At 42.8% G+C, this 144,179-nt stretch overlaps 1 protein-coding gene across 2 annotated transcripts; it reads right to left on the bottom strand.

Annotated features, from left to right (window-relative positions):
* Positions 1-65,107: 65,107 nt before the first annotated feature.
* si:ch73-206p6.1 (phospholipid scramblase 1) lies at positions 65,108-141,582 on the bottom strand. 2 transcript variants are annotated; one of them, XM_063045395.1, is made up of 9 exons: positions 141,465-141,582; positions 111,869-111,912; positions 106,058-106,293; positions 97,654-97,696; positions 88,621-88,841; positions 81,811-81,969; positions 76,002-76,163; positions 65,809-65,876; positions 65,108-65,702 (listed from the first exon to the last, which is right to left on the bottom strand). In XM_063045395.1, the coding sequence occupies exons 2-8, from the start codon at positions 111,879-111,881 to the stop codon at positions 65,847-65,849; spliced, it is 864 nt and encodes a 287-aa protein (XP_062901465.1). In that variant the 5' UTR covers positions 111,882-111,912; positions 141,465-141,582; the 3' UTR covers positions 65,108-65,702; positions 65,809-65,846. The 2 variants fall into 2 exon arrangements, with proteins under 2 accessions (XP_062901465.1, XP_062901466.1); XM_063045396.1 differs by lacking the exon at positions 141,465-141,582 and adding an exon at positions 112,246-112,266.
* Between the last annotated feature and the right edge of the window lie 2,597 nt (positions 141,583-144,179).

Below are 144,179 nucleotides of genomic sequence, written 5' to 3'. Positions count from 1 at the left end.
GAGATTCAAAGAGCTCTGCCAGTTGATGAAGCTGCTTTTGGTGCTGCCAAATTCTAATTGTGATGTAGAAAGGGCATTCAGCATGGTGTGGCACATTAAGATGGAATTCAGAAGTCAGCTGTCCCATAAAACACTTGTGAATCTGATGTCTTGCAAAATTAACAAATTCATTGACACAGACTGCTATGAGGCTGGGACTTCCGGCAAAATGCTCAAATCTGCCAAGCAAGCCACATCGCAGTACAAGGAATGTTTGCAAAAGAAATAGAAAAGCAATTTGCATTAGCATTGAGATTGCCAACAAAATACTCAACAAGGAATATATATACGTGTGTGTGTGTGTGTGTGTGTGTGTGTGAATAGTTTCAATATGTGATCAAATAAATTGTTGTGTTCTTTCATAATTCATAATCAAATGTCCTGTATACATATACCTTGGAGGTCAACCGGGGGGTGGTGCTACCTCTCTGAAATGAGTTTTTTCAGGGTGGGATGTCTGCGGCAGAGGTCCCAGCACAGATCAGTACGGAACACCACAAATTACAGACCTCCAGCTCAGATAAGTTCCTTTAACCACTACTCTCTGTCTTCTATGTGCAAGCCAGTTCTGAATCTAAACAGACAATTTGCTACCGATCCCAAGAATTTTAATCTTCTGGATTAGCCTCCCATAGGGGACTTTGTCAAATTCCTTACTAAAATCCATGTAAGCAATAACCACTGTCCTGCCCTCATCAATGCCTCTTGGCCCAAAGCCATGCTGGCTCTCCTTAATTAAGCCATTGGTTCCAAGTGCTCATATGCCTAGCCCTAAGAATTTCCTACAGCAATTTCCTTACAACTGACGTGAGACTCACCAATTTGTAGTTCCCGGGATTTTCCCTTGTCCCCTTTTTAAATAAAGGTACAACATTAGCCACTCGCCAGTCTTCTGGGACCTTGCCTGTGGCTAGAGAGAACATGGAGATACTCATCAAGGACCCAGCAATCTTGTTTCTTTCCTTCTTCAATAACCTGGGGTAAATTCCATTAGGCCCTGGGGACTTATCCACCTTAATACTCATTAGGAGGCCCAGCATCTCTTCCTCCTTGACCTCTAAATGTTATATATTTATATACTCGACACTGATCTCTTGGTCCACTGTATCCTTTTCCTTGGTAAATACCAAAGCTAATTACTCATTAAGTACTTCACTCACATTCTCCCCATCCAAGCAAATATTCACCCCCCACCCATACCCTTGAGTGGTCCCACCTTCTCCCTAGTTATCCACTTTCTCTTGATTGATATATAGAATGTCTTGGGATTCACCATTATCCTACTTGCCAAGGACTTTTCATGGCTCCTCCTGGCTTTCCTAATTCCCTTCTTTAGTTCTTTTCTGGCATTCACTATACTCCTCGAGTGCTTCATTTGATGCTAACTTCTGGAGCATTACATGTTCTTTTTCTTTTTCTTCTTGACTAAATTCATCACCTCTCTGGACATCCAAAGTTCTCTTATCTTTCCACCCCCATCCTTCCTTCTAACAGGAACATACCTTTCCTGTACTCTTGTGCAATTGGTCTATAATATCTTTAACACCTTTAGTGGAATAGAAAGCTTTTAAAAACCATCAGAAAGCAACAAAAAAAGCCATGAGGAGGGAAAAGATAAAATATAAAAGTAAACTAGCCAATAATATCAAAGAGGATACCATGAGTTTTTTCGGATATACTGTATAAAGACTAAAAGAAAGGTGAGAGTAGATTTCTGACCGCTGGAAAATGATGCTGGAGAGGTCGTAATGGGGGATAAAAAAACAGCGGATGTACTAAATAAGTATTTTGCATCCATCTTTAGCAATTTGCCGGAAGTTCGAGAGTGTCAGTGGGTAGAAGTGAGTGCAGTTGCTGTTACTAGGGAGAGGGTACTTTGGAAGCTGAAAGGTCTGAAGGTGGATAAGTCACCTGGACCAGATGGACTATACCCTAGGGTCCTGAAAGAGGTGGCTGGGGAGATCGTGGAGGCATTGCTAATGGTCTTTCAATAATCACTAGTTTCTGGCAGGGTTCCAGAGGACTGGAAATTTGCACATGTCACTCCATTCTTCAAGAAGGGGAAGAGGCAGAAGAAAGGAAATAATAGACCAGTTAGCCTGACCTCAGTGGTTGGGAATTTGTTGGAGTCGATTGTTAAGGACGAAATCACAGGGTACTTGAAGCACATGATAAAATAGGCCAATGGTAACATGGTTTCCTTAAGGGAAAATCTTCTCTGACTAATCTGTTGGAATTCTATGAGGAAATAACAAGATGGATTGAAAAAGGAGAACCAGTGAATGTTGTGTGCTTGGATTTTCAGAAGCCCTTTGATAAGGTGCCGCAAATGAGGCTGCTTAACAAGGTAAAAGTCCATAGTATTACAGGAAAGATACTTTACTGGGTGTCTCTAGAAATGACACGTTAGCCTCTTGCTAACAGCCACTGGAACCCATGGCGAAGAAACCCACCTTTCTCAGGCTTTGTACACATGACTTTGGTCCCGCCAAATCCATGTGATTGGGATGTCTCACCCACCCAAACCCCAGTTTGTATGAATGCTGTGTGATTTACTGCCCCCTGCAATTGCCCATCAGTATGAAATAAAAAATCAATTCTAAAGAAAGTACATTTATGAATGCTAACTTAACCAAAGAGTTAGTAAAGAAAACAAAGAAAAAACTAAAAGGACCCATTGTAATTATACAGTCAAATATGTGTAGGTTGGAGCTCAAATCTTCAAAAAGCCATATTCACTGCTCCCTAGTAGACCTTCGCACCTTGGGCTCCAATGAATTGTGTTTTCCCACCAGATCGAATCCTAAGGCCAGTTCTCTCCAGTATCTTCTCTTCTCATCTCCTGCTGAACAAAGACATCGACCCAGCTCAGTGTTCGTCACAAAAACCTGCTTCTCCAGCGTTCTTTAGAACTTTCTCCCAGTTCCATTCTCCTGACTGGATGACACCTATTCCTAAGCACCCCTCATCTTTAATGTTAACCCAAATACTGCCAGCAGAACACATTGCTCCTACAGAAAGACAACTACATGGAATACCCCATAACATTAGCTGTAAATCCTTTACCAGGGCATTGACTAGCATGGATAGAGGATTAGCTGATTGATAGGAGGTGAAGTGTGGGAATAAAGGGAGCTTTTTCTGGTTGGCTGATGGTGACTATTGGTGTTCCACAAGGGTCTATTTGGCATGCTTTTTTTCACATTAGATGTCACTGATGTGAATGACAAAATTAATTGCTTAGTGGCCAAGTTTGTGGACAATACGAAGACGGGTGGAGGGGCAGGTAGTGTTGACGAAACCGGCAGGCTGCAGAAGGACGTGGACAAATTAAGAAAATGGACAAAGGAGTGACAGATAGAATATAGGACCAGATATAAAGGCGAGGATATAATGCAAAGGCTTTATAAGGCACTGGTGAGGCCTCACTTGGTGTATTGTGAGTTGTCGTGGGCACCTTATCAAAGAAAGGATGTGGATAGGATGTTTCCTAAATTGGGGGAATCTAGGATCAGAGAGAACAGCCTCGGAGTAGAGAAATATCCAGTTAGATGAGGAGAATTTTTTTTAGCCAGATGGTGGTGAATCTGTGGAATTCATTGCCACAGGTGACTGTGGGGGCCAAGTCATTGTGTATATTTAGGGTGGAGGTTGATAGGCTCTTGATTAGTCAAGGTGTGAAAGGTTATGGGGAGAAGGCAGGAAAATGGAGTTGAGGGGGAACCTCGATCAGCCATGATGAAACTACAGAGCAGACTCGATGTACCAGATGTCTAATTCTGCTCCTGTATTTTAGAATCTGAATCAGGTTTATTATCACCAACATGTGTCTTGAAATTTGTTAACTTAGTTCAATCTAATACATAATGTAGAAGAAGAGAGAAAAATAATAAATCAATTACAGTATACATATATTGAATAGAATAAAAATTGTGCAAAAAACAGAGATAGTATATATTAAAAAAGTGAGGCAGTATCCAAGGATTCAATGTCCATATAGGGATCGGATGGCAGAGAGGAAGAGGCTGTTCCTGAATTGCTGAGTGTGTGCCTTCAGGCTTCTGTACCTCCTATCTGATGGTAACAGTGAGAAAAGGGCATGCCCTGGGTGTTGGAGGTCCTTAATAATGGATGCTGCCTTTCTGAGACACTGCTCCTTGAAGATGTCCTGGGTACTTTGTAGGCTAGTCCCCAAGATGGAGCCGACTAAATGTACAACCCTCTGCAGCTTCTTTCGGTCCTGTGCATTAGCCACCCCAGCCCCACCCCCCGATATCAGATCATGATGCAGCCTGTCAGAATGTTCTCCATGGTACATCTATAGACGTTTTCGAGTGTATTTGTTGACATGCCAAATCTCTCCAAACTCCTGATGAAGTATAGTCGCTGTCTTGCCTTCTTTATAACTGCATTGATATGTTGGGACCAGGTTAAGTCCTCAGAGATCTTGACACACAGGATCTCGAAACTGCTCACTTTCTCCATTTCTGATCCCTTGATGAGGATTGGTATGTGTTCCTTTGTCTTACCCTTCCTGAAGTCCACAATCAGCTGTTTCGTCTTCTGAAGTTGGGAGCAAGGTTGTTGCTGGGACACCACTCCACTTGTTGGCATTCTCACTCCTGTACGCCCTCTTGCCACCACCTGAGATTCTACCAACAATGGTTGTGTCATCAGCAAATTTATAGATGGTATTTGAGCTATGCCTAGCCTCACAGTCATGGATATAGAGAGAGTAGAGCAGTGGGCTAAGCACACACCCCTGAGGTGCACCAGCATTGATTGTCAGCGAGGAGGAGATATTAGCACCAACCCGCACAGACTGTGGTCTTCTGGTTAGGAAGCCAAGGATCCACTTGCAGGGGGAGGTACAGAGGCCCAGGTTCTGTAACTTCTCAATCAGGATTTCAGAATCAGAATCAGGTTTATTATCACTGGCATGTGACGTAAAGTTTGTTAACTTAGCAGCAGCAGTTCAATGCAATACACAATATAGAAGAGAAGAAAATAAATAAATAAACAAACAGACAAATAAATAAATAGCAGTACACATATATTGAATAGATTAAAAAGTGTGCAAAAGCAGAAATAGTGTATATTAAAAAAACTGAGTTGGTGTCCAAAGATTCAATGTCCATTTAGGAATTGGATGGCAGAGGGGAAGAAGCTGCTCCTGAATCGCTGCGTGTGTGCCTTCAGGCTTCTGTACCTCCTACCTGATGGCAACAGTGAGAAAAGGACTTGCACTTTGTGCTGGAGGTCCTTAATGATGGACACTGCCTTTCTGAGGCACTGCTCCCTGAAAATGTCCTGAGTACTTTCTAGGCTAGTACCCAAGTTAGAGCTGACTAGCTTTACAACCCTCTGCGGCTTCTTCCAGTCCTGCGCAGTAGCACCCCCCCCCCCCGTACGAGACAGTGTTGTAGCCTGTCAGAATGTTCTCCACAGTACATCTGTAGATGTTTTTGAGTGTATTCGTTGACATGCCAAATCTCTTCAAACTCCTAATGAAGTAGAGCCACTGTCTTGCCTTCTTTATAACTACATTGATATGTTGGGACCAGGTTAGATCCTCAGAGATCTTGACAGCCAGGAACTTGAAGTTGCTCGCTCTCTCCACTCCTGATCCCTCTACGAGGATTGGTATGTATTCCTTCATCTTACCTTTCCTGAAGTCTACAATCAGCACTTTTGTCTTTCTGACATTGAGGGCTAGGTTGTTGCTGTGGCACCACTCCACTTGTTGGCATATCTCACTCCTGTACGCCCCCTTGTCACCAGCTGAGATTCTACCAACAATGTTTGTACCATCTGCAAATTTATAGATGGTATTTGAGCTATGCCTAGCCACACAGTCATGGGTATAGAGAGAGTAGAGCAGTGGGCTAAGCACACACTCCTGAGGTGCACCAGTGTTGATAGTCAACGAAGAGGAGTTATTATCGTCAATCTGCCCAGATTGTGGTCTTCTGGTTAGGAAGTCAAAGATCCAATTGCAGAGGGAAGTACAGAGGCCCAAGTTCTGTAACTTCTCAAGCAGGATTTTATGGTCTTTATAAGTCAGGTATCATTACTTGTCATAAAATGTGGATCTCAGAGAAACAAAGTGAACTGTGCAACTACAACATAACACTGGAAGAGCTTAATGGGGCAAGCAGCATCTGTGGAGGGGCAAGGTGTTGAGTCATTGAGTTCTTCCTGTGTTTTGTTTTTCAATCCAGATTCTAGTACCTGTTGTGTCTTTTGACTATTTGAAGCTGGTTGTACTCCTCAGCAGATGCTCTGGCCTACATTTGAGTTTTGATAATCCCTTTGTTTACTTTTCCTTTCTCTCACTGCCTTGATTAATCTTTCAGGCAAATGCCTAAATGTCAGAATCACTATGGTAACCTGGCCTCACCATGTCAGAAATATTCGCATTGTATTTTCCATTGCTCACAAACCCTCTCTGCAACATAAACTACTATATTTTCTCTATACCAGCTGTCTCTTTCTCTCTCTCCTCCCTCTCTTTCTCAACCTCTCCGTCTCCTCCTCTCCACTTCTCCCTCTCCCTCTCTCCCTTTCACCCTCTCCCCTGCCTCTTCCCTATCTCTCTGAATGTTTATATATATACTTAATGAGTGTTTCAGCATTTTCTGTTTTAATTCCAGACTTTCAGCATCTACAGTTTTGCGATTTACAAAGGACATCTGTTAAAATAACAAGTTGAAAGCAAGAAACAGGTGAAAATTTATTAATATATAGATTATGGAGTTAGAGAGATTCATTGTCAATTGCAAACAGTGAAGGGATTAAAGGTTAAAGTTTTAGAGTCAAATAGGAGATTCAGTAGATGCTGGAAATCCAGAGTAATATCAGAGAGCATCTACGAAATGAAAACAGTGGACGTTCTGGGCCTAGACTTTTCATCAGGACTAGAACATTATGGGGAAGAAGCCAGAAGAAGGAGGTCGGGGAGGTGAAGGAGTACAAGCTAGAAGGTGATAGGTGGGCGGGGGAGGGTGAATGAAGTAAGAAGCTGGGAGGAGATAGGTGGGAAAGGTAAAGGGCTGGAGAAGAAGGAGTGTGATAGGAGTGAGTGAGTCAACGGAGAGATGGAAGGAAGAGGGGCATCAGGGAGAGGTGATAGGCAGGTGAGGAGAAACAAGGAGGTAAGAGGGGAGCCATAGTGGGGAATGGAAGAACTGGGAAGGGGAGGGGAAAAATTACCAGAAGCTAGAGAAATCGATATTCATGCCATCAGGTTGGAGATTACCCAGATGGAATATGAGGTGTTGCTCTTCCACCCTGAGAGTTGCCTCATAGTGGCAGTAGAGGAGGCCATGGAGTGACATGTCAGAATGGGAATGGGAATAGGAATTAAGTGAGAGTTTCAGCACCAGCAGCCTGCCTTTTGATCGCTGCCGGAGAAGGAATCTGTGAGTGCCTATCGCAGTGTGGCTTGCTGTAACAGTCAGTTAGCTGTCTCTGCTTCAGGCAGTGTCCCCCTCTTTCAATGAATGTCAGTGATATTGTTATATGTTATGTTATATATATGTTATCATGGTTCTGCGTCCATGGATTGGACTATTGTGTTTATGGGCTGCGGACTTTTTCAGCCTTATGGTTTTTATCACATGTTCCTTTTCCGTTTTGTTGTGTGGGGCAGGGTATTTGGGGGTTGATGTCCTGTTAGTTTTTTAGTGCGGGGAGGGGCTGTTTTTTGCGGGTCGATGTTTTGTTCAGTGTTTGTGCAGTGGAGGGGTTTTGGGGGTTGATGATCGGGATGCCATTCTTTTTTAGTGGGTTTCATGTTCCTCTCTGAACTACTTTCATGTTCTTTCTTTGTTTCGTGGCTGTCTGAAGAAGACAAATTTCAGAATTGCATATGGATACATGCTTTGTTAATAAATGAACCTTTGAACCTTTGGCTAAGGGAAAATCCTGCTTTTTGTGGATGGTACTCAACAATGCAGTCCTGCAATCTATGTTGGGGCTTACCAATATAGAGGAAGATTCAACGGGAGCATTAGATACAGTCGATGGCCCCAACAGCTGCACAGGTGAAGTGTTGTCTGACCTGGAAGGACTGTTTGGGGTCTTGAACAGAGATAAGGGAGGAGGTGAATGGGCAGGTGTAGCAGTTCTTCCATTTGCAAGGATGAGTGCCAGGAGGGAGACTAGTGGGGAGGGATGAATAGACAAGGGAATCACAGAGGGAGTATTCCCTGTGGAAATTGGAGAGTGGGAGGGAAGTTAAAGACATGTTTGATAATGGGATCATGTTTAAGATAGTGGAGCTTGCAAAGAATGATGTGTTGAATGCAGAGGCCCGTGGGAAGTGAGGTGAGGACAAGAAGAACTCTATCCCTGTTTTGGTGGTGGGAAGACAGGTGAGGTGGATGTCCGGGAAATGGGAGAGATGCGGATGTGGGCAGCATTAATGGTGGAGGAAGGAAAACACCTTTCTTTGAGAAAAGAGGACATTACTGATGTTTTGGAAAGGAAATCTTCATCCTGGGAACAGATATGACGGAGATGAAGGAAATGAGAAAAGGGAATGGCATTTTTACAGAAGACGGATTGGGAACAGATATTGACAAGTATGGAAATAGGCTACTGACATCAAAGTCTGTACCAACTATTAAGCGCCGATTCATACTCATGTTACAATATCCTACTTTGTTCTCCCCGCTTTCTCATCAACTCCCCCTAGATTGAGCAGTTGCTCACAATCTAGGGCTGACCAACCTGCAAATCTTTGCGATGTGGGAGGAAAGTGGAACGCCTGAGAGAAACATGTGCATCATGGAGAAGTTGAAAACTCCACAGGTGTCGCACCTGAGGTCAGAATCGAAGCTGGGCTGCCACAGCTGCGTCATTTTGCTAGCCTAGGCTAGTCACATGCAATGACGCATGGTGAAGTATTGGTAAAAACACAAAGGATAAAATGTGCTTGGTGGAATGCATATAAAGTGTGTTTTATGCAGGCATGAGCTTTCGCAGAGAATTAAAAACAGACCAAAAGGGTTTGAGGAGATTGGATACATCATCAAAGACTCCAGCAAATTTTTACAGATGTACGGTGGAGAGCGCTCTGACTGATTTCCTGATTGCCTATTCTGGAGGCTCCAATACACAGGATCAAAAGAGGCTGCTGAGGGTTGTAGATTCCGTCAGCTCCATTACGGTGTAAGCCTCCCACCATCGAGGACATCTCCTAAAATTGGTGCCTCAAGAAGGTGCAGGCCATCCATCATTAAGGATCCTCACCATTATAGACGTGCCTTCTTCTCATTATTACCATCAGGGATGAGGTACAGGGACCTGAAGACCCATATTCAATGTTTTAGGAACAATTTATTCTCCTTTATCATCATATTTCTGAACAGTCCTTGAACATATGAACTACCTCACTAATCCTCTTTTGTAGTATTTAATTATTTTTTGTAATTTATAGTAATTCTTCTACCAAAATGTAACAAATTTCAGGACATATGACAGTGATACAAAACCTGATTCTGTTCTGAAAAGTGCTTTGGGGTGTCTTACTCCAAATGGATTTCATGCAACAGTGAAATTGTTTTTAATATAATGGCCACTAGAGGCCATCAGTGTGCTTCATAATTAATATCTTACAGTTGTAATCACATGGCATTATTTGCTGTAGGCTTGTCTTTTCCTTTGATTGAAAAATGTCTCTGTCAGCTCCACTTTAAAACCCTTAAACCATCTTCTCCTCATGAATGTTACCCCTTCTTGCTCCCCATTTCCCACTACAATGTAATTTTTCCTTTCACCGCCATTTTGTTTAATTTTTAAAGGAGATTCAGTGGATGTGGCATACTTAGATCTCCAGAAAGTACTTTGGAAAAAGTTAGGGTGCATAAGACCATAAGACTATAAGATATAGAATCATAAGTAGGCCACTTGGACTATCAAGTCTGCTCTGCTATTCCATCATGGCTAACATATTATCCTTCTCAATCCCATTCCCCTGCCTTATCCAAAGACATCTTGACTAACCAAAAAAACCATCAACCTCTGCTTTAAATAGACTCAATGACTTGGTCTCCACTGCCAACTGTGGCACGGAATTCCACAGATTCACCATCCTCTGGCTAACGAAATTCTTTCCTAGCTCTGTTCTAAATGGACCTCCATCTGTTCTGTGGCTGGGACCTCTGGTCCGAGACACACACACTATAAGAAGTATCCTCTTCACATACACCCTGTCTAGACCTTTCAATATTTGATGGTTTCAGTGAGATCCCCCTTATTCTTCTAAACTCCAACAAGTACAGACTCAACAACATCAAACGCTTCTCATATGTTAACCATTTCAATTCTGAAATGATTCTTGTGAACCTTCTGTGCACCCACTCCAACGCCAACACATTGTTTCTTAAAGGGCTCAAAACTGCTCACAGTACTCTAAGCGCCATCTGACCAATTTTTTATAAAACCTCAGCATCAAATCCTTCTCTTAAATTCTAGTCCTCCTGAAATGAATGCCAAGATTGCATTTACCATCCTTAACACTGTTACATACCTCAAGGAGATCTTGTGACTTTCTTGTGAGAATGATGTAATGGTCTTTTGGAGGTCACCTGATGTAATTTTCCCACCGATGTGAGGTCACGTGATGACATGTTCACCATGGGTATAAAAGGGAAGACCCCTGGTGACGCAATTAGTTTTCCAGTTAGAACGTCAAGGAGATACTCCGCTCCGCTGTGTATTTGCATTATGATGCAGTTTTGATTTTAAATGGAGTTTTATGTTCTAATGTAAGGTACAGAAATCTGAGCCAGCAGTTTGACAATCACTGCCAGGTTTGTTAATGTATCTTTTCAGTAACATTGGAGAGTGAAGACGAGACCCTGAAGGAGACATTCGACGGGTTTGGAAAGGATCGACCATTATTGAATTCGTTCAAGAAAAGAGTGATGTGCATGAGATAGTCTCTGCTAAAAGTGGCAGAAAGGCTGTGCAGGATCTATTCTATGGAGGAGGAAGGTCAGTGCCTTTAAAACCATTTTATTTCCATCGTCGTGAATTCTGTGGACGAGGTACGATCCGGCTGGGAGTGGCAGTGACGTCGTGTCTTCAAGGCATTCGTTACTTCATGGACGTCTCTCCTAATTGACTATATAAATCTCTTGGACTTTAAAATTTACCATTCGAAGAACTGTGTTTGAATTTATCGCTTTAAGAACTGGTTTCGCATTTATTGCTTTAAGAACTAGTACTGAGTAGCGGTTTACTGAATGACCGCATAGCTGTTTACTTCCGGTTAGGGTTTTCATTTTTTCTTCATTGTTTATCAGGGTTTAATAAATGTTTGTTTGCTTATAAATCCTGACTCGATATATTCATTGTTGCCGATCACGTGACACCACCAACTCAACCTACAAGTTAACCTTTAGGGAATCCTACACAACACTACGTATTTTTCAATTTTCTCCCAGTTTAGAAAATAGCCTTTGTCTTTATTCCCTCTGCTGAATTGCATGACCATGTACTTTCCCACACTATATTCTTTCTGTCATTTCTTTGCCATTCTTCCAATCTGTCTGAGTCCTTCTGTAGACTCCCTGCTTCCTCAATACTGCTTGCCCCTCCACCGATCATTGTATTATCTACAAACTTGGCCACAATGCTATCAATTCAGTCATTCAAATCATTGCCATGTAACATGAAAATAAGCTTTCCCAATACTGACCGCCCCCACCCCCCCGAACACCACTTGTTCTTGACAGCAAATCAGAATAGGCCCTCTTTGACTCTTGCCAGACAGCCAATCTTCTATCCATGCTGATATTGTTCCTGTAATACCATGGGCTCTTATCTTGTTTTGCACAGCCATGTGTTGCACCTTGTCAAACAAAGGGCTTTCTAACTCCAGGTAAACAATATCCACTGACTCTCCTTTGTCTATCCTGCCTTGCCTGTTATTTCATCAAAGAATTCCAACAATTTGTCAGGCAAGACTTCTCCTTAAGGAAACCATGCTGAATTTGTCCTACGTTATCATGTGCCTTCAAGTACTCAGATTCCTCATCCTTAATAAGACAATAAGATCATAAGACAGGAGCAGAATTAGGCCATTTGGTCCATCGAGTCTGCTCCGTCATTTCATCATGACTGATCCAATTTTCCTCTCAACCCCAATCTCCTGCCTTCTCTCTGTATTCCTCCATGCTCTAACCAATCAAGAATCTATCAACCTCTGCCTTAAATATTCCTAAAGATTTGGCTTCCACAGCTGTCTGTGGCAAAGAATTCCACAGAATCAGCACTCTCTTTATAAAGGAATTCCATGTCAGCACTGTTCTAAAAGGACACATCTCTACTCTGAAGCTGTGTCCTCCGGTCTTAAACTCTCCCATCATAGGAAACACCCTCTCCACATCCGCTCTATCAAGGCCATTCACCATTTGAATGGTTTCAATGAGGTCACCCCTCATTCTTCTGAATTCAAGTGAATACAGGCCCAGAACCATCAAATGCTATTTATATGTCAAACTATTCAATCCTGGAATCATATTCGTGAACCTCCTTTGAACCCTCTCTAGATTCAACACATCCTTTCTAAGATAGGGGCCCAAAACTGCTCACAATACTCCAAGTGAGGCTTCTGTGGTAAACCATGTATATATGTTGTAACTCGGTTACCTGTCTGGACACACCCCTCTGCTGACTGCCCCTGTGGCTCCTCCCACAGTTTCCTGTATAAAGGTGTTCGCCTTGCCCCTCCCCCTCAGTCCGGGGGCAGACACTCACTGTGGAGGTCGTATTGTACAGCGAATAAAAGCCTTTCAGTATTTTACCAAACCTCAGTCTTTTGGAGTAATTGAAGGTGCTTCAGCCTCACTTGTGCTTTATGAAGTGTCAACATTACATCTTTGCTTTTTATGACCCTGCACAAGGACTCCCAAGTCCCTTAGTGTCTTAGTTTTTTTGTATTTTCTCTTCATTTAGAAAACACTTCCCGACACTGTATTCGATCAGCCACTGCTTTGCTCATTCTTCTAATCAGCCTAAGTCCTTCTGCAGCCTCTCTACTTCCTCAAAACTACCTACCCCTCAATCTGACTTCATATCATCGGAGAACTTTGCAAGAAAGCCATCAATTCCATCACCCAAATCATTTTCATGTAATGTAAAAGGAATCGGTCCCAATGCAAACCCCTGTGGAATCCCACTAGTTATTAGCAGCCAACTAGAAAAGGCTCCCATTATTCACACTCTTTGCCTCCTGGAAATCAGTAACTCCTTTATCCATGCTAGAGATTTTCCTGTAATACCATGGGCTCATAGCTTTTTAAGTAGCCTCATGAGTGGCACTTGCCAAAGGCCTTCTGAAAATCTATGTATACATCAACTGATTCTTCTTTGTCTATTCTGCGTGTTCTTTCTTCAAAGAATTCCAACAGATTTGTCAGACAAGGTTTTCCCTTGAGGAACCCATGCCGACTACAGCCTATTTTATCATGTGCCTCCAAGTACCCTGAGACCTCATCCTTAGTAATCAACTCCAACATCTTCTCAACCACTGAGGTCAGACTAGCTGGCCTATAGATTCATTTCTTTTGCCTCTCTCCCTTCTTGAAGAGTGGAGTGACATTTGCAGTTTTCCAGTCTTCTGGAAACCTTCCAGAATTTAATGATTCTTGAAAGATCATTACTAATGCCTCCACGATCTCTCAGAACCCTAGGGTGTACACCATCTGGTTTAGGTGACTTATCTACTACCAGACCTTTCAGTTTCCCAAGAAATTTCTCTCTAGTAATGGTAACTTCACAGACTTCATGACCCCTGACACCTGGAACTTCGTCCTTACTGCTAGTGTCTTCCACAGTGAAGATTGATGAAAATACTTATTCAGTTAATTCGCTATTTCCCTGTCCCCCATTTCCACCTCCCCAGCAACATTATCCAATGATTTAATATCCACTCCTGCCTCTCTTTTACACTTTATGTATCTGAAGAAACATTTAGTATCTTCTTTAATACTACTGACTAACTAACTTTCGTATTCCATCTTTACCTTTTAATAACTTTCTTAGTTGCCTTCTGTTGGTACTTAAAAGCTTCCCAATCCCTTAAATTAGTACTAATTTTGCTCTATTATATGTCCTCTCTTTGGCTCCAACATCTTCCAGTCCTGCTGCCTCTCTCCCTTCTTACAAATTGGAGAGTCATGTGCAATTTTCCATCCTCTTGAACCATTCCAGAATTGAGTGACTCTTGAAAATCAATTAAGAGTTTAAAAAACCTAATAATCCCCACAATGTATAAAAGTCTTGGCTAGATTCAAAAACTGAACAACGGATTTCTCTAAATTTAAGCATGACATAACATCACGTCTGAGTATGAATAGGCGGAACATCATCCTTCCATTTAAGCAAGAGCGCCCTCCGAGCTATAAGAGAGATAAAAGCCAAAATATGCAAATTAGGTGTCTCCAGAATAAAGTCTTTTCCTCCAACAATACCAAATAATGCGGTGAAAGGGTTAGGCTTAAAATTTACCTTGAAAAGTACCGAGAAAATTTGGAATACCTCCTTCCAGTATCTTTCAAGGCTTGGACATGTCCAAAACATGTGAATTAATGAAGCTTCTCCATTATTACGTCTATCACAGAAAGGAGATCTATCCGGATAAAAACGAGATAGCTTATCTTTAGACCTGTGAGCTCTATGAACCACTTTAAATTGTAAGAGGGAATGACGGGCACATAACGATGAAGTGTTAACCAATTTAAAAATTTCATTCCAAGTTTCCTCAGAGATTGAGGTCTGTAAATCTTGTTCCCAATGATTTATACATTGTGGGGACTATTTTTGAGTTATTTTCAAAACCTTTGATTTGTTGTAAAAGTATAGATGGTGGCTAATAATATATTTTATTATATGATAAGGGATTTCCCCCCCCCCTTTTTTCTTGCTTTTCCTAACAGCTCTGACTTTGGTAGCGGGTTTAGATTTTTTTTCTGTATAACAAAATTATTATATTTCAGTATTATGATTTAATTTAATTTTTATGAATACAGGGTTTTGTGATTGTTACTGTATTTTAATACATTGTATTTGGTACTATTTTATATTTTTCTTTTGACTTAAAATATATATCTTATTGTACTCTGTATTCTTCTATGCAGAAACTAATAAAAATATTGAAAAAAGAAAAAAACCTAATAATCTTCAAAACTGCGGTACAGGTGGCAGACTCAGCTCTTTACTGCAGTTCCCGTTGAAGAAGACCGAAGCATGGAAGGTGTACCGGGCTGCAGGTATGAATGAAAGGCAGAGGCCTTAGACACCCCCCCCCCCTGCCCGCCCCCCACCATTCCTGGCTATTATGCAGTCTTTGGAAGATAAAATTGAAGACCTCAGAATAAGATTACAGTATCAGGAATCAGCGACTGTTGTGTACTCTGCTTCACAGAAACAAGGCTCACCCCTACCATTTTGGACACAGTGCAGCGGCCTGAGGCTTTCACTATTCATTATAAGATCAAGGAGCAGAATTAGGCTATTCAGCCCATTGAATCTGCTCCAGCATTCCATCACGGCTGATCCTGGATTGCACTCAACCCTATACACCTATCTTCTCACCAGTTCCTTCGGTGTCCTGACCAGTCAGGAAATTATCAACTTCCACTTTAAATATATGCATAGACTTGGCTTTCACTGTAGTCCATGGCAGAGCAATCAACAAATTTACTATTCTCTGGAAGAATTTCTCTGAAAGAATTCCTTCTTACCTCGGTTCTAAATGGTCGCCCTTCAATTTTGAAGTTGTGCCCTTTAGTTTTGGATACCCCCACTGTAGGAAACATCCGCCTCTCCACAAAGACAAGACAGCTGACTCATTTTAAAGTAGTGGTGGTGGAGTATGCTTTATGATTGACTCATCATGGTGCACAGACATATCGGTTCTCCCAATCCTGCTCACCTGACGTGGAACATCTCATGGTCAGGTGACCTCTATTTTATTTCCCAAGGGAGTTTTCTGCCATCCTGGGAGCGATGTGCATCTGGACAATGATAGGCAGGCACTGGAGGAACTGAGCATCATCATCAGCAGTCCCGAAACAGAACACAGTGATCTCTTCCCTATCACTGTGGGGAATTTCAACCAGGACAGTTTGAAGAAGTGTCACCATCATATCACCTGTGGAACCAGAGGAGCCAATGCACTTGACCATTGTAATACCACCATCAAGAATACTTACTGTGCCATCCCAGACCTGCACTTTAGAAAGTCCAATCACCTGGCTGTACTTCTACTCCAGGTGTATAGGCAGACACTAAAGACCGCAGCACTAGTGGTGAGGATCAAGGGAGGAGGAGGAAGAGTACTCTTGGGACTGCTTTGAGTTGGTAGACTAGACAATATTCAGGAACTCATCTTTGAATCTGAATGAATAAACCAGAGTTGTCACCAGCATTATCAAGACTTGTGTGGATGAGTGTGTGCCTTCGAGAACATACCAGGCATGCCCAAAACATCCCCAGTGGTTGAATTAGGAGATTCATAGTCTGCTGAGGGCCAGATCTGAGGCATTCAAGACTGGTGATACAGATCTGCACAAGAAGTCCAGGTGTGACCTATGTAAGGCTATTTTAAAAGTGACAAACAATTCTGATTGAGATGGAATTGGATGCAAGCCAATTCTGGTAGGGTTTACAGGCCATTACTTCCAACAAGGTGAAATCTGACATTATGAATGGCTGTACATGAACTGCCAGATGAGCTCAATGCCTTGTATGCATGCTTTGAAAGAGAGAATAAAGCATCACCTGTGTGAATCCCTGTAGCATCTGGTGATCCTGTGATCTGTCTCAGAGGCTGATGTTAGAACATCTTTTAAGAGCATGAATCCTCTCAAGGCATCGGACCCTGATGGTATACTTGGTAGGCACTGAAAACCTGTGCCAACCAACTGGTGTGAGCGTTCAAGGACATCTTCACCCCTCACTGCTGCAGTTAGAGGTTCCTACATGCTTCAAAAAAGCAACATGCAGATCAGTGCCCAAACGAAGCAGAGTGAGTTGCACTTATGTCTATTGTGATGAAGTGCTTTGGCCTTGGCCATAATCAGCTCCCGCCTAAGCCAGAACCTGGACCTGCTGCAATTTGCTTATCGCCACAACAGGTCTACAGCAGCTGCTATCTCACTGGCTCTCCACGCAGCCATGGATCACCTGAACAATAGTAATACTTACGAAAGGTTGCTGTTTATTGCTAACAGCTCAGTGTTCAGCAACATCATACCCTCTTTACTAATCAACAAATTCCAAAAACTGAGCTGCTTTATCACCCTCTGCAACTGGATCCTTCACTTCCTCGTCGGGAGACCCCAGTCAGTGCAGACTGGAAATAACATCTCCTCCTTGATGGCAGCCAACATTGGTGCACCTCAAGGATGCAAGCTAGCCCACTGTTCTACTCTCTCTATACCATAACTGTTTGGCTGAGGTACAGCTCAAACAATATCTATAAATTTGCTTGTAAGGGGGTTTCGACTTTTATGTTACTGCGGAGGTTAATTAAAATGGCGTCTTGGTTATGTCAATCTGGGGAATGCGACTTTGTTGTGTTAAACGCTGAGAAAGTTTGCGCTAGCGGCTTGTTTTGGTTTAGAGTGTGATAAGAAATATGTTATTAACCAATTGGGATAGTTGTTATGTTTTTGGTGTATTTGAAGATACTGTATGCGCGGGGTTTTGGGGCAGAAGGCGGGAGAGCGAGACAGAGGATGGACGATGTGCTGTGATGTCCGCTAATGGGGTCGGACCCCGAGGAGGGCGTTCGGCGAGGAGACGGAGACGGACTCGTGTGGAGCGTCTGGTCGACCACCGTTGTTGTCGGCCGGTCGAGGTGGTCTGAGGGGGTCGCAGGGTGAAGAAGAAGGTCCTTGAGCTCCAACGGTTTTGTGCACGAAGAGATTGAACTTTGATAAGTGTGGCGCCTTTTGTTTTCCTTTTATATTTTATTCTCTCTTAATTATATAGTTCCAGTAATATCTATAAACTGTAAATCATTTAATCGTATCTGGTGTATTGTCTGTTATTGGGCGGGGTGGGGTACCTCACACAGCATCCACACAAACGAATTACCCAGTTTGCCGGGACCGAGGCTGTTTCCCTAGACGACAGCGAGCCGAGCGACCCTGAGGGTGGCCGGGGGGTGGGGGGGGGGGGTGCTACATGCTGATAACACAACAATTTTTGCAAAATTTCAGATGGTAAGCAGTTTTATGTTCCTGGGTGTCAATATCTCTGAAGATATATCCTGGGCTTGATATTTTGAAGCAATTACAATGAAGGCATCACAGAGGCTATATTTCATTATGTGCTTGAGGAGATTTGGTATGTGACCAAAGACACGTGCAAGTATATAAAAACATACCATGGAGAGCATTCTAGCTGGTTGCATCGCTTTATGGTGTGGAGGGACAACTGCACAAGATTGGAAAAAGCTGCAGAAAAATGTAAATTCAGTCAGCTCCATCATGGCCTCCCCAACATTCAGGACACCTTCAAAAGGCAATGCCTCAAAAATGTGGCATCCATCATTAAGGACTCCTATCACCCAGAACATGCCATCTTCTTATTGCTACCATTAAAGAGGAGGTACAGGAGCTTGAAGACACACACTCAACGTTCAAAAACAGCTTCTTCCCTTCCACCATCAGATTTCTGAATGGAGAATGGACCACCCCATAACACTACCACTACCAAGATAAATTCTGCCTATGTCCGGCCTTCCTGCTCTCCCTCCTGTTTGCCGTTCAACGCTCACGCCCGCATCTGCATCCTAAATAAATCTCTGTGCCTGTGTCCTGCGCTTGGATTCGCCTCATTCATTGCAACGGAATGAACTGGCCAGTATAGACCCAGCGGACATGAATACCCTTCAACAAGTCCTCGCCAGCCAGAGTTCTCTGCTGGGTCTGCGCGACCAACTCCTCTGGCAGGTCATGGAGAACCTCTGTTTCCTGTCTGCTGATGTAACAAAGATCGGTGACCAGGTGGGCCGTGTATCCACTCATTTTACCCCATCCACTCCTGGAACCCTATCTAACCAGCCCAAAGAGCCTATAGTGACAACCCCCTACGTGTCAACAGCACACCCGCCAAGAGAGCCTCACGTACCTGAACCGGAGGACTACGCTGGGGATTTGGGGAAGTGCCGGGCCTTCCTTCTTTAATGCTCCTTGGTGTTCAAACAGCAGTCATCCATGTACTCCACGGATAAGGCAAAGATCGCTTACATTGTGGGGTTGTTGCGAGCAAGTGCCCTAGCGTGGGCCACAGCTGTTTGAGATAACAAACCGGATATCTGCTCTTCTTTCTCCTCCTTTATCGTGGAAATGAGAAAAATCTTTGACCACTCCGTCCGTGGTAAAGACGCCGCCAAACGTCTACTCACTCTCCACCAGGGCTCACGCAGCGTTGCTGAATATTCTGTGGAGTTCCGGATGTTAATGGCCAACTTGGGGTGGAACGATGAGTCACTCCAGGGGTTTTTCGGAATGGTCTCAGCGACATGGTGAAAGACGGGTTGGCGGCAAGAGACGACACCGACAACCTGGATTCTTTGACCTCCCTAGCCACCAGGTTGGACAATCGTCTCCGAGAACGCCATAGAGAAAGAACTGGTCGTCCACCACCTTTGGCCACTCCATGGCACTCAATACTGCCTCCCGCCAGAACAAGCCTCTCCTCCTCCTGCTCCTAGAGTAGCTCCCAGCCCTGCTGTTTCCACCGCCCCGGGAGAGGAACCCATACAGCTGGGACAGAACCGCCTTTCCCCCATAGAACGACTCCGGAGATTGAGAGCGGGTGAGTGCCACTTCCTTGCCACCTGCCCCTTTCGGCCAAAAAGGCAAGGCTCACCGGTAGAAAGAGGGACCCTGGTGAGCCAGACAGCATTCCCTTCCGTTCCCCGAACCTGGATGCAGCTTCCAGCTACTTTATGTTACAACCAACAGACCCTGCCTCTGTCAGCAGTAGTGGACTCCTGCACTGAGGGAAACCTTTTGGATGAAAACTTAGCTTTCCAAGCTGGAATTCCTCGTGAGCCGTTGAGTATCCCCCTGGAAGCCCAGATACTGGACGGTAGAGTACTGGCCTGAGTCACACACTGCACACCACCCTTGTCTCTCCTTCTCCCCGCGAACCATCAGAAACTGGTACGATTCAATTTAATTTCCTCTCCTCAAGTGCCTATAGTTTTTGGGTACCCCTGGTTAAGCCGTCATTACCCCCACATTGACTGGTCCACCGGGAGGAGAGTCAGCTGGAGTTCGTTCTGCCATTCCACTTGTCCAGTGGAAGTCACCGCGACCTCGTCCGCCTCCAAACCCCCCCCCCCCCGCCCAACTTATCCAAGGTTCCAGCAGAGTATCACGATCTGGGAGAAGTTTTTAGCAAACAACGGGCTCTTTCCCTGCCTCCACACTGCACTTACAATTGCACAATTGAGCTTCTCCCCGGAGCCCCTCTACCCACCAGTCGGCTGTATAACCTGTCTCAGCCAGAAAGGGAAGCAATGGAGGCTTACCTACATGACTCCCTCGCGACTGGCATTATCCAACCCTCATCTTCCCCTATAGGCGCAGTTTTCTTCTTTGTAGGGAAGAAAGATGGCTCGCTGCATCCCTGCATTGACTACCAGGGCCTGAATAGCATCACCATAAAGAATAAGTATCCCCTGCCCCTTATCAACTCTGCTTTCAAGCCCCTTCATGGAGCCACAATTTTCTCTAAATTGGACCTGCGGAGTGCCTATCACCTGGTCAGGATAAGGGAGGGAGATGGGTGAAAAACAGCTTTTAACACCCCTCTTGGTCATTTTGAATATCTGGTCATGCCATTTGGTCTCATCAATGCCCCCACCGTCTTCCAAGCCCTAGTAAACGACGTCCTTAGGGACTTTATTAACCGTTTCATTTTTGTTTATTTGGACGACATCCTAATCTTCTCCCGCAGGCTTCAGGAACACACCCACCATGTCCGTCAGGTTCTTCAGAAGCTTTTGGAGAACAAGCTATTTATTAAGGCAGAGAAGTGCGAGTTCCATACCCATTCTGTCAGTTTCCTGGGGTACATCATTGACAGTGGGCAAGAGAGGGCGGATCCCGAACAGATCCGGGTGGTGGCAGAGTGGCTAAAACCCACAATGCTCAAACAACTCCTGCGATTTCTGGGATTCGCAAACTTCTACCGTCACTTCATCAGGGTTTACAGCCGGGTGGCAGTGCCCCTTACTCAACTCACCTCTCCTGTGACCCCATTTCACTGGACCCCCGAAGTGGACTCAGCCTTCTCGGAGCTGAAGAGATGTTTCACCTCCGCTCCCATCCTGGTCCAACCTGGTTCCTCTCACCAATTCATTGTGGAAGTCGACGCCTCCGACTCTGGGGTGGGAGCAGTCCTCTCCAAACGCTCCGGCCCAGACCAAAAGCTCCATCCCTGCGCCTTCTTCTCTTGTTGTCTATCCCCAGCTGAACGGAACTACGACTTGGGAACCGGGAGTTTCTGGCCGTCAAACTCGCTTTGGAGGAGTGGAGGCACTGGCTGGAGGGAGCTGAACATTCATTCATCGTCTGGATGGAACACAAGAACCTCACATACATCCAAACCACTAAACGCCTAAGTTCCTGCCAAGCCCGTTGGGCATTATTATTTGGCCATTTCAGATTCGCTCTCACCTATCATCCTGGTTCCAAGAACGGGAAGCCCGATGCTCTTTCTCATCAATATGTCTCCAAGGAGGGCGTTTCCAACCCCGATACCATCCTTCCACCATCCTGTGTTGTAGCTGCCCTCACCTGAGAGATTGAATCCATAGTTAAAGAGGCCGAACGGACTCAACCTGACCCAGGCGATGGACAACTCCCCCACCCCGCCACAATCGCCTCCTCGTGCCTGACTCTGTCCGGTCTCAGGTTCTCCAGTGGGGATATATTTCTTGTTTCACCAGCCATCACAGAATCAATTGATTTCTGTCCCTTCTGAAGTAACATTTCTGGTGGCCCACTATGGATGCTGACACTCGGTCTTTCCTCTCTGCCTGTTCTGTATGTGCCTATGGAAAAGCCTCCCATTGACTACCTGCTGGGTTGCTTCGTCCCCTACCTGTCCCTAGCCGCCTTTGGTCTCACATTGCTCTGGATTTCGTTACTGGACTACCACCTTCACATGGGAACACTGCTGTTCTCACCATGGTGGACAGCTTCTCCAAAGCTGTGCACTTCATAGCCTTTCCAAAACTCCCTACAGCCCGTGAAACAGCCGACCTCCTTGTCTATCACGTCTTCCACCTTCATGGAATTCCCTCTGACATAATTTCTGACCGGGGCCCCAATTCATCTCTCAAGTCTGGAGATCCTTTTGTCAAGTCCTTGGAGCCTCAGTAAGTCTGTCTTCCGGCTTCCATCCACAGACTAACGGTCAGACAGAACGAGCAAACCAGGATTTGGAAGCAGCACTGCATAACCGCCAACAACCCGTCATCCTGGAGCACCCATCTCACTTGGGTAAAGTACACCCACAACTCCCTGGTCAGCCCCGCCACCGGAATGTCTCCCTTCGAATGCTCCCTCGGTTATCAACCCCCTCTGTTTCCCGCACATGAAGATGACAGTGCTGTGTCTTCTGTTCAGGCCCACCTCCGCCGATGTCGCATTATCTGGAAGGATGCACACGTGGCCCTGCTCCGCTCAGTTGACCGCAACCGGAGGATTGCCGATCGCCATCGAATTCCTGCACCTAATTATCAGCCTGGTAAGAAGGTTTGACTCTCTTCTAAAGACATCCCCCTCAAGAATGAATCCAAGAAACTCGTCCCTCGGGCCATTCGAAATTGAGAGCATCATCAACCCCTCAGTGGTCAGACCCAAAGTGACCAGATCAATGCATATTCATCCCACGTTCCACATCTCCCATTTGAAATCTGTGTCTGTCAACCCTTTGTGCCCATCTGCTGAACCTCCTCCACCTGCCCAGATCATTGACGACTACCCAGCGTACACCGTCCGGTGAATACTGGATGTGTGCTGCCGAGGCAGGGGTCTCCAGTGCCTGGTCGATTGGGAAGGATACGGTCCTGAGGAGTGCACCTGGATTCCCCACTCCTTCATTCTGGACCCTTCTCTCATCCGTGATTTCCATCGAGACAATCCGGACAAGCCTGGTGATTCGCCTGGAGGCTCCCGTTGAGGAGGGTTACTGTCACGGTCCTGACTGTTAATTCCCCATTTTCTCCTAATTCCCTTTGATTGTGCCATGGTTCCGACTGTTAATTCCCCCTTTTCTCCTAATTTCCTTTGATTGCGGCACAGCTGGTTTTCATCAAGACCTGCAGTATAAGAACCCTGGCTTTGCACTCACTAGTTGCCAGATCGTTGGTTTTGCCAGTGTGGTAATTAACAGGAATTGCTTCCCGGCTGCTTAGGATTGTGTGTCCTAAGTTTTGCTTCAGTACTGAGACTTATCTGTGAAACTCAGTCTCCCTGTGTCAAGATCAGTTTTCTACGTTCTACTCCAGTCCCGATGTTTACCTGTGAAACCCCACCTCTCCATGTCAAGATGAATTCTGCCTGTCTCCTGCCTTCCTGCTTTCCCTCTTGTTTGCTGTTCAACACTCATGCCCGTGTATGCATCCTAACTAAATCTCCATGCCTGTGTCCTGCGTATGGGTTCGCCTCATTTGTTGCAACAGTCTGGTAGCTTGGATAGATCAGCAAATCGAACAGCTTGCCATGCACTGTTCAGGATGCCAACATATACAGAAGATACTAAGATTACTATCTCACTATCCCTGGGAACAACCTACACAGCCCTGGCAGAGGATTTATGTGGATTTTGCCAGACCATTCATGGACACAAATTTCTGATAAAGGATGCAGCTACAAAGTGGCCAGAAGTGTTCCCAATAGCCTCCACTGCAGCTTTGCATACTGCTGATGTGTTGAGAAGCCTCTTCTCAATGACTGGTGTTCCAGAACACTTAGTCAGTGACAATGGATCACAGTTTGTTGCTGAACAGTTTCAGTCATTCTTGAAAATAAATCCTCTACAGACCTTACCTAATAAATCTGCAACTTTGATTAATTCATTCCTCTCTGATTCTGGGTCGACGGACATTTGGCGCTTTTTGCATCCTCAGGAAAAAGATTTTTCTTTTTTTTCACATGTTCACCATTCCTATTCAAGAATTGATTATTTCTTTATTGACTCTCGTCTTATTTCTTCAGTGATTAAATGTGATTATGACTCTATAACCATTTCGGATCATGCTCCACTTAAGCTTTCTATTAAAATTCAGGCCAATACACAAAATAATAGACAATGGTGTTTTAATTCGCTGTTGCTTCAGGACTCGGACTTTGTTAACTTTATGAATGAACAGATTGATCTTTTTTTTTACAATCAACTATACAGAGGATATTTCTGTGAACATTCTTTGGGATACTTTTAAAGCTTATAATCATGGTCAGATTATCTCGTATTCTGCTGCTTTGAGGAAGAAGCTGAAGCAGGAGGAGTTGGTAATTGTGGACAAGATTAAGGAAATTGATAAGAAATATGTTACAGCTCCCTCTGAGGAGTTATATAAACAAAGAACTGAACTTCAAATGGAACACAGTTTATTACTTTCGTCCTCGATTGTAAACCAATTAAAGAAAACAAGAAGTGAATTTTATGTACACAGTGACAAAATTGTCAAACTGTTGGCTAACCAATTGAAGTCTAATTATACTAAATCTCAAATTAATCAGATTTATAATCAAAATGATCGACTGATACTTGATCATGCGGGGATTAATCAAACCTTCTTTGATTTTTATTCTTCCTTATATCAATCAGAGTCTCCTCGAGACTCTAATTATATGAATGATTTTTTAGATAACCTAGACTTCCCTGAGATTTCACAAGATATGTCTTCTATGCTAGATACTCCCATTACCACTGATGAGATTAAGAATGTTATTTCCTCTATGAACCTGGGGAAAGCTCCTGGCCCTGATGGGTTTACTGCAGAATTTTATAAATGTTTTGCATCTTCATTAATCCCTTGGTTCTGTAGGGTTTTCGAGGCTTCATTAAAACTTAGTAAACTTCCCGAATCTTGCAATAGAGCGTCAATCTCTCTAATATTAAAGAAGGATAAAGATCCTGCTCAATGTGCATCTTATAGACCAATATCTTTATTAAATGTCGATTCTAAAATTTTTTCTAAGTTATTAGCAAACAGATTAGAAAAAGTACCTCCTTTTATTATTTCGGACGACCAAACGGGTTTTATTAAAGATCGTTACTCTTTTTATAACATTCGCACACTGTTAAATATTGTTTATACCCCCTCACAAAATGTTCCTGAGTGTGTTATCTCTTTAGATGCTGAGAAAGCTTTTGATAAAGTAGAATGGCCTTACTTATTTAAGGTGCTTGAAATGTTTAATTTTAGCTCGAAATTTATATCCTGGATCAAACTGTTATATCATTCTCCTGTGGCCTCGGTCCGTACTAACTCTCTAAGCTCACCTTTTTTCCCTCTTTTTCGAGGTACTCGACAAGGTTGTCCTCTTAGTCCTTTATTATTTGATATTGCATTAGAACCTCTTGCAATTGCCATTCGAGAATCTCCAAATATTACTGGGATAACTCGGGGCTTAAAGTCCCATAAAATATCACTCTATGCTGATGACTTACTTTTATATATTTCTAATCCTCAAAAATCCATCCCTGCTGTTTTAGAGTTATTAGCACAATTTAGTCTCTTTTCTGGTTATAAATTAAATCTTAGTAAGAGTGAACTTTTCCCGATTAATAAACAACTTCCCTTATATCATAACTTTCCGGTTAAATTGATTAATAATTATTTTTCATATCTTGGGATTAAAATTACTTGTAAACACAAAGATTTATCTAAGATTAACTTTTTACCCTTAATTGACCATATTATTCAACTTTCATCTAAATGGTTTCCCTTATATTTAACTTTGATTGGTCGTATTAATGCAGTTAAGATGTTTTTTCTGCCAAAATTTTTATATATATTTCAGGCATTACCGATTTTTGTTCCAAAATCTTTTTTTGAAAAAGTTGACTCAAAAATTTCTTCATTTATTTGGCAAAATAAAAACCCGAGACTGGGTAAAATACATTTACAGAAAGCTAAGAGAGATGGAGGTTTAGCATTACCTAACTTTAGATTCTATTATTGGGCAATATGAAATTTTGGTTACTTGACCAGGATATACTATCCATTCCTAAATGGGTAGCATTGGAATTATAATCTGTTCAGGGCTATACACTTGGCTCTATTTTAGGTTCCTCTCTTCCTTTCGATTTGAAACGCCTCAAACAGGTATCTAACCCGATAGTTAAATATACCTTACGTATTTGGTTTCAATTCAGAAAATTTTTTGATCTTAACCAATTTGGGCTAGCAATTCCTATTTTAGGTAACATATTTTTTCCTCCCTCTTTTACGGATCGTGCTTTTCAAATTTGGAAGACTAAGGATATTTCACGGTTTTTGGATTTATTTTTAGATGGTTCCCTTATGTCTTTTGAACAATTATCTAATAGATATAATTTATCAAGAATACATTTTTTTAGATATCTACAAGTTAGAAATTTCCTAAGTACTATACTTTCTTCCTTTCCAATGCTTCCTCCTACATACATTTTAGATACTATAATTAACCTTAATCCATGTCAGAAAAGTGCATTGGCTATGATTTATAATATTATTATGAAACTTAGGAAAGCTCCATTTGATAAGATTAGGGTAGATTGGGAACAGGAATTGGGTTCTATCATTTCCGTGGATGACTGGGGGCAGATTTTACAATTAGTCAATACTTCCTCTATCTGTGCTAAACATTCCCTAATTCAATTTAAAGTTGTTCATAGAGAACATATGTCCAAAGATAAATTAGCTCGCTTTTATTCTCATATTAATCCTTTTTGTGATAGATGTCCGGGGCAGATAGCCTCTTTAACTCATATGTTTTGGTCTTGTCCTACTCTGGAAACTTTTTGGAGAGACATTTTTAATATTATCTCAAAGGTATTGAATATAGATATCTCTCCTCACCCTATTACTGCTATCTTTGGATTACCTAAAATTTCCAGTAATCTTTCTCCTTCAGCCCGTGGAATGATTGCATTTCTTACTTTAATGGCGAAAAGATGCATCTTACAACATTGGAAAGAGCTTAATGCTCCAACCACCTTTTTTTGGTTCTCTCAGATGATATTATGCTTGAATTTGGAGAAAATTAGAAGCAATCTTTATGATTCCTCACTTAAATTTGAACAGACCTGGAGATCTTTTATTCAATATTTTCATTTAATGTAATTTTTTTTCTTCTCTTTTTTGCTCCATATTTATATACCCTTCTTGTTTTTTTTTTACTGTTTTTAATGGAGGTCGGGTTTGAGGACGTGATTTTAAGTTCTTTAACTCTACTTGGTTCCAAGTTAGCCCATTGCTTTGCTTTGCTTTAGTTTAGTTGCACGGTGGGTTTTTTGGGGTTTTTTTTTCCCTTTTCTCTATTGATATATATATATAAAAATTAGTATACTATTATGTTACCTTAGTATGTTATGTTTAAATTACATTGTTTGTATCATTTTTTTTCTGTATTAATATCTCCTGTAATTTTATTATATTCTAACAGTGTATTAGTGCCTATATGGCTTACCTTTTTGTATACTTATTCAATAAAAAGATTTAAAAAGAAAGAAAGAAAATGAATGGAATAAGACATATTAGATCTACACTGTTCCATCCGGCTACAAATGGGTTGGCGGGATAGTTTGTCCAGAGTTTGAGGAAAGCACTACAAGCAATATCAGCAGAACACACTACACTGACACTGAATCTCGCCATTTTCCTCCTTGCATAAAGCAAAGCAGCACACCCTAAGCTTTTCCTGAGTCGGCCCTTGCATTCACTCCTGAAACACAATCCTAGGAGTATGCAGGACAAACAGCTGAGACAAATTGAAGCCTCCTCAAACAAGAGGGTTTGATGTTTCACACATGGACAAGAGCCCTGGCGAGGGAAGATAAAGGCGATTAAAAGCGGGTACGTGGAAAGATTAAGGACAGAACTGGACCACTTTCGCACACAGTGGAGATTGAGTCTGATAGCATCTGGAGACAACACATTGATCAGTTAGGGAGAGCAGAGTCAATTATTAGATGTGAGTATACTTTTTACATCAGTCACTAAAGATAAATAAGCATTTGCTGTAAGGAGTTACAAAGGCAAATGAACAAGATGTCTGACTACAAAAGCGAGGGATGTTTTGCGATGATTATACAGGGCTTTGTGATTTTCTTACCCAAGTAAGGATATACTTGACATAGTGGGAATAAAGATAAAGATTGCTTTATTTGTCACATATACATTGAAACATACTTTATACTTTATTGTCGCCAAACAATTGGTACTAGAACATACAATCATCACAGTGATATTTGATTCTGCGCTTCCCGCTCCCTGGATTACAAATATTAAATATTAAAAATAGTAAAAATTAGTAAATATTAAAAACTTAAATTATAAATCATAAATAGAAAATGGAAAGTAAGGTAGTGCAAAAAAACCGAGATGCAGGTACGGATATTTGGAGGGTACGGCCCAGATCCGGGTCAGGATCCGTTCAGCAGTCCTATCACAGTTGGAAGGAAGCTATTCCCAAATCTGGCCATACGAGTCTTCAAGCTCCTGAGCCTTCTCCTGGTGAACTGCATCATTTGCATCAAATCAAACGAGCGAGGACTGTGCTGGAGGCAGCCCGTAAGTATTGTCACGCTTCTGGTGCAACATAGTATACTTACGACTCACTAATCCTAACTGTACATCTTTGGAATCTGGGAAGAAACTGGAAGACCCAGAGGAAACCTACACAGTCATGGGAAGAACGTACAAACACCTTACAAGCTGTGCCAGGAATTGACCTCTGATCTTACAGACGGTGCTGTAAAGCATCACGCTAATCACCACGCCACCATGCTGCCCCTTCAGAAATAGTTTGCAAGCGTGCTTTCAGGATGCTAGGCCTGCCATGTGAGGAGAGATTGGAATCAACCAGGCACACAGTCACTGGAGTTCACAAGAATGAAAGGGGATCTAATTGAAAAGTACAGGGTAAAATCTAATTCTTACCAGGCTAAAGAGACTGGATGTGAGGAAGGTGTTAAACTTACTGCTGGCCGGAAGGGAGTGGGTTGGTGAAGGGAAGGTGTTGGTGGGTTAGGAGGAAGGGAGGTAGGGAGTTTGGGAAGGTCTGAGGTTGGGTGGATGTAGGGTGATGAGGGCAGTGGGTTGGTGGGATGGGGAGGAGCAGGGATTGGTGAGGAGGGGGTCAGTGGTGCGGTAGGAAGGGTGGGGGGCTTGAGTGGGGAGGAGTTAGAGAACAAATATGATAGAGTAGCACTAAGCGTAGCACTATTACAGCGCCAATGACCCTGGTTCAATTCCTGCTGCTGTCTGTACATTCTCCCTGTGACCACGTGGGTTTCCTCTGGGTGATACGGTTTCCTCCCGCATTTCAAAGATGTGCAGAGTAGTAGGTTAATAGGATACATAGGAGTAATTGTGTAGTGTGGGCTCATTTGGCTGGGAGGGCCTGTTACTGTGCTGTACTTTAAATAAAATAAAAAAAATGTCTACTCTTGTCCATCCTTGAATTCAAATGGATCTGTGGGTAACAGTTTCAAGAAACAGGGTAAGGCTTTTGGGACTGGGATGAGGAGAAAATTCCTTTACTTAGATTGTGGTGTATCTGTGCAGGTCTCTACCAGAGTAGACAGTGTTGGAGGCTCTATCACTTACTACTTTGTATATTGAAGAAGATAGATGGATTTCTACACGCACAAAATGCTAAAGGAATTCAGCAGGCCAGGCAGCATCTAGGAAAAGAGTACAGTCGATGTTTTGGGTCGAAAACCTTCGGCGACTGTACTCTTTTCCTAGATGCTGCCTGGCCTGCTGAGTTCTTCCGGCATTTTGTGTGTGTTGCTCGGATTTGCAGCATCCGCAGATTTTCTCTTGCTTAGGATAGATTTATAGATAGGAAAGGGAGACGAAGAGAGATTAGATGATGGTATTGAAATAGAGAATTAGCCGTAGGCTCAAAGAGCTGAAAGACCAGATCCTGCGGTTATTTTGTGTTGCTTCTTTCCACTGAGTGTTTTGATGACTGGCCTGTGTGTTGACAGCTGGAGCATGTGCTTCCTGAGAATTCCCAGGCAGCAACAATCTCCGGAAGAAGTGAGTCACAGAGAAGAGCTCAGATGATGCATGGTCCTGCTACAAGTATGACAGCTTGACTGAAGGCCAAGCACACTGCCCGATGCCGAGGCTGGCAGGTCCCGTGGTGTCTGACGCAGGGAGCTGCTGCGGGCTGTTACTCCTCTTGTTAAGGGAAAGTGCAAAACCAAGCCTCCCTGTGATGTAATAAAAAGCAAAAATATGGATGTTGGAAATCTGAAATAAAACAGAAAATACAGGAAACGCTCAGGAGATCAGGAAACTCCTGGGAAGAGAGGAATAGAGTTATTATTTCATGTTGAGAACTTTTCATCAGAACTAGGATTTAAATTGCAGAGTTGCCAGGGAGATTGGGGCGAGAGAGCCAAATATACAGGTAGTCTATTTTTAGGTGGAGGGGATATTGAACTATGTGAAAGAGCGTAATAGAGTCTGTGGGATAACATAAGATACAGAAGGAAAGTCAAAATTGGAGAGGATTTGAATCAGAAATTATCAAAATAACACAGGGAACACTGCCAATGATGGAAAGAGACATTCATTTGAAACATCAACTCTTTTTCTCTCTCCACTTTGCTGTCTAACTCAGAGTATTTCCAGTATTTCCTGTTTTATTTCAGATTCTCAGCATCCCCAACACTTAACTTTTATCATCATCATGGTTTGGCTTCGCAAACGAAGATTTAGGAAGGGGGCTGCCCACGTCTGCTGCAGGCTCACTGGTGGCTGATGAGGCCAATACGGGACAGGCAGGTCCGGCCACAGTGGCTGCAAGGGAAATTCTGTTCTGGGTTTGGTGCTGCTGTGTCATGGTTCTTCCTCCTTCTCCTTTTGTCCTCAATTCCAGCCCTGCGTGCGTTCTCGGAGGAGGAGATAGACTGGTGAATGGTGTGTCGCCAGGCCTCGTGATCGGAGGCTAGATTGGACCACTGGCGATGGTCAATGTGACAGGCACCCAGGAATTTCTTCAGAGAGTCCTCGTACCTCTTCTTTAGTGCCCCTCTATCACGGTGGCGAGTGGAGAGTTCGCCATACAACACAATCTTGGGCAGGCGATGATCCTCCATCCTGGAGACGTTCCCTGCCCAGCGCAGCTGCGTCTTCAACAGCATGGCCTCGATGCTGGTGACCTCTGCCTGTTCGAGGACTTCGATGTTGGTGACAAAGTCACTCCAGTGGATGTTGAGGATGGTACGGAGGCAGCACTGTTGAAACGCGCAAGGAGTCATAGTTGGTGACGGTAGGTGACCCACGACTCGGAGCCGTACAGAAGAATAGTCAGTACCATGGCTCTGTACACACTGATCTTTGTGCCTTTCTTCAAATGCTTGTTGTTCCAGACTCTTTTGTACAGCCTGCCGAATGTGCTGTTTGCCTTTGCCAGTCTGTTGTTAATCTCTGTCGATCTTGGCATCTGACGAAATGGTGCACCCCAGGTAGCTGAACTGGTGGACTGTCTTCAGCTCTACCTCACCGATGGTGATGCGCGGAGGGCGGTTTTACAGTTAATGAGGAAATGAACATTAAAAATGCTCACAAAGTCCCTTCTGCACATAAATCACAACAGGAAGTTTTATTGAATTCTAAAGTTTGTGTAACCCTCCTGCAGGTTTGTATGCAAACGTGACTCAATAGCTGGCTCTGCTAACAGCCTAGTGACTCCGTGGTGAGAAGGCCACCTTTCATAAACAATAGGAGTTTCGGGTCGGTGTGATTTGGGGTTCAAACAAACGGGAACATCGTGTTGTTCCGATTAAAGAAGCCTTGATTGGAGCGAATGCTGTGTAAATGCTGCCCATACATGATTGTCGGTTGGCCAGAAATAACAGATTGTCCAGCACATAAAATTATAAAGAAAGTATATTTACCTACTTCAGCTTTATCAAACAGTTGATAGAAAAAAGAAAATAAAAAGGCCCATTACAGTTAAACCAGACCAATGTGCACATGATGTTGGAACCCATACTGGAGTCGTCTGCATGAACTCTCACACCACATTCCAAACTTCCCTCGAAGTCCAACTCAAGGTTGGGAAACTTGTGTTGGAGAGATGCATAAGCTAAGGTACTGTCCTGGTTAAGAATTCTACTGCTATGCTGTGAGGTAGCTTATATTAGCAGTTTTCTGTAAAAGCAGTGTGCCATGCTGGAAAGTGTGTTTTGGCTTCGGCTAAGATAAGGTCAAATGTCGTCCAGCTTGGGAATGTGAGTCAGCCAAACAGGATTGTGGGGAAGAATTTTCTGAAGGACAGTCGTCTAGTTCAGGGGCTTTTGGCAAGAGCTGTGGAGCGGAGCATAGGGAAAAAGCCACACAATGCTGTCGGAAGGAGCGTCCCCATTGCACAAAGTACATTGTGCAGGTGAATGGCTCTAAGGAGAAAGGGCCAATCCTCCTGAGAGAGAGAGCCAGTTTACTTGAGTTGGACCAGTCACTGTATGTCCTACTGTACCTGGGACTGTCCTTCCAAAGTGTAACACCTTGCGTTTGTCCTCATAGTTCCAAACAGATCCTCAGCTTGGTTTTCTTATCTATACCCACCAAACTTGTTACCCAGAGAGTAGGAGTGAAGATCTCTGCATCAATAATTACCTTTTGTACCGCTGCCAGCAAGAACCGTGCTTCTCATCCCTCCTATTACACCACAGCCAAGTTATGTACTGGGTTCCTGAACATTCATTTCACTCCCTTACAGCACCCTTCTTTACACATCTGTTAAATCACATTTCCTATACGCAAGTTGAAGAGAACAAAATAATTGTTCCTTCAGATCCAATGCAGCACAAAGAAAAACATAAAAGGTAAAGAACACAACAATAATAATAAAGACACACTATATATAAGTACATGATATATTATACATATAGATTGATTGTTTGTGTATAAGGTGACTCTAGGATGTACATAAAGTGACTGATGGGAAATAATAAAGTAGTGGTGGAGTTAGTGGGTGGAGTAAAGTTATCCCTCTAGTACAGGGATGATTCCAGATGTGATCTTATGATATTCCCAATATAATTGGAGAAAGACCAATCAAATCTTGTTCTCAAATCCTTTTGCAATGAAGGCCAGCATATTAGTTGTCTTTCTAATGGTTCACTATACTAGAAAATTAACTTTTAATGATACATGCACCAGATAATTCAGGTCGTGGTGAACACCAGCATCTCTTGGTAATTTACTAATTCTTCTGCTTTACTATCTCCTGAGTGGTGGGGTGGAGATACATGTCCACCAAAGGAAGAGTAAGTCTCTTCACTGGCCTGCAGGGCACCCTTGGGCAAGGTGTAGCATCTGCTTAGTGCCCCAATCAGGGTCATGTGAAGCCATGGGAACAGATGGTCACATGATGGTCACGAGCAGATGATGCATATCACAAATCCTGGTTATGCGACCACTGATGCCAGGCAGACCATCTCTGAAGAGTATTGATAATGGATGGGGTCACCCCTCTTGTAAAGCCACTGCCCAGGAGAAGGCAATGGCAAACTACTTATATAGAAAAAATTGCAAAAAACAATCATATTTGTAAAGACCATGATCACCCACATCATACGACACAGCACATAATGATGATAATGATTACTATCTTCACATTTTCATCTGTATTGCTCCTGATGTTCACTTTGCCCATCTATATCCACCTGCTGCCTTCCTGGATTCTCCTCACAGCTCACACTGCCATGGGCATCATCAGCAAGCTGAAGATATTGCATTTCCTCCTTCATCCAAAAGATTGACATAAGTTATGGAATGTCAAGGCCAGGCACCCATTCCCATATCACAGACTCTCAACTGGAAAATTATGCACTTATTCTTCTTGCTCTTTTCTGTCAACATGGTGGCATAGCAGTTAGTGCGACACTTTATAGCGCTAGCATTTGGGGTTTAATGCACTCCTCTGTCTCTGAGGAGTTTGTACATTCTTCCCACGGCCACGTGGGTTTCCTTCGGTTGCTCCACTTTCCTTCCACATTCCAAACACACATGGATCAGTAAGAGTTAATAAGTTATGGGCATACTACGTTGGTGACCTTTGCTGGTTGCCCTCCATCACATATTTGGACTGTGTTGGTCTTTGGCACAAACAGTGCAGTTCATTGTATGTTTCCATATTTCAATGTATCATGCATGTGACATATAAATCTAATCTTTAAATCATTAATTTACAGCAGTAACTTACCCTCCAGTGTCATTAACTCAGATGTTTTTTAGTTATATTGTGAGATACCTCATTGCAAACCTTCAGGATATACAAATATACCATATTAACTCATTTATTTTACTCGTTACAACAGAAACGGAATAGATATGTCAAATAAGATCTTCATTTTGTAAATCTATGTTGACTCAGTCCAATCTGATTACTAATTTCTAAGAGGCGTGTTATCATTTACTTAACCAATTTTCTCTGGGATCAATAAAGTATGACTATGACCGACTAATCCAGAGACAAACTGATGGAGAGGATCAGAAGGTCATGCAGCATCAATGGAGGCAGAGAAAATGTCAGCATTCTGAGACACTTCATGTGAGGATAATCACTAGAGACAGTGGATATGTTCCTGATCTCCCATGCCTTGGAACTGGGGTACATTATGGCCCTAGCCTCCATAACATTCCTATCCATAACCTTCTGCCGAGACAGAAAGAGAAGTAACATATATAAAACCTGAGTAATAGGGATAGGTTAAATAGATTAGGACTTTATTCTGTTGAGCAGAGGAGAATGAATAAAGATTTGAAAAAGGTGTACAAAATTATGAGGGGTGTGGATAGGGTAAAGGCAAACAGACTTTTTCCACTGCGGTTGGGTGAGACTAGAACAACGGTTGTGTGAGTTACGAGTTAAAAATGGAACATTGAAATGGAATCTGAGGGAGAACTTCTTCATTTAGAGGGTAATATGAATGACAAATGATTTGCCATCAAAAGGACAGGCAGGAAGGCAAAGAGTGTGGCATTGCTCTGTCGGTGAAAAATGAAATCAAATCATTAGAAAGAGGTGACATAGGGTCAGAATGTGTTACATCATTATGGATAGAGCTGAGGAACTGCAAGGGTAAAAAGACCCTGATGGGAGTTGTATACAGACCCCAAGCAATAGTAAGGAGGTTGCCTACAAATTAAAATGGAAGATAAAAAATGCATGCCAAAAGGGCAATATTACAAGAGTCTTGGTAACTTCAATATGCAGGTAGATTGGAAAAATCAGGTTGGTGCTGGATTACAGGAGAGAGAATTTTTAGAGTGCCTGTAAGATGGCTTTTTAGAGCAGCTCATGGTTGAGCCCACTAGGGGATCAACTATTCTGGATTGGGTGTTGTGCACTGAACCAGAATTGTTTACAGAGCTGAAGGAAAAAAAAGCATTAGGGGAAAGTGATCGTAATATGATCAAATTCACCCTGAAATCTGAGAAGGAGAAGCTAAAGTTAGATGTATCTGTATTACAGTAGAGTAAACACATTACAGAGGCATGAGAGGGGAGTTGGCCAGAATTGATAGGAAAAGAACACAGGATTAAGGAAAAGCAGCAATGGCTGGAATACCTGGAAGCAATTCAGAAGGCACAGGATAGATCTTCCCAAAGAAGTATTCCAAAGAAAGATGACACAACCATGGCTGACAAGAGATGTCAAAGCCAACATAAAAGCCAAAGAGAGGGCATATAATAGAGCAGTGATTAGTGGGAAGTTTGAGGGGGTAGCTTTTAAAAATGAACAGCCTTTTCCTTTTCTCCTTGGAGCGGCGGAGGATGAGAGGTGACCTGATAGAGGTGTATAAGATGATGAGAGGCATTGATCATGTGGATAGTCAGAGGCTTTTACCCAGGACTGAAATGGCTATACGAGAGGCACAGTTTTAAGGTGCTTGGAAGTAGGTACAGAAGGAGATGTCAATGGTAAATTTTTTTTTACACAGAGTGGTGAGTGCATGGAATGGGCTGCCAGTGATGGTGGTGGAGGCGGATACGAAAGGGTCTTTTAAAAGACTCGTGGATAGGTACATGGAGCTTGGAGAAATAGAGGGCTATGGGTAACCCTGGGTAATTTCTAAAGTACATATTTGGCACAGCATTGTGGGCCAAAGTTTTTCTATGTTTCTCGAAGGCAACTAAGAAAGTAATTAAGAAGGTAAAGATGGAATACAAAAGTAAGCTAGCCAATAATATTTAAGAGGGCACCAACAGTTTCTTCAGATAAATAAAAGGTAAAAGAGGCAATAGTGGATATTGGACTGCTGGAAAATGATGCTGGAGAAGTAGTAATGGGGGACAATGAAATAGGAGACAAACTGAATAAATATTTGGCATCACTCTTCACTGTGAAGAACATCAGCAGTGTGGTAGAAGTTCCAGGTGTCAGGGAGCATGAAGTGTGTGGAGTTAACATAACTGGAGAGAAGGTTCTTGGGAAACAAAAAGGTCTGAAGGGAGATAAGTCACCTGGACCAGATGGTGTACACTCCAGTGTTCTGAGAGAGGTGGCTGAAGAGATCGTGGAGACATCAGTAATGATCTTTCAAGAATCATTAGATTCTGGAATGTTTCTGGAAGACTGGAAAATTGCAATTATAATTCCAGTCTTCAAGAAGGGAAAGAGGCCGAAGAAAGGAATCTATAGGCCAGTTAGTCTGGCCTCGGTGGTTGGGAAGGTGTTGAAGTTGACTATTAAAGATGAAGTCTCAGGGTACTTGGAGGGACATGATAAAAAAGGCTGTAGTCAGTATGGTTTCCTCAGAGAAAAGTCTTGTCTGACAAATCTGTTGGAATTCTTTGAAGAAATAGCAAGCTTGATAGGCAAAGGAGAATCAGTTGTTGTTGTTGTTGTGTACATAGATTTTCAGGCCTTTAACAAGACGCCACACGTGAGGCTGCTTGACAAACTATGAGTCCATAGTATTACAGGAGAGATGCTAGCATGGATAAAGATAGATAGATAGATAGATATACTTTACTGATCTCGAGACAAATTGGGTTTCGTTACAGCCGCACCAACCAAGAATAGAGCATAAATATAGCAATACAAAAACCACAAACAATCAAACAACAATATGCAAACTGTGCCAGATGGAAATAAGTCCAGGACCAGCTTATTGGCTCAGGGTGTCTGACCCTCCACAGGAGGAGCTGCAAAGTCCGATGGCCACAGGCAGGAATAACCTCCCATGACGCCCAGTGTTGTATCTCGGTGGATTCTGGCTGGAGTTCAACAGCAAAAAGTTCAATATCCAGTCTACAAACACGTTCCTCGATCGTAATATAACCAGGATTGCACCATACCTTGTTAACCAGAACAGCAAGCCCCCAACTCCTTTATGCTTACCGCTTTCAGTGCACTTCCGGTCAGCCCGAACGGTCTGGAAGCCATCCATGGAAAAGTTTTGGTCGTGTAATGCAGTGGCTGATTGGCAGGAGGCAAAGAGTGGGAATAAATAGAGCCTTTTCTAGTTGGCTGCCGGTGACTAGTGGTGTTCCACAGGGGTTTGTGTTGGAATCAATTTTTTTTTATTATATGTCAATGATTTGGATGATGGAATTAATGGCTTTGTTGCAAAGTTTACAGACAATATGATGATAGCTAAAGGACCAGGTAGTTTTGAGTAAGTAGACAGGCTATGGAAGAACTTAGTCAGATTTGCAGAATGGGCAAAGAAATGGCAGATGGAATACAGAGTCAGGAAATGTATGGTCCTGCAGTTTGGGAGAAGAAATGAAATGGTTGACTATTTTCTAAATGGAGAGAAATACAAAAAACAAAGACAAAGGGACTTGGGAGTCCTTGTGCTGGATTCCCTAATGGTTAATTTGCAGATTGAGTCTGTGGCGAGGAAGGCAAATTCAATGTTAGCATTCACTTCAAGAGGACTAGAATATAAAACCAAAGTTTAATGTTTAAACTTCATAAAGCTTGCTGAGGCCTCACTTGGAGTATTGTGAGTAGGTTTGGGCCCCTTAGAAAGGATGTGCTGAAATTGGAGAGGGTTCAAAAGAGGGTCACAAAAATTATTCCAGTTTTGAATGGCTTGTCATATGAAGCGCATCTGATGGCTCTGGGCCTGTATTCACCAGAATTCAGAAGAATGAGGGATGACCTCATTGAAAACTACAGCATGGTGAATGACCTTGATAGAGTGGATATGGAGAGGATGTCTAAGATCAGAGGAAACAGCCTCAGGATAAAACGGAGATGAGGAGCAATTTCTTTAGCCAAAGGATAGTGAGTCTGTGGAATTCTTTCTACAGGCAGCTGTGGAAGCCAAGTCTTTATGTATATTTAAGGTAGAGGTTGATAGATTCTTCATTGGTCAGAGCATGAAAGGATACGGGAAGAAGGCAGGAGATTGGAGCTGAGAGGAAAATTGTATCAGCCATGATAAAATGGCAGAGCAGACTCAATGGGCCAAAGGGATGAATTCTGCTCCCATATACACACATTCTTTCTCTCTCTCTCCTTTTTCTCCCCCTGTCCCTCTGACTATACCCCTTGAACATCCTCTGGGTTCCCCCCCCCCCGTCTTTCTCCCCAGACCTCCTGTCCCATGATCCTCTCATATCCCCTTTGCCAATCACCTGTTCAGCTCTTGGCTCCATCCCTCCCCCTCCCGTCTTCTCCTATCATTTTGGATCTCCCCCTCCCACTTTCAAATCTCTTACTAGCTCTTCCTTCAGTTAGTCCTGACGAAGAGTCTCGGCCCGAAATGCCGACTGTACCTCTTCCTAGAGATGCTGCCTGGCCTGCTGGGTTCACCAGCAACTTTGATGTGTGTTGCTTGAATTTCCAGCATCTGCAGAATTCCTCGTGTTTGCCCATATCTGATGTTATTGTTTTCTGTTATTCATTCTCTGGGTTTTTTTTCTTCTGTTTCTTGGATGTCTGTGAAGAGTAAAGACTAGGTTGTATACCTAATACATTCTGTGACATTAAATGGAAGCTTGGAGCCATTGAACCATTGAACCATTGAAATGCTGCATTTGTGTCAACAACTGGCACAGTCTGAGGATGTGCTGCGGGCAGTACACAACTGTCACATGCTTCATGGCCAACATTTTGAATTAGTATTGGAAAACAAACACTGATTTATGCAGCATAATCCTCAACATTTATCATTGTGAAAATCATCATAAAAGCTGTTACTATTGAAAAAGAATCTTGCGCCTTCCTGGCGTATATGACAAATATACTCTTTTCTGGTTTCCAAATGGTTACAGGTATCAAATTTAACCAACGTTTCAATAACAAGCACTGCCATCTTCATCAGGAATGATGCCTGGGCCTGTCTAGTCTGGCAGTATTTATACCCCCATTGTCAGTCTCTCCTGATTGGTTAGTCCTCATCCAATCAGGTTTCCACTGTCCCACCTTTGTTTACAATCAAATCCCAGTTCATACTTGGAGTGAGACCTTCATCTTTGTTAAAATTCTTTTCCGCTAGTTTTATTACAATGACTTCCTTCACCAGGAAGTCCCAAAAGCCATTGGCGTAGCACAGTAGGTTTGAGCTGTCAAAGTCAATCTTATGGCCATTGCAAATGAAATGTTCTGCTACCGCCAATTTCTTTGGGTAACCTGTACTCCTTGATGTAAGTTTCCACCGTGCATCCCACTTGGCCGACATACACTGCTCCGCATTCACGGGGAATCCAATAAACGCTAGCCATCCTGAGTCCCAGGTCATCTTTGACCTGCATTAACTGTCATTTGAGCATCTTTACAGGTTTGTGGATGGTATTAATCGATTTTTTCTTCAGGATCCGTGGAAATATAGGGAAGTCAGGCAGTAGCGATGGGTTCCTCCTCATATGTCAATGGTGCTTTGCGATAATTTACAGTAACACATGAGAGCAGTAGGTTTTAAAGAAAGCACTTTCAATGGTGAAGTACTGCCTAGGGTTTAAACATCCATTTCAATTTATCCACTGCCTACAACTGAGCTATGTATCTCAGTGAAATAGGACTTGTCACAGAGCAACTAATTCATACCCTTTGTAGTGCCATCTTTAGGAGTGTTTAGAATACATCAAACTCTATCTACACTGTGGGGAAATCAGATCTTTAAATGACTTCCCCAGTATGTTACAAATAAAGCAAGATGCAGAACATGAGGAAATTGTTCATGAGTTTCACTTTTCTTGCTGACATGAATAATCTATTCAAGTAATTGCTTCTCCTCACGAGATGACACAGTCCGATCTTATTTATGACAAAACCGCAAGTGGAGTGTGCTGAGATTCGAAGTAGAAGATTGCAAGAAGGTTTATTGAATGCAATGGTAATAGTAACAGTTAAATCAGATTTGGCCGGCTGGTGGCGCAGTGACATCAGCACCCGATTCCGGAGCGAAGGTTCCCGAGTTCGAATCCAGTCGGGCCGCTCCTGGGCACGCTTTCCATCCGTGCCGGGTTGAGTGTCTAGCTCGCAACTCAGCCTCAGAAAAAAACTCTGCTGGGGGACCACTCACAGAATCTTTCCTCCAAGATAACCACTTGAAAAAGTGGTCGCCGAGGCTCTGGCTGAGTATAGCACACACACAAAAAAAAAATCAGATTCAATGGAGAATTCAGCTACAGATACACAAAATGTCAGTGTGAATGTAGAAAATTGATGGTGTTTCGATATTTTGCAGGAATATTGACTTTTTCACATTGTCATCTGGGTCTTTAATGCCAAGGGAGAAAGAAAGGAGCAGGTAATACCCTGAATACCTCAAGACTGTATTCAGATGAAATTTGAAAAGAAGACGCAAAAAAAGATTGGACAGAGGACCAAAAGCATCAGAAGGGGGAAGAAATGTAATCTAAGTGACTTTGATCACTGAATGATAGGTGGAGAAGCAGGTATATTTGAGGAAGTAGAGAGGCTACAAAAGGACTTAGACAGATTAGGAGAACGGGCAAGAAATGGCAGATGGAATACAATGTCGGGAAGTGCATGGTCATGCACTTTGATAGAAGAATTAAAGGGGTAGACAACTTTCTAAATGGAGACAAATTTCAAAAATCTGAAGTACAAAGGGACTGTGAAGTTCTCGTGCAGGATTCCCTAAAGATTTATTTGCAGTGGTGAGGAAAACAGATGAGGAAGAATTTCTCTAGGCACTGTAGCACAGTGTTTAGCATAATGTTTTCAGCATCAGTTGTAAGATTGTGGTTCAATTCCTGCTGCTGTCTGCAAGAAATGTGTGCATTCTCTCAATGACCACGTGGGATGCTCTGGTTTACTTGCACAGTTTAAAGACTTGTCGTACAAGTTAGGGTTTGGAAATTATGCACACGCTATGCTGTGGCCAGAGGGATAGTAACACTTACATGTCACATTAATTGGACTGTAATCACAAGAGATTCTGCAGATGATGGAAATCCAGAGCAACACACACAAAATGCTGGGGGAACTCAGCAGGTCAGGCAGATTCTTGGGAAATGAATCAACAGTGGTGCTTTGGGCCGAGACTTTTCATTGGGACTGCAAATAAATGGGATAAATGGGGAGAGGGCAAGGAGGACTAGCTAGAAGCTAATAGAAGAAGCCAGGTGGGGGGGAAATGTAAATGGATGGAAAAGAAGGAATCTAATAGGAGAGGAGAGTGGACCATGGGAGAAAAGAAAGAAGGAGAGGCACCAGAGATGGACAGGTGAAGAGAACAGGTAAGAGACCAAAGTGAGGAATAGGAGAAGGGAGAAGAGGAAGAGGAAGAGAAAAAAAACTACTGGAAGGAGAAATCAATTTTTTCTCCTTCCGGTAAAATGAGGAATTGAGCAACATCTCATGTTCTGTTTAGGTAGCCTCCAACCTGATGGCATAAACATCGATTCAGGAGGTTATTTAGCTCACCAGTTTCATTGCTGGCTCTCAGAAGAGAAATTCCATCAGTCCCATTCCATCATCTTTATTTTCCTGTGGCCTTGCAACCTGACTTCTCTCATAATCATCTTTGATTCTTTTGCCACTCACCTACAATTTTTGTAGCCAATTAACCAAACAACAATTCCTAGAATACTAGAGGAAACCCTTTCAGTCAGAGAGAGAAATGAGCAAACCCAGCGTCAGGATTGAATATGTGTGGCTGGAGCTATGAGGGAATGGCACCAGCTGCTGCCCTGCCAAACGCTGTGTTCCCAGACACTTTTATCACGTGGACTCCCACCCTTAACCTAGGAGCCCATGAACGTTGATTGCAGAGATCATCACTCCTACTCCTTGGGTAACAAGTTTGGTGAGTATGGATAAGAAAACGTAGCTGAGGATCTGTTTGGAACTATGAGCACAAATGCAAGGTGTTACACTTTCGAAGGACAGCCCCAGGTACAGTAGGACATACAGTGACCAGTCGGGCACCGAGGAGTGTGGTAGAACAATGGGAAAAGATATCCACAATTCTTTGAAAGTTGCATCAAAAGACAGGGTCATAAGGAGAGCTTCTGTTACATTGGCCTTCATAAATCAAAGTATTGAGTACAGAAGTTGGGTTATTATGTCGAAGTTGTACAAGACATTGTTGAGGCATAATTTAGAATATGGTGTGTAGTTATGATCATCTACCTACAGGAAAGGTGTCAATAAGACTGAAAAAGTGCAGAGAAGATTTACAAGTTTGTTGCCAGGATTTGAGGAACTGAGATAGAAGGAATGGTTAAATATGTTAGGACTTTAAAAGACCATAAGCTATAGGAGCAGGACCATGCCATATTGCCCAACGAATCCTCTCTGCCATTCAATCATGGCTAATCTTTTTTTCCTCCTCCGCAACCCCAGTTCCTGACCTTCTCCCCATAACCTTTGATGCCATGTTCAATCAAGAACCTATCAATCTCTGCCTTTAATACACCCAACGACCTGGCCTCCACAGCTGCATGTGGCAACAAATTCCACAAATTCACCACCCTTTGGCTAAAGAAATTTCTCTGCATCTCTGTTTTGAAAGGGTGCCCCTCTAACTTAAGGCTGTGCCCTCTTGTTCTAGACTCTTCCACCATGGGAAACATCCTTTCCACATCTACTATGACTAGGTCTTTCAACATTCGAAAGGTTTCAATGAGATCCTCCCCATCCTTCTGAATTCCAGCGAGTACAGACCCAGACATATCAAATGTCCCTCGTATGATAACCCTTTCATTCCTGCAATCATCTTCGTGAACCTCCTCTGGACCCTCTCCAATGCCAGCATATCTTTTCTGAGAAGAGGGGCCCAAAACTGTTCACAATACTCAAGGTGAGGCCTCACCAGTGCCTCATAAAGCCTCAGCATCACATCCCTGCTCTTATATTCGCGACCTCTTGAAATGAATGCTAATATGGCATTTGGCCTCCTCACCACTGACTCAATCTGCAAGTTAACCTTCAGGGTGTTCTGCACAAGGACTCATAAGTCCCTTTGCTTCTCAGATTTTCAGCTCGCTTAGAAAATACTTATACCCTGGAGTGTAGGAGAATGAGGGGAGAGTTGATGAAGGTATACAAAATTATGTGGGGTATGGATAGAGTTTGCAATGCTTTTCCTGCTAAAGTAGGATGAGACAAGAGTGAGAGGTCATAGGTTAAGGGTAAAAGGTAAAATATTTAAGGGGAATATGAGGGGAAATTCTTCACTCAGAGGGTCATGAGAGTGTAGATGCAGGTTCAATATAAAAATTTAAGAGAAATTTGGATTAGTACATGGATAGGAGTGATGTGGAGGGCTATTGTACAGGTGTGGGTGAATGGGTCTTTCCAGAATAACAGTTTGACCTAGACTAGATGGGTTGAAGAGCCTATTTCTATGATTCTATGTGATTTCAATAAAACTTGGAGGAAAGAGGTTGAATGAAAACAATGAACGATGTCTTCAATGTGTTAGTTGCCAAGACTGGGTTTTCCCTGTTTAATATGATAATGAGAGGTTGGAAGCTAAGGATGCCTTTTGGAATCTGCACTACACCCAAAAATTTTCAGTGGGGTTGGATCAGAACCATGGTTGAAAATATTATTGTCATTGTACAAGACAGAGGACAGGATAGATCACAGAGGAGGATAAGTCAAGGTCAAAGTGAATTTATTAACAATGTACATATATGTCACCAAATACCACTTTGAGATTCATTTTCTTGCAGGGATTTACAAGAACAAAATAAAGAAATACAATAGAATGAATGGAAACTATACTTAACCGACTGACAAACAACCAATATGCAAAAGGCGGCAAATTGTGCAAATGAAAAAAAATATTGAGTACTTGAGTTGTAGAGTCCTTGAAAGTGAGCCTGTAGGCTATAGAGTCAGTTTAGTGTTGAGGTGCGTGAAGCTATCCATGCTGGTTTGGGAACCTGATGGTCGTAGTTTATTACCTGTTTCTGAACCTGGTAGTGTGGGACCTAATTACCCTGTACCTCTATCCCGATGGTAGTAGCGAGCAGTAGATGGTAAAAGCCCTGAGGAACAAAATGAAACAACTAAATTACAGCATGCAGAAACTAAAACTCAAACTGATAGAGGTTACCTCCAACTCAGATCCAGCAAAGGTGAAAGCAGATGGAAATTCCATGCCTGAGAGATTTTGCTGGGACCCTGTGATTGTTTGGATTTGAAAGCTACCTGTGAATAAACTAACCTTGAAAAGATGAGGAATAATGTTATAGACATATCTATGAGCAAGTACCCCAATGCACCAAAATAATGCAGCAGCAGAGCCAGTGCTATGTCCCTCAATGTCACTAAGTTATTGCCCCAGAAACGGTTCTTGGAGGAACTATTGTACAAGATAGTAAACCGACACATGGTGATACATGCCATACCCAAACTGAAAAGCAGCTATTTGTTACACAAGGGCTAGTGAAGATCCATTACGAACACGTTGGAGAAGTCTACATGCACAGACTGATCACAAACACTTTGAAGTGAGTGTGATGGTGAATCTTCATCAAGGCCCACCAGACCACAATGGCTAATTCTATGTTTGAAAAAATAAACTGTTCCTGCTACTTAAACTATTACCATCTTGTGCTCTTTTACCTCCTCCCACCTTCTTATTATAGCTTCTCCCCACTTCCTTTTTGGTCCTGATGAAGGGTCTTGGCCCAACACATTGAGTCTTTATTCCCCTCCATTGATGCTGCCTGACCTGCTGAGTTCTTCCAGCATTTTGTGTGTTGAACTATTACTATTCTGTAGAATGACCAATATGACAGACAAAACAAGTCCTCTGAATATCTTCATGCAGAAAGGATAGTTCATCGGCACACAGATCTGGAGCTGGTGAATACGCTGAAGGATTAGTTCTTCTGTTGAGGATTGATGAAGATGCTGCAGCAAAAGTCATAACTTAATACAATGCTACAGAAGTGGCATGCAGTTCTTATAAGAAGGTGGCCTAAGCAGATGGAGCTTCCTCTCAATTTAGCCTCAAACATCTGTTACCAGAATCCCCCTTTATAATAATGATCAAGGAGGCACAGAGAGAACCTGTAATTATCAACAAGTACCTTTATTGTCTCAATGGAAGAACATGTGAACTTACACAACTGAATGCCTGTATGCATAGCTACTAAGTTTACCTGACCTTTCATGAGCAATCAAATAGAAAAGATAATGCTAGTTAAAAAGGGGTCTTTGCTGATGGCCACATGTTCCTTATAGTCCTGTTTCAAATCTTCTTGTCAGTGGGCACCTCACATCCACAATGGTGAATCTCCTGCAGAGTCATTGCTGCCAGCACACTTGAAGCATATGTTCACTCCTTACCAATTCAAATGTTACATTCCAATGTCATTGCTATAGGCAACCTGATTGACCTTTAACTCTTTATTGGTTCTGATCTGGAGGTGACAACTTATAATTTATGGCTCTTTGTTCTCAAGCAACAACCAGCTCATATCACACAGTGAAAATACAGACCCCAACAGTCACAAACCTGCATGTTATATTCTAACCAAAGAACACCTCACAAATAACTTATGATTCGGAAATGATCCCTAGTCCAGCTTACCTAGAACATCATTGTGTCTACTTTTAAACACTGATTAAGCCAATCAACTTTATCTCACAAAATGGAAGATACAGAGTCTCTTCATTAAAAGACAGCCTCCATATCTTCGACCTCATGGCAAGAACAAAGACAAGTAGTCTGTCTGTTTCCACTGTCCTTGATTCACGTGAATTCACTGATCTGTAGATTGTAGTTCTTTCTGGCCAACATCTCCCTTCTCTTGATCTCAAGATATTTATCTTAGGATCACTATCTTCCTCTATTCTGCTGACTATTCATAGGACTGCCATGAACCCCCAGCAGGTGTGCCGACACTTACATTTACTAGAACTACAGGACATAGCCTTAAGATTTGGGGGAGTAAATTTAGGATGGAGATGAGGAGGAACTGCTTTTCCCAAAGAGTGGTGAATCTGCATATTAGAACATAAGAACATAGGAAGTAGGAGCAGGAGTAGGCTATCTGGCCCATTGAGCCTGTTCCGCCATTCAATAATCTAACCGTGGACTTATCTCCACCTACCTGCCTTTTCTCCATAACACTTAATTCCCCTACTATGCAAAAATCCATTCCCCAATAGAGCAGTGGAGGCTACCTCAGTAAATATATTTAAGACAAGGTTGGATAAATTTTTGCATAGTAGGGGAATTAAGGGTTATGGGGAAAAAGCAGATTGGTGGAGATGAATCCATAGTCAGATCAGCCAAGATCTTATTGAGTGGCAGAGCAGGCTCACTGGACCAAATGGCCTACTCCTGCCCCTATTTCTTATGTTCTTATACACAGATAAAGATACCATTTATTTAATGAAATCATACACTCTGTATACAGATAATCGCCTTCTCTATATTACAAAGCCATCTTCCTCTTCCTTGTATACAACTTCAACCTTCCACCTTCTAAGCTGATACTCATTAAACAATACCATTATGAGCATACATAAAATTGCTATTACAGCAATATGCGATATTATATTCACCCATGGATGTATTTAAACATTTGATCCCCAGTTCCAGAATTTATCCCAAGAATCTGAGTCAATCAATATTTCATTTGGTTTATCAGCATGTCATAATAACTTCTGTACATTTAGTCCATTGATGGATTATCTCCTTTGTTTCTGTCACAACTCGAGTCTAGTCTGCAGTCAAATGAGGAATCAGCGGCAACTCGGTTCAACATAGTCCCACAAATATCAATCCGTATCAGTTTGCTGGTATCATGTGTCCAGCAACAATGGATATGAAATTGAGTCAGGTTATATAAACAAACAATGATATTTATTAACCTCTACTCAAAACATAGAAAAAAATAAACAAACTAGCTTAACCGGAAGTTAACCGTTATGCGACTATCTCCAACAAACAGTCAAACTTAGAAATGGTTCTCCAAGAGTTCTCATTCAAGCCCAGTCTTAAAGTAGTAAGTTGAAAAGTCCAAGAGAATTTTACAGTCTTTAAGGAGAGACTTTACTGCAGCAACAATTTCTTCGAAGAAAATGACAAATCTGTCGATCACATTCGAGCGATGCCTTGTCCAAAGGAGTCACGCCGAATATGAAATCCACAATTCCGAAGTTTCCATCAAGTCATCTCTTCTAGACAAGCACTGTGGTTTCCCCCTTGATGACATCTTGATAAGTCTATCCCTTTCCTGATACCATTCACAACAATAGCATTTGTGGGTGGGTTACTGAAGAAGACTTCTCATGATATTTGCCCACATTGCAAACTCTTTTCAAAGAGTAGTTTAAATTATTTCCATGCCGTGGAATATGAAATACCAGACCAACATAAAACCTCTCTTTACTGTACCCAGTACTTTTTTGGTTAGTGGGTAAACCTTCTAATGTGACTCACAGATACCTTTCCCAAACCCTTTGTTTTGGTTAGGCATCTGATATCCAATTCAGTATTGATATGCATCAAGTTGTAGTAATTTTGTACCACTCATGGCAAGCAACCAACTAGAATGTGTAGCACAGATCTTAGCTTTATGCATTTCCTTAGATATAAAGTTTATGCAGTCCATAATCAGATTTTTTTGTAACTTGAAGGGGAGTTGGAAATTTAAGTGAGTCCAGAGTTACCTATGATGCTCTCTGACCAATATGATTACATGGAACATAGAATAGTACAGCACAGTACAGGCCCTTTGGCCCACAATGTTGTGCTGACCCTCAAACCCTGCCTCCCATATAACCCCCCACCTTAAATTCCTCCATATACCTGTCTAGTAGTCTCTTAAACTTCACTAGTGTATCTGTCTCCACCACTGACTCAGGCAGTCTGTATCTGATCCCTATAATTTTTTCCAGTAACATCCCACATTTTCTGCTGAAAGGATTGTATCTGCTTTTCTAATTCTGCTACCACTAAATCATTGACTGTTGCTACTCCTGATGCATAACCTGCTCCCACTAATTCCAACAGTCCTCTCTTCTTTCTATTTTTGACTGACTTAAACTCACTCCTGTTTAGTTGTTTCCAAAGAAATGAGTAAATAACTGACTCATTGTACAAAGTAGATGAGCACCATTCAGGTGAGTCCCATTATTTAAGTTAGATTAAAACTTACCTGCACTTGCTAGTACTTGCTAATACCCTGACACCAAAGTGACAATTTCCCTGTATTTTCTAACACTAATCCTACCCTACTTGAGTTAAGCTGGATCTCACTACTTGAGGTTATGGGGTAGTAGATTTTACATTATTCTCATCATATTAAATTAAATCTGCAACAAGAAAGTGCAATTTCTGCTCTTATTTCCAGTCTCAATTGTTAATTATTTTAAGTCTATTTCCTATCTGTTTTTCTAGCTTATCCAGTCTAGGCTCCCAATTACCTTTGGACTCAAGCCATCCAATTCTTTTTCCACCCAGTTCCCACGTTGTGTAGTCAGGAACCAACATGTTTTTCCTTTTCTTTATTTTCTTGACAAAACTTCCCTGATTTTCAGACTGAGAGAATGGAAAAAATCCGCCTCGGTCAAATCTATTGCCATCTCTTTAGAACAACTTTTACAACCCCAAATCTTCCAAATCAGGATCCTCATGTACATCGATTGTCAAGTCTCCGAAATCAGGATCATCATGTACAGCAATTGTTACATGCCAATGGTGATAATATTCCTGTTTCACTCCCACCAATTTTAATTGGTTAATATGATACCATCCATTTTTTATCTGGAGAAATTGGTACTCTGTGCACTGATGGACTTGCTTAGTCTATAATTTCATAGGGCCCTGCAGACTCCGATTTAAACAAGAGGTGGATTAGTGTATTCTAATCATTACACTTTGTCCTGGACTTAATTCTACTGGACTGACTTTTGAGTCAAAGTCTGTTGCCTTTTCTTTCCTAGTTGATGGACTGCCATATAATTGGCCTCCTTCTATTAGTGTACCTAATTTTCTGAGTCATCCCATCTATTTCGGGTTCTGGCAGCATCTCTAGGAAGAGGTACAGTCGACGTCGACTGTACCTCTTCCTAGAGATGCTGCCTGGCCTGCTGCGTTCACCAGCAACTTTGATGTGTGTTGCTTGAATTTCCAGCATCTGCAGAATTCCTGCTGTTTATTTCGGGTTCTGACAAGTTTAATCCTAACAACTCCTCCAATCCTCTCATGTCTCTGCTGGTTTTATAAGGGGTGTAATCCATTGATTATGCCACTGTATTCCTTATAATCATCAGTACGTAAGGCATTTCCTTTCACCATTTTGGCAATCGTATTTTTTTAGTATTCAAATCACTTTCCACAATTCCACTAGACTGTGGTGTATAGGGTATATGAAATCTCGGCTTGATTCCTAAAGTTGCTATGTCATCTTGCATTATCTAGGGCTGTAAAATGTGTGCCTTAATCTGATTCTGTACTCTGACGTAAGCTCCAGTGAGTGAAGACCCTTTCCAATAAGATTTCTGCAGTGGCTTTGGCTGTGTTTATCTTAGTCAGGAAAGCTTCCACCCAGTTGGTGGAAGTACCTACCACAACAAGAATATATTTGTACTCTGCTGGAGTGAGTGGTAAGGATCCAACATAATCTATCTGAAAATTAGTCTAAGGCCCTTCCACTGGTCTGGGATATCGGAGGGCTGCTTTCTTTACATTTCTTTTTAACTCCCTGTCTTTCTTCTCCTCTTCAGTCAAATCTGTTACCTCAATCATTACCTTCTGCTTTCCCATTTCCCCCAATCTGCAGCTGTTGCTGGTACCTATTTAAAGCACCTTGCTTTGCTAATTCATCAAACTTCTTATTTCCCTCAGGGGAGAATTTAGATTGGGCTTTCACCTTCATGACTCCATCTTCTTTCCCCTTTACTTCTTCAAATATATACCACAACAGAGCAGCATATCAGAGGGGCTTTCCGTCAGCTGAAACAAACCCTCTTGCTTCCCACAGAAACAAATATTCTGTAAGGCATAAATACATACTATCAGAATTTAAGACTGATCCCAGGCAGAAAACATTCTTGGTGGGTAAGCACATATACCACAGCTACCACTTCTGCAACCTGTGCTGGGTAACTTTAGGGCCATGTTAATACTCTGCATATAAATATCACATCCAGTTCTCCTTTCACCCGTCTGTGCTGATGAGGGACCACCTACAAAATATTTAAAATAGGTTTTCTTTTCCTTTGTTTGTGTCTTTGTTCTCAATATTGTTTTCTAATCTCCTTCCACCACTCCCCTTCCCTTATTATTTTGGCACAAATCATTCTCCAGTATAGTAAAGATTATCTGTAAGGAAGGCAGAAACTTTAATACCCTTTACAGCTACATCTCCACCCTGCAATGCCAAGGCTGGCAGGATATTTTAATTCACACATTCAGCAGTAGCTAGATAAATGCTGAAATGCTGTCTGGACCAGTCCAATATTTGAAAAGCGAATTTTAGGAATGTTCCCAAAATGTTCCAATCTTCTTTAGTAGTAAATTCGAATTCCAAACGCAACTGTCCGCTAATTAATAATCTCCCTGAATGCCCATTTCCCTCTGAAATGTGGGCATCTCAGTTCCAGAATAGAGATGCACAAATTTCAGTCTCAACCCAGGTTACACCCGGTTTAGTGTGAAATCAGAGTTTCTCTAAATTCAATTCCATGGAAAATGAATAGTGAAATGCAAACCAAAAGCACAGAGAGGATAAACAAAAATCCATGCCTGCACTGTTCTTCCTTTAGAACCTTCCACAAGTAAGAGCAAAAATTAAAAAAAAACGTTAATGATCTCCATGAAAAGCTTTCAGACATTTTTTAAAGAACCAAGGTGGAGAGAAAAAATCCTGCTGGGTGGGGGCACCCCACACATTAACACAGTGATACAATCTCTCAAAGACCACTTTCACACACACACACATTCTCTCTGTCTGAAAAGAACTCATTCTAGCTACATTTTACACATTTGAAACATGCCAACCATTTATACTTTAAACTATTTCAGAAAATCTCTTGTTCCTAAAAGAGTGTTTGCTTCCATTGCCCTTGATTCACCCGAATTCACTGAATTGTAGACTGTTTTTTTTCTGGCGAACATGCCCTTGTTCAAGAAACCTTTTAGGCTTCTGGTGATTACTTTCCAGAGGTGAAAGGGCAGTGTTGGACTGAGATAAAATGAAACTTTTTCCCTTAAAGTGTTGTGAACCTAAGAGTGTTGCGGAGGTTGAATCATTCAATATATATTCAAGGCAGAAATTTATAGATTTTTAGACTTTCAGGGGCAATAAGAGAGTGGCGAGTCGTCTGACACACTTGCAGAAGCAGATGCAATCACAGCATTTAAAAGTAATTGGGACAGCTACTTGGATAGTGTAGGTTTAGAGTGGCCTAACCAGACAAATGGTACGAGCTCTGTTAGGCAATTTGGTCAGCACAGGTGAATTAGGCAGAAGGTCCTACTTCCACTGTATGACTCTGGTTTTGCCTATTTCTTGGCGGTGTTTGAGCAAGGCCTGTTGTAAGCAGCCAGGGGTAAGTACCATGAGTATTTCCGGTCATGTAGCCCACACTTCAGAATTAGTAAGAAAAATCCCAAAACAAAATAACGCAATCTTGCAAAATGCTGGAAATATTTGCTGAAAGAATCTCAGGCTTACCTTGTTTGCAGTCAAAAGGCAGACTGAGAATGGCCTGATCAATATGTTACTGTGACCTTGAGCTTCGCTTGCTTGCCACTTTCATTCTCCATCATGCTGCCCCTATGCCCTCCTACGCTGTACTTCCACTCAATAAAGTTCAAGCTTGATATAAGCTCATTTCATTTATAGTTACCTACAGCATTCCCAATTCAACGGTTTATGATACTGTGCATTTGTGGCATTTTTCATATTTCTATCACAACGCCAATGTCCCTACTCCACAAATGCAGCCTGCTGAGGGATTCCAACTCTTTTTCTCAAAGTCACCACTGCAGGCAGAATGCTAGAAGCAGCGTGTCTCAACCATGGACTCCGCCACAGGATCCGGGCACTCTCGCAGGTGGGCAGCTGGAAGATGTTGGCAATCATGTGTGTTCTAGTCAATTTGGATTTCTTGGTAATTATTATTTAACTCCCTTCATCTCATTTCAATCTTGTCTAAAGATTGCCTTAAGTATTGACTAAAATGCAGCAGCAACAATGCTCACTGCTTCCGTTCCCCACGATGCAAGATAGAAGACAGGTGCTTTAGATAGACTCTTTTAAAGGAATGGTATAAATTTAGTTTGAGGTGACTACTTTTGAGCCATGGTGACCACTTGAGTTTTTAGTTAGTTGAAAGCATTTTTAGTTAGCGGCCCTGTTGGCTTCACATTTTTCATTTTACTTTGTCCTATACAATTCTAATTAAAACTAAACAAACTGTTCATTCCAAATCCATATATATCCCTCTGCATTTGGCCCATCACTGAACTCTATTCAGCAAGACAAGACCATCGAAATGGACGCAGCAAAGATAGAACAACTGAAATTGGCCCTGAACTTTGTTGATCAGGTCTGAGAGAAGTCAAATTCATTGGAGACTGGGTTGGCAGATGTGGCTCACACAGTGCGACAGGGGCTCTTGGAGTGGCAAGCCCAGCCCAAACTAAATTTTGTTGATCAGGTAGGGGCAAGATCAAAGTCTGTTGAGGCTAGGTTGGCAGAAATGTCTCACGCAGTGCGGCAACTACATTCTGAGTGACAAGTCTAGTCCAGGCAAGAAGAACAGATGTCAACACTTGCAGTAACAGTTCAGCAGCTCACCACAGACAGCCAGAATCAGGTGGCAATTATTACTGTTCTCACTGTCACTATTAAGCAGCCTTCAGCCAGGATAGTTCCAATTCCAGCATCAGAACCTCGCACACTCACACATCATCCTCATCACTCTCAGCCACTAATGCCCTGATTCGCTTCGCAATTTCCAGACCGGAATCAAGTATTCCCGGCAGACACTCGGGTGACCCTGGTGGCTGCAGGAATTTTATTATCCAGTGTGAGCTGACTTTCCAAACCCAGCCAGGTCGGTTCAGTGATGAAGCACATAAACTGGCTTACGCGGTGAATTTCCCATCCATTTTTAGCCCCCAACACCCCTCTTAGGCACAGTATACTTTCCGACAACCCCGTCGTGTAAAACTATGTTACCATATACTAACATGAGAAAAATGATTCCGCTTTAAGTTTTTCTTTGTCTTTAAACCTAGCCATCACAGTACCTGTGCACTGTACAGCAGCTTTGATATCAATGTGATCCTTGAGCTTGATGGTTTTTAGAAAGATCTGAAATATCTGGTTGAAGTTGTGAGAGCAAAAGCCTCAAGTCCCCATAAGTAATTATGTCCAAGCAGTTTCTGTTTTTTGTGAATATGTGGTTCACGGCACTGAAGCCTCTTTCAACAAGGTAGGAGGGTGGAAATGCAATGAAGAGCAGTTTGGCTTTTCTTCAAAGACCAAGAAACTTATAGCCACATACCATAAAAACAGACATTTTTGAAGAGCATTTTTGCTTCTTCATCACTCTGAATTTTGATAATTTTTTTCTTGCAAATTCTCTTCCTGTAATTCCACCTTGCAAAGAAATGGGTTAATTACCCAGTCCAGAATTTTCAGATTGTTCAAATGTTTGTATCGATTCTGAATATCCTTCTTCAGTGACAGCAAGTATAAGCAGTACACTTGCAAATAACCATCTGTGAAAGAAAATGCAATACTTTCCATGGAAGGAAACTCCTAATATTTTGGTTAAATATTTCTAATTTTCCAGCGAAAGTGGTCACATCACTTTTTGCCTGGTTTATACTGAAATTCTCATCCTGTAGTTTCATATTTTGAATGTTCATTTTGGTCCTACAGATCGGCTAGGTATGCCATATCTCCACATAAAAATTTAATCTTGTTTTCCAAGCTCACCAACTATGAGCAAAAACTCAACCACAGTGTCAAAAGAACAAAGAAATATTTTAAGCAGCAGCCTTTGACAGCCAACGAACTTCAGTGTGAAGAAGCAAGTGTTCAAACTCTTCATCGTTATCTTGGCATAGCTGGCGAAATATCTTGCTATTTAATGGATGAGCTTTAATTTTGTTTATAGCAGATACTACAAGAGTTATGCTTGAAAAATGTTGCTGGCTGAGGTTTTGGTCTGTGAGATGTTGACGATGAATTACACAATGGATTGCAAACAGACTTGGAATTTCTTTTTTTCATAAATGCCACTAAATCAGCACAGCAACCTGTTATTTATGGTGCTCCATCTATTGCACAAAAAAATCATGTTCCTATTCAGAATACTTTTATCCTCAATATAAAATTTGAGCTCGTTATAGATGGATTCTCCATTGATACTTGTTTATGATTATCTACAAAAGAGAATCACTTCATAATTTTTCCCATTTTTGATAAACTGCACATATACCATTAGTAATGCCTTGTTGTCTTGCACAGCTGACTTATCCAGTGCTATCCCAAATTCTGTATTTTGGTAAATGATGTATATATGTATATATATATATAAATAATGGAGCTAAATTGAAATTAAAAATTAACACAAACTGGGAATGCCTACCGGATGGTGACAACCGCAATGTGTTGACACCGTTAGTCAGGTCTCGTGTCTCAAGTTAGGGCGCAGCTTACTGCAACCCCCCCCCCCACCACCAAGAATCTTGAATGCCCCCTGATGACTTCTATTTCCCCTAATAGCCCCGTGGGGATGGTACCAGCCCCGCTGGGATTCACTGTCTTAGACGGACCCCATTCAGGCTTTGAGAACAAGGCTCCCCTGCAATCCAGTCTTCCAGCAATTTTTTAGTTGAGTTCAAGGGAGTGTTTGACCTTCCAGTACATGGTCAGGAGATTCCCCACACACTCCTGTTCCTACGGCAAGGGAGAGGGACGTTGAGGGACTATGCAGTAAATTTCTGTACTTTTGCAATTGAGATGGGGTGGAAAGAGAGATCCCTCGTCACTGCTTTCCAGCACAGGGGCCTGGCATGTGATGGCAGTGCATGATGAACAGAACAGCCTGGATGACCCGATCAATCTGGCTATTTACATGGGCAACCAGACAGCTGAGTATTGTAGCAAGAGAATGCCCTGAACCTCTTACTCATTAGATCACTGCCTGACTTCACCCTTTCTCCTATCCACAGAGGAGCCCATGCAGTATGGGGAGGGGCGGTGGGAGGTAGGCAGTGGAGAGAGGGGAGAGCCGGCACCTTTCTCATGAGGATTGAGACTGGTGCAGGAGAGCAGGTTGCAGCCTCTACTGCGGCTCTGGAGGACACTTACAGGCATCATGTCCCAAGTACCTAGAAGAAGAAGATACCTATCACCAGGAAGGAAAATTCTGATGGATTGATTCTCTATGCAAGCATCTTCGCTTAATTGAGTAGTACTCCTAGTTTCTTTGTCACGGGGGTCCAGATCCAAGAACGTCATGCTTTTTATTGATTCCAGGGCAGCTGGGAACTTCATGGATATTACTCAGGCTCAGAGATGGGAAGTTCTCACTCAACAAGTGAGAGAATATCAATGTTAAGGCTCTGGATGATAAGCAGCAGCAGGATCATCTTTCCACAGTGCATCTCCAACTTGTGCTAGAAGGCAACCATGGGGATCAGCTCTCCTATCTTGTTGACCAACTTGAACCACATCTGGCTCTTGGCTTTCCCTGGTAATTTTGGTCCCTAAAAGCATATCCCCTCCTATGTCAACTGCTAATGTGGACCTGTCTGGTGCTCCATGTGAATATGCTGCCCTTCTTGAGGTCTTCAGTAATAAGTTCACCTCCTTGTCTCTACACTGGCTATGCAATAGAGCCAGTGACCTTTACCCAGTTCTAGTCCTCCCAAGAGCCACTCTTTTTCCTCTCTCATCCTGAAACAGTGACCATGCAAAAACACATCAGGTAGGCCTTAGAAGTTTTCTATCGATCAACCTTGCCATCAGGAATGGGCTTCTTCTTTTGTGAGCATAAACAATGGCCAGCTCCATCCCTGCCTTGATTATGGGCCCATCAACAACATCACGATGAAGAATCACTACCCTCTTCCCTAGCTTCCCTCTGCATTTGAACATCTCCAGGGAGCTACCATGTTCTCCAAGATAAACCTGTACAATGCTTACAGCCTGACTTGCATCCAAGAAAAGGATGAGTATAAGGCTACGTCCACACTAGATTGGATAATTTTGAAAACGCCAGTTTCACGTGGAAACGATAGGCATCCACACAAAGCATTTTTCAAAATACCTCCGTCCACATTAGAAAGGATATTTGGGTGAATCTCCTCCTACTGGGCATGCGCAGGACACACAGAAAACAAGCAAAGAGGAAACGGTATACTTGGTGCACATTTGTCCATTTAGACTAGAAAAACTTAAAAGGAAATTGCCAAATGAAAGACTTGGTGCTCATTTGTCCAGAAACATTTCTACAGCCACAACCTCTTCACCGATGAAAGGGACAAGTTACAACTTAAATGCAGTAAGGCTTGTTTCTGGGCAAAAGCAAAATTTTGCTGTTACCTCATTTGTTTGCCTTTACTTTTGCCATGCCTTTGTGTATTATTTTGCTGTATTTAACATGTGCAATAAAACAAGTTACTGAGTAAAAGTGACAATTGCATCTATTGAATATTTGCACAAGCAATACATTAATAATGTTACACGAGCATGGCGGTGGATGGACCCAAGTGCAGAACACGGGCGCGGGGCAGAGTCGGAAGGCGTTATTGCCGTAGCAAGCATGGAATCGGTTTCCAGGAGGGTTTTTACCTGAAGTATTGGGTTTGGAGAGAATCCAGGAGTGATGCTGGACTTAGAACTAACAGCCCTAAGAACCATGAAACAAGGTTACTCACACTGGAGTCAACCAACAAACTGGCAGCTTCTTGGTGTGATCACAGGGTCTTTATCCTGCATTTTCTGATGGAAAGCAGGTGAGTGTAGTTAGTGAAACCTGGGAATGATTGGAAATTAAATGAGGGGATTGAAGCCCAACTCCTGAGGTAAATAGTAAGGTGGGGGATTGCCAGAGGGACCATGAAAAATAAAGCACCTTGATAAATGTATAAAACATGTCTGCATCAGTGTTATCTTGTATTTCCATACAATGTTACATTAGGCTGTTACACATCTATTGTCAGAGAAGTACTTGCATAAATAGATAAACCACCTTCATACAAGCAAGGACAGAAAATGGGGCAAAGTGAACATACTTATTTATTCAGTAAGCTATGGGTCAAAGTATTTGGTGAGTACATTTCTAGCTCTTCTGGCTTCAGTCTCATTGCTGTCTGTTCTGAAATTGTTAGGTTGTGTGGGGGGGGGTTGCATTCAAGAAAACAATGAAATGCCACGCTGCTGCCATCTGTTCCGGCGCATCATGACAGCGTTTTTAAAAATTTCCGTTTACCCCGTCCACACTGCTCTGCACAATCGGCGTTTTCAAATTTACACACTCTGGAGGGTGTTTTAGAAAATCTCCATTTTCGGGCGAGGAAAATGCCATTTCAGTGTGGACGGAGGGTCAAAACGAAGAGAAAAAGCTTTGGTTACAGATTTATCCGGTCTAGTGTGGACGTAGACTTAGACAGCATTCAACACCTGTCCTGGCCACTATGAATACCCTGAGATGCTATTTAGTTTGGCTTTTCAATGTTCCTGCTGCTTTTCAGGGCCTGGTCAATTATGTGCTCTGAGACATGCTGAATCAGTTTGTTTTTATTTTGTATATTTGGGCACAAGTATTCCTGCTGGTGTCAGGAACACATCCAGCATACCTGGAAAGTTCCCAGATGGCTCGTTGGGAGCAAACTTTATGCCAAGCCAGAGAAGTGTAGGTTCCATGAATAGCAGATGTCGCTCTTAGCTATGTCCTCACCCCTTGCATTGTTCAAATGGACCCATTGTTCAGGCATGCACATGGGGGCTCAAACTGTCTATGGTCAAGCAGGTGAGGCGCATCATGGGTTTGCAAACTTCAGCAGCTCGTATAAGTGCACCCACCAAGAAAATCTCTGCAGGATTGCAATGGACAAGTGGAGCAGACCAGACATTCACTTCTGCCCTGCAGCATCCAGACCCATGCCGTCCATTCATCATTGAGTTTGGCACATCTGATGTCGGCATTGGAACTGTACTCTCCCAATGCTCTTCAGTAGCATATCAGCTGCACCCTTCTGCTTTTCTTTCCCGTTGCTTGATCCCTGCAGAGTGCAACAATAATGACAGAAATTGAGAACTTCCAGTTGTCAAGGAGGCCCTGGAGGGATGGGAACACTGACTGAAGGGGTCAAAGCGCCCGTTTCTGGTATGGATAGACCATAAAAACCTCTCCCGCACTTTTGATGCCAAGAGACTCAACTCCCTTGGGATCCCTTCATCACCCGGTTTAATTTCACCCTCACCTACAATGCTGGCAGCAAGAATATCAAGGACGATGCTCTCTCTCACTAGATTGACAACTCTGAGGACAATGCTAATCCTGAGCTCCTCCTTCCCCACACATGCATCGCTGCTCTGGTGATTTGGGAAACAGAATCAGAGGTAAAGGCTGCCCAGCAGTCAGATTCAGGCCCAGCTGGCAAACCTCCCTACTGGCTGTTTATCCCTGCCACTATGCCCCCTTATTGTTGGAGTGCTTTCACTCTTCACATCTGGTTGGGTACTCGAGGATTCAACGGACCCTGGAACTTATGAAGGCATAATTTTAGTAGCCGTCTGTGTCCCACAATGTCCTCGACTTGGTCTCTGCCTGTTCCACTTGTGTCCAGAGTAAGCCATCATGCCATCACCCTGCTGGTCTGCTTTCCCCACTGCTTGTGCCTCACCGCCCCGGCTCCCACCTCTTGGTCGATTTCATTACCAGTCTTCCTCCGTTAGATGGGAACTCTACCTTTCTGATAGTTGTGGACCATTTCGCTAAAGCAGCCCATTTCATTGCCCTTCCCAAGCTCCTGTCAGCTCATCAGTCAGCATGTGTTTAGACTGCTTTGCTTTCCTTAGGACGCAGTGTCTGATCGAGGACCAAAGTTCAAAGTGCATTTATTATCAAAGTAGTTATATACCTTTGAAATCTGTCTTCTTGCAGGCAGTCACAAAATAAAGAAGCCCATTAAAACCCATTAAGAAAAGACCATCAGACACCCAATGTGCAGAAAAAAACACAAGTCATGCAAACAATAAAAGTAAGGAAAAATATTCAGAGCTAAAGTTCATGAAAGTGAATCCATAGCCATGAAACCAGTCATCACTGCAGCCAATCCAGCTGAGTCCTGATGAAGTGTTTTGGCCCGAAACGTTGACCGTACTCCTTTCCATAGATGCTGCCTAGCCTACTGAGTTCCTCCAGCATTTTGTGTGTGTCACAGCCAATCCAGGAGCCACAGCCTCAGTTCTGTGCAGAGATGTGTAAACCTCTTGGAGTAGCAAGTTGAATACTGACCCATCAACCTTCTCCAGCCCTGACACCCTGAGATTTTCAATCTGGCTGAAGTCCTAAATTGGCCAAATCTCAGATTGTTTCTTGCTCTCAGATCTGGCCCCTGCTGCTTTGAAATGCTCTTGGGTCCTGCGCCCATTGCCTCGATTTGGACGGTACCCAACCTTTCCATTGTGGGCTAGTGCTTAAGTCGGCCAAACAGCAGGTCATTCCTCACTCTTGACCCAGGCCCAGCTGTCTCAACTCTGCTTCACTTCAGTTTTTCCGCTTCAAATCCCCTCAAACTCTGCTCCTGCAATGGCCAAACACTGGCTCTTTCCCCGCTCCTCTGCCTGGGCCCCATTGCCTTCATTAGGCCTATACCTGCCCCGGTGTGCACCATCAAGACTTCAATTTACACCACAGAAATGTCAGTTGGTACAGGTGGTTCAAAAGCTCAACTCCGAAAGGGAATTTACCAGCTATTGATTTCATTGATTATTTTCCAGAAAAAGTGTGAGCAAAAAAGTAGCTAGTGCATGTCTTTGCTGCCAGCAAATCTTAAACTAAATTCTTTTTTCTCAACTTTGGAAGGCTTTTTGTTCTCTTTTGGGAGCCGTAGCCAACCTCTCATTAGGTTTCCATCACCAATCTAATGGCCAGACTGAGAGTGTGTCAGGAGTAGAACCAACCCAGTCTCTTCCAAACTCACAGGCTGGGCTGGAACTCCCAACAGGCTTTGGCAGATATTTCCCACAATAACATCCGGTCTATTCCACTGACATGTCCCTCTTTGAGTGCCAGAAGTGATTCCAGCAATGACTCCTCCCTGACCAAGAGACTGGCATGGGAGTCCCCCTGGCTGAACGCTTACAAGCGCACATGGTGAACGGGCCAGGCCTTCTCCGTTGCACACCCGGAAACAATATGCCCTGCGGGCTGATTGGCTCCACTGACAGGTGAGTCCTCACAAGCCAGGGGAAATGTATGGCTGGCGTCAAAGGATCTTCCATTGGGAGTTGAGAGCTGTAGGTAAGCTCTGTGCTACGTGGGACCATTCATAGTGGAGAAGACTATCAACAGAGCCTCCTATAGTGTATGCCTACTATCATTTATGAGGATTCACCCAGTGTTCCATATTTTTTCCTTTCCATCTGGTTCTGGCTCCTCCTTCTCCCCATTTGGTGGATGGGACCCTGGTTTATTCTGTGCAGCACCTTCTGGCATCTCACTACATGTGGGGGGAGGATCCAGCATCTCGTGGATTGGAAGGGGTATGGCTCAGCGGAACGTTCTTGGTTTCCAGCTTGAGACATCCCAGACAAGTCTCTTATCCAGGACTTCCACTGGGCACAGACCTCTGGCACCTTGGGAAATGTGCCTAGGGAGGGGTTCCTGTCACAACTGCAGACACTGCTGTGTAATCTGGGCACCTCTTGCAGGCTGGAAGAAATTGACAATCACAGACATGAGAATGCACATTCCAGCTGTTACGTACCCCGTAACTGGGTTGCCAAACCAGCAGAAATGGATCACTCAGTTGGAGTCTGGAGTACTAGAACTAAGAAAGTTTTATTAAAGAAACAAGCAACACAGTAATCGAAAGGATAATAAATGCAACAGTTCAGCGATGATAAACACACATGTGCACAGAATTAAGATAACAGCATCAATCAAGCTCTATCGTTGTCTAGGGGTAAATGACCAAATTTCAAAGTGACTCAAAGTTCAGTCCAGTTTAGTAGGTCAGTTCGCAGTAATCGTTGCCATGGCGATGGACAACGTGGGGGGAGAGAGAGAGAGAACAGGAACAACTGATCATTCAGAACACTGCTTCACTCACAGACCGACGATATGGCTCACAAGCAGCTTTTGGGCAGGTCCTTGGTGATGTCACCTGAGGTCACCGACTGTGACCCCTCCTTCAGATGCGGTCGATCCTCTGCAGTGAACCCGGCACCCAGGCAAGGGCGGACACACACCGGGTTCCTGCTGATCGTACCTTTCCACCCTGGCCGTTGTCTGGTACTTTCCACCGACTCGTGAGAGGCGTACCGCTTCCAGGGTCTCGTTACCTCGGGTGGCGTGTGTCCTGCCTTAGCGAACCTGTCCCTTTTTATCCCCCTGCTGGGGCATCGCCTGTCCACCACTTCAAACAGTTCAGGGTTCAAAGGGGGAGCCGCTCCAGACAGCTCTCTCTCCCGTCCTTTCATTACACATCTCCAGACGCTGCTCCAGGTTGAGAGCTTATTTTAGTTAACAGCCCTATTGGCTTAGCATTTATTATTTTTCTTTCTTCTGTACAGTTCTAATTAAAACTCAGTGAACTGTTCATTCCAAATCTGTACCTCATCCTCTGCACCATGGCCAGCGCCAAACTGGTGTCACAGGGTTTCCAAAGGGAATTGAACATATCGTCGAGGAGGAATAATTTGCAAGGCTGGGGGGAGAGGGCAGGGGAATGGGACAAATGCAATTGGTCCAGCAGCAGTTGGCATAGATTGGATGGGCCAACCGGTTTACACTTGGCTTGAAAACTGAATTATTTGATTTGTCAGACATGTCATCTAAAACTTTGACAAACTTCTATAGATGTGCAGTGGACAGTATCCTGATTGGTTGAATCACGGATGGTATGGAAACACCAATACCCAAGGAAGGCAATACACAAAGTGGTGGATACAGCTCAGTCCATCACAGGAAAATCCCTCCCCACCATTGCGCACATTTACAAGGAGTACAGCCACAATAGAGCAGCATCCAGCATCAAGGACCCCCAACCACTAGGCCGGGGGTCCCCAACCTTAATTGCACTGCAGACCGGTTTATTATTGACAATATTCTTGTGGACCAGCCGGGGGGGGGGGGGGGAGGTAGGGTTGCCAACGATCAAGAGAAGCAGTCAAATACTTTGTGTTTACCCCGAAAAAGACTACCATGACCATGAAGCCTTGCGCGGGCACCTGTGTGCGCATGCGTGTACATGCCAATTTTTTCTACAAATCGTTTTTGGCAATTCTGTTGGGGGGGGGGGGAACTGGTAATCACGACCAGAATATAGGTGATAAGTGGCTAATACACTCAATTTCATTTCTAAAAGGGTTTATCTAATGAATTTAATAATAAACACACAGCGCATATTTTCCTCACATGAATATAGTGATGTCAATTATCGGGGGAGGACAGGGGAGCTTGAAGTAAGTGTTGAACGAACTTCCAGTAGAAGTGGTAGAGGCAGGTTCAATATTATCATTTAAAGAATAATTGGATAGGTATATGGACAGGAAAGGAATGGAGGCTTATGGGCTGAGTGCAGGTCGGTGGGACTAGGTGAGAGTAAGTGTTCGGCACAGACTAGAAGGGCCGAGATGGCCTGTTTCCGTGCTGTAATTGTTATATGGTTATATAAGTCACTTATAAGTCAATAGCATCATAACATTTTAAGTAATGTTTGGATATTAAACACACAGCACATATTTTCCCCGTATGAACATATAAAATCATTGCAACACACCAATATCGCTGAATCAGTGGGAGCCCTGGGCTTGTTTCCCTGCAACAAGATAGTCCCATCGAGGGGTGATGGGAGACAGCGACACTCGAAGAGGGTTCCTTGTGTCCAGTCTATTCCGCAATTTAGTTTTCGTTGCATTCATTGCAGAGATATGTTGGAAATGGAAAGAACGTTTTCAGTGCTTTCATGGCTATCTCAGGATATTTAGCCTTGACTTTGATCCAGAATGCCGGCAGAGATGTTATGTTAAACATACTTTTCAACCCGCCGTCATTTGCAAGCTCGAGGAGTTGATCTCCTTCCCGCGCTGACATGGATGACGTGCGGGTAATGACCTCGCATGCGTTCAAGCTCAACAGTGGCCATGACAGGGAGTGAAGAAAGGTGCAGCCGACTCATATTGCCAAATTATATTGTTTCCTCGCAGCCCAGTAGCACATGCTTTGCGGCCCGGTAGTTGGGACCGCTGCACTAGGCAATGCTCCCTTCTTACTGCTGCCATCGGGAAGGAGGTACAGTAGCTTTAGGTCCCACAGCACCAGGTTCAGGAATAGTTATTATCCCTTAACCATCAGCCTCCTGACCCAGTGTGGATAAGTTCATTCACCTCAACACTGAACTGATTCAACAACCTATGGACTTGCTTTCAAGGAAGCTACAACTTATGTTCTCAGTCTTATTTATTATTATTATTATTTTTTTTGTTGTATTTGCACAGTTTCTCTTCTTTTGTAGATTGGTTGCTTGTCAAACTTTGTGTGCATTTTTTCTTTAGTTCTACTGTTCTACTATGAATGCCTGCAAGAAAATGAATCTCAATATTGTATATGGTAACATTTACATACTTTAATAATAAACTTACTATGGACTTTGAAATTTAATTTTAACTGTGAAATTGGTCACTATATCTCAAAAAGGCTCAACTACTACTGCAGCATCCAACTCTCCCCTTTTGCATCTCACTCCTTGGAAATACTGAATGCTTGAAATGTACAGTGAAACTAGTGTGGCATATATCGTTCTGTCATTTCTAACTCACAATGTGGTGTGGTAAAGTTGATGATCAACAAATCTACTTTTGAAGTTCCTCTTCAGGCTGTCCAGCTTCTGCAACTTTACAACGGCCACGATGCTTGCCGTGTGTGAACGGACCTCTCCACAATTCCCCTGGAAGTATTGTGCTACTTCAGCTGCTTTACTTCCATTTAATGTTTAAATTAAAGCTTCAGGGTTTGCTTAGCTAGAAAACAAAGTGAATATTAAGATATTTTAAAGGTATACATTAAGCACATCATGCTTCTAAAAATACAAGGAGCCAGCCTTTACTCAAGTCTAGCAATCAATGACCCAGACACTGAGTTCTGAATTTCTATGGTCATAATAAAAACACAGAAATAGATTTGATAGTCTGATATTTATTAAGTTACTAAATCTCCTAGGCAAGGTAAGAAAATAGTTTAGAACAGGCATTATCATACAATTCATAATCATTGAGGCAAGTTACTTAGACAAAAAGCTGGCGATAAGCAAATTTACTCCACATTTTACATACTTTTCATGGCTTTATTATATTTGAAAATATACAATATTCTGAAATTCCACAAATAGAAATACATAAAGTATTGTGCAAAAGTCTTAGGCACGCTAGGTGTATATATGTGCCTAAGACTTGTGCATAGTTCTGAATATTGTATTTTTGTGTATACTTTCTTGGAATAGCTCAAGAGAGAAAATAGTGCAATTTATCATAGTTTTGTTAGCATATCAAAGTTGATCCTTGAGAAGAACTAAAAGGCAAGTTTTCTATTTCTCCACACTCCTGCTTAAAGGCACTTGGGAATATTGTGTGCTGCAGACCGCTCCCTGAAATTCTACCTAATTTTACAGAATCCATCAGACAAGTTGGATACATTTCAACTGACTTGTTCAGTTTCATATCAGTGATTCACATTACTCATACGATGTGGGAGAATTGGTATTATCTTTGCAATCTGTTTCAATCCCTGTAATTAAAATAATGAGAAAAAACATTAGTAGTCGTCTGTGGAACTGCCAAGAACTTAAGTTCTACAAAGCAAAACAAAGATGGAAATGAGCTCAAATACTTACAGCAAAGATTGTTTCATGGTTTGAAAAATCTTTGTTCATTAATTGCTTCTCTCAAAGTACAAAAAATCCTGTGGGGGAAAAAATAATTCCAATTAAATTTAACTGACCAAAATCTTTTTTTTTTGAAAAAGCATACCTCCGCAAGAGTCCAGGTTAATCAGCATTACAGTGTACTTAATTTGATGAGACGAATAAATTATTTAAATCCTCACAGTCCTTCAGACTAAAGAGAATTGTGTGAAAACTCTAAATATAATTCACTACAATATTTAATCTACACTGTTTAGATTTCATGGTTCTCGTTATCATGCTTTCAATGTTCTTTCAGGCATTTGATATATGGTTGTAATTAGCCTTATAAACTTCAGTGGAGGTACAAGACACTGTAAAAGCAGGACTCTGAGCACAACACAATCTGCATAGAACATAAAACAGCACAGCCTTGTGGAGGCTCTTCAGCCCACATTGCTGTGCTGACTTTTTAATTCAGTCTAAGAGCAAGCTAATCCTTCCCTCCCACATAGGCACATGGATGAAAGAAAAATGGAAGGCTATCTAAGAACTTTTTAAATGTTTCTGATGCTTTTGCCTCAATCACCACTCCCAGCAGAGGATTCTATGCACCCTCTACTCACTGTGTAAAAAAACTTACCTCCAACATCCCCCAAACTTCCTTCCAAACATCTTAAAGTTATGCCCCCCCTCATATCAACCAGGTACTGGCTGTCCACTTGATCTATGCCTCTTAGCATCTTGTATACCTCTATTAAATCACTTCTTGTTCTCCTTCTCTCCAAAGAGAAAAGCCCAAGCCCACTCAACATAACCGTCACCATACATGCTCTCCCCAATCCAGGCAGCATCCTCAGCAACCTTTCTAAAGCTTCCACATGCCTCCTATAATGAGACGACCAGAACAGAACACAATACTCCATGTATGGTCTGACCAGAGTTTTACAGAACTCAGTTCCTTGACTAATAAAGGCTTATACATCATTCGCTTTCTTAAGCGCCTGCAAGTTTTTCCACTTCAAGATAAACTCAGAAGGTCAAGCAGCATCTGTGGGTTTAGAAAATGTCAGTGTTTTATGCTGCCCTGCATCCTGACGCAGGACTTTGACCTGAAATTTCAGCAATTCTTTTCCTTCCACAGATGGGTAACGATATAGATTAGCATTATTTGTCACAAGAACTTCGGAACAGCAAAACAAACAGAGTAATGTGTCATTTAAATCACTGGCCAATGCAATGTGAGGATGTGCCGGGACTGCCCAGAAGTGTCAGCATGTTCCTGGTGCCAGCAGTGCATGCTCACAACTTGTTAACCCCTGCTAACCCACATGTTTTTGGAACGTAGGAGGAAACCAGTGCACTGGGATGAAACCCACATGGTCATGGGGAGAGCGTTCAAACTCCTCACAGAGAGTGGTGGGAATTGAACTCTACTCACTGGCGTTGTAAAGTGCTCCACTAATCGCAAGGCTACCACACCACTACTTGACCCACCGACTTCTTCTAGAAGACGGTCTATAACTGTCCGTTGACTTTTAATCACACATTTATCCCGCTGCTTCGAATTGAATTTATGCAGTATCAGCATTTTTACTGAGGAGCACCTGTTTTCTGAGGAAGAGGTGTAACTGACCAGTTGTGGGTTGTAACTATGTTGCAGTAAGAATTATGAAAAATAAACAAGTAGTGCAAAAAGAGAGCAAAAGGTGAGGTAGTGTTCATGGGTTCGTGGTCTGTTCAGAAATCTGATGGTGGAAGGGAAGAAGCTGTTTAAAAATGTTGAGTGTGTGTCTTCAGGCTCCTGTACCTCCTCCTCGATGAGACAAAGACATGTCCTCGATAGTGAGGGTCTTTAATGATAGATGCTGCCTTCAGGATTTCTTCTTGTAGTTGAACTCAATGGTAGTGAGGCTTGTGCCCATGATGGAGATATGCAGCATTTTCTGATCCTATAAATTGCTGCCTCCATGTTGGGCAAGATGGAGATGATGCTCTCCAGAGTACATCTATAGAACCTTCCTGGAGTATTTGGTGATATAGAAAACTCAAACCCTACTGAAATATAGCCGTTGGCATGCCTTCTTTGTAATTGCATCAATATGTTCGGCCGAGGATAGATCTTCAGAGATATTGACACCCAGGAACTTGAAGCTGCTCACTTTTTCCAATGCTAACCCCTCGATGAAGACTGGAGTATTTTCCCGGCTTCCCCCTTTTCTGAAGTGCACAATCATTTCCTTGGTCTTACTGACATAGAGTGTAATGTTATTATTACACAACTCAACCAGCTGATCTATTTCACTCCTGTTTGACTCGTCGACACCATCTGTGATTGTGCCAACGACACTTGCGTTAGTGACAAATTTATTGATGGAGTTTGAGCTGTGTGCAGCCACACCATTATGAATGTAGGGAGAGTAGAGCAGTGGACTAAGCACACATCCTTGAGGTGCAACTATGCTGATGGCCAGCAAGGAGGAGATGTTATTTCTGCTCCAGTCCAATATGCTGTCCTGATTTCTATACACAACCTTAAGTCCCGAAGTTGAGGTTCACAGTTTGGTCCTCATTCTAATGCTGTACACTTCTTCAAATCTCCATAAGATTGCATAGTTGTGGTTGGCTTATCCACATCATTCATGGTTTGGATTTTTCTTTAAATTGTTGTATCTGGTTCTTTGCTGGATCTGCTATAGTGATTCTTTCTTTACTTATTCCGATGACCGACAAGACCACCACAATCTTGTCATAGTGTCTGGAGGCTTGCATGCCTCAATGACTCAGAGACCGATGTTGGCTGGAGTCGGGGCTTTCTGCTTTGGCTCTTGGTAGGGTCACCCATGCCAAGCAGGCCCAACGGTAGAGGCAGACTAAGAGTGGGCCACCAGTCCTCCAGGTTTGGGGGTTCAGCTCAGGGCTAACAACTCTGACTGTAAAACAAAATTGTTACGAAAACAGCAATGAAGAATCCTTCAACATCTGAGTCCGATGCTATTCCTGAGTCTCCATTTGGAACTTGTATGACTGACAGTAATGAAAACCAAAAGGAAGCTACTGATGTGATGCCAGGGATTGAGGAATTTTCATTGCTGCCCTAAAAGCCAGTGGCATAGTGGGAACTAAGGTATTCCAGTGAAGGGCAGTGACTGGGAGGGATTAAGTGGTAGTGAATCTAGATTTTTAAGAACACTTTCCACCTCTGGAAGAAAGGCACTAACCATCTGCCCTGCCTATGTCACATAATTTTATATCCATCTATCAGGTCACCTCTCAACTTCTGACGTCCTAGAGGAAACAATCTAAGTTTTGGAAAAACTCCTTAAACCAATGTGACGAAAGAGGGTTACAAAAGTACACATAGACTAAGATGTTAACTGTCCTGTGCTAGCACCAGTGGGATCAACAGTTGATCTGCCACCTGTCTTCAGGAGAGAGAGATAAGTAAGACAATGGAGCAGCATTTGGAAATGTTAATGAAGAGACGAGAGAGTTTAACGGAAGGAGACACTGGTCTGAGTATTGTCAAGACTGGCTCCTTTTGAACCCTGAACTGTTCGAAGTTTGATGGACAGGCGATACCCCAGCAGGGGGATAAAAAGGGGCAGGTTCGCTAAGACACACACACACATGACACCACGAGGTAACGAGACCCTGGAAGCGGTGCGTCCCCACAAGTCGGTGGGAGTTTTTGGAGGTCTGGTCGCGGGACCAGCCATAGACGCACAGGGTGGAAAGATATAGTCGGCGGGAACCTGGTGTGTGTCCGCCCTTGCCTGGGTGCCAGGTTCACCGCTGAAGAACGATCGTGTCTGGAACGGAGGGGTCACAGTCGGTGACCTCAGAAGACATTACCAGGGACTCGCCCAAAAGCTAACTGCGAGGAATATCGAAGGTCTGTGTGGAATTCGTTTTGAATATTCATTCGCTTTCGCTCTCTCTCCTTTTCCCCGCCCAACGGCACAACAGTGATTACTGCGAACTGAACTGCACTCAATTGAACTGAACTTTGCGTCACTTGAAACTGGTCATTTACCCCTAGACTGCGATAGAGCTTGATTGATCCTATTATCCTAGTTCTGTGTACATGTGTGTTTATCATTGCTGAACTGTTGAATTTATTATCCTTTTGATTAGAGTACTGTGTTGCTTATTTCTTTAATAAAACTTGCTTAGTTCCAGTAATCCAGACTCCAACTGAGTGGTCCATTTCTGCTGGTTTGGCAACCCGGTTACGGGGTACGTAACACCAAATACAGAGTAGCATGTCTGCTCTTGAAATTGAAATATCTTTATTGTTATTGCATAGTACAATTTGTCATGCACCACCACAGCGAAAATAAGTTTGCAACTCTCATACTGAATGCTATAAAACAACAAATAAATAAATAGTAAATAAAATCAAGTAACCAGCCAGTACAAGCAATGTCCAGCAGTACCAAAGCACAACTCAGATGCATGACAGCCATAAAACCAGTATTAAGGTAGCAATATAACATATTTATGGATGATGCTTGATCGATTGGTTCAGAGCAATTATAGCTCTGGGGAAAAAGCTATTTTTCAGTCTGGAAGTCAAGGCATAGAAAATCTTATAACGTCTGCTAGATGGAAGAAGTTCAAACAGATGATTACTTAAAACAGATTGCAAAGGTACATCTATTTCTGTCACATAATGATGTTGAAAAACTAATTCACATTTTTATATTGAATAGACTAGATTACTGCAATGTAATCTCTGTTTCACAGAGACAGGGCCTGCTCTGAACACATCGCATACGTCGGTAGGACCGAAAGGTTTTTTCAATACACAAGATAGACTAGACTGATGACTTGGAGAAGGCAAAAGGTAGAAGAGTGTGTGTTTTATGATAAACTATTTGTGGTGCTCGAACATAGTAGTCTTGTTGCATTTTTGTTCCACCCAGCCTGGAAGATCTAATGATTAAATGCTGACCATTCTAGTTACTGAGCGTGTTCTTCTCCGTGATCCTGACTGCAGTTTACATAATGCCGAAAAATGACATTAATCAGGCACTCAAGATATTGAATGCTGCCATCAGCAGGCGACAAAAAGCCCACCCGGAGACATTTCAAATCATAGTTAGTCTTCAATCAGGCTTCTTTGACAAAATCTCTGCCCGATTATCATCAGTATACAACCTGCAGCACCAGGTGTCATAATACACACAATCATTGCTATACTACAATTAGGAATACCCACCGTTCCATCCCTAGACCACATTTCAGGATATCGGATCACTTGGTTGTCCTTCTCCTGCCTGCATACAGGCAAAAGCTAAAGAGCAAAGCTCCAGAGGTAAGGACAACAAAGAGGTTATTGTAGCAGGTAGAAGAACAGCAATGGCATTGATCCGAGACAGTGGACTGGGCATGCTCAAGGTTGCATCAGAGGATCTGCATGAATACACCATGGTTGTCACGGACTATAAAAACTGTTGTAGATGAGTGAGTTCCTAGGATCAAGTGTGAGTAAATGGGATTAATATAGATGGCAGCCCAATGGTCATCACAGACATGGTGGGTGGAAGGGCTTGTTTTTATGCTGTATAATTCTATTACACTTTCCATTGGCTTCCAGGGAAACTTAATTCAGTTTAAGTGAGTCAGACAGTCATGCTGATCTATTAGTTTGCTCTCAGATGACTTAAGTTAAAATGATCTCTGGATTCTTGAGTGTTGATCTGGGTGCCATTGGCAACCCATTTATAGTCTGTTCCTAATTGCTCTTGAGAGTATAGATCCCAACTTTTCTCTTGCAGAATCGTAGAACAATAGATCACAGGCCCACTGAGTCCACGCCAATCATGGTACCCACCAAGCGAGTCTCAATTGCCTGTGTTTGGCCTATTTCCTTCCAAGCCCCGCCCCACCCCTCCACATAACATAAGGGCATGAATGAACTGGGGGAAGCATTTCCCAGCAATGATGACTGAAATTAATGAAATATTTACCGGTAAAAGTCCAAAGAATTGCAATTTGGCAACTTTGAATCTGTAATGTATAAAAAAAATTCACTTGACTTATCTAAAATAGGTCATGGAAAATACTTAATCCTTTGAAGTAAGTTTTGGCATCTCCTCTTATGCAGAGATCAACAAGGCTAAGAATAGCAGTAATGATTTTATGCCATCAAGAAATGTCTCAAAATATTTTTCTTCAGGGGATAGAACACAACTCCAACTAGCTGATGTCCACTTCACAATGGCCACAACAAATGGCAGATAATCGAACCATTGATATACCACATGATCTAATTCTAATTCACAGAGCAGCAAGGATACTCTCTGAATGCACCCGTTAAATTATTTGGACTGCTGTCATGTTCAGCATAAATTAGATTCAGATGCTAAAGCTTGTTCTCAGCTGACTACACATCTGCAGAGAAATGTAATGACAAAGGCTTCACTGGATTATCAGTGAGATAAGCCACTTAAATAACAGATGAATATTTGGTTATATCAACAGGTAAGTCATAAGCTTTATAAACAGTTTCTGAGAATATTTGTGGAGCAGAGTCCATGAGCCAAGTGGCCGAATTCTGCTCCCACATCTGATGTTATATGAGCAGTTGTTTTGATGTCTCACACATGCAGCTGTGCTGGGAATTACAAAGCTGCCTTTTAAGAAGTCCGAATAGTTGTGCAATTACTGATGGAAACTGCCGTGGTTACAAAGAATTGTATTGAAGTTGCTGGAAAGCACATTTATTTTGCAGTTTCTTCGAGAGCAGTGTTCCTTCAGGAACTGAGCATACAAATATGCAATGTCCAACAGTGTACCTAGACACTGGGATTTATTTGTGAGTTACCACCTTCAGTAAAGGTTTCCAGCTCCACCTCAATCTGATTGCCCAAGTACGAACCAATAGAGAATAAAACCTATAGAAGTACAGAAGGGTAGGTAACTGAAGAAGATGGCAGCAGCAATAAGGGACTCTATAGTCAGTGGGACAGATAGGCAATTCTGTGGACATGAAAAGGAAACAAGGATGGAATTTTGACTCCCAGGTGCCAGGGTCCACGATGTTTCTGAATGCGTCCCCAAAATCCTGAAAAGGGAGCGTGAGCAGCCAGAAGTCGTGGTGAATATTGGAACCAACAACATAGCTAGAAAAAGGGAGGAGGTCCTGAAAAAAGAATACAAAGAGTTAGGAAGAAAGTGGAGAAGCAGGACCTCAAGGGTAATAATCTCAGAATTACTGCCTGTGCCACACGACAGTGAGGATAGGAATAGAATAATATGGCAGGAAAATGCATGGCTGAAGAATTGGAGCAGGGAGCAGGGAATCAGTTTTCTGGATAATTGGGACCTCTTCTGGGTCAGATGGGACCTGCACAGAAGGGATGGGTTGCACTTGAATCCAAGAGGGGCCAATGTTCTTGCGGGCAGATTTACTAGAGCTGTTGACAGTGGTTTAAACTAATATGGCAGGATGAGGGGAACCAATATGATAGAGCTGAAGATGAGCCAGCATGATTACAAGTAGATGATGGGTGTAAGGAAGGACAAACCAATGATTGGGTCCAAATGTAGACAGAACAAAGAGTTAAACTGTACCACAGAGGCAAAATTCAAAAGGGCAAAGAATGCCAGACTGATGGTGCTGTATTTAAATGTGCATAGCATTTGGAATAAGGTGAATGAACTCGAAGGGCGATTACAGATCAGTTGGTATGACATTGTGGGCATCACTGAGTTGTAGCTGAAAAAAGGCCACAGTTGGAAGCTTAACATCAAAGGATATACTTCGTATCAGAAGGACAGACAGGAAGGCATAGGTGGTGGTTTGGCTCCGTTGTTCAGAGATGGAATTACATCTTTATAAAGAGGTGACATAGGGTCAGAGAATGTTGAATCTGTGTGGGTCAAGTTAAGAAACTGCAAGGGTTAAAAAAACATTATGGGAATCATATATAGGCCTCCAAATAGTAGCCAAGATGTGGGATTGAGATTGTAAAGGAAGCTGGAAAAGGCATGTAATAAGGATAATGCCATTATCGTAATGGGGAAATTCAATATGCAAGGGGATTTCAAAAAAATCAGGTTGGTGTTGGATCACAAGAAAGGGAACTTGTTGAATATCTATGAGATGGCTTTTTAGAGCAGCTTGTGCTTGAGCTTATTTAGAGAAAGGCCATCTTAGATGGGGTGTTGTCTAATAACCCATTTAATTAGGGAGCTTAATGTAAGGGAACGGTTAGGAGGCAGTGATCATGATATGATTGAATTAATTCTGTGATTTGAGAGGGAGAAGCACAAGTTATATTTGTCAGTATTGCTATGGAAGACAGAGAATTACAGAGGCATGACAGAAAGGAGCTTGCCCAGGTGGATTGGAGGAGGACATTGGCAAGGTAGCAAAAGTGAGTGGAAATTGGATGATTAGGAAGCTTTTAAAATCCAACAAAAAACAACTAAAAAGCAGTAAAAAGGGACAAGGTGAAATATGAGAGCAACTAGCCAATAATATAAAGCAGAACACCAAAAGTTTTTTTTCAGTTATTTAAAGAGCAAAAGAGAGGTGATATTGGAACACTGGAAAATAATGCTGGTGAGGTAGTAATGGGGACAAAGAAATCGCAGATGAACTTAAGAGGTACTTTGTATCTGCCTTCACTGTGGAAGACATTAGCAATGTACCAGAGGTCCGTGAGTGTCATTGCTATTACAAAGGAAAAAGAACAAGCCAGATTGTAAGGTCTGAAGGTGGTTAAGTCACCTGTACCAGATGGATTATATCCCAGAGTCCTAAAAGAAGTTGCGAAAGAGATAATGAATGCACTGGTCATGATCTTTCGAGAATCACTTGATTCTGGCATAGTCCCAGAGGAGTGGAAGATTGCAAATGTCACTCCACTCTTTAAGAAGGGAAGAAGGCTAAAGAAAGGAAATTATAGGCCAGTTAGCCTAACCTCAGTAGTTGGGAAAGTGGTGGAGTCTATTATTTAGGATGAGTTTTCAGAGTACCTAGAGACTAATGATAAATTAAGTCAAAATCAGTAAAGTTTCTGTCAAGGGAAATCTTGCCTGACAAACCTGTTAGAGTTTTTCGACGAAGTAACAAGCAAGTGGACAGAGGAGAGGCAAAACTATAAGCAGCCTCATGTGTGGCACCTTATTAAATGCCTTCTGAAGATCCAAGTAAAATTTCAGTCATCAGATTTCCAATTGCTGCTAGTTTACCTAATTACAATACACCTGGTTTTCATCAGAGACTGTGAAATAAGTATGATGGCTTCTCTATCACAGGTTGCCAGTTTGTTGATTATTCTCATTATACCTCATTCTCTCGTCCGCTTAGAACCGTTAGTTCTAAGTTTAGTTCCAAGTTCTGCTCTAGTTTCAAGATAGTCCCTGTAGATCCCATCTCCTGGTCAAGATTCCTCCTGTTTGTTGTTCTACGTTCACGTCTACGCCAGCATCTTCAACTCAGTCGACGTGCCGGTGTCCTGCGCTTGTTTTCTCCTCAGTCGCCCCGTGCAACAGGAATTCATTGTCGCCAATAGCTGTGGAAGCTCAGTCATTAGGTATATTTAAGGCAGCGGTTGATAGATTCTTGATTAGTCAAGGAATTAAGGGATAAGAGAAGAAGGCAGGAGATTGGGGCTGAGAGGGAAAATGGATCAGCCGTGATGAAATGGCAGAGCAGACTTGATGGGCCAAGTTGCCTAATTCTGCTCCTATATCTTGTGGTCTTATATTTGTATAACATATGCATGTGTAGCACTCTCCACTAATGTATTGATATTAGGTGGGGCCTATGTTTCATCATATATACAGTGTCCACAAGACCATAAGGCATAGAAACAGAACTAGGCCATTCCATCGTGGCTGATCCCGGATCCCAGTCAACTCCATACACCTGCCTTCTCGCCAAATCCTTCGATGCCCTGACCGATCAGGATATGATCAACTTCCGCCTTAAATATACCAACAGACTTGGCATCCACCATAGTGTGACAGATCATTCCACAGATTCACTACTTTTTGGCTAAAAAAAACAAAAAAAACTCCTCCTTACCTCTGTTCTAAGGTTGTAAACAGTCCTGTCAGTCTCAGAAAGAAGGTAAGACGGGATGAGCCAATGGCTAGAGAATAGATTTGGTGATTAGAACCAATGATAATTCAAAGACATGCTGTACTGATTTGTTAATACTTACAATTAAGAAGGTGGCAGCTAGCAAAACTGCTTTCACTTTCACATCTAGATCAATGGGGAATTGGATCCCAAAGTTATCTGCGTCTGTGAACATTTCTTTCAGTAATCCAGTCCACTGCTTAGTGATTTTGCCAACTGATTCTGTTTCATCAAGGTTTGTAACCTATTACAAGAGAATAAAAATGAAAGCTAAATCAATTTCAAGATTCAAGTGCTGATTGTTTATTGTCGTTCTTCAGTACACAAGTGTAAAGAGGAATGAAATTTGTTACTTCGGATCTGGTGCGGCAAAAAAAAACAAAACAATAAAAAACAAAATAAATATAAATACACAAAATTAAGTTATATACATACTGTAGTCTGCTTGTCTGTACATAAAGTGATGCTAGGCACAGGAGTGTCTGTACATAAGGTAACTCTGACAGGAAATGATAAAGGAGTGGTGGTGTGTGGTAATGAATGGAGGTGTTGGTCTGCCTGACAGTTTGAGGAAGTAACTGTTTTTGAGTCTAGTGCTGCTGGTGTGGATGCTGAATCGCTTTTCCCCTGATGGGAGTGGGGCAAACAGACCATGAGCAGGGTGGGTGGAATTCTTCAAGATGTCACTGGGCTTTTTCCAGCACCTTTCTGTTTATGTCCTTAATGGTGGAAAGGCTGGTGCTGGTGATGTGCTTGTCCAGTTTTAACCACGCATTGTAGAGCCTTCTTATTTGATATGATATTTACATCTCACAAGAATATCACCGTGTAAATGATTCAAGTCTTTACTTGGAGCAGGAGTGAATCTTTCATCTTTCAAGCCCATTTCACTTTCAATAAATTATGGCTGATGATACAGGTCAAGCCGACTTTCAGGAGAGACATGGGTGTTCAGATGTTTTCCAAGGCTTGAATGTTCTCTGCTACTGAGCATCCTCAACACTTTACTTAGTAGCTTTCCTATTTCAGCAATGAAATTTCCCTTTACTCTTTCACAAAAATGACCCTCTCCTCCCTAGTTCTAACCTCTCCAGGCATGGGAACAAACGCATTTGCCTGATCACACTCTCAATGAACTTTGCGCTCCAATGAGACTAACTTTTATTCTTCTAAACTGGAATAGGAAGTGAAATGGTGAGTTCAGAACATTGTAGCTGACATGAAGGTTGGTGGCATTGTGAATAGTGTAGTACATTACAACGGGGCATTGACAGGATGTGGAACTGGGCTGAGAAGTGGCAGGTGGAGTTCAGCCCAAAAAAGTATGAAGTGATTAACTGGTAGGTCAAATTTGAAGGCAGAATAGAGGAGTAATGGCAGGAATCTTGGCAGTGTGGAGGATTAGAGGGATATCGGGTAGAGGGATCCACGATCATAAATTTTCTCAAAGCAAGATTATAAGGTTGTTAAGAAGGCAAATAATGTGATGGTATTCATTAGTCAGGGTATTGAGTTCAAAAGCCATGAAGTAATGTTGCATCTCCATAAAACCCTGGTTAGACCACATTTGGGATATGGTGTTTATTGCTGGTCACCTCATTATAGCAAGAATATGGAAGCTTTAGAGAGAGTGCAGAATAGATTTACCAGCATGCTTCCCGGACTAGAGAGGGTCTTTTATGAAACTAGTTTGAGTGAGGTAGGGCTTTTCTTTTTGGAGCAAAAGAACATTAGGAAGGAATTTAAAAATGCAAACATGAGGAATTCTGCAGATGTTAGAAATTCAAGCAACACACATCAACGTTGCTGGTGAACGCAGCAGGCCAGGCAGCATCTCTAGGAAGAGGTACAGTCGACGTTTCAGGCCGAGACCCTTCGTCAGGACTAACTAAAGGAAGAGCTAGTAAGAGATTTGAAAGTGGGAGGGGGAGGGGGAGATCCAAAATGATAGGAGAAGACAGGAGGGGGAGGGATAGAGCCAAGAGCTGGACAGGTGATTGGCAAAAGGGATATGGGAGGATCATGGGACAGGAGGCCCAGGGAGGGGGGGGGACAAAAACCCCAGAGGATGGGCAAGGGGTATAGTCAGAGGGACAGAGGGAGAAAAGGGAGAGAGAGAGAGAGAAAGAATGTGTGTATATAAATAAATAATGGATGGGGTACGAGGGGGAGGTGGGGCATTAGCAGGTTAGAGAAGTCAAAGTTCATGCCATCAGGTTGGAGGGTACTCAGATGGAATATAAGGTGTTGTTCCTCCAACCTGAGTGTGGCTTCATCTTTACAGTAGAATTGATTACAGTGTACAAGATAAGAGGCATAGCCAGATACTTATTCCCAGGATGAAAATGGCTAATATGAGGAGGCATAATTTTAAGGTAATTGGAGCAAAGTATAGGGATGATTTCAGAGGTAAGTGTTTTTACTCAGAGAATGCTAGAATATTAGCTGTCTACCCCAAAGAAGGGTCTTCGCTTGTAATTTTGACTGTTTAATTCCCCTCCATAGATGCTGCCTGACCTGCTGAGTTCCTTTGGCATTTTGTGTGCATTGATTTAGATTTCAGCATCTGTGGAATCTCTTGCATTTATCCCAATTTTTGTAAGATACACCAAGTATTTCGAGATGTTGTGGGTGGCAGATGGAAACATTGTCTAACTTTTCCACTATAGGCTTGCAAGGAACTTCTCTACATGAATAAAGATTCTGTCCTCAAATGGAGAAATAATCATGAAAAGGAATTTATATATAATATTCCTTCTGTGGTCAAATTATGACCAGTAATAATGGTTCATATCAACTTTAATGACACAAGTAGATAAAAGGATATGGCCCTGCAGGGAATTATCAGTGACCAGGTAAAGATGAAGTAACAACTCAAATGTAAGCTTCAAGTTAATATCAAATGGTAAGAACTAGTGAATAGATAAATGCCTGGCTGAAGGGAAGATTTTAGATCAAGGGATGTTGGAACTGATTTGGTGTTGATAGAAGTTATCCAGGTTGGATGCAGTGCATTTCCACTGGGTAGACTTGCTAATGTGCTTGGAGAGAATTTGGACAAGCATGGCGGGGAGCAGTAAACAGACAGGCAATATTGGCAGGCAGGGGTTAGTAAGTGAATATGTAAAAGTACAGGGACCAGGGTAGTTACATGGGAGTCGGACCCACCATCCAGGCCATGCTCTCTTCTTACTGCTGCCATCAGGAAGGAGATCCCACACCAGCAGGCTTAGGAACAGATATTACCCCTCAACCATTAGGCTCTTGAACCAGAGGGAATAGCTCACTTATCCTATCACTAAACTGATTCCCCAACCTATGGACCACTTTTAAATATTCTACAATTTGATTCTCGATATTTATTGCTTGTTTGTTTATTTATTTTGTATTTGCACAGTTTGCCTTCTTTTGCACATTGGTTGTTTGTCTGCCACTGTCGTGTATGGTTTCTCATGGATTCTATTGTGTTCCTTTGTATTTATTTTATTTCATTTAGAGATACGCTGTGGAATAGGCCCTTACGGCTCAATGAGCTACACATTTCAGCAATTCACCTATTTAAACCCAATCTAATCATGGGACAATTTATACTGACCAATTAAGCTACTAACTGGTACAGCTTTGGAATGTTGGAAGAAACTCAGGCAACTCAGAGCACCTAGAAGAAACCCATGCATTCACGGGAAGGACATACAAATGTATTACAAGCAGCATTCGAATAGGACTCTGAACTCCGACATCCAAGCTGTAATAGCATCGCATTTACTGCTACACCACTGTGATTGCCCACAAGAAAATGAATTTCAGGGTAGTATATGGTGACATATACATACTTTGATAATAAATTTACTTCGGACTTTGATATAGTTCAGGACATGCAGCTTAGGATACAAGTGTGATTAACTGAAGGTCATGATTGGTACATGGAATATTTTACCGCTGTTATCAAAACACGGCTTACAAAAAAAGCATTGAATCTAACATAGTAAAGACCCTTCAGACCATCATGTTGTGCTGATCTTTTAACCTACTCTGAGATTTCTCCAATTCTTCCCTCCTACATAGCCCTCCATCAGAAATGGAAGCTCATGATACATAGGATTATAGAAATTTTGGACATGTTTGAGTGGGGAAATGTTAAAGAATCACTGCAATATCTTCAGGTCAGACATTTCTTACAAGAATGTTCAAGTAATTTTCCATATATACAAGACTCTGACCTGTTAGACATTATTTTAAAAATGAACCCTTTAGTGAAAGGTTTCATTGGGAAAATTTATAATTTACTATTACAACAGGATAACTATCCTTTACTTAAGATTAAGCAAGATTGGGAAAGAGGGCTTAACATGACCTTGATAACAGATGATTGGTTGCAAATTTTGAAGCTGGTGAACTCTTCTTCGATTTGTGCCAGTCATTCTCTAATTCAATTTAAAATTGTACATTGTTATTATTTGACAAAGGAGAGATTGTCCAAAATATTTCCTAATATAAATAGTCAGGGTCATAGATGCAAAACTGAGATAGCTACATTGACAAATATGTTTTGGTCGTGTTCTGTATTGAAACAATTTTGGAAATCTATTTTTTCTACAATTTCTAAAGCTTTAAAAATCAATTTACAACCTAATAAACTGACAGTTTTGTTTGGTATAATTCCTCAATATATTCACGGTATTTCTATATCTGACCAATACATAATTGCATTTGTCACATTATTGGCTAGAAGGGCTATTTCATTAAAATGGAAAGATGCCTCTGCTCCCACTTTGATACAATGGTTCTCTCAGGTGATGTTATGTTTTAGTTTGGAAAAAATTAGAAGTCGAACTTTTGATCCTAGATTTGACTTGAGAAAAGGTGAGGTTCTTTTGCCCGTTATTATCATTTGATTTGAGTTAATAAAGATGGTCCTTTTCTGATGCTTGGGTATATGGATTTGGTTGGCGGATTGATGTCTTTTTTTTAAAAAATGGAAGCTTGTATGGCGTATAGCTCCGGGTTTGTGCTCCAAATGGGTTTCTTTTCTCCCCGTTTTTTTTGTTATTAGGGGTTTTTTCTGTTTTAGTTAGCAGGGGTTCTTTTTCTCTTCCCAAAAAAAAAGCTTTACCATTTTGTTTTTTTTATTATTATTGATATACTGTTCAGCTTGGTTGATAGCTTAACTCTTATTCTACGTATGGATATGTTGTCTTGATTATTTTGATGTATTTTTCTCTGCTGTTGATTTTCAATAATAATTAATAAAAAGATTTAAAAATGAAAAAGAAAAGAATCACAGCTATGTAAAAGAATATTATGCTGGAAAGATTGATACTGTGGCCATTTTGATAGATAAAAAAAACTGTATATTCTTCAGAGTGCATTACTGTTTTTAAACATCCAGAAGGAGGTAGAAGAACAAATATCAAGGCCCAGCTCTGAGAAGCATCCAAACAACAGTAGAAAATTCAGGGAGATTTCTACTGCTTTGATACCAACTGGCTCATTGATCGTGCAACAATGTAGGTCTTTTCATGCATTCAAGGGAATTTTTTATTTTTTTAAATGAATACAAGCCCAAGATGAAGCAATGGTTCTGAAGCTGGTTTTATGGAATGAATTTATGCAGCTGGACAGGTGGAGTATCAGATTTATTTGTATTAGATAGAGAAAAGATTTCACCAAATTCTCAGCTGGGGAAAGGCCCGGTTTATGTTGGTGGGTAAAACAGCAGTGGAAAGAGCAGCATGAAGACTAATTGGGGTCAGGACAGAGGAGCAAAAGGGGCAAGTAGTTGTCATGAATGAAAAGGATGGAATCAAAACTGAAAGAATAATGGCAATCTGAATCTGCAACAAACAAACAGATTCCGGAGGTAAGGGAAGAAATTTGGAAAGAAATAGTACCTGGAAATCAACGTCACCACAGCCACAGGCACAGAAAGGGCCTCCGATCTTCAGAACAGGCTCTCTATTCTCATTCTGAACTGTGAATTTTGGCAGGAATGGATGCCAGTTTTCAATGACATATCCAATAGTTTGATTAGGCGGTGCCATTATTTCTATCTGCAGAGGGAAAAAAAAATGTAGTGTTAAACAGACAGTGGTCACTATTCAGAGCAGCCAGCAGTAAGGCAACTCACTTTATGAAGTCAGGTAGAAGGAACTTTATAATAACAAGCTTCATTTCTGTGTCTCTCACACACACACACACACACACACGCAATGCTGAAGGAACTCATCAGGCCAGGCAGCACCTATGGAAAAGAGTACAGTCGACGTTTCAGGCCAAGACCCTTCAGCAGTATCGCCTCTTGTTTGTCAATTCTGTGTGACATACCTTATTCACCTGCGAACAAAATTCGAAAGGAGACAGAGGAGAAGAGAAACATATAAAGAAAACTGATCATGGAAAGAACGACCATGATAATGGGGGAGGGGCCGGCATTCTGTAATACTTCAAGAAAATTTAAATTTTCTGACTTCAGTTAGTCTGACTTCAAACTTGTTAAATGCCATGGGCTTGAAAAAGGCAAAAGACAAAATGGTGCCTAAATGCTATCTTGCAGGATGAGGTGGTGGTAAGAAAAGCAAATGAAGTATTAGCACTAATTTTGAGATCACTGGAATATAAACGCAAGGGCATTATTCTGAGGCACTATAAGGAATTGGTCGGACTGCACTTGGAGTATTGTGAGCAGTTTGGGCACCGGATCTAAGAAAGGATGTGTTGACATTGGAGAGGGTCCAGAGGAGATTCACAAGAATGATCCCAGGAATGAAAGGGTTAAGGTGTGAGGAGAGTTTGATGGCTCTGAGCCTCTGTTTGCCAGAGTTTAAAAGAATGGTTGGAGGGGGTTTTATTGAAACCTATCAAATATTGAAAGGCCTAGACAGAATGGATGTGTAGAGGATGTCTCCCACAGTGGAGGAAGTCTAGGACCAGAGGGGACAGCCTCAAAATACGTCCCTTTAGAACAGAGATGAGGAGAAATTTTTTTAGCCAGAGGGCGGTGAATGTGGAATTCTTCTCACAGATGGCTGTTTAGGCCAAGACACTAGGTATATTCAAGCGGGGGCTTGATAGATTCCTGATTAGTAAGGGCATCAAATACTTTGGGGAGAAGGCAGGAGAATGGATTTGAGAGGGATAATGAATCAACCATGATAGAATGGTGGAGAAACTCGATGAGCCAAATGGTCTAATTCTGCTCCTATGTCTTATGGTCAAAGAAATTAAATGAGAACATTACAGCAGTTATGAGGAATGGAGCAACAGGGCTGGACAATACAAAGGTACAACTGCAACATGAGAAACAGTAAGACAGAGGGAGCGAGACAGTCACACCAGGTGCAGGCAGGCATGTCATATAACATGCTCTACCTGGATAGAAAGAGAATGAAGCCAAGGAAAGCCTTACATTTCTTACACAACTCAAGATTTTCCAAAAAAGTTTTACAACCTATAAATTAATTTTAAAATCCCATCAGCACAGGAAACACAGCAGGCAATTTACACTTCGCAACTTCTCAGAAATAACAATAAAATGACAGGCTAATCAAATTCATTGATGTTGATTCAGAGACAAATATTGGCCAGGGAAGAGCTTCCTTGCTCTTATTCAAAGGAGTACCAAGGGATAGTTTAAGTTGTGATAAGGACAAATGAGCATTGATTTAATGCTCTTTCAAAGGCTACCTCTACCAAAACACAACACTCCTCAGTGCTGAAGCATAACATCAGCCATGAATTTTGCAGTTATCTATAAGATGAGCCAGGTAAAAATGAATTAGGAGGAAGAAATGAAAGTTGATTGAATAGATGGATATTGAATGTTCAGAAATGAATGAGAAAGAAAGAAAAAGAGAGACAGCATAATGGGAAGATGATAGAGTGGTAAAGAAGATGTATGGTGTGTTGGCTGCTATAAGCTGGGAAATTGAGTTCAAGAGCTTTAAGATCATATTGTAGCTCTATAAAATCCTGGTTAGACCATATTTGGAATACTCTTTTCAGTTCTGTTCCCCTTATTATAGAAAAAGTATGGAAGCTTTAGAGGGTGTGCAGAGGACACTTAGCAGGATGCTACCTTGATTAGAGAGCATGTCTCGTAAGGATAAGTTCAGTGACTTGGGCTTTTCTCTTTGGATTGAAGGACGATAAGAAGTGACCTGATAGAGCTATACAAGATGATAAGTGGTGTAGATGGAGTTGACAGTGAGAGACTTTTACCCGGGGGGGAATGGCTAATATGAGGAGGTATAACTAAGGTGTTTAGAAGAGGTATAGACGGGATTGCAAAGGTAGGTTGTTTTACCTAGAAAATGATAGGTATGTGGAAGGCACGTTTAAGAAACTGTTAGACTGACAGAATGACAGAAAAATTGAGGGCTATGTGGGAAGGAAAGATTAGATTGTTCTTGGAGTAGCTTAAAGGATTGGCACAACATTGTAGGCTGAAGAAACACTTTCAGTACGCTGGATGAACTCAGCAGGTCGGGCAGCATCAGTCAGAAACGATGAGTCGACGTTTCGGGCCGGAACCGTTCGTCACGGCTGAAGAATGAAAGATGGGGAAGGGTTTGAAGAATGCTTGTAGCGTCAGTTGAAAGACCAGTAATTTGAAAGACAAAGGGGTGGGGGAGGGGAAGCAATGACATCATAGCCCTGAAAACAATGGGTAGTAGAAGGAGGCAGAACCATGAGGGAGCTGGGGGAGGGGGTAGAGTGAAATAGGAATAGAGGAAGGGAGGGGGAGGGAATTACTGGAAGTTGGAGAATTCTATGTTCATACCAAGGGGCTGGAGACTACCTAGAAGGTATATGAGGTGTTGCTCCTCCAACCTGAGTTTAGCCTCATCATGGCAGTAGAGGAGGCCATGTATGGACATATCTGAATGGGAAGCAGAGTTGAAGTGGGTGGCTACCGGGAGATCCTGTCTGTTGTGGTGGACGGAGTGGAGGTGCTCGACAAAGCAGTCCCCCAATCTGCGTCGGGTTTCACCGATGTAGAGGAGGCCGCACTGGGAGCACCGGATGCAATAGGTGACCCCAACAGACTCACAAGTGAAGTGTTGCCTCACCTGGAAGGACTGTTTGGGGCCCTGAATGGTTGCAAGAGATGAGGTGTAGGGACAGGTGTAGCACTTACGCTTACAGGGATAAGTGCCGGGTTAGAGATCAGTGGTGATGGACAAGTGGATAAGGGAGTTGTGGAGGGACCGATCCCTGTGGAGGGGGTGGAGAGGGAAAGATGTGCTTAGTGGTGGGGTCCTGTTGAAGGTGGCGGAAGTTGCGGAGGATAATGTGCTGGATCCGGAGGCTGGTGGGGTGGTAGGTGAGGACAAGGGGAACTCTGTCCCTGTTGTGGTGACGGGAGGGTGGGGTGAGGGCCGAAGTGCGGGAAATGGAGGAGATGCAGGTGAGGGCATCATTGATGATGGTAGAAGGGAAACCACGATCCTTAAAGAAAGAGGACACTTGAGATGTCCTGGAAAGGAAAGCCTCATCCTCGGAGCAGATGCGGTGGAGACGGAGGAACTGGGAATAGAGAATGGCATTTTTGCATGTGGCGGGGTGGGAAGAGGTATAGTTAAGGTAGTTATGAGAGTCAGTGGGCTTGTAGAAGATGTCAGTGGACAGTCTGTCTCCAGAGATGGAGACCGAGACATCGAGAAAGGGGAGAGAAGTGTCCGAGATAGAGTAAGTGAATTTGAGGGCTGGGTGGAAGTTTGAGGTAAAGTCGATGAAATTGACGAGCTCAGCATGGGTGCAGGAAGCAGCAGCCATGTAGTCGTCAATGTACCGAAGGAAAAGTTGGGGAACAGTACCAGAATAAGTCTGGAGTACAGACTGTTCCACATAACCAACGAAGAGGCAGGCGTAGCTGGGTCCCATGCAAGTTCCCATCGCTACACCCTTAGTCTGAAGAAAATGGGAAGAGCCAAAAGAGAAGTTATTAAGTGTGAGAACCAGTTCCGCCAACCGGAGGAGGGTAGTGGTGGTGGGGAACTGGTGAGGTCTATTATCCAAGTGGTAGCGGAGGGCTTTGAGGCCTTCTTCACTGCCCTTATCAACTCAGGAGACCTTCCATCCTCAGCTGCTAAACTCATTATTCCCACACCCCGTACCGCTCAGTTTTACCTCCTTCCAAAGATACACAAGCCTGACTGTCCAGGTAGACCCATAGTTTCTGCCTGCTCCTGTCCCACCGAACTTGTATCTGTCTACCTGGACTCCATTTTGTCACCCATAGTTCAGTTCTTCCCTACCTACATCCAGGATACATCCCATGCCCTCCACCTTTTCAATAGCTTCCAATTCCCCGGTCCCAACCACTACATTTTTTACTATGGATGTCCAAACCTTATACACCTCCATTCCCCATCAAGAAGGCCTCAAAGCCCTCCACTACTTCTTGGATAATAGACCTCACCAGTTCCCCACCACCACTACCCTCCTCCAGTTGGCGGAACTGGTTCTCACACTTAATGACTTCTCTTTTGGCTCTTCCCACTTTCTTCAGACTAAGGGTGTAGCGATGGGAACTTGCATGGGCCCCAGCTACGCCTGCCTCTTCGTTGGTTATGTGGAACAGTCTGTACTCCAGACTTATTCTGGTACTGTTCCCCAACTTTTCCTTCGGTACATTGACGACTACATGGCTGCTGCTTCCTGCACCCATGCTGAGCTCGTCAATTTCATCGACTTTACCTCAAACTTCCACCCAGCCCTCAAATTCACTTACTCTATCTCGGACACTTCTCTCCCCTTTCTCGATGTCTCGGTCTCCATCTCTGGAGACAGACTGTCCACTGACATCTTCTACAAGCCCACTGACTCTCATAAGTACCTTAACTATACCTCTTCCCACCCCGCCACATGCAAAAATGCCATTCCCTATTCCCAGTTCCTCCGTCTCCGTCGCATCTGCTCCGAGGATGAGGCTTTCCGTTCCAGGACATCTCAAGTGTCGTCTTTCTTCAAGGATCGTGGTTTCCCTTCTACTGTCATCAATGATGCCCTCACCCGCATCTCCCGCAACCACAACAGGGACAGAGTTCCCCTTGTCCTTACCTACTACCCCACCAGCCTCCAGATCCAGCACATTATCCGCAACTTCCACCACATTCAACAGGACCCCACCACTAAGCACATCTTTCCCTCTCCACCCCTCTCTGCTTTCCGCAGGGATCGGTCACTCTGCGACTCCCTTATCCACACGTCCATCCCCACTGATCTCCCACCCAGCACTTATCCCTGTAAGTGTAAGTGCTACACCTGTCCCTACACCTCATCTCTTGCAACCATTCAGGGCCCCAAACAGTCCTTCCAGGTGAGACAACACTTCACTTGTGAGTCTGTTGGGGTCACCTATTGCATCCGGTGCTCCCAGTGCGGCCTCCTCTACATCGGTGAAACCCGACGCGGATTGGGGGACTGCTTCGTCGAGCACCTCCACTCCGTCCGCCACAACAGACAGGATCTCCCGGTAGCCATCTACTTCAACTCTGCTTTCCTTTCAGATATGTCCATACATGGCCTCCTCTACTGCCATGATGAGGCTAAACTCAGGTTGGAGGAGCAACACTACCTTCTAGGTAGTCTCCAGCCCCTTGGTATGAACATAGAATTCTCCAACTTCCAGTAATTCCCTCCCCCTCCCTTCCTCTATTCCTATTTCACTCTACCAGCTATTTCACCCCAGCTGCCTATCACCTCCCTCATGTTTCCACCTCCTTCTTCTAGTACTCATTGTTTTCAGGGCTATGATGTCAATGCTTCCCCTCCCCCACCCCTTTGTCTTTCAAATTACTGGTCTTTCAACTGATGCTACATGCATTCTTCAAATCCTTCCCCATCTTTCATTCTTCAGTCCTGACGAAGGGTTCCGGCCCGAAACGTCGACTCATCGTTTCTGACTGATACTGCCCGACCTGCTGAGTTCATCCAGCGTACTGAAAGTGTTGCTTTGATCTTTTACAGCATCTGCAGATTATTTTGTGTTTATTGTAGGCTGAAGGGCAAGTATTGTGCCGTGTTGTTCTATGTTCTGTGCAAGGGAGAAAACTGAGGTAAAATTGTTAATTTTGAAAGAAGTTCCAAAGTGCATTATTTAATGTCTTTCACAAGATGTTAATATTAATGACAAGGTGGGCTCTTATTGTCCATCACTAATTACCCCCCATGTCAGAAGGCAGTTAGTCTTCCACATTGTAGCGTTTGGAGTCACTAGACCAGGTGAAGGGAAGGAGTGGAGCAAGAAATGGTAGATGGATCCAGGTAAGGAGGGGTGATAGGCAGGTGAGGGAGGGATAGTAATAGAAACCAGGTGAATGTGGATGGTAATGACAAAGGGCTGAAGGTGGTGTTTGATAGGAGATGATGCTGGAGCTGAGTTCCACTACCTTTTTGTGCATTGCTCCAGATTCCAGCATCTGCAGTTTTTTTCATGAATTTCACAACAAATGCCGATTCTGATTCTGATTTCACGTATGCTATTATAAATTTTAATTTCTGGTTCCAGACTTTTTTCCAATGGTGGAGAAAATGGGTCAAGCGGAGCAGTAGGGAGAACTATAAAGAGATTTTGAAATAGTGAGAACTCAAGAATATGTTGATATTTTACTGCCATTTATGAACAGCACTCTGCGAAGTTAGTTGGTGCAAAAATATTTAAAGCCTTTTACAGAACCAACACATTTCTACTCACTAACCTCCTGCAGACAACAGGGACAACAACAGCCAGTACATTTCAAGGGCCGGTACAGACTCATGACTGGTTGCCCAAATGTGTTAACGATCTTCATGTCAAAGGGGCGCAGATTTCCACAGCAGTTCCGAGTGCAGAAGTCGTTCTCTTCTGCAGCAAAGTAGATCTGCTGTCCCAGACTATTCTTAATTTGGAATTTGTTGTTGGTCTCAAATCCAGTTAAGGCTAAAGTAAACAGGGTGGAAGAAACAGGAGCTATTTAAATCTGTCAATAAGGAAACCAAGATAAAGATTAAATTAAACTCTTCCTAGTGCAGTAAGTAACCAAGAAAGAAGACCAAGTAATAATGGGATGATGGTATTTTAAAAGTCTGTGGCTTTCAGCAGGAAGTATGAGAGGTGGGATGGCATTTACAGTTCATTACTCTTAAAATCGGCAGTTAAAAGGTAGCATCGAAATTATTGACAATGGAGCACACGGGGAAGTTTCCATCAAGATTGCTCTTCAACCAGCAGGTTCCCAAACCAATGTGGATAGCTTCCTGACGAAGGGTCTCGGCCTGAAACGTCGACTGCGCCTCTTCCTATAGATGCTGCCTGGCCTGCTGCGTTCACCAGCAACTTTGATGTGTGTTGCTTGAATTTCCAGCATCTGCAGAATTCCTGTTATTTGTGGATAGCTTCACTCACCTCAACAGTGAACTGACTCCACAACCTTTGGACCTACTTTCAAGGACTCTGCAAATCATGTTTTCAGTATTATTTACTTATTATACTTTCACAATTTATTCTTTTGCAGGTTGTCAGCCTTTGTGTGCAGTTTTTCATTGAACATATTGTATTTCTTTGTTCTACTGTGAACGTCTGCAAGACAATGAATGTCACAGTAGTATGTGGTGACATATATGTACATACTTCGATAATAAATTTACTTTGAGATTTTTAAGAAGTATGTAAGGTTTTGATAAGGCAGATGAAAGCAGTACTTGGCTGACCACAGGGATTGTCGCTGACTCTCAATATTGGAGAAATCAATTGAGCTATGGACAAGATACTATAATGGTGCTGGAGTATATAGTCAGCCATGATCTTGTAGGCTCAAAGGGCCAACTGCCTTAGTCCCATTCCAACTTCTCCTGTAGATATGTAGGTGTACCTTCATAGGATACAGCAGACTATGCAGTGGTTCAGATGCTCCCTTGTCGGAGGAGCTGTTAGGAGATTGCCATCTGGTTTTCATCTGATGGCAGAAACTCCACAAGTGGGAATATGAAGGTGGTGGAGCCAACGGTGGCAGATGGCCAGGGGTGTGTGGTGGAGGGCACAGGGCAATCCAACCTCTGTCCGGATATCTATGGTTTACACAATCCATATAGATACAAGGAGTGGCACAATAGTATAGTCGTTCGTGCATTCGCTTTAGAGCAGCCAGCTGTAATGTCAGGGTTCGATTCCTGCTGTTGTCTGTAAGGAGTTTATTTTGTAATTTATAATGATTTTATGTCTTTGCACTAACTGTACTGCTTCCACAAAACGACAAATTTCATGTCATATAAGTCAATGATAATAAACTTGATTCTGATTAACTGCATGCAATCAACAATTCCCTGTACTGCTTGGAAGCCAACTGAAGTGCAGATCTAGCTGCCTGTAACTGCCAGCCCAGTTCAGTTATCCATCTAATGCCACTGGGCAGAAGTCCCAAAGGATCTAGAGACAAGGAAGTCAGGGGAATGAACAACCATGACAACAAATAGTGGCATTTGACCCCTGACTCTGTTGTCAATGGACTGCCTGTGTCCATTCCATCCGATTCTACACTCCAGAGGCTCCTCAGCCACAGAGTGTTCTGATTTATTGAGTGAGCTTATTCTTGACATATGTGAGGATTACAGCAAGCTCCAGCTCTCTGCTAAGCGTCTCTTTTGTGCACTTCCATGCCTGTGGCTGACAGGCTGTTGCCATGATCAAAAGTCCAAAAATACAATTCCGGAGGCTTTCCTGCAGGTCAGACCAATCAGAGCATAACAGTTACCACAGCAGGAATGGAAGTGCTAAACTGTGCAAAGTAATTTGCAAGGGTAATTAAAACAAGCTCTCAGGACAAGTACTGTGAACAAGCAGTGAACAAGTAGCCATGAACAGGGAGTAGTTACTGTACTTCAATTTTGAGAATTTTGTTGTAGAAGGGTTGTGATTAGTCTAAAATTTTGGAATTGATGGACTGGGGTGTAGAATTGGTATTTCTCTTGTAATTTGACTTAATATGTTTCAAAGACCAGGAGGGGGATAGATTCAAAAATATGGCGCAAAGGTTCAAACGGACAGCATATCACAGGAATAGATCCACTGGCCCACAATATCTGTGACAAGCACAATGTACACTGTTAGTATTGAACTGATCTGAACCAGTTTTTCTATATGGTTGTTGGAACACAGTTAACGTTCAAAATAATTTTATTATCAAAGCATGTACATGTCACCATATATCACTATCCTGAGATTAATTTTCCTGCACACAGTAGAATACAATAGAATCAATGAAAAACTACACACAAAGACTTGCAAGCAACCAATGTGCAAAATAAGATAAAGTGCATAAACTCAAAAAATAATAAGTAAATAATAGAGATCATCAGGTGTAGAGTCACAGACCATTGGACAAAGAACAGTACAGCATGGGAACAGGCACTTCGGCCTACAATGTTGCACGGAATCAATTAAATTAGTAATCAGATGGCAAACTAAATGATCTCTTCGGCCTACACAATATCCACATCCTTCCATTTTCCTCACATTCATGTGCTTACAAAACATCCCTAAAAAGCCTCCAATGTTTCTGTCTCTGCCACCACCCAGGGCAGCACATTCCAGGCACCTAGCATTAACTATACAAAAACTTACCCCTCACATCTCCTTTGAAATTATCCTCTCTCACCTTAAAAGCATGCCCTCTGGTATTACACACTTCATCCCTTGGAGAGAGATATTGTATGTCTACTGTATCTATGCCTCTAATGACCTTCTAAATCTCTATCAGATCTGCCCTTAACCTCCAGAGAAAACGACTCATATTGTCCAACCCCTCATTATAGCACATAATCTCTAATCCAGGCAATACCCTGCTAAACCTCTTCTGCACCCTCTTCTAAGCCTTGACATCTTTCCTACAATGGGGTGACCAGAACTGTATGCAATACTCCAGATGTAACCTAATTAGAGTTTTATAAAGCTGCGTAACTTCTTGAATTTTGAACTCATTGCTTCAACTAATATGCTTTCTTAACCACCGTATCAACCTGTGTAGCTAGTTTTAAGGAGCTATGAACTTGGACCCCAAGATCCTTTTGCCCATCATCACTGTTCAGGACCCTTAACTGTGTACTGTCTTTTCACATCTGACCTACCAAGGTGCAAAACTTCACAGTTGGCTTGGTTAAGCTCCATCTGCCATTTCTATTTAATTTACAGCGTGGAATTGGCCCTTCCGGCACTTTGAGCCACACCACCCAGCAATCCCCCTATTTAATTTCTTTACCATCCCCTCCGACCTTCAACTGTCGGAGGCAGAACGCTCTGTTCTCAGTAAGGGCCTCACGTTTGTCCCCCCTCGCCCACACCTCAGCGAATTCCGTGTTCGCCACGATGCGGAACTTTTCTTCCGCCGTCTCCGTCTCCGAGCCTACTTCTTCGGCAAGGACTCTTCCACCCCCACCGATGACCCCTTCTCCCGTCTTCAACCCTCCTCTTCTTCATGGACACCCCGCTCTGGTCTTCTGCCTGCTCTGGATCTCTTTATTGCCAACTGCCGACGGGACATCAACCGTCTCGACTTCACCGCACCTTGTCCCCATTCCAACCTCACTCCTTCGGAACGCTCTGCTCTCCACTCCCTCCGCACTAATCCTAACCTTATTATTAAATCCGCTGATAAGGGGGGTGCTGTTGTAGTCTGGCGTACTGACCTCTACCTTGCCGAGGCACAGCGACAACTCGCGGATACCTCCTCTTATTTACCCCTCGATCGTGACCCCACCAAGGAGCACCAGGCCATTGTCTCCCACACTATCAACGACTTTATCCGCTCAGGGGATCTCCCATCCACTGCTACCAACCTTATAGTTCCCAAACCCCGCACTTCCCGTTTCTACCTCCTACCCAAGATCCACAAACCTGCCTGTCCTGGCCGACCTATTGTCTCAGCTTGCTCCTGCCCCACCGAACTCGTTTCTGCATACCTCGACACTGTTTTATCACCCCTTGTTCAATCCCTTCCGACCTATGTTCGTGACACTTCTCACGCTCTTAAACTTTTCGATGATTTTAAGTTCCCTGGCCCCCACCGCTTTATTTTCACCATGGATGTCCAGTCCTTATATACTTCCATCCCCCATCAGGAAGGTCTCAAAGCTCTACGCTTCTTTTTGGATTCCAGACCTAATCAGTTCCCCTCTACCACCACTCTACTCCGTCTAGCGGAATTAGTCCTTACTCTTAATAATTTCTCCTTTTGCTCCTCCCATTTCCTCCAAACTAAAGGTGTAGCTATGGGCACCCGTGTGGGTCCTAGCTATGCCTGCCTTTTTGTTGGGTTTGTGGAACAATCTATGTTCCGTGCCTATTCTGGTATCTGTCCCCCACTTTTCCTTCGCTATATCGACGACTGCATTGGCGCTGCTTCCTGCACGCATGCAGAACTCCTTGACTTTATTAACTTTGCCTCCAACTTTCACCCTGCCCTCAAGTTTACCTGGTCTATTTCCGACACCTCCCTCCCCTTTCTAGATCTTTCTGTCTCTGTCTCTGGAGACAGCTTATCCACTGATATCTACTATAAGCCTACTGACTCTCACAGCTATCTGGACTATTCCTCTTCTCACCCTGTCTCTTGCAAAAACGCCATCCCCTTCTCGCAATTCCTCCGTCTCCGCCGCATCTGCTCTCAGGATGAGGCTTTTCATTCTAGTACGAGGGAGATGTCTTCATTTTTTAAAGAAAGGGGCTTCCCTTCCTCCACTATCAACTCTGCTCTTAAACGCATCTCCTCCATTTCACGTACATCTGCTCTCACTCCATCCTCCCACCACCCCACTAGGAATAGGGTTCCCCTGGTCCTCACCTACCACCCCACCAGCCTCCGGGTCCAACATATTATTCTCCGTAACTTCCGCCACCTCCAACGGGATCCCACCACTAAGCACATCTTTCCCTCCCCCCCTCTCTCTGCATTCCGCAGGGATCGCTCCCTACACAACTCCCTTGTCCATTCGTCCCCCCCATCCCTCCCCACTGATCTCCCTCCTGGCACTTATCCGTGTAAGCGGAACAAGTGCTACACATGCCCTTACACTTCCTCCCTTACCACCATTCAGGGCCCCAAACAGTCCTTCCAGGTGAGGCATCACTTCACCTGTGAGTCGACTGGGGTGATATACTGCGTCCGGTGCTCCCGATGTGGCCTTTTATATATTGGTGAGACCCGACGCAGACTGGGAGACCGCTTTGCTGAACATCTACGCTCTGTCCGCCAGAGAAAGCAGGATCTCCCAGTGGCCACACATTTTAATTCCACATCCCATTCCCATTCTGACATGTCTATCCACGGCCTCCTCTACTGTAAAGATGAAGCCACACTCAGGTTGGAGGAACAACACCTTATATTCCGTCTGGGTAGCCTCCAACCTGATGGCATGAACATTGACTTCTCTAACTTCCGCTAGGCCCCACCTCCCCCTCGTACCCCAGCTGTTACTCCTTTTTATGCACACATTCTTTCTCTCACTCTCCTTTTTCTCCCTCTGTCCCTCTGAATATACCTCTTGCCCATCCTCTGGGTCACCCCCCCCCCCGTCTTTCTCCCTCGGCCTCCTGTCCCATGATCCTCTCGTATCCCCTTTTGCCTATCACCTGTCCAGCTCTCGGCTCTATCCCTCCCCCTCCTGTCTTCTCCTATCATTTTGCATCTCCCCCTCCCCCTCCAGCTTTCAAATCCCTTACTCACTCTTCCTTCAGTTAGTCCTGACGAAGGGTCTCGGCCTGAAACGTCGACTGCGCCTCTTCCTATAGATGCTGCTTGGCCTGCTGCATTCACCAGCAACTTTGATGTGTGTTGCTTGAATTTCCAGCATCTGCAGAATTCCTGTTGTTTACCCCTATTTAATCATCGCCTGACTATCGGACAATTTACAATGACCAGTTAACCTACCAACCAGTAGGCCTTTGGATGGTGGGAGGAAACCGGGGCACCTGAAAGAAGCTCATGGAGGCACGAGAAGAGTTTACAAACTTCTAACAGGCAGTGGCAGGAATTGAACCCGTGTCTCTGCTGTGTAAAGCGTTGTGCTAACCACTATGGTACCATGCTGCTCTATTTTTCTGCCCATATCTGTACTAATCAATATCCTATTATATTCTCTGCCAGTCTCCTACACTATCCACAACACCACAAATCTTTGTATTGTCTGCAAAGTTACTAACCCACCCATCTATATTTTCATCCAGGTCATTTATATACATCACAAGCAGCAGATTTCTCCGGATAGTTCCTGCAGAACCAACCACAGCCCTCCAGCTGAACCAAGTCCCTTAAACCACTACCCTCTGTCTTCTATGGGCATCCAAACGACCAATTCACCATGAATCACATGCATCTTAATCTTCTGGATCAGCCTCCCATAAGGGTTCCCTGTCAAATGCCTTATTAATATCCATGTAGAGGACATCCTCAGCTCTACCTTTATCACATCGTCGAAAAACTCAACCAGGTTATTAAGACATATCTTGCACAAAGCCATTCTGGCACTCTACATGAGAAAATCTGCAGATGCTGGAAATCCAAGCAATACACACAAAATGCTGGAGGAACTCAGCAGGTCAGGCAGCCCCATCTATGGAAAAGAATAAACAGTGCCATGTGCTCCTTATATACAAGCGCCCAGTATGGAAGGGGGCTGGTCGCGAGGAGGGTTTACTGGTGGGCTTGATCCTGGGGCCTGGCCAAGATGGCCATTCATGGGTCAAGGCAGTGGGCATTTGAGGGCTCTGCTAGGGACGACTACCTGCCCCTCTTCCGAGGATACATTTGGATGAAGGTTCGGATAAAGTCCTGATGAAGCGTTTTGGATGTTTACTCTTTTCCGTCGATGCTGCCAGCATTTTGTGTCTGGCGCTCTGTAATTAGGCCATGGTCTTCCAAATGCTCATAACGCCCATCCCTAAGAATTCTCTCAAGTAACTTCCCTACCATTGATGTGAGATTCACTGGTCTATAGTCTCCAGGAGTACCACTGGTGCCATTCTTAAATAATGGAACAATATTAGTTACCCATAAGTTCTTTGGGACTTCACCTGTAGCTAGACAAGACACAAAGATATTGGCCAAGGGCTCAGCAACCTCTTGTTCTGCTTCTCTCAATAACCTGGGATATATCCCATCAGCCCCTGAGGACTTCACCTCTTAATACTCTTTAAGGAACCCAACACTACTTCTTTACCACAAAATGTCCAAGCATATCTAGACTCATCAGTAAATGCTGATATAGTGTACTCATTAAGGACCTCACCCCCATCTCCACATCCAAATAAATGTCCCCTCCCCCATCATTTTTGAGTGGTCCTACCCTCTCTCTATTTATCTGTTTGCTCTTGATGTATGTATAGAATACCTTGGAATTCTCTTTAATCCTTCTTGCCAAGTACTTTTCATGACACCTCGTGGCTTTCCCGATTCCTTTCTTGAGTTCTTCCCTGGCTTCTACATAATCCTCAAAGGCTCTGTTTGATTTAAGCTTTAAATACTTTTCCATTTTTTACTTACAGTCACCTGGCTAAGCTCATTTCCCAACACAAGGTCCAGTACAGCCCCTCTCTTGTTGGAGTATCCACATATTGATTTAAGAAACCCTCCTGGATGCACCTAACAAATTCTGCCCCTTCTAAACCTCCTGCAATCAGAAGGGCCCATTTTATATTAGAGAGATTGAAGTCCCCAATGACAACAACCCTATTGTTTCCACACCTTTCCTTAATCTGGACGCATATCCGTTCCTCGATGTCTGAGTGCCCATTGGGGGTCTGCAGTGCAAACCCATCAGAGCGTTTCTATTTTTGAGTTCTACCCAAACAGACTCAGTGGACGAGCTCTTCATTATGACCCTCTGAGCACAGCTGTGATATTGTCCCTGATAAGTAGTACAACTTCCCCCCTCTATCTTCTCTAAAATATTGAAACCCTGAAAAATTAAACACCCATTCCTCTCCCCTACTCAACCAAATCTCTGTAATGGCCACAAAATCATAGTTCCATATACTGATCCAAGCTCTATGTTCATCACCTTTACCCATAATACTTAGTATTAAAATACACACACTTCAAATTTTCTATCCCATCGTACCTACTTCTTTGCTCCTGCCTATATTTACTGGCCCTGACATCTACCTTCCTTCTCCATCCCTTCACTTTGTGACCAGGTACTGTGGTTCCCTGCCAAACTAGCTTAACTGTCCCGCGTAGTCCGTGAAGGTGAGTCAAAGGATTTGCTCAGTGATCAGTTCAGTGTCGAGGTGAGTGAAGTTGTCCATGCTCTGCCTCTGTCCTTGTCTCAGTCTCTGTACCTTTCTCACTGTATCTCTGTTTCACTCACTCACTTCTTTTGCTCAATAGAACACTTCATTTATTTAACTTTCAGCATATTCCAGACTGATTATGAATATCCACAAGCTCCGAGCACAGACTCGGTGAGTCAAGTGATGTCCTTCTGTCCAAAAACAATTGTATAATTCTGTGATTAATCATCCTAAGTAGAGAAGCAGCTATCAAGGACTATTGATTACTACGAAGGCTCCTCTATAAAGAGAACTTGTCATTCTAACAGAGAAGGGAAACAAAGCACAATCTGTGATCAGGCAGGATTGAAATTGGGGTGAACTTATAGTAAACCTTACACCATGTAGAACAGTCCATTGATTTGCCGAATTTTGTTTATTACAATTGACCAAGATCGGTTTCACTCCCTGCTTTTTCTCGATAACAACCTACCTTCCAGCAATTCCACCTGCTGATGAACTAGGAGCTGATCGATCTGTGACAGAAACATAATGTTAATTATCCCTGTAAATCAAATGAATTACAAAAGAATTATACTGCAGAGAACAGATTAGTGACAAGGCATTCTCATCATTTTATTTTGACAGTACAAACTGAATTGATAAACTTAGGGAAACAAACCATAAGACAAAGGTGCAGATGTAAGCCTTTTCACCCATTGGGTCTTCTCCACTACATTATGGCTGATTTATTGTCCCTATTAACCCCGTTCTTCTACCTTCTCCCCACAGCCTTTGATGCCCTTACATATCAAGAACCTATCAACCCCTGTTTTAAATAAACACAATGACTTGGGATCCTGGGCTGGTTGTGGCAATTAATCCCACAGATTCACCATCCACTGGCTAATGAAAATTCTCCTCATCTCTGTTTTATTCTGAGGTTGTGCAATCTGATTCTAGCCTCCCCCACTGTAGGAAACATCCTCTCTAGTTCGCTCTATCAAGGCCTATCAATATTCGATAGGCTTCAATGAGATCCCCCACTATTCTTCTAAACCCCATTGAGTTCCAGACTCAGCACCACCAAACACTCTTAATATGTTAACCCTTTTATTCCCAGGATCATTCTTATGAAACTCCTCTGGACCCTCTCCAGTGCTAGCACATCCTTTCTTAGTAAAAGAGCCTAAATCTGCTCACAATATTCTAGGTGCCATCTGAGCAATTCTTTATAGGGATCAGAGGGGTTTCCCTGGCATCCACGGGGAGATATTTATCAGGAGCTCTGCGTACGCAGGACCCTTAGAATTAAGGATCCCACTACATCCATCCAGCATCCATTTTGACTTTCTACCATTAGGTAGGAGACTCCGATGCATAAAAACAAGAATGGTCAGGATGGGAAACAGTTTCTCCCCCCCTGGCCTTTAGGCTTCTGAACTCGCTGATGTATCGTATTCGAAATGTCACTGGTTAGTCTGTTCCATCACTTATCCATGAAATTTTCTTATCTTTTGGGTATAAAACCAGCTGTTTTGTGCTAGGCACCACATTTTCTTTTGTTTTTCTTCCAGTAGTAGACATTTGTCCCAGTTCATTTCAACTTCCCTTGGTTCTATCAACAGCAGCCCAATCAGTGGCAGGATCAGGCCACAGTAACGAGGTTTCTCACAGATCGATGATGCTTGTTTAGAAGTACAGAAGGGACTAGAGGGCGGCCATTGTTGGGAGTAGGCCACTGGTGTGAGTAAGAGTGTTAGGCTCTGGCCCAAAGGAAGCTTCAGCTTGGAAAAGGCGTTGGCTCTGGGTAAGTTTCTGTTAAGGTTCCTTTTTCTCTCTTACTGTAACTAGTGTAGTAAATGGCCATTGTATGTTCTTCATACCGGAGGTTGAAGTCCTGGGAGGCCCAGAGTCTCTCAGGGAACTACATCTGCATGAAGTGCATTCAGCTGCAGTTCCTTGAAGACCCTGTTAGGGATCTGGAGCAGCAGCAGCTGGATGACCTTTGGCTTGTACAGGAGAGTGAGGAGATAATCGATCAGAGTTACAGGGAAGTAGTCACCCCGAAGTTGCAGGAGGCGAGTAGCTGGGTGACTGTCAGGAGAAGTGGAAATGTCAATAGGCAGTTAGCACAGAGCACCCCTGTGGCCATTCCCTCAATAATAAGTATACCATTTTGGATACTGTTGTGGGGGATGTTCTCCAAGGAAATGCCACGGAGACCAGATTACTGGCACTAAGCATGGACCCTTGGTGCAGAAGGGAAAGAGGGAGAAGAGGGGAGTGATAGTGATAGGGGACCCAGTGGTCAGAGGAACAGACAGGAGATTCTGTGGATGTGAACGGGACACCCGAATTGTATGGTGCCTCCCAGGTGCCAAGGTCAGGGGCGTCTCGGATCGTATTGCAGAATTTTGGAGGAGGAGGGAGAGCAGCCAGATATCTTGGTACATATTGGTACCAATGACATAGGAAGGAAAAGCAAAGAGGTCCTGAAAAGAGAATTTAGAGAGCTAGGTAGAAAACTGAGAAGCAGGTCCTCTAGTGTAGTAATTTCTGGATTGCTGTCTGTGCCACACACCAGCGAGGGTAGAAACAGGATGATTTGGCAGGTTAATGCATGGTTGAGAAGCTGGTGCAGGGGGCAGGGTTTCACGTTCCAGGTTCTTGGATCACTAGGATCTCTTCTGGGGGAGGTATGACCTGTACAAAAGTGATGGGTTTCATCTGAACCTTAGGGGAGCCAATATTCTTGCCGGTAGGTTTGTTAAGGCTGGGGATGGTTTAAAATGGTTTAAAGGGATGTGATGTTGAGGCTCTATAAGGCGCTGGTGAGACCTCACTTGCAGTACTGTGGGCAGTTTTGGTCTCCTTATTTAAGAAAGGATGTGCTGACGTTGGAGAGGGTACAGAGAAGATTCACTAGAATGATTCCAGGAATGAGAGGGTTAACATATGAGGAACTTTTGTCCGCTCTTGGACTGTATTCCTTGGAGTTTAGAAGGATGAGGAGAGACCTCATAGAAACATTTCGAATGTTGAAAGGCATGGCCAGAGTGGATGTGGCAAAGTTGTTTCCCATGATGGGGGAGTCTAGTACGAGAGGGCATGACTCAAGGATTGAAGGGCGCCCATTCAGAACAGAGATGCGAAGAAATTTTTTTTAGCCAGAGGGTGGTGAATCTATGGAATTTGTTACCACGGGCAGCAGTGGAGGCCAAGTCATTGGGTATATTTAAGGCAGAGATTGATAGGTATCTGAGTAGTCAGGGCATCAAAGGTTATGTTGAGAAGGCAGGGGAGTGGGACTAAATGGGAGAATGGATCAGCTCCCAATGATAAAATGGCAAAGCAGACTCAATGGGCCGAATGGCTGACTTCTGCTCCTTTGTCTTATGGTCTTATGGTCTAAAATAATTTGGCAGGGGGTTTGGAACCGGAGTGAAGGGACTCAGGATAGGACAGATGGTAAAAAAGCAAAAGTATCATGCAGTCAGACTGTCAGGAAAGGCAGGCAGATGATACAGTGTGTATCAGTACATTAGTGATGCAGAATCAAAATGGACTGTAAATACAGTACTCAAAGTGTTATATCTCAATGCACGGAATATAAGAAATAAGGTGAATGAATAATCTTGTTGCACTTTTACAGATTATCCGGTATGATGTTGCGGCCATTACTGAATCGCGGCTGGGTTAGAAGAACAGCTTGAGAATCAGATTTATGAGTTAATGGAGCAAGTAACAACTACTCAATTAGGGAAAGAAAGAGAAATGCACAATAAGCTACAAAAACAATGTGATGCGGACAGTGAAAAGTCTAAAGAGCAACTTTCTGTATTAACTGAATAGGTGAGAAAACAATGGGATAAATGCAATTGACTTGATGTGAAATGAGCAGGACTTCAACGCGAACTGAGCTGGTTTCAGATGACACAGCTGGGACCTCATGTGGGCAGTCATGCCCTCTCAAGCCAGCCCTTCCAGTCACATTTCACATGTCGGAACACCACTTATGTTGATGTCCTGTGCCTTCAGGTCCCGCTTGTAGACATTCTCATCGTGCAGTTGTGGGTGGCCAGTCGTTTTCTTGCCTGAAGCCAGCTCATCATAGAAGATGCCTTTTGAGATGCGGCCATCCTGCATGCAGTACACATGGCCAGCCAGTGCAGCCTACGCTGTCTGAGCACGGGGTACACACTGGGGAGGCCAGCACGAGAAAGATCTCAGCATTGGATACACTTTTTCCTCAATGCGACAAAGGCACCTTAAATGGCAGGTGTTGAGTCTTTGCTCCTGCTTAGCTTATGTGGTCCAGGTCTCCCTGCTGTACAGCAGTGTGCTGGTGGCACAAGTGATATACGCTGCGGTCTTTGCCTTGACAGAGTTTGGAGTTCTCCCAAACTCCTGTGGTGAGGCAGACAAGGGTTACTGCAGCCTTCGCAATGTGCCTGTTGATTTCTGCTGCAGCCTTCGCAACGTGCCTGTTGATTTCTGCATCCAAGGAGAGGTTGTCACTGATGCAAACAACAGGAATTCTGCAGATGCTGGAAATTCAAGCAACACACATAAAAGTTGCTGGTGAACGCAGCAGGCCAGGCAGCATCTCTAGGAAGAGGTGCAGTCGACGTTTCAGGCCGAGACCCTTCGTCAGGACTAACTGAAGGAAGAGTGAGTAAGGGATTTGAAAGTTGGAGGAAATGCCCCACCTCCCCCTCGTACTTCATCTGTTACTTATTTGTATACACACATTCTTTCTCTCACTCTCTTTCTCCCTCTGTCCCTCTGAATATACCCCTTGCCCATCCTCTTGGTCCCCCCCCCCGTCTTTCTTCCCGGACCTCCTGTCCCATGATCCTCTCTTATCCCTTTTGCCAATCACCTGTCCAGCTCTTGGCTCCATCCCTCCCCCTCCTGTCTTCTCCTATCATTTTGGATCTCCCCCTCCCCCTCCAACTTTCAAATCCCTTACTCACTCTTCCTTCAGTTAGTCCTGACGAAGGGTCTCGGCCTGAAACGTCGACTGCACCTCTTCCTAGAGATGCTGCCTGGCCTGCTGCGTTCACCAGCAACTTTTATGTGTGTTGCTTGTCACTGATGCATACTGGATTGGAAATACATGTGAGGAATTCTAATTGGATACCAGGAGCAGATCTGACATGGGCAACAAAATCTATTGTCCAGAGGTGGAAAATGTCATTGACTGATATCCATAAATGTGCATAACAAAGAATTACTTTAATCAAAAGTGAGCCAGTCGAGGTGCAACTTGGTCCTCTCCTGCAAGAAAAGCAATTCTGGGTAGGAGTTGTCTCACAGCCTCTTCTTGAAATGGATGTCTTGTTAAGCTTAGGCTCTATCCTTAAGTTTATGGAGGGTAAAGTTCTTTGGCATCTCATGTGATTGGCCAAATCTGAATTAAGCAGTTATTGCATATGGTCGGAAGATTAAAAACTAGGCACCACCTTTTCTTTAGTTTCCCCTTCTTCAAGTAGTAGACTTCTATACCTGTTTGTTTCAACTTCCTTTTGTTCTATCAACTCTTAATAAAAGGATTGTGAAACAAAAAGTTTTATGCCTTGCCCCTGACTTCTAAAAGAACCTTGGATTTAAACATTGAAATCCACCATATCCATTTGACGCCTCTGCTGTCACAACCACAGACTCCGCCGTAGGGTCCATGCACCTGCAGTGTGCGTGAATATGCATGTTCCAGTTGTTTCATTGTGGCAGTATTTAACTCCCTTCTTTTTGTAGTAGTCTTGTCGAAACTTGAGCAAAGCACAGCAATGTTATACTTCCTGACTACCATTATCCTTGTCTGAAAAAGAGGACGATTGTTTCAACTGACGCTGGAAATTCATTTACTATTAGACATTGCTTTCAGCTGCAGCGTTGGTACTTAACTTCAGTTTGATAGTTTTAGTTAATAGCCCTGTTGGCCAAGTGTTTATTGTTTTCCTTTCCCTTAAAATCCTCCAAAGTTCACACGAAAGTCTGTGAACTGCTGACTCGCTTCAGTATCTCCCTCTCCACGCTTGGGTCATATCTGAAAGTTCTGACACTCGGCTACAAATGTACGTGTTAAAAAGACTGAGATTATCGCTGAGACTAACAGATGGTTCTCAGCAAAGGTACAGTGATTCATAATGTTGTACAGATCTAAATACACCCTTTGGTAAAACATGCAAAATGCTGGAGGAACTCAGCAGGTCAGGCAGCATCTATTGGAAAGGACTAAACAGTTGATGCTTTGGGGCAAGAATCAGACCTAATGAGATAAAGTTCCTCAAGCATTTTGTCTGCGTTACGTCAGACACTTTGGTCCACCTCATTGATGCTGAACAAAATACTTATCTGCACTATCCCCATTTGCCTTCATTCTGTTTGGACCAGTTTTGCTGGGTTTCTATAACTACTTTGTCACATGGAATAACATGAGCGCTCTATGGTTTTCCTATCAATAAAACAAAATCACTGCTTGTGGTGCCATTCATGCGTGAAAATTAGTTGCTGCCATCACTTTTGGCATATGTTTGCTGCCAGTATAATCAACATGAATAGTTGCAATATCTGGTTAATCAACTACAGCAGAGCTAACACTGCCACTGTTAATGTCAGTGGATGTTTACTGCCCAAATTATCTGTTATGAGTCACTGTTCTTCTTTATTCCCAAAAGGACTGAGGATGATACCTATCACCTATGATGCTTTGTGTAGCCAGGTATCTGATATGTGAAGAAATCCAACATGATGTGAAAACAGATTCAAACCAGAAATAATTTAAATAGATTCTAATTTGCACTGAGTTCATACTATAAGTGTCCACATTACAGTGGCCATGTAGTGAAATTGCTCAGAAATGTAAATGCAGGAGCTTGTTTACACATAACAGTGTGACAGAGTACAATAGAATGCATGGTCTGGGAAAATTAAAACCTTTTATCTCCTCCTCTGTAATACACCCCAGTGTAACTATTAAAATATCAATGATACAGATATAAGGTAGGACAGGAGGAATACCACGGGAGACACGGGAGCAGATATAATTAGGCCATTAATCCCATTGAGTTTTCACTGCCTTCCATCATGGCTGATTTATTATCTTTCTCAACCCCACTCTCCTGCCTTATCCCTGTAACCATTGACATCCTTACAAATCAAGAACCTTTCAACCTCTGCTTTAAATATACCCAATGACTTGGCCTCCAAAGACATCTAAGGGAAAGAATTACACAGATTCACCGACCTCTGGCTAAAGAAATTTCTCCTCATCTCTGTTCTAAAGGGATATCCTTCTATTCTGAGGCTGTGCCCTCTGATCCTAGATTCCCCCACTGTAGGAAACATTCTCTCCACATCCACTCTACCTAAGCCTTTCAAGGAGATCCTCTCTCATTCTTCTAAACTCCAGCAAGTACAGGCTCAGAGCCATCAAACACACCTCAAATGTTAACCCTTTCATTCCTAGGATCATCCCTGTGGCCATCTTCTGAACGCTTTCCAAATGCCAACAAATCCTTTCTTAGATAAGGGGGCCAAAACTGCTCACAATTCTCCAAGTGGAATCTGACCAATGCCTCAGTGTTACATCCTTGCTCAAGGTGGTAGCTTGCTCAAGCCATTAGAGATGAAAGTAAATTCTGCAGCTTCTATTAATTGTGCTAGTGGGACTATACCTTTAAAATGGCATCTCTCAGCCACAGCATCTCAGCAGCCAGGACAGAAGCTTAATAAGCATTATTTTAGTCAATGGCAAATAAACTTTTAATGTCAAGGTTATTTTTCTGTCCCCTGAGCATACACAAAGGTTAATCTAAGCAAAATAATTGTTTAGCCATATGTTTAACACAACAGTCTTAAAAGAACAAAACAGAACACCACAGAGTTATAGAGTAAAACAATATGGAAACAGGTCCTTCATATGAACTCATCCTTGCAGATCAAGAAGCCCACATAAACTGATGTCATTTGCCTGCCGTGGGTTTTTTTCCAATAAATAAAGCAGACTTACCTGCATTGGAGACTGTAATCTTCCATACTTTCCCGGGTTAAGGTACCCAAAGGTGCACCGACATGCCTCAACATTCAACGTTCTGGACCAGACCTCTTTGAAGGACCCTGTCAAAAGCCTTGCTAAGGTCCATTCAAGCAACATCTACCACCCTACAGGAAGGTCTAGTGCACGGTACAGAAAGAAGCTGCAGGGGGTTCTGGATTCAGCCAGCTCCATCATGGCACAAGCCTCCCTACCATCTGCTCAAAAATCTAAGTCAGATATGTGAGACATGATCTCCCCTGCACAATGCTGAACTGACTCCTAATCAGCTCCTGCCATTCCAAGGAAACAGAAAGCCTGGTCCTCAGAATCTCCTCCAACATTCTTCCAACCACTAATTGAAATCTCACCAGCCTGTAACTTTTCCCTCACTTTCTGAGAAAAGGGACACTTTATCTATCTTCTAGTTCTCTGGTATCTTACACGTGCCTAATGAATATGCAAAAATCTCTATTAATTTCCCTTGCTCTACTTAACATCCGGGGATAAATCCTGTTTGGGGATTTATCCAACCCAATCTGTTCCAGCACTTCTTGCATTTTTTGCCTCCTAATAAGAATGTACTCCAGAATATCAGCCTTAACTCTCCAGCTTCGAGTACTTACCTGATGATTACTAATGACAAGTATCAATTTAGGATCAGATTAAATATCCTATACCCTAGCTCACGCATAGTTTAACCTCTCTGGAGTAAATTTAATTCCTCTGCTATTCCTTTATTCCTTATTATAATTTCTTCTTGCCCTCTCTTCAAAGGGCTGACATTTTCCCTTATTTGTCTTTTCCTGTCCATGTATGTTACAAGAGCTCTTACAGTCTGTTTTCATTAATTTACCTGTGTGAGATACTCCAGGCCTGGTGGGCAATTTGGGATGCCGACTGGCATTGGCATCACATGAACATTATTTTCTGCTTTGCCTTCATGAGGAAACTGAGGGCCATAATAGATTCCAGGTGGACAGGCTCCAGGGACGTAATTCTCAGGGGGACAAGCTCCTGAAGGACCTGCCTCAGGTGGTAAGGCTCCAGGTTGATAGGTCCTAGATGGATTTGTTTGCCAAGAATCATTTCCTAAGAGCATGATATTCAAAAACAAAGCAAACAACACCTTTACAAATCAATTCATATCACACGTAATAAATTATACACTGGATTCAAAAACAGCCGAAAAATCCACCAGCTATTTTGTCTAAAGTGAATACTAAACAATTCGAATCTTAGAAATTCTCCAACGAGATGACAACTAAAAATGGAATTTCTAATATGATTTTGAGCATTAACGTTGAATCCTTTAGTGATCTGACTCTAAGCTGACCAACTTAATGAAACTGGCACAGATTCAGGTCCATTTGTGATTTTGCATTACTGTGAACATTTGGTTAAAATTAACACTATTTTGTTGCCTAGATTGGAGGGCATGCCTTATGAGAATAGGCTGAATGAATTTGGCCTTTTCTCCTTGGAGCAACGGAGGATGACGGGTGACCTGATAGAGGTGTATAAGATGATAAGAGGCACTGATCGTGTGGATAGCCAGAGCCTTTTATCCCCAGGACTAAAATGGCTAATGCAAGGAGGCATAGTTTTAAGGTGGTTGGAGGTAGGTACAGAGGGGATGTCAGAGGTAAGCTTTTCACACAGAGAATGGAGGGTATGTGGAAGGTACTGCCAGCGATGGTGGTAGAGGCAGCTAGAATAGGGTCTTTTAAGAGACTCTTAGATAGGTACATGGAACTTAAAAAAATAGAGGGCTATGTGGTAGGGAAATTCTAGGCAGCTTTTGGAATACGTTAGATGGTCAGCACAACATTGTGTGCCAAAGGGCCTGTAATGTGCTGTAGATTTCTATGTTTCTATTTAACACTGATATTTCCTAATAATTATCCAAAAATCCACACACTTTTTATTTCTCTTTAGCTGCCTTCCAGTTACTATATGTTGTTAAGTCTGTGAGAACTAAGCTAGTACAAGGGGACATGGCTTTAAGGTAAGGGGTTGGAAGTTGAAGGGGGATATTAGAGGAAGGTTTTTTACTCAGAGGGTGGTTGGTGCGTGGAATATCTTGCCTGAGTCAGTGGTGGAGGCAGATACACTAGTGAAATTTAAGAGACTACTAGACAGGTATATGGAGGAATTTAAGGTGGGGGGTTATATGGGAAGCAGGGTTTGAGGGTCGGCACAACAATGTGGGCCGAAGGGCCTATACTGTGCTGTACTATTCTATGTTCTATGTTCTAACGCAATGAAAGCTCTATAATCAAGGCTTGAACTACTAGCTCATTTCTCTTCCTTCTCCTGTGAGCAAAACTTTTGCCTTTCTTGAATAAAGAATGATCTTCTTCTGCCACATCTACATTTAAGTCAAATTAGATACACAATATATAAGGAAAGAATAACATTCATATTTATTGTGTAGACGTGGATCTTGCTGACAAAGGCTGTTGTTCTTGAATACTCTAATTACCTCTGAACTAAAGAGGTCACTAAAAGTAGAATGCACTGGGGACAAATTACCCTCCTAAATGATGCCCATGATTCATAATGAATTTTGCAACAATCATGGCCACCAGTACCAATGTTAGTTTTGTCTTCCAGATTTATTAATTTACTACATTTACTAACTAGTTAAGTTTCCAATTGCTTTGCTAGCATTTGATCTGATGAAGCTAATTAATCACGTATGGCCATTGATGGTAATCCTGTACTGTATTCATGTTGGAAGAAAGTTTCTGAATATTTGAATATAACATCCATGGGAAGTTACATGTACTTAGATAGCTATTACAATGCAATTCAATCTTGTATTTTTTGTCCCCGTAAGTCAATTAATTTTTAGTTCAGGACTTTATCATTGATGCAATATTAATGTTTATTTATCAGTTTTTTCCCATTATATGGCTAGGGTGTATTTTATAGAGGGTGATAAAGATTGACCAACTGAATTATAGAGGCAGAATCAGTGGGCATGAGTTAGAACCTATAAGTGGCAATTTTAGATCGATAACAAGACATTTTTTTTTAGCCAAAGTGTTATTTAAATGTATAATAAAGTAATTAAGGAAGTTCATTCAAGGACTGGTGTAAGGACCATATTTTCTGTAGAGTTTGGTATCATTGGTCATCTGTGGAAAATGTTTGAAATTTCTGGTTTAAGATGGCACCACTGAAGGTGGGTGACAGCTCACTGGTGGTTTTCAAGGCAAGAAATATGTCTATATTAATAACACTTTTTATGTGGGAAATTGTGGTAAATGATCACCAAAAACAATGAAGAAGCGAGCATAGGCGAGGCTAACCTGAGGGTGCGGGTGTGAGATGGAGTCGGAGCGAGGTTGAGGCATGTTCAAGGTGGAGTCTAAATTGGAGAGAGCGGAGCAGAGAAAATTTGTAATGGGATTGTTTTGGAGCTTTTCCACCTATATCGGGAGCTAGGTTGAATCCATCTTCACGACGGACCGATTTGGAAGGGTCAAGTAAGGGTTGGAACACGGGGCCTTTTAACTTTGAATGGAGATTGTAACAAAAATGGCGGTTTCTTTTCCTACTATAAATGCAGGTACAAATTTTGTTTAACTGGCATACTAATTAGTTATTGAAGGAATATGTCAAATTTTTGGATATTAGATACAATTTCATCTGAGCATGAAGTTTTCCATTTGGGACTAGGTAACCTCAGATAAGTCTAACATAGACCAAGCTAAGTGATGTAATTGTTATGTGAATTACAGAATAATTTGTTCCTTTGATTTCAACTGAAATGAAAAGTGTATATCAGGATGGCCCAGGATGAAGTTATATTCCATTGACTCTACCATCTATCACTCAGTGCCAGAGTATGAAGTCATCTTTTAAGAAGCACCAGTATGAAACATTAGCCAGGATGTACTACGGAGGGCATTCTGACTAGTTGCATCACGGCCTGGCATGGTGGCTCCAATACACAGGATTGGAAGGTTGTAGACTCAACCAGCTCTATCCTGAGCACAACCCTCCCCATCACTAAGGATATCTTCAAGAATCAGGTTTGTTATCACCGGCATGCGTTGTGAAATTTGTTAACTTAACTGTAGCAGTAAAATGAAATACATGATAATATAGAAAAAAAGTAAAGCAAATTCAGTAAGTATATATATACAGAATTGATTAAAAATAGTGCAAAAACAGAAATAATCAATTTTAAAAAGTGAGGTAGTGTTCATGGGTTCAATGCCCTTTTAGGAATCAAATAGCAGAGGGGAAGAAGCTGTTTCTGAATCGCTAAGCGTGTGCCTTCAGGCTTCTGTACCTCCTACCTGATGGGTAACAATGAGAAGAGGGCATGTCCTGGCTGATGGGAGTCCTGAATAATGGACATCGCCTTTCTGAGACTCTGCTCCTTGAAGATATCTTGGATACTACGGATGATAGTACCCAAGATGGAGCTGACTAATTTTACAACTTTCTGTAGCTTCTTTCAGTCCTGTGCAGTAGCCCACCTCCCCCCCCTCCACCCCTACACCAGACAATGAAGCAGCCTGTCAGAATGTTCTCCATGGTTCATCTATATAAGTTTTTGAGTGTTTTAGTTGACAAACCAAATCCCTTCAAACTTCTAATGAAATATGCTGTTGTCTTGCCTTCTTTATAGCTGCATTGATATGTTGGGTCTGGTTCAGATGCTCAGAGATCTTGACACCTAGGAACTTGAAATTGGTCTCTCTCTATTTCTGATCCCTCTATGAGGATTAGTTCATGTTCTCTCATCTAACCCTTCCTGAAGTCCACAATCAGCTCTTTCAACTTACTGACACTGAATGCCAGGTTGTTGCTGTGACACCACTCAACTAGCTAATTTATCTTACTCCTGTATGCCCTTTCACCTCCAACTGAAATTTTACCAACAATGTTTGTATCATCAGCTAATTTATAGAAGGTATTTGAGCTATACCGAGCCACACACTCGTGGGTATAGAGAGAGTAGAGTAAGATATTCCTTAAGAAGACAGCATCCATCACGAAGGACTCTCACCATTTAGGATATGGCTTTTTCTCGTTACTGCCATCCACAGGGGATACAAGAGCCTGAATACTTATTATCAATGATTCAGTAAAAGCTTCTTTTCTTCCACCAGCTGAAAGGTCCATGAATTCATGAACACTGACTTGTTATTCCTTTTTTTTGCACTACAGTGGATTCCACTTAATTGGGACACATTGAAATCCATGCATTTTGGCCCAATTATGCAGCTGTCCCAATTAGCCGAAGTTTCATGAAAATGGTCCAGAAGGGTTGTATGGAAACTATTATTACCATTTTTCTTAACAACTAATTTCATTACTTAGCCTAATAGGTTAGATTTACCACAGTACATAATTATCTATTTAAATGTTTATTTTGCTTTTATATCATCTCAATGTGTACTTAAGAATGTATAAATAATTGTAGTTTTATACATATAAAAAATGGAAAAGGTTATATGTGTGAAAAAAGTACATGATAATTGTGAACTCCTTATCCAAATAAAAATAAAATTTAAAAAAAAAGTTTTAAAAAAGACATTCTGCCATTTCACTGAGTAACAAATTATGTGTTTAAATGAAATACAGAACAAATTATAACACCATCAACTTTACTACAGTACTACAGTATGAAACTATATTTGATCATAATAGTTATTGATCGAGGAATCGATCCAGTATATGTTGCCATGTTCTTTTGATTGACCGTAAATGAACAAAATCAGTACATACACCTTGTGCAGATAATAGGCTGCCTTCATTGCCTTCTTGCATGAAGTAGTCTCAAATATTGCCACTTTTTAATTCGCCATCTGTCAGCCCAAATAAGTAACATAACACAAGCATATGCAACTGCTACTACAAAATGTTTGCTCTAAACACAGTATAGTGTGTTATGGCCACAAAAGTGTACGTGACTGATGCTATTTAGAAACTGTTGCACCCTCCAAATCTTCATTTTCATTGTAACATTCAAGATGATTGTTAATACCTTCAAATTGTCACAGTTCCTAACTTGCTGAAGTAGTGAAATAGTTTAATTTTTACTCCCAGCCGTCTCTTGCATCTCCAAACCTGAATACTTGAAACTGCAGTGAGCAAAACAGTTCCAAATTGTCTTAATGCTTATTTCTCACCAACTATCAGTGACAAAAATCAGTGTATTTTAAACAGAAACACACGTGACTGATGCTATTTAAAAACTGTTCACTCTAAGCATGGTGTAGTGCCTAACGGCCACAGAAGTGCACACTACTGACACTAGTCTAAAAACTATTTGGCAATAGTTTCCTGTCCTAATTAATTCGGCGTAGTATCCTAAATAGACAAAGGATCCTGGCTATTTTTTTGATTAGTTTTGTTTTTTAAGAATTATCCCAAACAAGTGGCTTCCCGATTAACCAATGGCCCAATTAACTATATTTTTTTAATTTTGAAATTTTGCCTTTGTAATATATTAATGTTCCAAAATAACAAACTTCAAGTCATATAAGATATTGATAATAAAACTAATTCTGATTCAACCTGCCTTTTCATTCTCCAGATGACATTATGTACTTATAATATTTTCTGCTTTCATTACTAAATATTTCTGTTTTTTTAACGTATTAGATTTTCAGTCAAGTTCACAATGTAAAATATTTCCTACCAGTTGTGGCCATCACTGTACGATCCTTCTTTAAATCTGATTACCTAAAGAAAGGAAACAAAATGGGATTGCTATTAGTTCTTCCTTCTCAGACTTTTTTTTGAATGGGAATTAGCCGTCGGGCAAACGCATTGTATAATTTCCCAAGCATCTCTGTAAAGTCTTTGGATAATAACTTTCCAAAGTGCCTCCAGAACGCAGCCCCCAGCATGTACACCTTTCGCCTGTATTTTCTCCTGTGACTGTACTAAATGCCAAGGCTAACCTGATTATTAGTCTTTATCTGTCATATCTTATGTCTTTACCACAGTACAAATACTCTTAAATATCCTTTCAATATGAATAGAAATATTCCAGATTTCCTAATCTTCACTCACAAGCACCCGAGAAGGTTTGTGACAACAAGTTCTTGTGTATTGCGGCACACACAAAGCAGCTGCCAAAGCATAACCTTTGGTGCAATTAAACACTTATGTTTGGATTAAACAGGTATTGCCCTGAAGCCACAGCATGGTTTGAGTATGGGCCCAAGGACACTGAAGGAAGTGTGGGAAAGTGTAATGTAACCGGACACCACACCACTGAGAGGAAACTAATGTTTCCTCACTCTTTGTGAGACACACTTAGAAGGCTGATTCTGGTCAGGCATTTCCGAAGACACCAGAAACTAACTTATACAGGTTCCTGAACTCTTTCATACCAATAGGCTGGGTCTGGACTTATTTCCTGGCATAATTTACATATTACTATTTAACTATTTATGGTTTTATTACTATTTATTATTTATGGTGCAACTGTAACAAAAACCAATTTCCCCCGGGATCAATAAAGTATGACTACGACTATGACTATGAAAACAAGGGGGCTCTGAGGGTAGAAAGGGACAGGTAACTAGCGACATTGCATCAATATACAGGGAATTTGACCGGCATCAAATTCCCTGTATGTGTCCACATACTTGGCAATAATAAAGGATTCTGATTCTGATTCAATACATGCAGGCTGTTGCCTAGGAGAATTACGAGAATATTTCAGAACTGCCTCAATCACTTAGAAGTGAGCATGAGAAAGCATAATTTTTACCAGTACATTAAGTGCAAAACGTCACCAAAACAGATCAAGAACATTTCCCAATTGCACAACTATGGAAATAAAAGGAAATACAAAAATGAAGAGTGGAATCAAAGATAAAGTAAACTAAATGACAACTGTACTAGACTCACTGAAGCAAATAATCCTGGTGTTATACATACAGTATGTATATTTTTGAAAGTGCCAGGACAATTCAAGGAGGAAATTTAAAGAAGAAATGCAGTACTTTTGACTGTAGAAACAGTAAAGTTCAGTTCATCCCTTCCATTTATACTAGGTCATGGTGAGATCTCAGCTGGAATATTGTATTAAATACCAGGCACCTAACATTCACAAGGATCGCTAGGTATTTGGTGTAGGGGAGGGGACACAATGAGAGGTTTTTGCTTCCCTCATGCCATCCTGTATCTCCCTGGATTAAGTGAGCTCCAAAATTAAGATTGGTGGAATCTTTGTGATAACCACTCCAAAGCATGCATATTCTTACAGACTATTGAAACTCTTGTACTCTTTACAATGTTTGCTGACAACACAAACAGTAATAAAAATTAAAAGGTCCAAATGTTCACTTATTATCAAAGCTTGTATCCAAACACAACTCTGAAATTTGTCTTCTCCAGAAACAAAGAGCATGAAAGTCGTTCAGAGAGGAACGTCAAACTCACCCCCACCCCCCACACAAAAAAGAATGGCATCCTGATCATCAATCCACAAAAACCCCCTTCCCCACACAAAACGGAACATGCATAAATCCTTCTCCAGTGACTTGTTAGCCTTACACATAAAGGAGGTGAAAGAAGTAACATTGGTTCCCAAAGAGAAATTTTCATCCCATATTCAACGTAGGGAATATCTGACACTGGGAAGGATATCAAAGTTTTAATGAAGGATGAAGAGAAGATTTATGAGAATTATTCCAGGCTACTTCTCATATTTATTTGTTACTGTGACGTAAAAGGAAATCATTTGCCCCAGCAAAATCTATGCTGGCTGTCAGAATAATACATGATCTCACTACTTTCCTTCTAAGCTAACTTTTGTAACCCCTCAGCCCTAATACTTAATGACAGAGAGCGCAATATACAATGGCCAATTAGTCTACCAGCCAATACATTCTTGGGATGTCGACTAGGTTCTACAAACTTGAACAGTTTTCTCCGGAGCGTCTAAATCTGAGGGATGCACCTGACAGGAATATTTAAAATTATAAGAGTCACAGATAGGGTAGATAATCAGAGTCTTTCCCCCAGGATAGAAATGTTGAATATTAGAGGGTATAGCCTTAAGGAGATAGGGGCAAACATTTAAAGGGGATATGCAGGTCATGGTTATTTACTGTGCTGTGTTCCAAACTAGAACACCCACAGGAATCCTATGCCATCAGGGGCAAAATTTGCAAGTTCTACATGGATGGACTGTCAATCGGGGTCAGTGAAGCTAGGAGCAGCATCACCATTACCGGGCTACTCTCTGCTCCCCACCAACATGGAATGCGAGAACTCATTTTGGTGAAGATGGTGGAAGGGTAGTAAGAACACCCAAGTTAGTGGGAAAATATAAGTAGTTTAAAACCACACAACCAACAGGAATTCTGCAGATGCTGGAAATTCAAGCAACATACATCAAATTTGCTGGTGAATGTAGCAGGCCAGGCAGCATCTCCAGGAAGAGGTACAGTCGACGTTTCAGGCAGGGTCACAGCCTGAAACATCGACTGTACCTCTTCCTAGAGATGTTGCCTGGCCTGCTGCGTTCACCAGCAACTTTAATGTGTGTTGTTAGTTTAAAACCAAGTGGTTTCAATAAAATAAGAAAATACTTCCTGAAGCAGAAAGTTCAGATAAATGGCAAAAGAAGTTGAATTGAATTGACTTTATTTTTTACATCCTTCACATACATGAGGAGTAAAAATCCTGAAGTCTAACAGGAGGCGGATCAAGTGGCCTGCAGCTAACATGACTTCACTGTGGAAGCAGTTTGATGAAGATGTTAACCAAATTCTGGAGGCAACGGCGAAGGGAGGGGTTGATAGGAAGCTGCAAGCCATGACAACAATTATTGTATTCGTAGCCTGTTCCTTAGTTAGAGCCTTCAGCATTTTGGGCATCGAGGGAGAGAGGAAGAGGAGAGCCATCCGCAGTACCACCAATGTGGCAGAGAGGGCCTCAAGATGGCTGTGGCTCAAAAGAGGGGAGCTATGGAGTCATAAGTAGCTAGCCATCTGGACACAAGCTGGGGTCTGATCAGCCCCGGCTGGGTCACCTGGAGGAGGTTGTATGATGTTGAAAGACCCGAAACACCCGATGATTCCAGGAACATCACTGAAGATGTGTCCAGAAGCATCAATAGATGTATGTACACAGCATGTTATGTCTCCATCTAAACGTGCAATGTGCAATCATAGTAATTTATAATAAATAGAACAGTCAGTGTAATACAGAGTACACTCAAATCAGTGTGAGCTCATCAGTCTGATGGCCTGGTGGAAGAAGCTGTCCCGAAGCCTGTTCGTCCTGGCTTTTATGCTGCGGTACCACTTCCCGGATGGTGGCAGCTGAAATAGACAGAAATTGATGGAGACAGATGTGAGAAGGCACAGAGGAACATCTGGAGAAATTCTTGAAATGCCTGGTTCGCTGCCGCTGGTACTGTGCGATTGAGAATCTCCGGAGGGAAGGCCCCAAAATCCCTGGCTCTGCCTGCTGCTGGCGACCGAGGCTGAGGTCGAAGTGTTCGGCAGAGATGGTCCTCGATACCCGGTGTCGGAGGGCTGATCGGAGCTCGAAGTTTTCAGACAACTCAAGAGTCGGACTGTGGTCGGGCATGGCAGGGAGAGTTTTCTTCCTTCTGTCTGCGTGAGATGTGGGACTTTCGGGAGACTTCGAACTTTTTTACTGTGCCATGGCCTGTTCTTCATCAAGCTATGGTATTGTTGCACTGTTGTAACTAGTGTTTTTTGTTAGTTTTTCAGTCTTGGTCTGTCCTGTGTTTCTGTGAAATCACACCGGAGGAATATTGTATCATTTCTTCATGCATGCATCACTAACTGACAATAAAAGAGGACTGCGTGTCCTCATAATCTAAAAAAAATAGATTGTGGTTGGGGTAGCTCGAGTCCCCAATGATCCTACGGGCCCTTTTTACACACCTGTCTTTGTAAGTGTCCTGAATCATGGGAAGTTCACAACTACAGATGTGTTGGGCTGTCTGCACCACTCTCTGCAGAGTCCTGCGATTAAGGGAGGTACAGCTCCTGTACCAGCCAGTCAGGATGCTCTCAATTGTACCCCTTGTTACGAGAATACACATAAAATTAAGATGTTTGCTGGCCTGGGCTAGCATCAGTGGCATCAGCAGTTGGTCTGCCACCTGCCCTCAGGGGAAGGAGAGATAAGGAACAATGGAGCAGCGTCTGGAGATGTGTAATGAAGGGACGTGGGAGAGAGAGAGCTGTCTGGAGCGGCTCCCCCCTTTGAACCCTGAACTGTTTGAAGTGATGGACAGGCGATACCCCAGCAGGGGGATAAAAAGGGACAGGTTCGCTAAGACAGACACACACGCCACCCGAGGTAACGAGACCCTGGAAGCGGTCCGCCTCTCACGAGTGGGTGAGAAGTACCAGACAACGCCCGGGGTGGAAAGGTACGATCAGCGGGAACCCGGTGTGTGTCCGCCCTTGCCTGGGTGCCGGGTTCACTGCAGAGGATCGACCGCATCTGGAGGAGGGGTCACAGTCGGTGACCTCAGGTGACATCACAAAGGACCCGCCCAAAAGCTACTTGTGAGCCATCTCGCAGGTCTGTGAGTGAAGCAGTGCTGAATGATCAGTTGTTCCTGTTCTCTCTGTCTCTCCCCCCACGTTGTCCATCGCCATGGCAACGATTACTGCGAACTGAACTGGACTGAACTTTGAGTCATTTTGAAATTTGGTCATTTACCCCTAGACAACGATAGAGCTTGATTGATACTGTTATCTTAATTATGTGCACATGTGCGTTTATCATCGCTGAACTGTTGCATTTATTATCCTTTCGATTACTGTGTTGCTTGTTTCTTTAATAAAACTTTCTTAGTTCTAGTACTCCAGACTCCAACTGAGTGATCCATTTCTGCTGGTTTGGTAACCCAGTTACGGGGTACGTAACACCCTGTAGAAGATTCTTAGGATATGGGGGCCTTTACCGAACTTCCTCAACCGTCTGAGGTGAAAGAGGCTCTGTTGTGCCTTTTTCACCACACAGATGGTGTGTACAGACCACGTGAGGTCCTCAGTGATGTGGATGCTGAGGAAATTGAAGCTGTTTATCCTCTCAACCCCAGAGTCCTTGATGTCAAATAGGGGTTAGCCTGTCTCCATTCCTCCTGTAATCCACAACCAGCTCCTTTGTTTTTGCGACATTGAGGGAGAGGTTGTTTTCTTGACACCATTGTGTTAGAGAGATGACTTCTTGCCTGTAGGTCACCTCGTTATTGTTTAAGATAAGGCCAATCAATGTAGTGTCGTCGGCAAATTTAATTAGCAGATTGGAGCTGTGGGTGCCAATACAGTCATGGGTATACAGGGAGTAAAGGAGGGGACTCAGTATGCAGCCCTGAGGGGCTCCTGCATTGAGAGTCAGAGGGTTGGAGGTGAGGAAGCCCACTCTTACAATCTGCTGGCATTCTGACAGAATGTCCAGGATCCAGTTGCACAAGTCAGGGTCAAGGCCAAGGTCTCTGAGCTTCTTGTCGAGCCTGGATGGAACTATGATGTTGAATGCTGAATTGTATTCCAAAAACAGCATTTTTACATAAGTATCCTTCTTCTCCAGATGTGTAAGGATGGTATGTAGAGCAGTGGCTATTCCATCATCTGTTGATCGGTTGTGTCGGTAGGCGAATTGTAAGGGGTCCAGTGTGGGTGGTAGCAAGCTGCAGATGTAATCCTTGACCAGCCTCTCAAAGCATTTGCTTATTATTGAGGTGAGTGCGACAGGACGCCAGTCCTTCGGGCATGTTACCTTGGTCTTTTTTGGTACAGGGCAATGGTGGATAATTTGAAGCAGGAGGGCACTCTACACTGGGAGAGGGAGAGATTAAAAATATCAGTAAATACATCTGCCAATTGTGCTGCGCACATCCTGAGTACTCGCCCTGGGATGCCGTCCAGTCCCGCAGTCTCGTGACTGTCCACTTGTTGGAAACATCTGCGTACCTCAGCCTCAGGGATGACCAGGTTGCAGGTTGTAGCGGTGGCTTTCCTCGGAGGCTCAGAGTTAGCAACAGTGAACCGAGCGTAAAAGCGATTGAGCTCATCTGGGAGATAGACCACGATGTTGGCGGCATCACATCGTTTGGCTTTGAAGTCTGTGATGGTATGGCATGCAGTCACGTGTGAGGGAAGGTAAGATTTTCTTTTAAATACATACAACAGGTGATTATAATCCAGAATATTCTGTTGAAGCATGTTCAGTATTTTTGAGTGGGAAGTGAATGAACAGGGAAATATTTGCAATTCTATGGGAAAAATAGTGGAGAGAAATGTGAATAATAGGAATGATTAGCCAGCTTCTGCACTGGTGTGGCAAGTGCAATGGTTACAGTTATTCCCCTTTTAAAGTGGTCCAATATGTTCCTTTTTTACAAGAGTAGACTAATTTCAAATAAATTATAAATTCATTTGTTCACTGACTCAGCATTTCGTTCCAAATCTTCAATGGGAAAGTACTTGGGTTGATTATCTGGTGCATCTGCATTCTGCACATAGCCGATAATTCACCTCACCACCTTACTGGCTGTGGTTAACCATGATATCCTCCATGTTGCTCACCCACTGAGAGGCAGGCATCCAAGTTTCAGGATAACAATGCTGGGTTGCTTTGGAATAAAACAGAAATATCTAATTGAATGCAGCTGGCAAGATCAGATTAATGTGATGCAATTCTAATGAAAGGTTGTTAAAATACTTAGCAGCCTTAGGTACAACACCACAGGGATCAGGAACAGTTCTTAGCCTACAACCATCAGGCCCCTGACCAGCTTGGGTAATTTCACTCACTTCAACTTTGAAGTGATTCCACAACTGACAGACTCACTTTCAAGGACTCTACAACTCATGCTTTCAGAGGAGGAGAGGAGAAGATGGCATGCAGCTGTCCGGTGAAAATGATATCGTCTCTGTTAAATAGGGGCCGTGGACAATTCTGATTTGATGAAGACAGACGTGAAAGCACAGAGGAACATCTGGAAAAAATTTCTGAAACGCCGGTTCACTGCTGCTTTTACTGGGCGATTGAGAATCTTCCGGAGGGAAGGCCCCAAAATCCCTGACTTTGCCTGCTGCTGGCGACTGAGGTTGAGGTTGAATCGATCGGATAGAGATGATGCTCAGTACTTGGTGTCAGAGGGCTGATCGGAGCTCGAAGTTTTCGGACAACTCGGAGTCGGACTGTGGTCAGGCATGGCAGGGAGAGTTTTCTTCCTTCTCCCGTCTGCGTGAGATGTGAGACATTCCAGAGACTTCAAACTTTTTTTACTGTGCCATCGCCTGTTCTTCATCAAGTTATGGTATTGTTGCACTGTTGTAACTATATGTTATAATTATGTGGTTTTGTTCGTTTTTCAGTCTTGGTCTGTCCTGCGTTTTTGTGATATCACACCAGAGGAATATTGTATCATTTCTTCAGCCATGCATTACTAAATGACAATAAAGGAGGACTGCCTGTCCTCATAATCTAATCTAATCTAATCCAAAAAAAATATTTTTTTATTTGCACAATATGTCTTCTTTTATCCATTAGTCCTTTGTCATTGTTTATGTACAGTTTTTCATAAATTCTGTTGTATTTCTTTATTTTTCTGTAAATGACTACTAGAAAATAAGCCTCAAGTTAATGTATGGTGACATTTCCGTACTTTGATAATAAATTTTCTTTGACTTTGAACTATGTTTCCCCCTTCACCATTCCTGCCTAATGTGCTCAAAGGTTCAAAGGTTCATTTATTATCGAAGTATATAACTCTGAAATTCTTCTTCTCCAGGTAGCCATGAAACCAAGAAAGAACAGAAAGGCAGCATGATCATCGACCCCCAAATCCCTCTTCCCCATGCAAAAAAGTGATCAACAGTAGAACAGGCACATCAACCTCCAAATCCCCCTCCCCCACACACAACAAAATGAGAAAGACACAGAAAACACAGAATACAAAAAAAAAAGACTGAAAAGAAGTCCACAGTCCAAGTCCACATCCAAAATGCAGAACACCTGGGCAACCTTCTCCCTCTCTGTAGCAGAATGATCTCACAAATGATAAAAGGCAAGTTGCCCCTCTCTGTGTTGAGCGATCCCCAGCAATAAAAAGGCAGTTTCCCTTCTCTGTTCAGACTAATTTCCCCAGTGACAAAAGGCAGTCTCCCCTCTCCATGCAGAGTAATCCCCCAGTAATAAAAAGGCAGTCTCCCCTCTCTGTAGCTGAGCAATCTCGCCAGAGGTAAAAAGGCAGGCAGCCAGCGTTTCAATCTCCCTCATTGCTTTAATTGGCGAACAATAGAAGCTCTGATCAGCGAAATGGAGTCGAACATCAGCTCGCAGCCTTCTTGCCACAAGGTCCCGCGCACTGCCTCCCCCTCCCAGAATCCCCTCGGAGACTTCAGAGTGCTGAAACACCCAAACAATCTCCAAACTGCAAATCATGAGCTCCAACAATTCCAGAATCACATTCAAGATGAAAAACAAATGTAAAAGACATAAAAGAAGTGATATATACTATATGGTTTCCCGACCTATCCAGAAGATGTTGACCAAAGGAGAATTGGACCGAGGTTCCATCTTGACCGGAAGTCCTTCTGGAAGTTCTGTGACATTGAACATGAATATTACAGCACAGGAACAAGTCTTTCAGCCTGAGATGTCAATCCAAACTAACACCATCTAACTCCACATAGTCCATACCCTTCTATTTCCTGCTTGTTCATCTGCTCTCTAAATGTCTCTTAAACATTATTGTCATATCTTCTCCCACTATTTCTTCTAGCAGCACATTCCAGGCATCCACCACTCTCCATATAAAAAAAACCTTGCCTCATAAACCTCCTTAAATTTCCCCAATCTCACCTTTAAGCTATGCCTTCTGATATTTGGCATTTCCCATCTTGGAAAAAAAGATCTCTGACTATTTATCCTATCTAAGCCTCTCATAATTTTACAGACTTCTATCATGTTATGTTTCAGCCTCTGAAACTCTAGAGAAATCAGTCCAAGTTTTTTCTATCCAGCCAAATTGCTAATATTTTTCAGGCAACATGCTGATCTCATGATCATTGGAGAGAAGCTGTTCTTCCTCAGGTTAGTCTTAAATGGGCAGCACTAATCCCGAGTTGTGACCTACAGTCCTAGATTCTCCCATTACGAGTAATGTTCTTCCAGCAGATATCCTGTTAAGCTGCTTAAAAATCTTATATGTTTCAAGAAGATTGCCTCTCATTCATCGAAACTCCAATGAGTGCAACCTTTCACCACCAAATAATCCCTCTATTCCTGGGAACATTGTAATGATGCCAGTTTTCCTCTGTGGTGCATGAGTCTTAGGAGCTCTTGACCTGGAAGGGTAATGAAAGCAAGGATTTTGAATATTTATAAGGAAGAGTTAGATAGATTCTTGGTAAGTGAGGAGGTGAAAGGCTATCAGGAATGTGGATTTTGTTTTACAATAAATCACTGATGATCTCATTGAATGGTGTTCAAGGGATTGAGAGGTGTTGGTAATTTGTATGTTTATATGAATTGCTGCCTGTGTCACACAACAGAGACAACAGGAATAGAATGAGGTGGCAGATAAATGCGTGGCTGAAAAATTGCAGCAGAGGGCTGGGTTTTCAGATTTCTGGATAACTGGGACCTCTCCTGGGGCAGGTGTGATCTGTACAAAAGGGACGGGTTGCACATGAATATGAATGGGACCAATATTCTTGCGGGCAGGTTTACTAGAACTGTTGGGAATGGTTTAAGCTAATATGGCAGCGGGGTGGGAACCAGTATGATGGAGCTGAGGATGAGCCAGCAGGTTTACAAGTAGATGATAGGTGTAACATGAAAGTAAGGAGGGACAAGCCAATGACTGGGTGTGCATGCAGACAGAGCAAAGAGTTAAATTGTACCAGAGAGCAAAAATTCAAAATGGGCAGAGAATGCAAGACTGCAGGTGTTGTATTTAAACGCGCATAGCATTCGGAATTGGGAGGATGAACTTGTGGCACAATTAGAAAATGGTTGGTATGACGTTGTGAGCATCACTGAGCTCATACTGCTACTTGAGAGGAAGAAGCACAAATCACATGTATCAGAATCACAATCGAATAAAGTGAATTACAGAGGCATGAGAGAGGAGCTTGCCCAGGTGGATTGGAGGGGGATACTGAGGGAATGACGGCAGAGCCGAGGTGGCTGAACTTTCTGGGAATAGTTTACAAGGTGCTGGAGAGTTCTGTCCCACAGAAGAAGTTGTTCTCAAATGGTGGGAGTAGGCAACCGTGGCTGGCAAGGGAAGTTAAGGACTGCATAAAAGCTGAGAAAAGGGCATATGAGGTAGCAAAAGTGAGTGGGAAGTTGGATGGTTGGGAAGCTTTCAAAATCCGACAAAAGGCAGTTAAAAATCTATAAGAAGGGAAAAGATGAATTATGAGGGCAAGGTAGCCAATAATATAAAGCAGGATACCAGAAGTTTTTTTCAGTTATATAAAGAGTAAAAGGGAGGTGAGAGTTGATATTGAACCACTGCAACATTATGCTGGTTGGCAGTAATGGGAGACAAAGAAATGACAGATGAACTTAATAATAACTTTGCATCAGTCTTCACTGTGGAAGACATTAGCAGCGGGCAAGAAGTTTGTGAGTTTCAGGGAGAAGGAGAGCAAAGGAAAAAAGTGACAAGCAAATTGAACGGTCTTAAAATGGATAAGTCACCTGGACCAGATGGACTACATCCCAGAGTCCTAAGAGAGGTTGCTAAGGAGCTAACAGATACATTGGTCATGATCTTTCAAGAAGCACTTGAATCTGCCATGGTCCCGGAGGACCGGAAAATTGCAAATGTCACCCCACTCTTTAAGAAGGAAGGAGGGCAAAATAAAGGAATTTATAGGCCAGCTAGCCTTACCTCACTGGTTGGGAAAGCATTGGAGTCTATTATTGAGGATGAGTTTTCAGGGCACATGAAGATCAAAGATAAAATAAGTCAAAGTCAGCATGGACTCTGTCAAAGCAAATCTTGCCTGACAAATCTGTTCAGAGTTCTTTGAGGAAGTAACACGTAGGGTGGACAAAGGAGAGGCAGTGGATGTCATTTACTTGGATTTTCAGATGGCATTTGATAGGGTGCTACAGATGAGGCTGCTTAACAAGATAAAATCTTATGGTGTTACAGAAAAGATACGGGCATGGGTAGAGGAATGGCTGACAGACAGGAGGCAATGAGTGGGAATAAATGAGTCCTTTTCTGTTTGGCTGCCAGTGACTCATGGTGTTCCTCAGGGGGTCAGTATTGGGACTGCTGCTTGTCACATTGTCCTTCAATGATTTAAATAATGGTTTTGTGGCAATGATACAGAAATCGGTGGATGGGCAGGTAGTGCTCTGGAAGCCATGTGATTGCAGCAGGACCTAGACAAATTAGAAGAATGGGAAAAAGGTGGCAGATGGATTACAGCGTTGGGACATGTATGATAATGCATTTTGGTAAAAGGAATAATAGTGCAGACTATTATCTTAATGGGGAGAAAATTCAAACATCAGTGGTGCAAAGGGACTTAGGAGTCCTCGTGTAAGACTCCCAGATGGCTAATTTATGGGTTGAGTAAAGAATGCAAATGAGAGTCCAGAAGAGATTCACGAGGATGATTCTGGGAATGAAGGGGTTAACATATGAGGAGCGTTTGGCAGTTTTGGGCCTGTACTCACCAGAATTGAGAAGAATGCAGAGGGATCTCATTAAATCCTACCGAATGTTGAAAGGACTAGATAAGGTAGATGTGCAGAGGATGTTTCCTGTGGTGGGGGTATCCAGAGCTAGAGGGTACAGCCTCAAAATTGAGGGGCGACCTTTTAGAACAGGGGTAAGGAGGAATTTTTTCATTCAGAGAGTAGTGAATCTGTGGAATGCTCTGCCACAGACTGCAGTAGAGGCCAAATCTGTAGGTATATTTAAAGCAAATGTTGATAGTTTCCTGATGGGTCAGGGCATCAAGGGATATGATGAGAAGGCAAGATTATGGGGTTGAGAAGAATCCAAATCAGCCATGATGGAATGGTGGAGCAGACTCGATGTGCTGAATGGTCTAATTCTATGTGTTATGGTCATATGTCTATGGAATGGGAAGGGTGGGGGGGAAGAAGAGAGACGGAGGGGGAGGAAGAGAGAGGAAAAGGGGGGAGAGGGGGAAGGGGGGAGCAGCGGAGAGGGAGAGGGAGAAATCGGTCTTCCAATATTTGGTAAGTCTCAATGAGATCTTCCCTCAGTTTTCTGAACTACAGTGAGTACAGGCCCAGAGGCATCAAATATTCCTCATGTTGACCCTTTCATTCCTGGGATTATTCTTGTAACATTGATGTGACTCGGACACCGCTGTAGATTGAACAACCACGTTTATCCACCAGACTTCCATTTTTACTTCTCCACGTCCTGACATCATACGCACTCTGATGCTACGAATACTCACACAATACATTACATCCCCCTTCTCACGATTTGTTTTTCTTTTTACAACACTGTGAATTACCAAAACAAGGCCTCTAGGTATGCCCTTCTTACAGTGCAACAACCATGACATAAACTAAAAAAAATCTTACCTTGTACTGTATTCTGCATTGTATCTTACAATACTAACAGCAGTGTATTTTCTTTTACTAACATAGACTAATAAACCTTTTAATTCACACCTTGGAACTTATAACCTGTGTGACTTTGCCTCAAACTGTGTGAGACTGTATGTATGTCTAGTCTCTGTATCTAGCTGGAAGTTTGACTTGTCTCCCAGACCGTGTGTGATACAACTGTGACTGTGCTTGACCTTCATCCGTGTCGGTCTCTCCAGTGACCTCTGTGTCTCTGTGGTCTGCATCACTCTTGGTGTCGTTTGTTTCCATGTCTGTATCTGTGGAAATGTCCTGTGCATCTGTACATGGAAAATCCCTCTCGCCTGTCTTCAGCAGATGCTTCCTGTTCCTCCTGTAGACTCTTCCATCCGGCGTGTGAACTATGAAGGATCTTGGTTGCTGATGTCTATTCACAACCACAGCTGGTTGCCAGGTGTCTCCACAGCACGCATTTTCCTTGAGTGCTCCTTCCATTTGCACATCTTTGCAAAGTGATTTCTTTTCTGACATAACTTGCATGTCTGACCAAAAGCTGGACATATTCTGTATCCATGTTTATAACCACATCTGTTGCAGTTAATTTCCTTTTGATCATCCTGTGGAGCTGGCTTTGTCCTACTCTTGTCAGTTTTCACAGTTTTTATTTTGTGTACTTCAATCTCTTCATTGAGCACTTTAACCTGACTTGACGTGATCTCGCTGGCACTGCAAACATCAATCACCTTTTCTGATGCAAGATCCGCCTCTCTCAATAGCCTGCCTCTCACTTGATCATCTCGTATGCCGCATACAATCCTGTCACGTATTAAAGAGTCATGCAGTTGTCCGAACTCACAGTCTTTTGCCTTGCTCTTCAAATCTGTTACATAGACGTCTATGGTCTCTATTGGTCCTTGAGCCCTCGTGAAAAACTTGTTTCGGATGTACGGTAGGTTTTTTCTCGGTTCGTAGTAATCTTGAAACTTTTTCTTCAACACTTCAATTTTATCTTGCTCATCATCTTGGAAGACAAACGTGTTGCAAACCTTTATTGCCTCTCTCCCGCCACATGCAGAAACATAGCACATTGCACTTTCTCCGTCTTTTCAGCTACGCCGCTAGCGGTGCAAAACAGCTCAAACCTCTGGATCCATATTTTTCAGTTCTCAGCAAGATTACCTTGTAGGCCTAAACCTGACGGTGGCTGTAACTGTGACACCTTTTACGTGTCTTCTCTTCCTTTTTTTCGTGATTTCTTTTGACACCACGTAATATTGATGTGACTCGGACACCGCTGTAGATTGAACAACCATGTTTATTCACCAAACTTCCATTTTTACCTTCTTCATGTCCTGACGTCATACACACTCTGACGCTACAAATACTCACTCAATACATTATAATTCTTCTAAACCTCCTCTGGACCCTCTGCAATGTTAGCACAGAGTCTTAACCAGAAATATTGACAATTCCTTTCCAATGTTATTTGGCGTACTGAGTTTCGCCAGCAGCTTATTTTTTTGCTACTGTCTCTATACTTGTCTGACTCTCATTTTATCTTTGTTTAATTGATTTGACTAAAGAGTTGATGTGGTAAACAGATAGGAAGTAAAAGGCTCTTGCTCCCACCGTCCTTTCACTACTTTGTTGCTATACCTAAGAGACAGATTGAAAAGAGTTTTGTACATAAAGGGGGTGAAAGGATATTGGGAGAAAATGATAGATGTGAACTCAACCATGATGTCACAAGGTGTTTGGGTGAATTGTGAAGGAATTTTCGTAATTTGAGACAACCCACATTCCCCTTACCTGGTTTCACATTTCACCTGCTAGCTTGTACTCCTTCCCCACCCCCAACCTTCTTATTCTGGCCTCTTCCCCTTCCTATCTGGTCTTCGTGAAGGGTCTCGGCCCAAAATGCTGACCACTTATTCCTCCCCATAGATGCTGTCTGACTTACTGAGTTCCTCCTGCATATTGTGTGTGTTTAGTTATGTGAGAGCTTGTTTTTCCTTCGGCAAAGGAGGTTGAATGGTAACCTGAAAGATGGGTTACAAATTATAAAAGGAGGATAGGGAAGAGATCAGAATCTTCATTCTAATGGTAGGGTTATGGAAAACAAGGGACAAAGGTTTAAGGTGAGAGGAAAGAGTTTCAAGGTGGATCTGAATGGATCTGTTTTTCTACTCACAGGAACTGGTTGATATCTGGGATGTGCCAATCATCAAGCAATCATTTGTACTCCTCCCATTTTATTCTCCCTACATTTCCCTCAACCCACCCTCCCCACAGAACCTATCACTTATCGACACGTTATGAGTAATCTACAGACTAATTCTGACTACAGGTTTGATAAGCAGGAGAATGAGTATCTGAGAGGTCAAAGGTACGCTCTGAGGAATACACAAGACAGAAAGGTACAGCACTGGGACAGGCCATTCGGCCCACAATGACTGTGCCGAACATGATGACTAATTAACTCTCTTGTGCATGTACATGATCCACTCCCCACACATACATATCAAGTCAAGTCAAGTTTATGGTCATTTAACTATATATATGTACATAATGTATATAGCTACATAATTTACACAGAAACCAGACAACATTTCTTCGAACCAGGGTGTCAAGCACAGTAGTACACATAACACACAATAACTTATCAAGATAAGGCTAAGATCTACAGATGGATAACACATAATTAATAAACTAAAGTGAATTAATATTAAATATTGTAAGGTACGGAACAGATTAAACAGTGGCACTTTGAATACGATGCAGCAAGGATATCAGAATCCTAATGATCTGGGGGAAGAAACTGTTGCTCATTCTAACCATTCTTGTTTTTATGTATCTAACATCCTCTAAAGAGTCTATCCAACATCCTCTTAAAAGTCAATCTCATATCTGCCTTCTCCACCTTCTCCAGCAGTCTCATTTACCACACCGAGTTTAAAAAAACTTTGCTCTGTCACACTTTCTCCATCTCAGCTTAAACACATGCTTTCTTAATATTTCTGCACTGGGAAAAGATACTGTCTGTCTAGCTTAACTATGCCTCTCACAATGTAATAAACTTCTATCAGGTCTTACGTCAGCCTCCAACACTCCAAAGCAAACAACCCATTTTTGTCCAGTCTCTTCTTGTAGCTCCTCATGCCCTCTAATCCAGGCAGCTTCCCATTAAAACCCTTCTGCATCCTCTCCAAAGCCTCCGCAATCTGAAACGGTAAGTCTCTACCAAAGGAGGTGTAAGGCATCCTTCCCTCCACTAGCCTGCAGATCACCGCGGGCAAGGTATAGCACCTGCTTAGCACCCCCCCACCACCGATCGAGGTCAAGTGAAACCATGGGAGCAGACAGATGGTCGTATGAGCAGCTGGTGCAAATCACAAGTTCTGGTTAACCGAGCACTGACACCAGGCAGATAATCTATGAGGAATACAGATAATGGCTGGGGTCACCCACCTTGTACAGATACTGACCAGCAGAAGACAATGACCAACAACTTCTGTAGAAAAAATTGCCACAAACAATCATGGTTATGGAAAGACCATGATTGCCTACGTCATCGCGCGTGACCTCAGAGCGCGGAAGGCTTAAAAAGAACACCGCCATATCTAGCGGGCAGCGGAGTGAGAGGGTGCAGAGTGATAGGGCTTTGGCTCAATGGGCTTAGGCGGAAATGGGAAGAGGCTTCCTGCAACCATGAGTCTCATAGTAAAGGAGTAAGTTACAGGTTTATTTATTTAGTAATAACAGTAGCATTAGAGGTATGCATCTAGGATTAGTGTTGTGCTTTGAGTGCCAGATGTGGGGACCCTGGGAGCCTCCCAGCCTCCCCAAGGAATACATCTGCACCAGGTACATTGAGATGAGGCTCCTTAAGGACCGTGTTAGGGATCTGGAGCTGCAACTTGATGACCTTCAGCTAATTAGGGTAAGTGAGGAGGTGATTGATAATACCTTTAGAGAGATAGTGGACAGCACCCCTGTGACAGTCCCCCTCAGAAATTGATATATTGCTGTAGATACTGTTGGAGAGGTTGACCTGACAGAGGAAGACCACAGCGAACGGGACTCTGGCACTCTACCCAGTGCTGTGATCAAGACAGCAAGAAGAAATTCAGTAGTTACAGGGGATTCCATAGTGAGGGGAACAGCCAAGAGATTCTGTGAGCTGGACAAGGATACCTAGATGGTGTATTGCCTCCCTGGAGCCAGGGTACAGGATCTCTCAGATCGGGTCTAGAGTATTCTGAGGAGAGAGGGCGAGCAGCCAGAATCCTTGGTACATGTTGGTACCAAAATGACATAGACAGAAAAAGAGAAGATGTCCTGAATGAAGATTACTGGGAGCTAGGAGGAAAATTGAAAAGCTGGACCTCCAGAGTAATAATCTCAGGATTACTGCCTGAGCCACGTGCTAATGAAGGTAAGAATAGCAGAAGTAAGTAGATGAATGTCTGGCTAAGTAACTGGTGCAGGGGCAGGGCTTCAAATTCTTGGATCATTGGGATCTATTTTGGGGGAGGTATGACTTATACAAAAACAATGGGTTACACCTGAAAAAAGGGTACTAATATCCTGGCGGGATTGTTTAATATAGCTGTTAGGGAGGGTTTAAACTAAGTTGGCAGGGGAGGGAAACCAGGGTGTTAGGGACGAAGAAGAGGAAAATAGAAATAAGTCAAAGATACTGTGGAGCAAAGATGGCAAGAAGGACAGGCAGGTGAATAGACAGGATAATTTGCTGTGCGATAGAAATATAGAAAAATCAGTAACAGATACTGAACTAAGTGTACTGTACTTAAATGCAGCATTAGAAATAAAGTGAATGACCTTGTTGTACAGCTACAGGTTAAAAGATATGACATTGTGGCCATCACCAAGTCATGGCTAAATGATGGATGTGATTGGGAGCTGAATGTCCAAGGATACACAGTGTATAGGAAAGATAGGAAGGCAGGTAAAGTGGGTGGCGTGGCCCTGATGGTAAGCAACGATATCAAATCACTAGAAAGAAGGGATATAGGATCGGAAGAGGTAGAATCCTTATGGGTCGAGTTAAGAAATGGCAAGGGTAAAAAGACACTAATAGCAGTTATATACAGGCCTCCAAACAGCAGCCGGGATGTGGACTACAAGTTACAGCTGGAAATAGAAAAAGCGTGTCAGAAGGAAAATGTCAAAATAATTATGGGGGATTTTAATATGAAAGTGGATTGGGAAAGTCAGGAAGGTAATGGATCTCAGGAGAGGGAGTTTGTAGAATGCCTACGGGATGGCTTTTTGGAGCAGCTTGTCCATAAGCCCACCAGGGGACCAGCTGTTTTGGATTGGGTGCTGTGTACTGAACCTGAGGCGATTAGGGAGCTGGAGGTAAAGGAACCCCTTGGAAGTAGTGATCATAATATGATCGAGTTCAGTTTCAAATTTGAAAAGGAGAAGCTGGTATCAGGTGTATCGATATTTCAGTGGAGCAAAGGAAATTACAGTGGTATGAGAGAGGAACTGCCCCAAGTTGATTGGAAAAGTAAGCTAGATGGAGGGACAGTAGAGCAGAATTGGATGAAATTCCTACAAGAAATAAGGAAAGCGCAGGAAAAATATATTCCAAGAAAAAAGAAAATCATGAATGGAAAAATGGCACTAATGTGGCTAACGAGAGAGGTTAAGGCTCAAATAAAAGCAAAAGAGACGGCATACAAGGAAGCAAAAACTAGTGGGAAAACTGAGGAGTGGATGACTTTTAAAAACTTAGAGAAGGAAACTAAGGAAGTCATTAGGAAAGAAAAGATGAATTATGAAAGGAAGTTGACAATTAACATAAAAAAGGATATTAAGAGTTTTTTAAAAATATATGAAGAGTAAAAGAGTGACACGGGTAGATTTAGGACTGATTGAAAATGATGCTGGAGAAATTATAATGGGTAAGAAAGAGATGGCAGAGGAACTAAACGAGTATTTTGCATCAGTCTTCACAGTGGAAGACATTAGCAACATACCTGATAGCCAGAGATCTTAGGGAATAGAATTAGGTACAGTCAAGATTATTAGAGAGAAGGTGCTTGGGAAGCTAAATGGACTAATAATAGATAAGCAGCACATACCAAAGTTGCTGGTGAACGCAGCAAGCCAGGCAGCATCACTAGGAAGAGGTACAGTCGGCGTTTCAGGCTGAGACCCTTCGTCAGGACGAAGAAGGGTCTCGGCCTGAAATGTTGACAGTACCTGTTCAGGAGATGCTGCCTGGTCTGCTGCGTTCACCAGCAACTTTGATGTGCATTGCTTGAATTTCCAGCATCTGTAGAATTCCTCGTGTTTAAGAATAGATAAGTCCCCCGGACCGGATGAGGTGCACGCACAGGTTCTGAAGGAGGTGGCTTTGGAGATTGTGGAGGCATTGGGAATGATCTTCCAGTAATCAATAGACTCTGGCATGGTTCCGGAGGACTGGAAGGTCGCAAATGTAGTTCCGCTGTTTAAGAAAGGAGGGAGGCAGCAAAAAGAAAATTACAGACCTATTAGCCTGACATTGGTAGTTGGAAAGTTATTGGAGTCGATCCTCAAGGACGAGGTTATGAAATACCTCGAGGTGCAAGACAAGACAGGCCTAAGCCAGCATGGTTTCATGAAGGGAAGATCCTGCCTCACCAACCTATTGGAATTTTTTGAGGTAATCTCAAATAAGATTGACAAGGGAGAGGCTGTGGATGTTGTATTTGGATTTTCAAAAGGCCTTCGATAAGGAGCGGCATAATTGGATGCTTAATAAGACGAGAGCCCGTGGAATTACAGGGAAGATATTGGAATGGGTGGAGCAATGGCTGATAGGCAGAAAGCAAAGGGAGGGAATAAAGGGATCCTATTCTGATTGGTTGCCAGTTACTAGTGATGTTCCACAGGGATCGGTGTTGGGGCCGCTTCTTTTTACAATGTATATCAATGATTTAGATTATGGATTAAATGGTTTTGCGGCTAAGTTTGCAGATGACACCAAGATAGGTGGAGGAACAGGAAGTGTTGAAGAAACGGAAAGGTTGCAGAGAGACTTGGTCAGTTTAGGAGAGTGGGCAACGAAATGGCAGATGAGATACAATGTTGAGAAATGTACTGTTGTACATTTTGGAAGAAGATATAATTGGGCAGATTATTATTTAGATGGGGAGAAAATTCAAAAATCAGAAGTGCAGAAGGACTTGGGGTCCTCGTGCAGGATATCCTAAAGGTTAACCACCAGGTTGGATCGGCAGTGAGGAAAGCGAATGCTATGTTGGCATTCATTTCAAGAGGAATAGTATACAAGAGTAAGGAGGTGTTGATGAGGCTCTATGGAGCACTGGTGAGACCTCATTTGGAATACTGTGTGCAGTTTTGGGCCCCCTATCTTAGAAGGGATGTACTGATGTTGAGGAGAGTTCTCAGAAGATTTTCGAGGATGATTCCTGGAATGCAGGGCTAACGTATGAGGAGTGTTTGTTGGCTCTTGGACTGTATTCATTAGAGTATAGAAGAATAAGAGGGGATCTCATAGAAACATTTCGAATGTTGAAAGGGTTGGACAGAGTAGATGTGGAAAGGCTGTTTCCCTTGGTGGGTGAGTCCAGGACAAGAGCCCATAGTCTTAGAATTGAGGGTAACCATTTAAAACAGAGATGAGGAGAATTTTTTTTAGCCAGAGGGTCGTGGACCTATGGAATTTGTTGCCACATACAGCTGTGGAGGCCTGATCATTGAGGGTGTTTAAGGAGGAGATTGATAGTTATCTAATTAGTCAGGGTATCAAGGGATATGGGGAAAAAGCCAGAAACTGGAACTAGATGGTGGAGTGGCGGAGCAGACTCGATGGGCCGAATGACCTACTTCTGCTCCTTTGTCTTGTGATCTTGTGATATGACATGCCACATAACAAATGAATTCCAGGTATGACCTAAACAGAGTTTTATTTAAACAGGATAGGGCAAATGAAGTGAAAAAAACTTTGACTGGAAAGAAAACAAAAGAAACTGCAGATGTTAAAAAATCTAAAATAAAAATAGAAATCCTAGAAACACTCAGTAAGTCAATGCAGTGTCTGTGGAGAAAAAAACAAAGCTAACGTTTGTCAAAGACCCTTCTAGCCAAATGCTGACAGATCTTCCAAGACAGTTTAGTTTTTTATGTTAGTGGGTGCTATGTTTTGTAACTTCAAAACATTAAACTAATTCAAAAGAAAACATGGGAGTCTGGGAAAGCAGGTCTGGCTTTGTCTTTACATGAACAATGGACATATCACATGGAAGTGTGATGACGTATGCAATTAATGCATTTTTACATAGAACCTGTAATTAATTATTTAAACTAACAAGAATTCTTAATCAACCAGTATATGTAAACGATTATTCAAGTATCAATGAAATATTAAACACACAGCACTTCTCCCTGCTTAGCTATAAATTCCAACTCAATAGTGAGTGCCTCTCAACTATATACACAGCATACAACATAATACAACTACTATATATAGACATCCTCAGCACAATAAATTTTAAATTGTGCCACAGGGGCTGAAAGATTTTATCACTGTTGAAGATTTCTTGCTCTTGTGGGATAACATCTTTCCTGACAAGCGGGATCACACTACTTGGTCAGTAAGACCAAATGAATGCTAACATCGCTCACCACCAATTCAACCTGCAAGTTAACCTTTAGGGAGTCCTGCATGAGGACTCCCAAGTCACTTTGCTCCTCAGGTTTTTGAATTTTATCTCTATTTAGAAAATAGTCTACCCTTTTATTTCTTCCACCAAAGTGTATGACCATACACTTCCCGACACGGCATTCCACCTGCAACTTCTCTACTTCCAGGTTTAAGATGGCGCCACTGAAAACTATCAACAACTTACTAGCGGTTCATAAAGCAAGAGATACAACTAAATATTTTATTAAGAACATGTTTTCTGTGGAAAACCATTGTAAACAATAAAGAGGCTGACTCGAGGATCGAGGTCTGCAGGGGCAATGCAAAGTTGGAGTGTATGGTCAGGGTGAGGCTGAGATAGAGTATGAAGTGGAGCGGAGGAGATTTGGAGCCTGTCCGCCTAAATTGGTTTGATTGATCTAGGTGCCGGGCTGCTTTGGAAAGTTCAGGTATGGGCCGGAAAATGCGATGGAGTCCAGGCCCGGAGCATATCGATGCGACAGGGCCTGGGTCCGAGTGCAAGAGACAATCTGATTTTTGGATGATTTAAACGCTGGGCTGGAAAAGGCAGGGAGGTGTCGGGCCGGTTCTGCTCACTGCTCTGCTATGTGTACTCCACTCTCTGTGGCACTGAGGCTGAGTCTGTGGCCTGCTCTGGCTACCACAGCCTTCACAGTTGCAAGCTTTGTGATGAACTGGGGCTGAAGCTGTGGGCCTTCTTCAGCTGCTTCAGGCCTTGTGCCAATGGACTCACTTCCTTTCTGAATGCTGTTGCTTATTTTTATTGTTTGTATGAGTTGTGTATTTTTTTCCTCTCTGCACATTGGTTGTTTGTACTTTGAACTTTGAAATTTGAAAACTATCTACCCCTCCACCTATCTTTGTATCATCCACAACCTTGTCCAGAAAGCCATCAATTCCATCATCCAAGTTATTGACATAGAATGTAAAAAGAAGCGGTCCCAACACAAAACACCACTAGATATTCAGAAAAGGCTCCCTTTATTCCCACTCTTTACCTCCTGCCAATCAGCCAGTTCTCTATTCATGGTAGGTTCTTTCTCTTAAATTATTAAGCAGCCTCATTTGAGAGGCCTTGTCAAAGGCATTCTGAAAATCCAAGTACACAACATCAACTGATTCTCCTTTGTCTATCCTGTCTGTTCTTTCTTCAAAAAATTCCAACAGATTTGTCAGTTAACATTTTCCCTTAAGGAAACCAGGCTGACTTTGGCCTATTCGATCATAACCCTCAAGTACCCCGAAACCTTATCCTTAACAATCGACTCCAACATCTTCCCAATCACTAAGATCAGACTAGCTAGCCTATAATTTCCCTTCTTCTACCTCACTCCTTTCTTTATCAGTGGAGTGACATTTGCACTTTTCCATTCCTCCGGAACTTTGACAAAATCATCCGATTCTTGAAAGATCCTACTAATGCTTCCAGAATCTCTTCAGCCACCTCTTTCAGAATCCTGAAGCGTTTGCCATCTGGTCCAGGTGACTTATCTACCTTTAGACCTTTCAGTTTGCCAAGAACCTTCTCCCTAGTCATGGCAATTTCACACACATCTGCCCCCGACACACTTGAACTTCCAATACACTGCTAGTGTCTTCCACAGTGAAGACTGATGCAAAATACTTATTCAGTTTGTCAGCCACTTCCTTTTCCCCCATTACTACCTCGCTAGCATCACTCCTTCACAATGTCCCAATGATATGAAGAGAGCCCAAGGATCACGTGGCAGACTGCCACTTCTGTCTGCACAGTGTGCCTGGTTTCTCTTCTAAAAACAAGGAATACCCCAACCTCCCTTCAGCCATGAGATCTGTGCCACATAACAATAGTCTTTTAGAACTGAAGGCACCAGAGACAGGGAGCCTAGAGGAGGCAGACGATGATGCCATTATGCATAAACCAGGAAAAGGAAATGACACTGATATTGATACAGATTTAGCACCCTTTATGTCGAGTGACCCTCACCTGATAATTCAATCTGAGTTACATGACGTGATCAGAGACTTGGGTTTATCAAAGACAAAATGAGAATTACTGGGTTCCAGACTGCAAGGATGGAATCTGCTGTCACTAGGTACAAAAAATTCTGTTAAGGATTTCAATATTTCAGTCAGATATTTTCAGAACAACTAATACCAGATTAAGAAAGGCACTTTTGTTGGTCCACAATTCAAACAGGTCATCAATGACAGACAATTCGAAGAAATTCTGGACCGGAGAAAATTGCATGGAAGGCATTCATAGAACATAGAACATAGAATAGTCCAGCACAGTACAGGCCCTCCAGCCTACAAAGTTGCGCCGACCCTCAAACCCTGCCTCCCATATAACACCCCCCACCTTAAATTCCTCCATATACCTGTCTAGTAGTCTCTTAAACTTCACGAGTGTATCTGCTTCTTCCACTGACTCAGGTAGTGTATTCCACGCACCAACCACTCTCTGAGTAAAAAACCTTCCTCTAATATCCCCCTTGAACTTCCCACCCCTTAACTTAAAGCCATGTTCTCTTGTGTTGAGCAGTGCTGCCCTGGGGAAGAGGCGCTGGCTATCCACTCTATCTATTCCTCTTATTATCTTGTACACCTCTATATTGTCTCCTCTCATCCTCCTTCTCTCCAAAGAGTAAAGCCCTAGCTCCCTTAATCTCTGATCATAATGCATACTCTCTAAACCAGGCAGCATCCTAGTAAATCTCCTCTTTACCCTTTCCAATGCTTCCACATCTTTCCTATAGTGAGGCAACCAGAACTGGACACAGTACTCCAAGTGTGGCCTAACCAGAGTTTTATAGAGCTGCGTCATGACCTCGCGACTCTTAAACTCTATCCCTCGACTTATGAAAGCTAACACCCCATAAGCTTTCTTAACTACCCTATCTACCTGTGAGGCAACTTTCAGGGATCTGTGGACATGTACCCCGAGATCCCTCTGCTCCTCCACACTACCAAGTATCCTGCCATTGACTTTGTACTCTGCCTTGGAGTTTGTCCTTCCAAAGTGTACCACCTCACACTTCTCAGGGTTGAACTCCATCTGCCACTTCTCACCCCACTTCTGCATCCTATCAATCTCTCTCTGCAATCTTTGACAATCCTCTACACTATCTATAACACCACCAACCTTTGTGTCGTCTGCAAAATTGCCAACCCACCCTTCTACCCCCACATCCAGGTCGTTAATAAAAATCATGAAAAGTAGAGGTCCCAGAACAGATCCTTGTGGGACACCACTAGTCACAATCCTCCAATCTGAATGTACTCCCTCCACCACCAGCCTCTGCCTTCTGCAGGCAAGCCAATTCTGAATCCACCTGTCCAAACTTCCCTGGATCCTATGCCTTCTGACTTTCTGAATAAGCCTACCATGTGGAACCTTGTCAAATGCCTTACTAAAATCCATATAGATCACATCCACTGCACTACCCTCATCTGGTCACCTCCTCAAAGAACTCTATCAAGCTTGTTAGACACGATCTGCCCTTCACAAAGCAATGCTGACTGCCCCTGATCAGACCATGACTCTCTAAATGCCCTCAGATCCTATCTCTAAGAATCTTTTCCAACAGTTTTCCCACCGCAGACGTAAGGCTCACTGGTCTATAATTACCCGGACTATCCCTAATATCTTTTTTGAACAAGGGGACAACATTCACCTCCCTCCAATCCTCCGGTACCATTCCCATGGACAACGAGGACATAAAGATCCTAGCCAGAGGCTCAGCAATCTCTTCCCTTGCCTCATGGGGCAGCCTATGGAATATTCCGTCAGGCTCTGTGGACTTATCCGTCCTAATGTATCTTAACAACTCCAACACCTCCTCTCTCTTAATATCAACATGCTCCAGAACATCAACCTCACTCATATTGTCCTCACCGTCATCAAGTTCCCTCTCATTGGTGAATACCGAAGAGAAGTATTCATTGAGGACATCGCTCACTTCCACAGCCTCCAGGCACATCTTCCCACCTTTATCTCTAATCGGTCCTACCTTCACTCCTGTCGTCCTTTTGTTCTTCACATAATTGAAGAATGCCTTGGGGTTTTCCTTCACCCTACTCGCCAAGGCCTTCTCATGTCCCCTTCTTGCTCTTCTCAGCCCCTTCTTAAACTCCTTTCTTGCTTCCATATATTCCTCAATAGACCCATCTGATCCTTGCTTCCTAAACCTCATGTATGCTGCCTTCTTCCACCTGACTAGATTTTCCACCTCACTTGTCACCCATGGTTCCTTCACCCTACCATTCTTTATCTTCCTCACCGGGACAAATTTATTCCTAACATCCTGCAAGAGATCTCTAAACATCGACCACATGCCATAGTACATTTCCCTGCAAAAACATCATCCCAATTCACACCTGCAAGTTCTAGCCTTATTGCCTCATAATTTGCCCTTCCCCAATTAAAAATTTTCCTGTCCTCTCTGATTCTATCCTTTTCCATGATAATGCTAAAGGCCAAGGAGCAGTGGTCACTGTCCCCCAGATGCTCAGCCACTGAGAGATCTGTGACCTGACCCGGTTCATTACCTAGAACTAGATCTAGTATGGCATTCCCCCTAGTCGGCCTGTCCACATACTGTGACAGGAATCCATCCTGGACACACTTAACAAACTCTGCCCTGTCTAAACCATTGGAACTAATCAGGTGCCAATCAATATTAGGGAAGTTAAAGTCACCCATGATAACAACCCTGTTATTTTTGCACCTTTCCAAAATCTGCCTCCCAATCTGCTCCTCTATATCTCTGCTGCTACCAGGGGGCCTATAGAATACCCCCAATAGAGTAACTGCTCCCTTCCTATTCCTGACTTCCACCCATACTGACTCAAAAGAGGATCCTGCTACATTACCCACCATTTCTGTAGCTGTAATTGTATCCCTGACCAGTAATGCCACCCCTCCTCCCCTTTCCCCGCCTCTCTATCCCTTGTAAAGCACTGAAATCCAGGAATATTGAGAATCCATTCCTGCCCTGGTGCCAGCCAAGTCTCTGTAATGGCCACTACATCATATGTATGTATCCAAGCTCTCAGTTCATCACCTTTCCTCCTGATGCTTCTTGCATTGAGGTCCACACATTTCAGCCCTTCTACTTTACTACCTTTACACCGTTTATTCTGCTTTTCTTTCCTCAAAGCCTCTCTGTATGTTAGATCTGGCTTTACTCCATGCACTCCTTTCACTGCTCTATCGCTCCGAGTCCCATCCCCCTTGCAAATTAGTTTAAACCCTCCCGAACCATGCTAGCAAACCTACCTGCAAGGATATTGCTCCCCCTCGAGTTCAGGTGCAACCCATCCGATCTGTACGGTCCCACCTTCCCCAGAAGAGATCTCAGTGATCCAAAAATCTAAAACCCTGCTCCCTGCACCAACTCCTCAGCCACGCATTCAACTGCCATCTCCTCCAATTCTTACCATCACTGTCACGTAGCACTGGCAGCAATCCTGAGAACGCCACCCTTGAGGTCCTGTTCTTCAGCCTTCTGCCTAGTTCCCGAAACTCACACTTCAGGACCTCATCCCTCTTCCTGCCTATGTCGTTGGTACCAACATGTATCATGACTTCTGGTTGCTTTCCCTCTCGTACCAGGATGTCATGCACCCAGTCAGAGACAGCCCGGACCCTGGCACCCAGGAGGCAACAAACCTTTCGAGTGTCCTTCTCATGTCCACAAAATCTCCTGTCTGCTCCCCTGACTATAGAGTCTCCAATGACGACAGCTCTCCTCTTCTCCGTCCCACCCTTCTGCACCACAGGGTCAGACTCAGTGCTGGAGGCCCTGCCACCGTGGCTGACACCTGGTCGGTCGTCCCCGCCAACAGTATCCAGGACAGTAAACTTATTATTCAGGGGAATGGCTACAGGGGTGCTCTGCACTACCTGTCTGCTCACCTTCGCTTTCCCCCCTTCTGACTGTCACTCGACCTACTTCCGACAGCCTAAGTGTGACTACCTCCCTGTAGCTCTCATCTATGACTGCCTCATTCTCCCTTATGAGTCGAAGGCCATCCAGCTGCTGCTCTAGATTTCTTACACGGTCTTCCAGATCGCCCAGCCATATGCACTTCTGGCAGATGTGACTCTGTGGGAGAGGGGCGTTCCCCCAAGACTGCCACATCTCACAAGAGAGGCACAGCACCGTCTCAGGAGGCATTGTAAAGACTAACTGCGAGCAAGCTTGTCCTCCGCCTCTTCTCATCGAAGCCTCTCAAGTCAAAGCCTCAAAGCTCCACTCCTTCACTGGCCCACTCACACACTGGCCGCTTTCAAGGATGTTGTTGAAAATTTCTTGGCAACTACAGAGCACCAAACTATGTGCAGCTGATTGACAACATGTTTCAAGTGTATCAAACCAGGAAGTGTACCATGTCAGTAAAAATTCAGCTTCTGCATTCCCATTTAGACCTCTTCCCTGCAAATCTTTGTATTGTCAGTAATGAGCATGGTGAAAGGTTTCACCAGGCCATTGCGGTCATGGAGAAACTGCATCAGGGCATCAAAGCTGGCTGATTTCAGTTAGACACTTAAGCCAGAAGCCACAGACACTGAGTACAAATTAAAATAATCAACAAAACATTTTGACCTTAGTTGCACTATTGCAAAGCATCAGCACTGTTATGCAATTAAACACATTCTCCAAATTCCTATGTGATACAAGTAATCTAAAATTATTTTCATGCTTTGCTTCAAGTGGTCTCTCATAAACAGAAATAACATTCCAAGGAAGGACACTTCTGAAGAAATTTGCTGTCCTGTGATATCAGTTTCTTCTTCTGGTAAACAAATCCTCCCCCCTTTTTTCTGTTCCACACTCTGACCTTTTATACCTATTCTCACCTGCCACTGGGCCCTCTCCTCCTATGGTCAACACTCCTCTCCTATGAGATTCCTTCGTCTCCAGCCCTTGGCCTTTCCCACCATCCTGGCTTCATCGATCACCTTCCAGCTAGCCTCCATCCCCCACCCCGCACCTTTTTATTCTGACATCTTCTCCCTTCCTTGAAGAAGCGTCTTGGACAGAAACGTCGACTATCTATTCGTTGCCGTAGATGCTGCCTGACCTGCTGAGTTCTTCCTGTACATTGTGTGCGTTGCTACAGTGACTGGTCCTTCAGTTTAGGATGGCTGTGCTGAGGGTGATGGCGTATTAAACTAATCCCTTTTGCCCGCACGTTAACCATATCTCTTAACCCAGCATATTCATGTACCAATCTAAGACACCTTGAACTCCACTATCAAATTTGCTTCTATTACCGCTCCGCAGCGCGTTCCAGTTCAATGTAACTGTGTGTAACAAAAAAAAACTGCCCTGAGCATCTCCTTTACACTTTACCCCCTCTCTATTGCATTGGTTGTTAACGCAAACGACACGTTTCACTGTACGTTTCGATACACGTGAGAAACGAAACTGAATCTAAATTTCCAGCCTGGGAAATAATATTTTAGAGTTCTACCCTATCCACGCCTCTCATAAATGTATCAACAACATCTTTTCACCACCTATCAAGGAACAGAAATAAATTGGTTTTTGCATTCAAGAGAACTTGATTTAATGTTTATTATTCTCATGTTAGCTAGATATGAATAAGGTTTAAAACAAAACACTACATTCTCCAGCCTTGATTTCAAACATTATAAACCACACAGGTAAACATAACTCGTTCTACCAAAGACAGGTTTTATTTTGTCATGAGCCTTTAACTGGGCGAAATCGCCGCGACTGGCGCTTCCAAAAATAACCTGTTTCTTTACTGTCCACGGCGACCGGCGAGTTAGTCAGGAATCTGCCCCGCCGCCTCCAACTACCAGGACAACCGCTGATCGCTTTGAACACACGCGGCAGCACCACACAGAATGATGTGTTCCGGGTTATCGATTGTTCCGCTGCTGTGAGGTGATCTCCACAAATAATTGAAACTGATCAATAACATGATTTAAAGTTAAAGAAGCATTTCATTTCCTTACCTCGCGGTTTCTGCCCAAATCACTCCCGTTCGAACGAATCTCTCCGTGAAACTGCAAATGACACCCGTCAGTACTTGTGCTGCTGTTTTGGCAAAATTCGTGTGGGCGGTGTTTCCATTCAGCGGAACTGCTGAACGTCCCTAGAGGCTGGCATTTATCTTGAGATCACGGAAGCTGACCACCAACTCAGATTTCACAATGCTGCAACAAAAGTCAAACCTGCCGCTCTCCACGATGCAGAAAGCAACGGGAGTGTTTATAATTTGGAACACAGGTGTGGCATAACAATTAAGCCAATACAGTGCTGTATTTTGAAGCAGGGATAGGACTGGAATGGGCTTAATGAACTAGCAGGGAACCAGGGGTTTAATGAAAAGGAAATGGAGTCACTAAGAAGTAAAAAGAAACTATTGAAAACCAATACATCCTCAGGGCCTGAATACCGCACCCCAGAGTACTAAAATGGGTAGTCATGGAATTAGTGCATGCATTGACAGTCATATTCCAAAATTCTTTGAGTGTGGAAAATTTCCTGCGGAAGAGAATCAGAATCACATTTAGTGTCACTGACATAAGTTGAGGAATTTGTTGTTTTCTGGCAGCATAACAAATTACTGCAAGGTAATATCAAAATAAATAAATAGTAGTGTGATCATGCAAGTCGAGTATAACGTCCTCCCAAGGAGTAATTCCCCTAATGGAGAATGCCTGTGTGTGACTTTGTTTAATGTTAGCAGGCTGATGCATGGGCAGCCACCATAAGGTCCTCGACATTTTCAGGGTCAGGGTACAGTAGCATGGTATCCAAGATGACTGGGGAATCTTCACTGCTGCAGTCTTCCTCTGCCTTCACTGCCAACGTGATGCGCTGTCATCTTCTGCCAGTTCCACTGCTGAGGCCTTTGTTGGATTGATCTCTGTCTGGTACCCCCTCCTTGACCTTACTACCATGGGTTACTCTACCAGGATCAAAGCTCCATATGGCATCACTCTCAGCATCTCAGGAATTCACAAGCCTCTCCTCAACAAGAAGGAGACAATCTTTGGAGGAAACCAATAAATAGTGCAAAAGAGGAATCATCAAACTAGTGTTCCTGGCTTCCTGGACCGTTCGGAAGTTTGATAGCAGAGGGGATGATGCTGTTCCTAGAACATTGAGTATGTGCCTTCAGGCTCCTGTACATCCTCCCTGATGATATTAATCAGAAGCTGGCATGGTCTAGATGTTGAGGGTTTCTTAATGTCAGTTTCCTCCTTTGAAAGATGTCCTCAATGGTAGGGAGGGTTCTACCCATGATGGAGACGACTAACTCTACAATCCTCTGCAGCCTCTCATGTTCCTGTGCATAAACGCCTCCATACGAGGCAATGATATTCGCCACGGTACATCTATAGAAATTTGTGAGAGACTTTGGTGACATACCAAATCTGCTCAAACTCCAAATGAATTTCGGCAGCTGGCGTGCCTTCATAGTGATTGCATCAATATGTTGGGCTCAGGATAGATCCTCTGAGATGTTGACAGATAGGAATGTGTAACCACTCACTGCTGACCCCTCGATAGAGATTGGTGTGTGATTTCCCGACTTCCATTTCCTGAAGCCTACGTTGAGTGCCAAGTTGTTGTTGCAATACCACTCGACCAGAGGATCTATTTTGCCCCTGTATATCTTCTCATTGCGATCTGAGGATAAGATAACAAATTTAGTGCCACTATTTAAAAAAAGGAGAGATCAAACTGAAAACTGGACATTTGCACTTGCACCAACAGTAAGGAAAATGGTAGAGTCTGTAATAAAGAGAATGAGTACAAAAAATTTGGAACATCACAGCTATTGGTCAATGTTGGCATGGATCTATGAAAGGGACAGCATGCAATAAACCTACTGGAGTTTTCAAAATGGAAGTTGAGTTTGTTATTCTACGCAACTGTGCATGTCTGCACAGGTTTTATGAAAAACTTACTTGCAGCAACATCACAAACACATGGGATCATATAAGCAATATTGACAAAAAAATCATAAATTATACAGTTTTACAAGAAAATAATACAATTATAGAAAAAAAGTCAATTTTTGTGCAAAGTTAATAGAATCGCGATAGTGTTGTTAAACTTAATGGAGACTCAGATCTTGTTGGTTGGTTCAAGAACCATATGGTTGAAGGGGAGTAGCTATTCTTGAACGTTATGTTGTGAGACTTAGGGTTTCTGTACCTCATTCCTGATGGTAGATGTGAGATGATGCCAAAGCCCAGATGGTGGGGATCTTTGACAATAGATACTGCCTTCCTGAGGTAGCACCTCCAGTAGATATGACTGATGACAGACATTTTGAGGATGTAATTTCAGTTGACTGATTGTAACCAATTATTTGCAGGTTTTAGTACAGGAGAATTCTGCCATGGATGTTCCCATGCCCAGCTGCAAAAGGACAAATGTTGGGGTAAACAACCCCCAACCCATCAAATCCCAAAACTACAAAGACACCAACAATTACCCCAAAGACCTCATCTCTGGGAGAGGAAGTATCTTCACCAAGAAGACCTATGAAGTCATGTGGTGAAAGTGGAAGCCATAGGGCTAATCAAACTTCAGCCCAGGGCTATGGACTTTTGCGAGCTGCTGTTGGCAGCCCATGTCCCAGTAGGGGCGATGAGCTTGAGAAGAAGAAGAAGAAAAAGAAGAAGAGGAAGAAGTAATAAAGATATTATGTA

The sequence above is a fragment of the Mobula hypostoma genome, chromosome 4, assembly GCF_963921235.1.
Source record: "Mobula hypostoma chromosome 4, sMobHyp1.1, whole genome shotgun sequence".
Lineage (NCBI taxonomy): Eukaryota > Metazoa > Chordata > Chondrichthyes > Myliobatiformes > Myliobatidae > Mobula > Mobula hypostoma.
Note: the sequence above shows the minus strand (reverse complement) of the source record. Positions and strands in the feature narration are given on the sequence as shown.

Excerpts from the sequence above, each read along its gene's own strand:
- si:ch73-206p6.1 (XM_063045395.1), bottom strand. Across the intron at positions 88,842-97,653 it reads GCAGGTGGAATTGCTGGAAG|CCTTAACTGGATTTGAGACC; the intron begins GTAGGTTGTTAT and ends TGTTTACTTTAG. Across the intron at positions 65,877-76,001 it reads TAGCTGCCACCTTCTTAATT|GATTTTTTGTACTTTGAGAG; the intron begins GTAAGTATTAAC and ends TTTCCCCCACAG.